The sequence below is a fragment of the Chanos chanos genome, chromosome 9 (assembly GCF_902362185.1).
Source record: "Chanos chanos chromosome 9, fChaCha1.1, whole genome shotgun sequence".
NCBI classification, from domain to species: Eukaryota; Metazoa; Chordata; class Actinopteri; order Gonorynchiformes; family Chanidae; genus Chanos; species Chanos chanos.
This window is the reverse complement of record NC_044503.1, coordinates 18,755,794-18,899,972: the sequence shown is the minus strand read 5'-3', so window position 1 is coordinate 18,899,972 and position 144,179 is coordinate 18,755,794. Positions and strand designations below refer to the sequence as shown.

General features: G+C 39.4%; 5 protein-coding genes across 8 annotated transcripts in view; all 5 read right to left on the bottom strand.

Annotated features, from left to right (window-relative positions):
• The window catches only part of rufy1 (RUN and FYVE domain containing 1), a 21,049-nt gene extending 18,977 nt beyond the window's left edge, over positions 1 to 2,072 (bottom strand). Inside the window, exon 1 of one of the 2 annotated variants that reach the window (XM_030783848.1) lies at positions 1,787 to 2,072. The gene's annotated coding sequence lies outside the window, so the exon portion shown is untranslated. Of the gene's footprint in view, positions 1 to 336; positions 419 to 1,786 lie in introns of those variants that run through there. The other variant, XM_030783847.1, reaches the window with a different exon arrangement.
• Positions 2,073 to 25,161: 23,089 nt separating this feature from the next.
• Positions 25,162 to 34,769, bottom strand: LOC115820496 (eukaryotic translation initiation factor 4E-binding protein 3-like). The gene is made up of 3 exons (XM_030784102.1): positions 34,443 to 34,769; positions 31,043 to 31,216; positions 25,162 to 26,600 (listed from the first exon to the last, which is right to left on the bottom strand). The coding sequence occupies exons 1-3, from the start codon at positions 34,597 to 34,599 to the stop codon at positions 26,569 to 26,571; spliced, it is 363 nt and encodes a 120-aa protein (XP_030639962.1). The 5' UTR covers positions 34,600 to 34,769; the 3' UTR covers positions 25,162 to 26,568.
• A 20,591-nt stretch (positions 34,770 to 55,360) lies between these two features.
• On the bottom strand, positions 55,361 to 69,542 carry ccdc124 (coiled-coil domain containing 124). Of its 2 annotated transcripts, XM_030784956.1 has the most exons (6): positions 69,456 to 69,542; positions 67,399 to 67,576; positions 65,895 to 66,081; positions 56,647 to 56,752; positions 56,300 to 56,522; positions 55,361 to 55,759 (listed from the first exon to the last, which is right to left on the bottom strand). In XM_030784956.1, exons 2-5 carry the CDS (start codon positions 67,555 to 67,557, stop codon positions 56,321 to 56,323), a joined length of 654 nt encoding a protein of 217 aa, XP_030640816.1. In that variant the 5' UTR covers positions 67,558 to 67,576; positions 69,456 to 69,542; the 3' UTR covers positions 55,361 to 55,759; positions 56,300 to 56,320. The 2 variants fall into 2 exon arrangements, with proteins under 2 accessions (XP_030640816.1, XP_030640815.1); XM_030784955.1 differs by having other exon boundaries at positions 55,361 to 56,522.
• Positions 69,543 to 74,992: 5,450 nt separating this feature from the next.
• dpp9 (dipeptidyl-peptidase 9) lies at positions 74,993 to 101,878 on the bottom strand. 2 transcript variants are annotated; one of them, XM_030784636.1, is made up of 21 exons: positions 101,770 to 101,878; positions 86,810 to 86,900; positions 86,501 to 86,739; positions 85,952 to 86,064; positions 84,263 to 84,436; positions 83,981 to 84,149; positions 83,573 to 83,683; positions 81,905 to 82,033; positions 81,509 to 81,570; positions 81,322 to 81,422; positions 80,500 to 80,677; positions 79,774 to 79,933; positions 79,592 to 79,671; positions 79,354 to 79,506; positions 79,080 to 79,215; positions 78,802 to 78,947; positions 77,187 to 77,333; positions 76,911 to 77,063; positions 76,487 to 76,629; positions 76,192 to 76,303; positions 74,993 to 75,910 (listed from the first exon to the last, which is right to left on the bottom strand). In XM_030784636.1, the coding sequence occupies exons 2-21, from the start codon at positions 86,863 to 86,865 to the stop codon at positions 75,818 to 75,820; spliced, it is 2,655 nt and encodes an 884-aa protein (XP_030640496.1). In that variant the 5' UTR covers positions 86,866 to 86,900; positions 101,770 to 101,878; the 3' UTR covers positions 74,993 to 75,817. The 2 variants fall into 2 exon arrangements, with proteins under 2 accessions (XP_030640496.1, XP_030640497.1); XM_030784637.1 differs by having other exon boundaries at positions 83,981 to 84,146.
• A 6,899-nt stretch (positions 101,879 to 108,777) lies between these two features.
• On the bottom strand, positions 108,778 to 138,746 carry si:ch211-251b21.1 (probable glutamate receptor). Its single transcript, XM_030783534.1, has 10 exons — positions 138,668 to 138,746; positions 138,224 to 138,297; positions 133,831 to 133,862; positions 133,522 to 133,701; positions 128,220 to 128,446; positions 124,917 to 125,014; positions 123,787 to 124,004; positions 123,058 to 123,277; positions 122,536 to 122,780; positions 108,778 to 109,132 (listed from the first exon to the last, which is right to left on the bottom strand). The coding sequence occupies exons 2-10, from the start codon at positions 138,291 to 138,293 to the stop codon at positions 109,034 to 109,036; spliced, it is 1,389 nt and encodes a 462-aa protein (XP_030639394.1). The 5' UTR covers positions 138,294 to 138,297; positions 138,668 to 138,746; the 3' UTR covers positions 108,778 to 109,033.
• Between the last annotated feature and the right edge of the window lie 5,433 nt (positions 138,747 to 144,179).

The window sequence follows — 144,179 nt, the reverse complement described above, 5'->3', positions numbered from 1 at the left end:
GGGGCAGTTAAAAATGGCAGGGGGGCAAATCTTTTTATATAGTAAGACAGTAGGTTATCATCCTGCTACGCCCATTTCTGCATTTTTTCATCCTGCGGGTGGCAATATAATGGCTTTTTGACTAGATGCAAACTATTCCCTACCTTACCTTTTCCATGTGATTGTGTGTCATGGCCATAATATGAAATGGGAATAGCCTATTTGGGGCAGACTGCCAGATCACCATCTAAAATTGGTCTGGTGGTCCGTTAAATGAAATTCATCGATTTAACCATGGAATAGCATCTGAAAGGCTAACCAACAACACAAGACTACTGTTTCAAAATCAAATAATACCTTTATTTCACAGCAGTGGTGAAGCAAGTATTAAACCTGAGTGTCCACACACAATTTAGGGAATTGCAGTACTCAGAACGTAGGTCTACAATACACAAAATAATAGAATATATGAACAATTCTAACCACTGAAACACTGGAAAATTTCAAAGGTGTTTCATTACTGTCATAGTACCAATCATTGAGTGATGAGTAGTGTATTGAAGGACAGAGTCATTGGGGTAGTAAGTAGGGGTTGAGTATATAAGGGTGATTTAGTTAACATTTAATCTGAACCCTTAAGGAAACTAATTATTTCCTTAAACCTTAAGGAAACTTATTATTATGTATCATTTTCAGTTATTATTTTAGTTTTACTTGACCTACAACTCAATGACCAATTTTAATTTTTCAAATGGTACAACTGTGTTCAATGACAGGTCGGTACAATAGTCCTTGGTCCATTATTAAGGTACTGTTTTTCATCCCAAAAGGCTCTACCAAATTCAAGTTTTTCCCCCAAAAGCTCTCCACAAAATTCACATACCTCTCTGTTACCCTTAAATCACACCTTTGAAACTGTTTAAATACGCAATTAAATAAGAATTCAATAAATTTCATAAAACACTAAACAAAACATATAGAATGAAATATGTGTGTCCCTGGTGCACTTATAAGGCAATTCCTAGTTTGTGCTTCAAAGTAACAGTCAGCTAAACAGAGGAAAACAAACAAATGAGGCGGGGTTTAACATTTTGCAAACAGTTTTTTTTTTTTTAAATAAATGCTACAACTCATTTAACCTAGTGTTTATGAAAATCTAGTATTTGGACCATTTTGCTGCTTCAGATGTAATAACCTACACTGAGAGAGTTTTTTGGCAGTAAAACTTACTCCTTGAAGAAAACAGGAATAAAATGCTTTGTGCATCTCACTCAAGGGTAGGGGTGATCTGACTTAAAATTCGCTTTTTAAGCGATTCCTGTGGGTAACACAAAGACCCCTTTTGAACACTGATCTTTCTGTCGTGTAAAACTTAGTTGGGCTGTACATTTTTCCTAGATTCCTCTCAACTAAACAGTGCTGTTCTCTAATTTGACGTGTCCTTGTGTATCCCAAAAGGTAACGCCTGCTGATGGTGCCACCTTCCTTAAACTCTAGATGTGACACCTCACATTGCAGAAAAAATAGCCAGAGCCATTTTCCTTCATTTTCACCATGTAGTCCAAATTTTGCTCCTAGCGGACAGTGCCTGTGCGTTTCAAAACTGACCACTTAATGTAGGATTTTTACACGGGAAAAGTAAGATAAAGACACCAAAATAGTAATAAAAAGGTAACTTTTTTTACAGAAATTAACTAGAGCATGTGACCGACAAACGATTTGTTGCTAACGTTACAATAGGAAAATGCAAAAACCTACTGTTTATTATGAAACATAAAACACGACAACACACACTTCTCTGGCTTACATGTTGCTTTGGACGTGGTCGTGTTACTGGCAGAATTCTGTAGGGTCGCCGAACTCGTCGCACTCAGAGGTACAGTGTTTCTCAAAGCTGTGCTACAGTTGACGGCTCCACTGCTAATGGTCTCGGTTGCTTTGCGAGCCAATGATAAAATTGGCGTAGACCAATTATTGTCCACTGTCTGCTCGTCACTCTGTCCATTCTGACTGTCATTTATCTTCTTGCCTAAAACTTGAGCTTCTTCCTTTTTACTGCTGTTGTTTTGAACTACCACATCTAAATCCTTACGCCCTTCAGCCATTTTCCTCTACGAAATCACGTGACGCCAGACTAAAGTAGTCGCTCGTCGTTACGTCATTACGTCGTTACTTGTGCTTGTATTTGTGATAAACAGAAATGTGAATTTCTCATATGAATTTCCGAGGGAATCTCAAGATACATTAAACCCCAAAAGAATTTTGCACAGTGGTAAAAAACCGTCTAAAACTAAGCATCTAAAACTAACATCTAAATTAACATCCCTTGGGTGTGACCTTCAGCTGAATCCAATTTATGAAGTACTTTACTAACTTTGAATAACATCAAGAAAATATAAGTTTCAGTCCTTTAAACCACACGTACCAGTGAAATGAGACTTTGTATGCCTTACAATTAGCTTCTGTCAGCTACAATCATAGATTGTAGCTGAAAGAACAAAGTTGCACGGTTTACCTTTAATTTTATATTATTATTAATGATATTCTACGTGAAGACACTGATCACGTTAATGATTCATCACAATAATTATTCAGAATGATTCAACAAGGTAGGAAACAGACTTAAATAAACACAACACAATTAAATAAAATTTTAGACTGAGCTCGTTGGTGATTAGTGCTATTTTTGGAACTGGCCTGCGGGCGACTGATGTGGTCCCTGCAGGCGACCTGGTGCCCGAGGGCACCATCTTTGTGACCCCTGCTATAGAGTTTACAGGGGGATGGCAGGTTAACAATGGGGATGCACTTAAGTCATTTGCGAACAAGGGGGATGACATTCTGCCTCATCCCCCAACAAATCACCAACTGATTATAGGCGTATTGATAGAATTAACCCAGATGCCCAGTACATATATCTCAGACTAGCAACTGCAGAAATGCAGTAACTATAAACAGCATTTTAAGGACTGCTGAAAAAACCCACTTGATTAATATGTAATCAAAGGAAAACATCTATTACACAGATTTAGGCTTATGGAGTCTCCATTTACGTAGCAGTAAGTACTCTTAAGTAGAATACATACACATGACACGTCTGTGGTTGGCTTAGGGTAAATAAGAGGTACTGAATTAAGAGAACTGCTGCTACGTTTCTTAGTCAAAAAAAACATTTAATGAGATATAATTTATAGCGAAATAGAATGCAAACACATGCACTTGCACAGAAGAATTATTTTGACAAGAATTATCTTGAGGAATGACTGTTCTTTTCTCTTCTTATAGCCCAGTGTTTCTCAGCTCCAGTCCTGAGGGCCCACTGTCCTGCACATCTTTGTTTTAACTCAGGACTGAAACACCTGATTCCTATTAGAGAAAAAATGTTTCAGTGTTACAGAAAAGATGTTTCTTTGTTTTATGAAGATCGCAGGAACAGTTATGTGTCCATCTTATAGCTTACTAATAGCCACATAATACCACATTATACCACACTACAGCACACGATACCACACTGTACCACACTATACCACACTGTACCACACTACACTACACTGTACCACACTACACCACACTGTACCACACTATACCACACTACACCACACTAAGCCAGACTATACCACACTACACCACACTGTACCACAATACAGCACACTATAGCACACTGTATCACACCACACTACACCACACTTTACCACACTACACCAAACTGTATCACACTATACCACACTACACCACACTGCACCACACTGTACAACACTACACCATACTGTACCACACTACACCACACTGTACTACACTGTACCACATGATACCACACCACACGACACTGTACCACACTGCACCACACTATGCCACACTATACCACATGATACCACACTACACAACACTGTACCACACTGCACCACACTACAGCACACTATACCACACTGTACCACACTACACCACACTGTACCACACTACACCACACTACACCACACTGTACCACACTACACCACACTAAGCCACACTATACCACACTACACCACAATACACCACACTGTATCACACCACACTACACTACACTTTACCACACTACACCAAACTGTACCACACTATACCACACTACACCACACTGCACCACACTATACCACACTACACCACACTGCACCACACTGTACAACACTACACCATACTGTACCACACTACACCACACTGTACCACACTACACCACACTGTACTACACTGTACCACACGATACCACACTACACGACACTGTACCACACTGCACCACACTATGCCACACTACACAACACTGTACCACACTACACCACACTGCACCACACTATACCACACTACACCACACTAAACCACACTGTACCACACTGCACCAAACTATACCACACTACACCACACTGTACCACACTATACAACACAGCACCACACTGTACCACACTATAACACACTGTACCACACTACACCACACTGTGCTACACTGTGCGACACTACACCACACCACGCCACACTATACCACACTACACCACACTGTACCACACTACACCACACTGTACAACACTATAACACACTGGACCACAATACACGACACTGTACCATACTACACCACACTATGCCACACTATACCACACTGCACCACACTACACCACACTGGACCACACTGCACCACACTATACCACAATGTACTCCACTCCACCATGCTGTACCACACTGTACCACACTACACAACACTATACCAAATTATAGCACACTGTACCACACTATACCACAATACACCACAATGTACCACACTGCACCACACTACTCCACACTATACCACACTATACACTGCGTGAAAAGAGGTGTATCCGGACTGGAATACTCCTGTATATTCCCGGATACTCCACAGATAATCGGCTGTATCTGGCAGTTTGCAGCTCTGTTACGCGGCATGGAATACTCCTGAATATGCACCGTGTTTGGGGGTCTGCCTAGAGCCCTTAGTTGCCATGGTGAATAATCCCTTGGGGGTGCTTGCAAGGGAACATTTGCACTTCACACCTTGGGCCACCAGGTATCCTGCAATTGGTCAAGTCTTACTTTGGATTGATGGAGCAATGTCTTGCCCCTCCTCTAAAACCCTTCCCCATTGGTCCATTGTGGGTCCCCAGACATGATTTCATATGGTTTATATTATTGATATTATTATTGTTATTGTTATTATTATTATTATTATTGGTGGTGGTGTTGTTGTTTTATGTTCATAGGTAGATTGTATAGATAGTCTGGCAAACAAAAATGAATTACACAAATTTTATTATAAATAAAGAAAATACCGTATTATATAATTATAAGGCATATAAATTGACAATTTTATGTATATATCTCAATGTACAACATAACAGAATAGAATACATTAGAACAGAATACACTGTAATATCATAGTATATAATACAAATGCTTTTTGGGAACATAAATGAAACTCTAAATGTTGAGCATTCCCAAGAACAACCCAGCTTCCGTGGTCTCCATTGTGAATCTATCCGCAATGGCTCGTGCATGGTGATTCACAACATATTTCTGGTCTTTGTCCAGTCTATTCTGTAGCACCCCACACAGTGCAGACAACTCTGTGCTAAGCGGGAGGACCCACGCTGGCCTTCCATCCAAGATGGCGTCCTCCTCTTCAGAAATTATATCTACTGATGCGGTCCTCCATATGGCAGCCTCTTCCTCAGTTTAAAGAACACTAGCTCTGGCCTTGTGCTGCTGCACAACACAGTGAAAACAGAAATTAGATCGCTGAAAACAGCAAATGGAGAAAAAGTCTAAGAACTACTGGGGAAATTATATTTGACTTACTCTTCTCCTCCTTTGCCTCATGCGAGCGGTAATCCTGCCCACCTCTTTGTTCTCTGGATTCCCTTCTTGGTTCATCCTGTAACTCTTTCGAATAGTCTCAGTAGGTCTTGCAGGATGCTAGAGAGAAAAAAAGTGGAGAAGAAAGGAAGATTGATTAAAAGTTCGTTTAGAATTCCAGGCACTCCTATGAAACAATCGCGACGATATAGTCTACCAACAAAACACACTGTCTTACCTTGTCCATGGATCATATCTGTGCGTCTTGTTTTCAGCATTACGCATTCTCCGCACAGCTTCCTGTAGAAGCAAAATTAGTACAAGAGTTAAATTCAGTCACATTAACGGATAAAGCAGATAAAGAAATGTGAACGTATCAGAATGTGCGGCAGTCAAAGACAAAAGCCAGAAGGCTACAGAAATAAACTTACCAAAACAGAATTATTTCCCGCTCGTCTTCTTTTTGGGGCAGACTCCTCTTGTGCCTCTTTGATGGGATTCCATCCTGTCCAACCGCCGAATAACATTCTCCATGAACGTTTACTGCTGTTCAGACATCTTAAAAATGCATTTAACGGGGACACCAGTTGTTTGTTTTCGTTCGGACTCAGCGTTGGAGAAATTGGATATTCCCGGCGCACGAGTAGCCTCTCCACTCTGCTGTCCGTTCGAAAACTCAAGTGTTCTTTTGCAAGCCAACTTCAAAATGCACACTATCGACAGAATACGGAGTACAACTTCTGTAATCCTTCAGTGACTTGCTTCTCCTACATGCAGGTAACCCCTTCCCCAAAGCAAATTTCGCGCTGCATTTGCACACAATGCTATTGGTTACTGTCACTCTACGCCATGCATGCACAGAAAACTGATTGGACACGACTCAACCTTAGATTCTAAGTGGGTGGTTCGAAAACGGGGCACGTCCTCGTACTGACGAGAAACATTCCAAACAAACAAGCGAGGAACAACAACAACAACAAAAACTCCTATGCCCTGTAAACTTTAAAAAAATCCTCCTGTATCCTTTGTCCCGCATCCCTCATATTGAGATAATGTCCCGCATTTTCGCTGGTCGTTTGGTTTTTAACTGTCAGAAATAAAAAATAAATGGATCCATTCTTTTACCCGTCCGGCACATGAGCCGCTCATGCCGTTGCGGCATAGTTTCTAATCTATTTAATAGCGCTATGTCAAAAGCAGTAAATATGCAACATATCCGAGTTTTTTTTTAAAAGCCTTGCTTTCACCAAAGAGCTGAGAGGAGAGCATTGAGGCCAGTCATCAAGAGGCTGTGGCGGCCGCTTTCACCAAATAGCTAAGAGGAGAGCATTGAGGGCGGTCATCAAGAGGCTGTGGCGGCCGTCAATCAAACTGTGCAGCTGTGGGGCCGACGAATTTCTTTGCTACGTCACAAAAACAAAACTTAGTAAATTTTACAGATATGAGGGTAAACGCTGTCAGCCGACATCATGGTCAAAAAGTTCTTTTATCCCTTCTGACCATGCTACTCATCCAATAGAGATTTTGGCTTGATATAAAGATTTGCATTGAAATTGTTTTATTTTATGTAATATTTTATTTTGAGCCTTATCTATTCTTATAGTTGGATTTGGTTAAGGGTTTAACTTGAAAGACTTGAACTGTATGATGCCTGCTGCTTTGCTTAAGTACAGTTGCCTTTGATGGGCCTGTAATGGCCAATGCATGTTGGATGTCTATCAATACAAGTGTATACAAGTGTTTCCTATTCAGTTAGACTGACATTATATCTATGTTTTACCTTATCTCTCAGCATTAGTAACATGTCCCACATTGTCCCACACAAACTTACTACTTGGCCCCCATTTGGTCTGTTTGCATCTGGTCACCCTATACCTTTGACGCCAAGTAAAGGACAGTTGCATAACCATCAAATATGTAATTAATGAACCTCTCATTTAGACTTTTTTTTTTAATTATGTTTTCAGTGTGTTTTTGTATGCTCCATTTAAAGAGTCCATTGTAATTTAGCTGCACGACAGAGCAATGACATTAAAAGCTACATGGGCCTACCACTGCTGTATTATACACCATGCAACACCTAACAAGTTTGTGTGGTTATCAAAATATAGCCTAAATATTACATATAGGCTAACTGATAGAAAATAACAGCGAGGAAGGGGGGGCAGGCTTCTGTACCCAGTCCCACCTAGACCACTGACTGTTATTAGCATTTGAAAGGCCAAGCCATCAGCTAACGACTGTGGTCACGCGGATGCCCGAAGACCTCCGTCTAACAGCTGTATTCGGACATTTGCAGGAGTTTTCAGGTCCGCATAACAAATTTCTGCGGGCATCCGAATACCTCCGGAAAACAGCAGGTTTAGCGGAAGTATACTTTGTCCAGATATTTCCGAATACACCACTTTTCACGCAGTGATACCACACTAGACCACACTGTACCACACGACACGACACTATACCACACTGTACCACACTGTACCACACTACAACACACTGTACCACACTACACCACACTGTACCACGCTGCACCACACTATACCACACTACGCCACACTGCATCACACTACACCACACTGTACCACACTACACCACACGATACGACACTATACCACACTGTACCACACTACACCACAGTACACCACACTGTACCACACTATGCCACACTGCACCACACTATACCACACTATGCCACACTAGACCACACTGTACCACACTACACCACACTGTACCACACTACACCACACTATATAATACACTGTACCACACTACACCACATAAACGACTCCCACACTACACCAAACTTTACCGGACTATACCACACTGCACCACACTGTACCACACTATATCACACTACACCACATGATACCACACTACACAACACTGTACCACACTGCACCACACTACAACACACTATACCATACTACACCAGAGTGCACCACACTACACCATACTTTACCACCCTGTACCACACTACACCACACTACATCAGACCACACCACACTACACCACACTGTACCACACTATACCACACTATACCACCCTGTACCACACTGCACCACACCATACCACGCTGCACCACACTACACCACGCTGCACCACACCATACCACACTACACGACACTAAACCACACTGCACCACACTACACCACACTGTACCACACTACACCACACCGCACCACACTGTACCACACGGTACCACACGATACGACACTATACCACACTGTACCACACTACACCACAGTACACCACACTGTACCACACTATGCCACACGATACCACACTGCACCACACTATACCACACTATGCCACACTAGACCACACTGTACCACACTGTACCACACTACACCACATAAACGACTACCATACTACACCACACTACGCCACACTACACCACACTGTACCACACTACAGCACACTGTACCACACTACACCACACTAAGCCACACTGTACCACACTACACCACAGTACACCACACTGTACCACACTATGCCACACGATACCACACTGCACCACACTATACCACACTATGCCACACTAGACCACACTGTACCACACTACACCACACTGTACCACACTACACCACATAAACGACTACCATACTACACCACACTACGCCACACTACACCACACTGTACCACACTACAGCACACTGTACCACACTACACCACACTGTACCACACTACACCACAGTACACCACACTGTACCACACTATGCCACACGATACCACACTGCACCACACTATACCACACTATGCCACACTAGACCACACTGTACCACACTACACCACACTGTACCACACTACACCACATAAACGACTACCATACTACACCACACTACGCCACACTACACCACACTACAGCACACTGTACCACACTGCACCACACTACACCACACTACACCACACTATACCAAACTGTACCACACTACACCACATAAACGACTCCCACACTACACCAAACTTTACCGGACTATACCACACTGCACCACACTGTACCACACTATACCACACTACACCACACTACACCAGAGTGCACCACACTACACCATACTTTACCACCCTGTACCACACTACACCATACTTTACCACCCTGTACCACACTACACCACACTACATCACACCACACCACACTACACCACACTGTACCACACTGTACCACACTATACCACCCTGTACCACACTGCACCACACTACACCACACTGTACCACACTGCACCACACTACACCACACTGTACCACACTACACCACACTACATCACACTACACCACACTGTACCACACTACACCACACTGTACCACGCTGCACCACACCATACCACACTACACCACACCACACTACACCACACTACACCACACTGTACCACACTACACCACAGTGTACCACAGCACACCATAGTACACCACGCTGTACCACACTTTGCCACACGATACCACACTTTGCCACACTGTACCACACTATACCACACTACACCACACTGTACCACACTGCACCACACTACACCACACTGTACCACACTGTACCACACTGCACCACACTACAACACACTACACCACACTGCACCACACTACACCACACTGTACCACACTACACCACACTGCACCACACGGTACCACACGATACGACACTATACCACACTGTACCACACTATGCCACACGATACCACACTGCACCACACTACACCACACTACACCACACTACACCACACTGTACCACACTACACCACACTATATAATACACTGTACCACACTACACCACATAAACGACTACCATACTACACCACACTACGCCACACTACACCACACTGTACCACACTACACCACACTACAACACAATATACCACACTACACCAGAGTGCACCACACTACACCATACTTTACAATTTACAATTTACAATTTAGTTATTTAGTAGACGCTTTTTACCAAAACGACTTACAATCAGTGCATCAGTCAGAGTCAGATTTCTAATACCTTGTGAGCAGAGATCACAATAAGACTGAGCGTAAAATTGCCCCTTCGTATTGTGCCCCTGGAATACTTTGACAAACGCAGATACAAGACAAAGGTTTTTTTTTTTTTTTTTTTTTTGGGAAAGGGAGGTTAGGCATTGGGGGACAGGTGGGTTCTAAAGAGGTGGGTTTTCAGTTTCCTGCGGAAGATGGTAAGAGATTCCGCAGTCTTGACTGCATGGGGGAGGTCATTCCACCACCTCGGGGTAATGGCGGAGAAGAGGCGTGGTCGGGAGGAGCGGTTGCCGGGTTCGCGAAGTGAGGGGACCGTCAGTTGTCCAGACGTCATGGAGCGGAGGGTCCTAGTTGGGGTGTATGGAGTTATAAGAGCCTGAAGGTATGATGGGGCAGAGCCTCTAGTGGCCTGATAGGCCAGCACCAGTGTCTTGAACTGGATGCGGGCTGCTACCGGAAGCCAGTGGAGTGCAGTAAGGAGTGGAGTGACATGAGAGTGTTTAGGGAGGTTGAATACCAGGCGTGCAGCGGCGTTCTGCACGAGCTGGAGCGGCCTGATGGCGCAGGCCGGCAAGCCAGCCAGTAGCACGTTGCAGTAGTCCAGGTGGGAGATGACAAGCGCTTGGACCAGGAGCTGGGTCGCCTGTTGTGTTAGGAATGGGCGGATTCTCCTGATGTTGTATAGGGAGAATCTGCAGGATCGAGTGACTGCCGCGATGTGATCGGAGTAGGTCAGCTGGTTGTCCAGGGTTACGCCAAGGTTTTTGGCTGCTGTGGTGGGGAATACCACAGATCCCACCCTGTACCACACTACACGACACTACATCACACCACACCACACTACACCACACTGTACCACACTATACCACACTGTTCCACACTATACCACCCTGTACCACACTGCACCACACCATACCACACTACACCACACTACACCACACTGTACCACATTGCCCCACACTGCACCACACCATACCACACTACACCACACTAAACCACACTGTACCACACTACACCACACTGTACCACGCTGCACCACACTGCACCACACTACAGCACACTGTACCACACTACATCACACCACACCACACTGTACCACACTGTACCACACGACACGACACTATACCACACTGAACCACACTACACCACACGATACCACACTACACCACACTGTACCACACTGCACCACACTACATCACACTATACCACACTACACCAGAGTGCACCACACTACACCATACTTTACCACCCTGTACCACACTACACCACAGTACACCACACTGTACCACACTATACCACACTGTACCACACTATACCACCCTGTACCACACTGCACCACACTACACCACACTGCACCACACTGCACCACACCGTACCACACTACACTACTCTAAACCACACTGTACCACACTGCACCACACTACACCACACTATACCACACTGTACCACACTACACCACACTGTACCACGCTGCACCACACTGCACCACACTGTACCACACTACACCACACCACACCACACTGTACCACACGACACGACACTATACCACACTGAACCACACTACACCAGGGGCAGCCGTGGCCTAAAGGTTAGAGAACCGGGCTTGTGACTGGAGGGTTACTGGTTCGATTCCCAGGCCCAACATCCATGACCCTTGAGCAAGTCACTTAAACCTAATGCTCACCGGGCAGGAATACTGCCCACTGCTCCTGCGTCTGGTGTGTGTTCACTACTGGTGTGTTGGATGGGTTAAATGCAGAGGACAAATTCACTGCTCACTGTTCACAGTGTGTCACGGAAACTTAACAGACTACACTGCACCACACTACATTAAGGAGAGACAGGAGAGCCAAAAATTGTTCAAGGGCCAGTTTAACACCATTTGGCCACATGCCAGAATGTGTGGAACAGTGTGGTGTAGGGGTCGTCAGGCCCGTAGAATATATTACCCATAATACCCTGCATGAGTAATCTGTACCCATCTTCTCAGATTTCACTGTAACGGTATTGGATACAGCAATGGAGCCAAATACCAGATGCAGTGATGACACAATTTTCGCCATTAAAACCACGGAAAATTCCAAACTCCGCAATTCTGCAACTCCCTAGCAGCGGCTCGCTCTAGCAGCAGCTCGCTAGCAGCGGGTGTCTCTTTTCTCTGCCGAAGAAAAGGACAAAGTAACAACAAAGCGAGATATTTGTACAACCAAAGTTTAATTTACTTTCTCTCGCGCAGTTGCAACTTTAACTTCTACCGGCTAGTTATACTGTAACGCACACAGTATTCGACGGAAGAAAAGGCGACCGGATCCCTTTCTATTTCTTTAAACGTCGACGAACTAAATCAAGAACCCTTAAAGATCATCGGACGAGTAACGGAGCCCCGAAGATCTTCAAGTGACAAGGAAAGGAACTTCTCCTTGGACCTGCGAATCGCACTGCTTATCAGGCCACCAAAGACGCACCTTTGGTCGCCACCCAATGAGCTATTCCAAGTAAGGCTGGCATCTGGGCATACTTTAGTATTAAGATTACATGCAGTTAACGTGAAGGAAGTGTTGTTATTTGAATTCTTTTATGATTTAAATGTACACACTGTATTTCATGTACGATGCGGTTTTTAGCCGTTTGCTATTTTCTTTTGGTTACAACTAATGAAGGATAGATCTGGCATGCGTTCTCTCTCTTTCTAACTCCCTTTCTCTGATTGCACACCAACATTGGGATTACTACATCCACATACCACGCATACCTCTTGCCTGTGCACATGCGCACAGCCTCTCTCCCTCGCTCCTCCTCCTCTTTTCTGTGCACATGCGCCCAGCCTCTCTCCAAAGAACTCCTCCCTCTCTCTTCAGTGCGCAGCTGGGCACACGCCCACATACACGCACGCGCTCTCTCTCACACACACACACACACACTCACTCACTCATCTCTGGTCTAACACTCATTCAGTCCTACACTGAATACCTGTACATCACTATTTTGTTACCATTTACCCTTTGATCATTCTATTTGCTGCTGATTCTTGATTGTACCATATCAGTATTAGTTTGCCAAGTAGTATTGATTAGGTTAATAAATAGTATCTTTGAAATAAACTGTTGTCCTGTTTCTGCCGCAGTATTCACCGAATGCCAACCTCTGCCATCAAAGCACTCCCAATTACCTTCACCAACCTGGTTGTTCATGAGTGTTATGGATTTAGTAGTGTAATTGTAATACATTAGTACTGCAATACTCTCTAAGATTGTAGCACAGTGTTACAGCTAGCTTATCCCATTAATCTTAGTTGTTTAATTAATAAAATATTGAACACCCAAATTAATGGTTAATAAATTTTATGAGACTGATTTATTAATCCTATCACACCTACATCTTTTGGTGTCCCTCTGTTAGGACTGCAATTGTACCTACAGTGGTCTAGTGTGTTTCAGTGGGGTACAGTGTGGTCTAGTGTGGTGTAGTGTGGTACAGTGCCATTCAGTGTGGTAAAGTGTGGTGTAGTGTGGTACAGTGTGGTGTAGTATGGTACTGTGTTGTCTAGAGTTATGTAGTGTGTAATGTGGTGTAGTGTGGTATAGCGTGGTGCACTGTGGTACAGTGCGGTATAGTGTGGTATAGTGTGGTATGTTGTGGTGCAGTGAGGTACAGTGTGGTGTAGTGTGGTACAGTGTGGTGTAGCATGGTACAGTGTGGTATAGTCAGGTGTAGTGTGGTACAATGTGGTGTATTGTGGTTTAGTGTGGTGCAGTGTGGTGTAGTTTGGTACAGTGTGGTAGAGTGTGGTATAGTATGTAGTGTGGTGCAGTGTGATACAGTGTGGTATTATGTGGGAATTAGTAGGACCCATTTTATGCGAGTTAATCAATGTGATCATTGAATTCATAGCTATGTAATCATTTGTATTAAAATGAATATTCAAGTTCTTTCTTCAACAAAAAAAGATGAGATTCAAGAATGGTGGAAAAGAAAAGGTAGTTTTAGTTCTTTTCTGTACAGAGAATGTAGACAGCCAAATGTTCAATGGTGTGTTTTTTTTTTCCAGTATAGCAGTAAGGAGAGTGTTAAAGACTGGTGACAGATTCATTTTATTTTAATTAGAAATATGAGCACAACAGAGATAATGGTTTATCACGAAATGGCCAAAGAATGTGAAAGGCGTGACTAATGTGTATCCCATTCGGGAGGTGACAAGATTTTGTATAAATGTTGGTGCTTTGTGAATGTTGTTTCAGCCACTTCCGGGACCGGGTCCATTTGTTGTTTGCTGCTTTGAGTTCATGCGATAAATGTATACTGCATCAGACTCTGAAGACTTTGACTATTAATTTTGAAAGTAAGTGAACAGTGTGGTTAGAATCTTATAGCCATATCTGGCCCAGGCTGAGAATTCTCTCCCACATTCCACTGATCAATTAATCATAAAGCCCTTGATTAGCTCAATTAACTGTGATAATGAAGACTTAAAACAAAGACGTGCAGGACAGTGGGACCCCAGGACTGGAGTCTAGAATCACTGTTATAGCCAAACTTCAAAGTACCAGTCCAGAACATCAAAGGAGGCACCAAATAACAACCAAACTGAAAGAAAACAGATGTTCATAACAGAATGAGATTCAGAACTAAACAACATAATAAACTTCATCAACTCGCCGCTCTGGCATGAGTGATGAGCAGTGTTGGGGTAGTTACACAAAAAAGTAATTAGTTACAAATACCAATTACTTCTTTAAACTGTAATGGGATTACTTTACTCGTTACTCCTTTTGAAAAGTAATTACGCTACTCATTACTTTACATTTGAGTTACTCTCTAAAACTACAAATTCCCCAATTTACCACATAAAAATACAAGGACAAACATCATAGTCCTTTCATTACTTTATTTTCAGTGCAGCAGCCTAGTACAAAGTATGAACACAGTTAAAGGCATAACTTATCAGCCTTTAATTAGAAAACAGTGTAGCCAATACCAGTGGAATGGCCTACTAGGGATGTACCCGAATCCAAATACGTTACTCAGGAAAACACAAGAAATGCGATGGGAACAGATAGGCCTATTTCTTCTACCCGAAGTTGCTCATTATTATTCGAGAAAACAAAACATGACTGACATATATGTTTGTCAGCCGTTATATTTCTTCAAATCGATTCATATCATGTGGATAGCCACTGGATAAAATGCCCATTGTTTTTGCATCATAGGACTTTGATTTCACCAACTAGTCATGTCATTTCCTACACATTATTGAAAGGTGATCGACATTCTGTAGTCACCGAGTCAGGTGCGGGAGCTAGCGAGACAAAAGCCTGGTGTGGCAGCAGGGTAACCCGCAAACTATACATCAAAATGAACCTGTAGATTTTAGCTGTAGGCTATTTGTTAATTTCCTCCATTTAAAAAGCCAGCCGAAGGTCGTTTCATTTACTACACATTGCTGAAAAGTGATCGCTATATTCTGTAGTCGCACCAAGTCAGTGCAATTTGCTGTTGTAAAACAGTTCACGTTTCCCTAATGAACTGGAGTCGCCAACGCATCATTGAAATTTGAGATTATTCCCTTCAACTGAAGGATATGTTTCTATATATCTTTATGGTAACTGGTTATTATTTCCATTGCAAAACAGAATCTTTCGATTGATAAAACTTTTTTTTCAGTTTCTGATTGTTCAATGTCCCCCAGTTTAGGTGGGGATTCAGACAGAGAGAGAGAGAGAGAGAGAGAGAGAGAGAGATGAAAAGTACAGTATGAGGGTATGGAAATATATTTCATAATTAATTTGATGCTTTGAAGGCACAAATTGCATTGCCAATGAATATTAATTTAGAAAATACAGCATTTGCCCAATTTAACATGACTGCCGGTATAAAACACACCCACTTCGTGTCAACTGTCCGAATACAGATACAGACAGCAGCCGTTTCTCAATATGTGTTCTTCTCTGTACTTGCATTCTTGTGGACTTGTGAAACGTCATCAGTCACGGCCGAAGTACTGTTCCATTTCAAAATCACATCTAGCCTAGAACAGATCAAATACCCGGATGTGTTCTTGATTTGTGGGTTTTATCAAGGATGCATCAGGAGGTGACTTGTGTGGACTTGGGGAGTCAAGTTTCCCAGAATGCATTTCACCCAAATTTCACAGAAGTTGCGATAATGGCGGCAGACGAGCTACCACATAACTGTAAATTTCATATTATGACTATTGTTCTGTCACCAAATGTAGTTTTTAAGATTTTTCAGGCAAGAAATTAATATTTCAGAATTCGAATATGGGTTGGTAGTGCCTCCTTGAAAGTCCTAAATGTTCGGAGACGTGACGTCTTCTAGCCGACCGAGCTAGCTAGCTCCAGAGCCTCTAGCCAGCAAGAACGCTGCTGTTTCAAATGCAGTTTGAGCGTACTGCATCCTCCCGTGTCACTGGGAGTCCAGACTCCTGAGTTGAACTTATGAGTCTGAACTCCCAAGAATGGGAGAACGTACTTGGCGTACTTCGTATTGAGAAACGGTTAGTTACTCGGAGTTTGTGCGCGTTCACATAAAAGGGGCGTGTTCGGCAACGCAGGCAGAGTTTTTGCATAATGGCTCGTGCTCCATATTTTCCCCCTGAAGAATGCATGTTAATAATGTTAGATATGAGGAGTCTAAAGATTGGTTAACAGCTAAATCTAACACCATGGCGGCCAAACAAAGCCAGAGAGGCAGGGTAAACCTGTCCTATGTTCTTTATTTTGTCTTATGGACTCTTCTTTTATTTGTAATGTGATTTGAGATGTAAGGACACATAAAATAGTTTTATCTAAATATGTGAAAACAATTAGGATAATTCAGTTATAGCCTACAGATGGGCGACATCTTGAAATTGATCTGTTACTCACTGTTAATGAATTAAGATCTACTCCCTAAAGCACCTAGGCTGTAGGGCTACTTGTATGAATGTAATGCTATGGTGTTAAGAATAGTGGCTGTGCATTGTCTTAATTGTCCAGTAAAATGGCTGTGCAAGTGGGGAGAATTTGTATAGGTCTGAGGAGGGTGTCAAAGCACAGTGTGAAGAATAGAGTCCAGAGAGGATGGGGGCAGCATGATGTTCAGGAGTCTGACAGACCTGCTCCTGATGATGCAAAGTCTTCTCCCAGATGGGAGGGGTGGCAAGAGTCAGCTACAATGCTGGTGGCCTTGCTGATGGCTCGTGGGGTGAAAATGTCCTGTAGGCAGGGGAGAGAGGTGCCAGTGATTGTGGCCAGTGATTGTATTTCAGTCTGTGTGTATTGCCCACGCACATTTTTACAGTAATACAGTCTGTCATGGCATAGTAAATTGCCATGACCGCATACCTCGGGTTAAACTTGCCTACCTTTCGTAGTACGGGTTAATCGGGAAGTTACACCCAACGTCACAAAGTTACTCCTGAAGTTACCTAGATAACCCAGTTACCTCAGTTCATAGTACAGCCCCTTGCTCCGGGGCAGGTTATGCTCGAGATAACAGATCAAAAGCACTGACCAATCAATTCTCTTTGAAAATGGCGAGACCGTTCCTGGAAGATCCCGTGGGCCTCGGTGTGTGGATTACATGATTAACCTTATTGTTACAATGGCCAAATTTAATATCCGTTAATGTAAATTTACAGGTAAGAGACCATGCTTTACTACATTTATCAAAGAGAAATAATACATTTATTCAACAATCTCCAAAACAAAAAGCAATTAAAATGGTAAGATCCTTATTCCCCCTAGCGTTAAACTATAAAAAAAAATCTATAAATCTAATCTTTAGTGAAATACGTGGCTCTAGATCTCGGGGGTCTTGGGTTCGATTCCCAGTCGGGTGGGCAGGGTCCTTTCTTTGTGGATTTTGCATATTGCATATTCTACATGGGTTTCCTCTGGGAGCTCTGGTTTACTCCCACAGTCCAAAGACATGCAGGTTAGGCGAATTGGAGACACTAAATTGCCCTTAAGTGTGAGTGTGTTTGTCTGTGTGTCTGCCCTGCAATGGACTGGTGACCTGTCCAGGGTGTTTCTCCGCCTGGGATAGGGTCCAGCACCACCCGCAACCCTAATTAGGATAAGCGGCTTAGATAATGAGTGAGCAAAAGCAGATCTCTCTATGTTTGAGATTGGTCATCTGGTGCCAACACTGTCCCTTTTATGTGAACGTGCTCAGTGTTAGATTGAGAAAACCTGGGTTGACTTAATGACCTCATAACCACCTTTGTGACATCGCTTATCAGAGACTGCAGTTGTTAGGCTTTGTCAAACCAGCTAATGAAAAGATACCCAGGGTATGTTGAATTTACTTCATAGTACAGGCCCCTGTTCCTCATAACCCAATAATGACTTGTACAAGGCTTGTGTCACCAATCTACCTGCTCCTCATTAAGCAGAGCTAACAGGAAAGCCTATTTCTTCACACTCGGGTTATCCATCCCTCAGGTACCACATATGCCCTGTGCCACATTGAGGAGTAGGCACAGTACAGAGACAATATCCTTACCTCAACAGGAAGAGAAACAGCAGGTGCATCCAAATAATCAAAAAAATTATGCCCTATGTCCTTTCCTTACCACGTGGGAAGGAGAATTCAGAAGGACTTAGGGAAAGACAACCGTGGTGCTAAGAGAATCTGACTGCACTTATACGCTACATAATTATGTGACGGCGGATGTTATTGACGTGGGTCTGCCATGGTAAAACTACAATATTCTGAAGACGGAGTACTAAAAGCGCATCTTAAATGCTTCACTCCGTGCGTTCTTATCGTGTTGTTTCATGCAGGCTATATACCTATACATGAGCTCAACCCGGTAAAAATATTACTTCATTACCAAGGTTGGAATTGAAATATAAAAGGAATACAGGCTACCAGTCACAAAAGTGGGATGAATGGTTGCTCACGCTCACCCTCCTGTCCACTCATATTTATCGACACGAATCCCAGTTAATATGATTGTATGGAAATAATTGTTAAATTCATGCAAGATAGGCATAACATGTTAGGCCTACAAATCTACTACTGTACATATCATCATTCTTAAGTTTCAAACATGTTGAATTAAAAACATCATCTGGCTATAAACGTCTCATATTCCTTGTTGGTCATGCTGATCTGATCACTTTTTAGAAAATAGAATCTCATTTGTTTTGCAATTACTAATGCTTGTACTTCAGTACTAAGACTTACTTTTAATCAGAAATAGCTGGGAAATTGTAAGTAAATTATTTAAGTTCATATTGTGAATTTTAACTGTTTTCTGTTAAGAATTTAAGCAAGAATGCATGAGCACGAGGCGGTTTGCGTGAGCAGCCCTTTTATACTCAGAAACAGTAGTTAGAAACTGTTTGGAAGCTGTTATCTTTTGGAGAGCATATACGGCTTTTGACCGACATCACCACTTTGTCAAATTACTTTTATTGTTTGATTGTACTTATATAGGATTAGCGAATCATTACATGAGAAAACTTCAGCCAGATAGTCTTTTTGTGTCGTGTCAGGGTTACGCTTGAATCTCTCCAACGGTTAATGTTACATTCGCATAATCGCTTACTTTCATGAACGGCCGAATGGTCGGTTGCTTTAAATATTGCTGCCGCAAAGACTTGTGGGACAAAATTCTCTCTTTTCACTTTGTAAAGGATGGTCCAGTGTACCCTATGCTAAAGGAGATAGGAAAGATGGAAGTAGCCTATCCGGACCCGGAAGCATGATCCGGTCTGCACATGCGCGTTACTACCGGAAACAACTTATTACTGCCCGAATTTTACCACGCATGTGTGAACAGAACACTTTTTTTTTTTGTAATAGCTTTATTTGTGACCTTTTTTTATACATTTTTTAAATAGAGAAAGTTCATTTTTTAAGTGCATTCCACAATCGGGGTGATTTGGCAGAGCAACATTTATGTATATAGTATTTTGTTATGATTTTGTTCTAATAGCCAGTATTTGAGTTTTTTCATAGTTTTTAAGATTAAGCGTCCTCCTCGTAGATCCAGGGTACACTGTATTTACCAAATATTGCTTTAGAAATTTATTATTGCACCTTTTGTGTAAAAAATCCACATAGTTTATGCTTATATTTTGTAACTTAGGGGTTGGAGTGTTATCTAGATTAATTAACTGAATCAGTACTGTTGGAATGTTTTGTGTCACCTTAATATAATTTTTCATAGAGCAATCCAAGTTATATTTATCACTGAACTCATCCAATTTGAGTATGTTGCCATTTCCATCCATCAGATGCACAACTGACCATATTTGTTTCTTCATCCAGTCTTCCATAAATATAGATTTTCTCCTACTTAATATGACTCCACATTGGGACATTGGGACATTATTCCACATTGGGACATTGTGAGGACTGAAATTATGTTTATAAATCATCCTCCAGTATGATAAGACTTGTTGGTGAAAGGAAGAGAGTTTACCAGGCAGTCTGGATATTTCAAAATCACATTTTAACAAAAACTCTACACCTCCCAATTTATTGAATGTAAGTGAGGGTAATGTGAACCATACCACTTTACCATTCCTCAGAAAGGACTGAAGCCATTTAATTTTTAATAGTCCATTCATAATTTCAAAATCTATTGCTTTTATCCCACCTTCTTCATATTTGTTCAGCAAATCTCCTTTTCTGATGTAATGATGCTTATTTTTCCAAATAAAATTAAAGTTTAGTTTGTTCATTTCTTTGATCATCTTAGGAGATACAGCTAAGGAGTACGTAGGATAGATCAGCCTAGATATAATTTCCATTTTTGTTGGCAGCATTCTTCCAAAGTCAAATCCCTTTGCAACCAGTTGTTTAGTATTTTCTTACATTTATCAACGGTATTTTGAATATTATTCTTCTCCCTGGAGTCTGGACATTTGGTTATCCAAATTCCTAAATATCAAGTATCTTTTTTGACCTGTTTATTATGTAATGAAGAATAGGAGCGGTTGTGGATACTCATAAGTTCACATTTGTTAAGGTTCAGACAGAGACTGGAAGCTTGAGAGAATAATTCTATTGTTTGTAAGGCCAAAGGAATTTGCTCTTTGTTCTTTAGAAAAAGCGTTGTGTCGTCAACTGACTTACAATTAATTTTTGTTCATTTATGTTTAATCGCTCAATACTGGAATTTTTTATGAGGAAAGCCAGTAAATCAGTGACAGCAATAAATATGAGAGGCAAAATACTACATCCCTGTGTCGTCCTATGTTGAATCTTCGCTTAAGGAAACCTGACCGAGTTGTACTGATTTTTGATATTCCTCCTTTTAATCTTGCTGCCAAGAATGCTGTGAAAATTTTATAATCAGTGTTTAGAAGTGTGATAGGTCTGAAATGGCTTAAAATTCTTTTGTCTTTTCCGGGTTTAGGAATTAATTTAATTATACCTTGTTTCGTTGTTGTCATTAGCTCCTTTTGTATAATGCATTCCTTAACTGTCTGGAATAGTAATATTTTGATTTCATCCCAAAAATGTTTGTAAAAGTTGGCTGTTATTGCATCTGGACCCGGTGAGTGGAGAACTTCTTTGGTTATGCATTTTGATTCTGTGCATTCCTCCCCATTTATTATGAGACTACAAATCACATTTTTTTCTTGTCTACATTTTTTTAAATCACTGAAATATGACGAGTTTTTTTTTTCATCCTCTATCCACTTGGCCCTGGATCTTATACATGTTCCCTGTGCTTTGTTGACAATGTTCATCTGATTCAGCTTCATCTGCTTATCTTTCCTCATTCAATTTTTTGCTTAAGATTATTGAATATTGTCTGAAATTGAATTTTAGGTATTCCCATTTCTGTATCGAAGTAACAAATTTATCATCATTTTTAAGATCCAAAATTGTTTTAATATTATTATAATATTCTTAATTTTTTAGTAAGTTTGCATTAAATTTCCAATAACCTTTGGATTTACTAGTTTTATTGTTTCTTGTTACTTTTAAATTTATTATACAGTGATCACTTAAGGGGCTATTTGAAATACTGGCTTCTGTAACATGCTTTAAGATTGAATTTTATATTAACCAATAATCAGTCCTCAATTTGGCTTTTCCATTAGGCGTATACATAGTGAACTGCCTCTTGTCCCTGTTTAACGATCTCCATAAACCTATCAAATTGTTATTATTAATAAAATCTCCAATAGTTTGATTATTATGTCCTTGTGAGACTCTAGATGGCCATCTATCCATCCACTCATCAGGAGTCAAATTGAAATCACCTCTAACCAGTATATAATCAGTTGAGAAGTTTGCACTTAGTTCCTTAATAACTGTTGTAACCTGATGCAACAAATTTCTATTTTTATGCTCATCATTATATCCATAAACATTAAACAAAATAATGACACTATCAATCTCAAGGATATATGCTACCCATGGTCCATCCCAGTCTACCTTATCCATTACGATTTTACCAGGACATCTGTTGAAACATATGGCTACTCCTGCAGAGCGATTTGTACCATGACTAAAAAGAATTGTCACCCCATTGTTGAGACAATAAATAAATAAATAAAAACCCTGAAACTTCTTTTAAAGAAAGGCTTGGGGAGGTGGAGTAGATAACCTTGAGATATAAGTCCAATAATCAGAAATTTTCCACTGTGTGAGCTCAGTTCAAGTTAGATGTTTAGGTCAAACCTGTAGACATTTCCCTGACGCGCTTGCCGTCGATGAAGCCGTATGGTTCCCTAAATCCCGCTGCCTTGCCGTCTCTCCTTGCCTGCTCAATCTTTGGCCATAGCGCTCGTCTGGACAGCCAGTCCTCTTGCGTCAGGTCTTCTGCAAATTCCCTCTTCTTTACAGACAGGCGAGGTTTTCGTTCGCTTCCAGATAGCATCCCTTATCATTCATTTGGCAAAAAGAATTATAATTTACCAATGCCTGTTTTCCATCACCCTTCCAACTCTGTGTACAATATTAACCGCGTCTTCCATATTTGCCACCAGGTCAGGTGTGATTTTACACAGGAGCTCCACAACCTCTGCTCTGACATTCTCATCGACTTCTTTTTTGCCACATCTGCAGCCTGGATTGTGCTTCCGGGTATGGACGGGGTACTTACAAGTTTGACCATTTCTTATCACGGCTGCCACTTGGATACTTCCTGGTCATTTCACTCAGCTAGGAACCTTCCTAAGCAAAAAAAGACTATTCGGATGCACCCAGCATGTCTTATATTCACTTCTAAAGAGGTCTCACAGCATTTGAACACTTGTAGTAGCATAATGCACTGTACAAGCCATCCCACTGCTAACACTGATGTAACGAAATGCAAAAAAAAAGTAACATACAGTGCCTGCTCAGCTAATCAATAATTTACTGAAATCTTTCACGCAAGTTCGTTTATTTATGATGTTTGATTCACCACAGTATATTCTGGCCTCAGTGAGCAAAACGCATTTCCAGGCCATGGTTGCCATTTGTCCAACTGACAGTGAATGGGTGATGTTAGTCCTTCCATTCTGTTTCTCCTAACTGTACAGTCTGCACAGATAAAAGGAGTTACCAATTTAATATTCCTCATGCAGTTCTGTAGTTGCTCTCTGCAGGGTCAAGGCCATTCCCCTCAGCACTGTGTTCCATGACCAATGAAAATAACCAAATCAAGGAAATGAAAGTTTCTTAAATTGTTCTTACATTTATTATCAAATCTGTGTGTATGCACGGTTTGTGCAGAAAGTGCAATGAACTCTCTGTCCTCTCACATGCTAAAGTCTGAATCCTATTTACTCAGTAGGACCAACTATTACTAGAAACACTGATGTGTTAACACTGAAAGAAGTTGAACAGTGGTAATGTGCAAATCAATCTAAAGCAACCCCTGAAAAAAGACAACATAATCAGGACAGGAGAACTGCATACTCCACCATTAGCTTGTTAAAGAGCTTCCCTAACTCCCGATTTCATTTCACAATAAGTAAGAAAGAAAAGTTTTCCGGACCTCTTCCTTCCCTACTCTAAGCTAACTGACAAAATACTAAACACTCACCATCCTGCAGTGGTGCCAAGAACAAAACAAGAAAAAAAAGACAATAAAACAACAAGAGTTAGAAAACAGGCAAAAGTACAACCTACACGTTTATCAAAACTAAGGTAACAAAATTATGAAAAACTTCCAGGGTGACATAAGTTTAAACAAAAGACAAAAACAAAAGAGACTCCAGGCCAGCGAACCACAGGCTTTTATCAGGTCCACAATCAGTCTCAGTCAGCTGCAATCAATCAGTTAATCAGCAGCCTCCAGTTCGCTCGGCCTCCAGCTCACCACTAATCCAGGAAAGAGGCGGGAAAAGGGAAAAAAAAGAGGATGAGGCACATAACAATGTGTATATGGAGAAGCAGACTCAGACACAAGCAGGATCACAGTGCATGATGTGAGTATCATTAGCAAACATCTTTATTGTTTTATTACTGATATCTTGACATGAACTGATGATAATGCTGTTAGCATGCTTTAAACTACCAGTAATTCTTTAAAAAATTATGCACAAATTTGCTTGATGTGAAGATGGGACATTTAAGCTCATACGAGTTGTAATGACATTTACAGCATCAATAAAGAATTGCGTGTGGGGCCGAGCTATTTCACTCAAAGAAAACATGGTGCCTTGACCATCTTAGCTATCACAATGAATGCATGAATCACAGAATGAGAGAATTAAATTAAGGGGATGCCTGTTCACTTCTGAAAGCTTTATTCTTTGTTTGCTTTTCTATGTGGAGCAAGCAATTGTTCATGCCCTGGTCCACACAGTACAAAACCTTAATTCATACGAGTAATTTTCCTGAAGCCAGTTTTCAGTTGGCTTTTGGCCAAGTGAAATCAAATCTCTTTCCAAATGTTCTCTACAGAAATCAGTTCATATCATTGTGAATGAAAAGTGATATTGATTTTTGTCAATATTAAGGAGAATATGAAACAGGGGATTCCAGTCCTGCTCTCTGATTGGTCAGAATGGCATTCTAGCAATGTGAAAATGAGCAAAAATGTATGTCTAGGACACAACTGCAAACACTATCATTGTGTTTTATTAACACGTAAAATGGGAAAATATATCTTAGCAGATTAACTGCAAATTAGTGTTCTCAAATGTCAACAATGTCTGGAAAGAGTGTGCTCAATAATTGATTTGCAATTCTGGTTATTTATAACCCATTTTAATATTTTTGTTTCTGTAAACACAAGCTACTGCACAGAACCTGCACAGTAGGCTTCCTTAACATCTGCATATATTTGATCTACCAATGAAGGAGGTAGATCAACTTTGTTTATCATTTATAGTGTATTGCTGGCTGATAATATATATAATACACATTTTTACTCTTCTGAACTATGGGAACTGTGTAGCATCACAAACCAGTGCAGTGCCCTTGGAGATGAAACCAACCTGAAACCAACATACAGTGTGAGAGACTCACAATGGGGACAGAGACAGATGTGTTCATTTTGCTTCCTGGTTATATTCATTAAGTGTGACACTGCTTGGATTCGATCTGTAAATTCCAGATTTAGGACAACGGATGTTTCAATCAAAATTAATCTTCATATATTTACCATTAAAACTGGATACAAAACAATGATTACATCACCATAGGAAATAAAGTTTTTTTTCTTGCAGTAGATGAAAACAAACTATTACTGTGTCTTCTTTAATAAACATAGTTTCTGTCAATACTTTATTTTTTGTTCTTTGAGGAAAACACACAGAGAAGTGATAATTGGTATTTTCTGAGCAGCATCAGTGCTGACAAAATGATGTCCACAGGAGGCAGGTGAAAACGTCAAATGTCCATCTCAAACTGGCTGTCATCAGCTGAAACACACAGCAACCAAAGGTTAAAACACTGTTCAATTGTTCACTTATCTAACAAATATTTATAGATAACCAATTTTTGCCACTAGGTGAGCACTTTTTAATAAGTATTTTGGTGAAGCTCTCATGCTATGAAGATTTAACTGTACTTACACACTCACATATATGCATGTGTGTGTATGTGTGTGTGTGTGTACATACGCACACAACCGTTTAACACACAGGCTGACTGAGCAGTGAGCACAGTGTGTAGGTGAACTAGCTAGTGACTACACTGCCAGAGCTAACGTAGGCTAACCTCCTACGTGGAGCATCTTGTGAAGTTATACTTTAGTACAGGTTTCACAAACAACGAAATACTTAAGCTTTTGGCACATCAGGACCACATTATCATAAGTATCAGGACTTTGATCAGATTGTGCAAGAAACTGTGTCTATTCCAAAGAAAGAACCACACAGACTTGGAGGAAATTGCCACAAGAATAAAGTCGTAATTTTAGGCTACACGTTATTTTAGAGGGGAAATATCAGAAGAGCACCCTGCCGCCTGCGTTAAAATGAGGAACGTGGAGCATCTTGTGAAGTTATACTTCAGTATAGGTTTCATGAATAACGGAATACAGTACTTAATCTTTTGGCACATCAGTTCCAAGTTGCAGCAGGCTGTCTTCTGATCCTCTTCTGTTCTTCTGAAATTACGACTTTATTCTCGTAATATTACAAAATTATTCACAAAATTTCAGAATTTTTTCCCCTCAATGTGGCCCTAATACTCCGTTGTAATGAGGAACACATTTGACTTTTTTTTTCTTCCTCCCAAAAACCAATAAATTTTAAAATATGGGTCCCAAAACAAAGGCCTGTAAAATATTTCTGTTCAAATCCTATTCATATTTTCATATTTTTTCAGCCCTTGACATTATTTCATTTTTATAGCCTCAAAAATGCCTTATCTGGGAAGTCATGTTTGAGCATTAAATCTTGATAAGTATTGTTCCTAGCTTCATCAAATTTTGTAGGATGGAAGATAAACATGTTTTCTGTACGCCAAAGCCATTAAAAGCCTGTACTGCATGCCATTTTTATAAGGCCCTAGATTACAAAAAAGTGCAAAACTCCTCAATGAAAGTGATAGAGGGTACTACAAACCCACATTTTTGCACCAGTATATCAATCATTATTTTTTTCTGCAAATATAATTTTTTTAAATTAATTTTGTGCCAATATATGAGGTCTCTACCACCAATAGACATGAAGACATTATGAATAAAACAAGGCCTGGTAGCATATTTTGGTCATTTTCATAGGACTGAAATGGAATGTGGGGTAGGTAGTAGGAACATAAAATTGTACTTGGAAATTGCTTGATATATGATTATTAAGGGGACAAAGTGCAGATGTCCTTCTGTTTTTCCTTCACACAAAAATAGAGTTATGCCATCTATCAGAGTTAATGCCTTTTTCTATAATGAGGCCCTGATGGTAAAGAATATAGCTTGCATTAATGACCTATAGTAGTATGAGTCTACATAAAACATGTATTTCTCTACTCCAATCAATATTTCAGAGGCTAGGACACACGTAGAGATAATAAGGGAAGACCCTGCTTCTTCATTATGGCTGTTTTTTCCCAGGGGTAAAACAATGTCTTTAACTATGTGCATTTATCTATAAAGGGAACATGGAAGGAGACTGGCACTTTGTACACTAAATGACCAAACATTAAGCTACTTCCACATACATTTTCATGTTCCTACTAGCTACCCCACATACCATTTTGGTCCAATGAAATGACCAAAGAAAGCTTGTTCTATTCTTAATAATTTCATGTCCATTAGCGGTACACCTCAAATATTGGCACAAAAGTAATAAAAGATTGCATTTGAAGAAAAAACAATGACTGATACCATATAAGTTCAAAAAATGGGTTCACAATACCCTAAATATCATTCTCGTTTAGGAATTTTGCACTTTTTTCAAATCTAGGGCCTCATAGAAAATCAGTAGGCAGTACGAATTTTTAATGGTTCAGTCATACTAAGAACATGTTTGTTTTCCATCCTACAAAGTTTGGTGAGGCTAGGAATAATACTTTTCAAGATATTAATGTTCAAACATGACCTCCTAGATAAGGCAATTTAATTTTGTGAGTATAAAAATCAAGCAATAACAAGGGCCAAAAAAATAAAAACATTGGAATTGAACAAAAATATTTTACAGGCCTTAGTTTTGAGACCCAAACATTATATAGACTAACTTTTAACAAAATCTGAGGCAGTGCTGCAACCACTGTCTTGAATTGTCTCTGATTTGACATGGAATGACCCATATATATATCAAAGGTTTGGACACACCTACTAATTCAATGATTTTCCTTTATTTTTATTATTTTTTATTTTCTACATTGTAGAACACTGCTGAGAGCATCAAAACTATGAAATAACACATATGGAATTATTCATTCATTCATTCATTTTCTAAGCCGCTTATCCTAATTAGGGTCGTGGGGGTGCTCATTGGGCAAAAGGCAGGGAAACACCCTGGACAGGTCACCAGTCCATCGCAGGGCAGACACACAGACAAACACATTCACACCTAGGGGCAGTTTAGCGTCTCCAATAAGCCTGACCTGCATGTCTTTGGACTGTGGGCGGAAACTGGAGCTCCCGGAGGAGACCCGCACAGACACAGGGAGAACATACAAACTCCACACAAAAAAGGACCCTGACCACCCGGTCGATAATTGAACCCAGGACCTTCTTGCTGTGACAGCACTACCCACTGCGCCTCCGTGCCACCCATAAGGAATTATGTAGTAAGAAGAAAAAAAAAAGAGTAAACAAAGCCCACTGTAGAAAATAGTAAAAATAAAGAAAAACCCTTGAATGAGTAGGTGTGTCAAAACTTTTGACAGGTACTGTGTGTGTGTGTGTGTGTGCATAATACACACACACACACACACACACACACATATATATACACACATATATACAAGTATGTATGTATATATTAGGGATGTACAGAGAGCCCAGTGTTTGTATTGGTATCTGTATTTGCTGAGGCAGAAAAATTATTTGTATTTGCATTTGAATAAAGTGAATAAAGTTTGTTTTTATTACACTTCTACTTTTAGGATATTAAAGTGTTAATATAAGTATTCTTCAATAAACTTTTACAATAATTATTAACACTTAAATGTAATTTGGTTTGTGGTTTTCATAAACAATAAACATGTATAATCATAAAAATCACTTAAAACATTCAGTTCCTAATCCACACTCAGACCAATAAACTAAACTCTAAACTAATAAATGCCTGTGTGAACATTGTGAACCCTGTCACCATCCGCCCTAATTGGAGAATGCTGAACACACAGAATATAAACAAACAAAAAAAATCATTAAGCCTACAAATCAGAACTGTTCTCTCTGAAGTACCATTAACTACACTGCCAGAGCTAACATAGGCTAATCTCCTCCTAGTGGTAAAACAAACACCGCTTCACATATTGCATGTCCTATGTCCAAGTATTAAATAGAAATTCTGAGATTTCGAGAATAAAGTCAAAATATTACGAGAATAAAGTCGTAATTTTAGGCTATGTGTTATTTTAGAGGGGAAATATCAGAAAAGCAGTCTGCCGCCAGTGTTAAAATGAGGAACATGGAGCATCTTGTGAAGTTATACTTTAGTATAAGTTTCACAAATAACAAAATACTTCATCTTTTAGCACATCAGCGCCACATGATCATAAGTATCAGGACTTTGAAAAGATTGTTCAAGAAACTGTGTCTATTCTGAAGAAAGAACCACACAGATTTGGAGGAAATTGCCTCTTTTGTGGAGGAGGAAATGGCTGGCACAGAAAATTATAGTTTTGGGGTTTTTTTCTTGAAATTTTACAATTTTATTCTCATAATATGATGATTTTTTTTCTTGCAAAATTACAAGTTTATTCTTGTAATGTTATCACTTTTTTCCTCAATCATAACGGTATTCTCGTAATGTCACAACCTTATTCTCGAAATCTCAGAATTTTTCTTTCGTCGGAGTTGCCCTATTACTCTGTCGTACAGGTCCAACAGGGAAGCAAAAGACAAGTAACCTTATAATAAACTACCTCAGCAAACCCGTTAAGGAAAACAAAACAACAACAAAAAAGAAAAACACCCAAACAAAAAAAAAAACCCAAATCTTAACAAAATAGTGGCGTAGCAATGTACTACGTTTTGCCTATATTTTAATCAGGCTGCACTGCTCCTTTTTCAGCCTCCTATATATTTATACACACACACACACATACATGTGTGTGTGTGTGTGTGTGTGTGTGTAAAATATAACTGTTTGAGTGGTTCTCTCACTTGACTGACAGTCTTTTTTTACACAAGTAGTGACTTTCTTCAGCAGCCAGGCAGTTTTGCCCAAGCCCATCTCTGACTTACCTGGCAAATCCTTTTCTTCCTCCAGCTCTTCTCTGACTTCTTGAAGTTTGGACAGTGGATGTAGAGTGGGAAGAGTCACCCCAGGGATCTGGGGAAGGCAGCAAGGAGGTGTACTAGCGATTGGTGAGTTCCGGCAGTCAAGCAAGAACTTCCTGTCATAAATGATGCGTGTTCCTATGGGAGAAATGCCCATAAATGATAATGTATATTCCCCATAAACACTAAACAAAAATTATAATAGGAGGGCCAACTGATCCCCTTTGTTCATTTTTCACCTGATCCTCCCTTGAGCTGCTCCAGTTTTACATAGATCTGAGGGATTTATGCCACTCCAAACAAATTTAACTGAAACTTCCTTAAGTTCCCACACAAGACTGAACTTTGGATGTATCCAGTCGTGACACTGCATAGTCACGGCACTGTGTAGTCCTGGTACAGTGTAGTCGTGGCACAGCGTAGAGGTGCCCCCTGACTCATAGGACTAATCATATCTCGGCTATATGTGCCAGTTGTGGTACAAGGTCTGGGCACTGCTTCAGGTTTGAAGTGTATCAGTCTGAAACTGTGATTCCCTACCTAAGAAAAATGCATGCATTCCAATGTTACTCAGTGCACCTCCATACCTCCTCCTAAGTACTCCTCAGTATTATATTTTAAAATACACTTCACTGCCTCAAATTCCATGATATAAAATACTTTGATATTTCAATTACTGATTCTGATACCACTGAACTCTGCATTTGTTTAATGTAAGTCAAAAGGTATGACTGCTAACTGTGAGAAGAGGGTCCAAAATTAGCACCTGTCGCTCGCCAAATGCGAGTAAAAATCTACATAAGGCGAATGAAATAAATGAGGTCAGTCACCATTGACGAGTTGCTGAAATAGGCCTACTTCACTAGAAACTTTCATCGCTACAACATATAAATCGATTGACTACGTTTCGCAATTATTTGATTGACCCTCGCTGTCCACCATCACTAAAGCTCGACACAAGAGATGTGATGATGTCATTTTTGGTGCTGGGGACACTGCACTGAGCTAAACCTAGCTATAAGTGCTAAAAGCTAAAAGAGTTTGCAAGTATGTGGCAGCACATTACTGAAGTAGAGCAACCAAAAAGGAAAAATGAAGGGCATGGTGGAAGTATGGCTAAAAGAAAATTTAACATTTTAAAATAAAAGTTGAGTCTCTTTACAACAGGATCTGAAATTTTCATTATTGTAGTTCCCTCTAAAGAGGTAAATCGATGGGTAATTAGTATTACATTGTTTTTAATGACATCATATCTTATGCAGTTCTGTAGCCCATTGAAAAATATTTCGGCTGGTTAATTTTTTCAGTTTACCAGCCATTGGCAGATAGACCAAAAAGTTCATTTAAATAATAGTAATTATTTATCCACCAACAACAGTGCAACCTCATGCGCCTCATGTTCATGCTCCAATTCACTTTCAATTGTAACTGCCCACGTGGTCGGCACCTATTGCACACCTGTCTGGCCAAGGAGGGGTCTCCTCTCTCAGGTCTCCCATTTTCCCATTTCCCTTTTGGGTTTTTGGGGAGTTTTTTCTTGCCCGCCATGAGGATTAAGTCAGGAGGTGCCGTCCTGTTTTGATTTGACTGTTGTGGCCTGTAAAGCCCTTTGAGACTGTAAACAGTGATACTGGGCTCTAAATATGCGTCATATGGAATAGGGTTAAACAGTTCTACAGAAAGCCACAAAAGGAACAGCCTTAATTAGTAAATCAATATTTGTGTGATCTGTTTGTGAGCATGCTATGTGGAATACTGTAAAAGCTGATAATAAATATATAGTTTATAAAGTTGCAGTACTTACAGTACTGCATGCCACAGTAAATTTTGAATTTGGCAAGGATGAGAGAGAAAAACAAAGTTAGCCTGGCTTTGGATATATAAGTTAAATGTACACAGGATAAAAACAGGAGCATTGGCTTATCCATAATAAATTCCTCCTCCAGACCACATTGTGGGAACTAAATGTCCCAGTGCTAATGATTTAGTTTTAGAAATACAGGAACATGACAGAGCCATAACTAACCAAAAAAACCTGCAGGCAGAACACAAGCTTGATGATACATCAGAGTGTAAACATGTTACTTTAAAGCTATACCTAACTTAAGTTTACCACAAAAAAAAATTCAGGTGGCCAAACTATACTTGTTTGATTGATATTTGGCTTTTCTCCAAGCAGTAGTAAAGTGTGTCATTACGTGATACACTGTGATCTGTGGCGGGAGCAGTACTCTATACTGCAGTCTTGCTATATTGTACTTATGTGTTTCTAGCACAGACAAAAAAACATGTTATGCAACCTAATCTATGTAGTGCAAAGTGTCCTGAACAAAGGGGTGTGAAAGAAAGGGAGGGCCAACGGGCAGTGCACACTCCACCAATGTTACACTGCTGTTGTGACACTGACACTGGCCTAAATAAAGGCATACACAGGTCAAACCAACTGATTAAACTGACATAATGGCCAGTGTTTTGTTGATAGAGAGGTTAGAGATTACTATCAATCCCCAGAACAAATAGTGTTCCAGAGTGGAAAAGATTCTCATACCACAAAGACCGAATAATAGCTCGGAAAATTTCAAAATAAATAATGCGAAAAGTGAACAAAACCATTCAATCTCTTGAGATCCCTTTGAGCGCTTTGAAGCTATGCAGTGGACATAACAGTGAAATATAATAAACAGAAGCAACAATCTTCATTGTTATATCCTAAATGTATGTCATGACATCTCATCTGAACTGGAATTATTGTGAACACTGTAGGCTTTACTAAACTGTCCTTGGACTTCAGACATTTGTCTGCACAGTTTTATCAAAGAAACACCCATACTGGTCTAATCTTCCTTTCCCTCATATACACACTGTTCATAACTCCCCCATCATTATAAATGCAGGTAAAATTTAAGATGGATGTCTGACAATTATGGTGCACAAAAACAGGCGCAAAAATTAACCTCGGTATCACGTGTCGGGACGGTGCACTGATACAATGTAGTTCCGACATTTACCGTTGGAAAGCGTTCTTTAAAAGTTCACCGTAACTTTATTTACGCGACCAATTAGCTTTTTTTTTAAATAATCTGACAAAAGCAGATTTTAATCCACTTAATGCATACCAAACGCTTCCATCACTGCATCTTTTGAAACAGTCGGCCACTTGTCCGTCTTGCGCTGCGGCTGCATTCAGTTAAAAACTATTTTAAGCGTGCCATGTGCGCAGGGTACGTGCACATTTCAGCAAATGTTAAGAGTTATACGAGATCTAACCTGTTACAGATCCAACATAGCTATTTAAGGATCTCCTGGCTTGAAATATTCAAGTTTACACTCACAGATCTACTGACGAACTCGCCATGTACCTTACCTCCTGGTGTAGTAGAGAACAATGTACCCCCAGGCGTTTGACTGTAACAATCGGGAAGTTGAGACCACTCCTTGAGATGAAAAACACGGGTTGGAATTGGGCAACTTTTGCTCTGCTTTGAGTCAGTCGACATTGTATCTTCATTCGACACAAACATAAAAGTTGGGTCCGATTGTTGATTCTTGAAACCTCGCCAAGTCAGGCTAAAACTCAGCAACACAACAAAGTTACTGGAAACAAATCATAACCAAAATACAAGCTGACAAAAACGGCACTGACTTAAGGGTTGTTGGTCAAGGACTGACAACACAGTTCTGTTTCCCATTGTCCTCTGCGGATATGATATCGGGGTAAGAGTTTAAGGGCTATCAGAGGTTGTAAACTGGGTCATGTGATGACTGGGGTGGTTGCTGTGCTAGCCTACTTGCCGAATGTCGCACTTGTGCTAGATCCTTGTGGAAAATCATACGGCGTTTTCACACCTGAAAGTCCGGACCAAGGTCCGAACCAATGGTCATGTTTTGTTACATTGTATACATTTGATCAGCTTAGTTTTGGTTTCACTGCAGTTTTGTGGGCGAACTAAAGAACTTTGCATACCTACCGTGGGCTGCGTCTCCCTGTACTTGACATTGATTGGTTTGTAGACGGACATGCCTTGGGGTGTTGTCAGTTCGGCAGGTAGCCTTTTCCGTTTGAATGGAGAAAAATGAATGAACGGATTCATTTCGTTGCCACTGTACTATTATTATTATGGCATTACTGGCAGCAGAGCCAACTTCAAGCGCTGTACTCGAGATTAGTTCGAATTCGCCAAATGAAGGTCCTCGTCGTGCAAAAATGATATCGTCGCCGATATAATAAGTTTCGACATTTTTATGCGTTTTTCAGGTTGACTTTTGATGTCTTCGTCGGACCAAATTGCAGTTAAATACTTCGTCTCCTCCTCTCCCCATGTTACTGGCTGTAAATTTCCTAGTATATGTTCGATCACATAGGACCACAGTTCAACCAGGGTCACATTTCCCCTGTTGTATAAGTGTCCCCACACTGAAAAACAAATTTTATTATTCTACATTAGTTTGAATAAAATTTTAAAAAGGGGACTCCAAATTATTCAGTGAAAGTTTTCCATTTCCTAGGAAAATAAGGGGAAATCAAATCATACATTTTACAAAAAAGTTCACATGGTTAACAAGTGTAAATACTTTTGACTTTTACAATTTACAATTTTGTATTAGATCAAGTGAACAGAACAGAACCCTGCAGTTTAAATAATTTGGAAATTAAAAAATTACTAAGTGTATTACATCAAGTGAACAGAACAGAACCAGAGGATTCACACCGGATTACTTCAAGTATTTATGCAACATGGTATTTTTTGTGATTGATTTGATTTTCCCTTATTTTCACAGAAAATGGGAAACTGTCATTGAATAATTCAGATTCCTCTTTTTATTACTTTATTCAAACTAATGTAAAATAATAAAATTTGTTTTTCTGTGTGGGGACACTTATACAACAGGGAAATGTGACCCTGGTTGAACTGTGGTCCTATGTGATTGAACATGTACTAGGAAATTCATAGTAAGTCAGTGAATAATTTGGTTTCCCCCTATTTTTCATTCATTTAAAAATAATACAGCATAATGCAACTTGTTTTGAACTCAGGTGGGATAGATTCAATAGTTAAATGTAATACTACTGTTCACAGTGTGTGTGTGCAATCACTGAAACTTACTGGACAGCCTGGAGTCCTATTTGATGCGAAAAAGTCATCCATTTAAAAATAATACAGGATAATGCAAGTTCTTCTGGACTCAGGTGAGATAGAATGAATGGGTAAATGTGATACTGGGCAGCCTGGAGTCCTATTTGATACAATAAGAACAGGGACACCAAAAAAATCAGACCCTGAATAATTTGGTCTCCCTCTATTTTTCATCTGTTTTAAAATAACACAGAATAATACAAGTTCTTTTGGACTCAGGTGAGATAGGATGAATAGGTAAATGTGATACTGGGCAGCCTGAAGTCCTATTTGATACAAAAAGGACTGGACCACCAAAAAATCCGACCCCGAATAATTTGGTCTCCCCTGTTTTTCACTAATTTTAAAATAATACAGCATAATGCAAGTTCTTTTGGACTCAGGTGGGATAGATTCATTAGGTAAATGTGATACTGTGCAGCCTGGAGTCCTATTTGATACAAAAAGGACAGGGACACCAAAAAAATCAGACCCTGAATAATTAAGTTTCCCCCTACTTTTCACTCCATTAAACATAAAACAGCATAATGCAAGTTCTGTTGCACTCTGGTGAAACATATTTAATAACATATACTTGACACTAGTCAGCCTGAATGCCTCTTTAGTTGAATATGAACAGGGGAACTAAATGAGTTCAAAATGATATGTTTAAGATTAAAAAATAAAATGATCTTAATCTCATATTTTCAGTATGATTCTGGAAAGGTAAGAGTCTGATAGTAGCCTGCTGATATTGAAAGCTAAAGGGTCTAGTTACTATGACTACGTTCCTGAATAATGTGGTAGGCTAGCCCTTTATTTTCCCTTTTATTTCCTCATTGTGGTGTGTTATAAATAGCCTAACTGCATAATCTGTATAGTTATCTGTCTATCTGTGTGGCTATTTAGCTAGACTAATATTTATCCAGCTACTACCTACTTAGTGAGAGAAGAAATCACTGCATTCTCGGCAGCAAGAATTCCCAAATTCTCATATTGTATCCTACAGCCTAGGTAAGACACCACATAAAACGAAGAACCGTGAAATGTGCTCGCTCACGACAGCAAGGCTGTCCAAGTTCACATTTCTAATTCTCCCACAGACACAAGATCATTCCGAATCGCGCGCTTTTATGAGACGAGAACGGTATCACTCATTCTCGTTGGTGATTGTAAATAGGTTTGCTGTACGCATGCACGCTTGCAAGGAAAACGACACATTCACAGAAATGCCTTGGGGGAACTGATTAGGCACAATGCCAAACTGAGACCACCTCTTCTGGTCAGACCAAATTTTGGTCTGTTGGTCCAGATTGTGGTCCAAGGCACCTTTCACACCTGCTATTTTGGTTCGGACCAAACTGAAAAGTCCGAAACAAGGTAGGTGTGAAAGCACCCATAATCTGCACAATGTGTACATATTGAAAGAAAAGGTAATAATGTAATAACTTGCGGATAATGTAATAAGCATGCTAAACACTGAAGTAACAACTTTTGCCCATGATGTAGAAAATAATTATACGCTGTTATCACATTGTACATTGAGAAAAAATGAGGACGTCACGTTCGTTGACTGTTCTTCTTACATTACCAGCGGGTGATGACACATACCGGCTGGCTCTAGTGCACTTTGTAGTGTAAACAAAACAAACTACTCCAATACACTCCACCCTATTCTTCTCTCCTTCTCTCTCTTCTTCACTGTACTGACACTCACACCTTTTTATACTGCTTTACACTATAGGCTTTCCTCAACTTTTTTTTTCCATGATTTCGTACCACTTCTTTGCATCTTATGTTTGCCACCTCTGTTGTAGAACACACTACATTACCATGTGGTTCTTCTCTCCTGCACCTGATGGGGTCCCCCTCGCTTCCGCTTAGTGCATCAATTATATTTTCTAGCTCACCTCTAACAATACATAGGGGATATTCTATGTTATCAGGTATTTTTACCACTGCTGGTACTAAGGCCTCTTCATCCCTTGCCTCCACAAACATTTTTATGCAGTCTTCATAATATTGCTTTAGGTACGTTACATCATTGTGGGACATAGTTTTAAGATAGCTTTGCATATGCAGTATACCTGTCTGGTGTGAAAGATACAACATACATTGTAAGTAACACCCCTCTAAATTCATCACTGTCCATGTGTGTGACCCCTTGACCCGTGTTATGGGACTTCCCCCAAAATGATCTGGTGTAAATGGCAGTGGCTGTATCCAGGGTGTTCTATTCATATGATAACATGTTATACAGGTGTGCTGGCTTACTTGCTTGGCTGAGTATTTTAACCACTTATAAAACATACTTGTTTGCCACCCAGTCGTTTTTAGCTTGCTCATTTCTTTTACTTGTTTGGCTACTTGGTCGGCATGTTCTGGTATCACACCTCGCTTCACCCGGTGTGTTTCTACTGTGTGCATGATTTTAACCAATTTTAAGGCTCTATGTGTGTCCATAACTGTGCCAGGGTCTATTAGCATACAATGATTTTCTGCACAGTGAACCTGTACTTTCATTCTTACGGTGTTGTTGCAATCGGTGTGTAGGGGTAGCACTTGTATCATGAGTCCTTGGGGTGTTTTGACCTCTGCATACTTCTGATCAGGATGTTTTACCCAGGCCAGTGTCACATTTGATCCCCATGATATTTTCCCTTGTGAAGCTGCCATTACACCTGTTGCCAAACCACACTCATTGACTGGTACTCGGGCTTCAATGGCTTCGTATCCTGGATTGACTGCATTTGCGTTTATTTGATTAGACCCTAATAGTCTAAGGAATATTACCAGCCTCATTAATATCCTGAGTCTTGTATGCGGAGGGAACGGCAGCAGCACTGCCCTTACGTTAATCGGTCGTGGGGGTTTTACAGTCTCGTTACTCTTTTTAGCCCGTTTCATTTTTCCTGTCTTTCAGTGGCACAACCTCCTCTTCTTGATCTTGATTTGGCAGTGGGTCTGCTGTCGCTCTTCTCAGATCGTCTCTGACCTCTTGCTGTGTACGCCCAGGCTCTGCAGCTCTGCAGCAACGATTTAGGTGAAACCAGACAGTTTTGCCTTCTACTTTAAGGGCTGTGGGTGTCGCTAGTACCACTTTATATGGTCCTTCACGTCTCGGCTCACTCCACTTTCTTTTAAACACTTTAACATACACCCAGTCGCCTGGTTGAACTTTCTGCAGGTCCCCTGGAATCTCAGCACTCCTCCCCTCAGTGGCGCCTTTTACCTGTTGAAACATAGTTCTGTGTATGACAGTTAAATGTTGCACATAATTAGCAAGTTCGCTTTCTAACTGTTCAAGCGGAGGGCCTCTGTATGGTCCTCTCAGATATGGCAAAGGCATGGGTCGACCCGTCAGCATTTCATGCGGTGTTAGATGCGTAATTCTGTTAGTTTGCATTCTCATGCTCATTAGTGCTAATGGCAGTGCTTCCACCCAATTAATTTTCCCATCTGCACATATTTTAGCTATTTTTGCTTTTAAACCACCATTCGCTCTTTCAACCATACCTTGCGATTGGGGGCGATAAACACACCCAAACTTTTGCCTTATTCCAAGGGCCTTTGTCACTGTTGCCATTACTTGAGCTACAAAATGAGGTCCATTGTCAGAACTTATGTTATCTGGAATTCCAAATCTAGGAAACACCTCTGTACACAAAAACTTTGCCACTGACTTGGCATCAGGTCCCTTAGTAGGTATTGCTTCGACCCACCGACTAAACCTGTCCACTACTACCAGCATATATCTTTTTCCCTGCACCCTCTCAATCATGTCCACGTAATCTATCATGAGATGTCGAAATGGTCCGTCTGGTGGTGGAATGTGTCCTATAGGTGCTGAAAAAGCCTTTCTGTTATTATAGGCCGCACATGTTGTACAATTATGTAGTGCTTGATCCACCATTGCTGACAAATAGGGTGACCACCATGCATGTTGAATACGCTTAATAACCTCCCCCCTTGCGCAATGGTCTTGGCCATGCGCATCATTAATTAAGGTGTGAATGAGTGATGCAGGTGCCACGAAATGACCCGCAGGACCCCTCCATAAACCCCGATTTGGGTCGTTTGGTGTTTGAATTGCCCCTCTTTGTAGCCAAACGCTTTTCTCATAGACGCTGGCTTGTTCTTGTGCTTGTATAAGAGAGCTTAAGTCCCCTGCTGGACTGGGTTCTTCCGCTACTAGAACCCCTATTGATTTAGTTCCAACCGCTGCATGACGGGCCAGTTCATCTACAAAATTATTTCCTTTTGCAACTATAGTGTTTGTTTTTTGATGAGCTGGACATTTAATGATAGCTAAGGCGGTTGGTAGATGCATGGCCTCTAATAATTGAGAAATTGCATTCCCATGTGTAATTGGCGAACCGTCAGCCCTCAGGAATGCTCTTTGCTTCCAAATGTTACCATAAATGTGGCATACGCCGTAGGCATAGGCCGAATCAGTATAAATATTAACACGTTTTCCTGCTGCAAATGTACACGCTGCAGTTAAAGGTTTAATTTCGGCTAACTGAGCAGAACACGGCTGATCAAGCTTTTTAGCTTGTATCGAAGCAAAAGAATAATCAGAGATGTTCAATTGTGCTATTCCATAGCCCGCATGATTACCTGTTTCATCTCTATAGCATGATCCATCAACAAATAATGTAAGATCAGCATCGATGGGGTGGTTAAAGAGGTCGTCACGAACCTTGAGAAAGGTATCCGTGGCTTGGGCACAATCGTGTGGAGTGCCTTCATTTGGAAGTACCATTCTGGAGGCCGGATTAATAGTGGTACAACGTTGAATAGTGAGCTCAGGTGCTGAAAGAATTACTTCATAGCCAGTCTTCCTGGCATGGTTTAACACAAAGCGTGGACTGGTTAAAAGGGCGTGTAATTGGTGAGATGTATACAGTGTTACCGGATGCCCCATAGTTATGGTGGAAGCTTTTTGGTATGCAAACGATGCAGCCGCAAGTCCCTGATAACATGGGGGTAAACCTTGTTCTACTGCGTCTAGCTTAGTACTATAGTACGCTATTGGTTGCTTACCTGTGGGGGTGTCCTGCATTAATACTGCATTAGCAAAACCCGCTCTTTCAGATACATACAAATGGAATGGCTTGCTATAGTTTGGGGTGCCTAGTGCCGGAGCAGACTGCAGTTCACCTTTCATTAATTGGAATGCAGCCTCTGCTTCTGTAGTCCACTGTAAAGGTGTAACACTATCTGATTGCCCTGCTGCTTTAATCATAGCCCGCAATGGCGCTGTTTTAAGGGCATAATCACAAATCCACTGTCTGCTGTATCCCGCCATACCCAGAAAAGACAGCATCTGTCCAACTGTCTGTGGCTGTGGAGCTTTAATTATGGCATCTATGTGTGATGGAGCAATACACCTTTTATCACCGCACAACTTCCTACCTAAATATTCTACTTCTTGTTTACACAACTGTATTTTATCCTTACTGATTTTGTGACCTCCTCCAGCTAGGGCACATAAGACAGTTACTGTGTCTTTTTCACACTGCTGTTTTGTAGGACTGCAAATTAATAAATCATCCATGTACTGAATTAAAGTGCTATCAATATTGATGTGTTGTAAGTCCTCAGAAAGCACTCTATTGAAAATGGTTGGACTATCGCAAAAACCTTGTGGCATCCTGGTGTATGTGTATTGTTGACCTTGGTATGTGAATGCAAAAAGATATTGTGAGTCTGGATGTAAGGGGACACTAAAAAATGCTGAGCATAAATCTATTACTGTGTACCATTGGGTGTCCGGTGGAATATTTGACAACAATGTATGAGGGTCTGGTACAACTGGAGTCTCTGCTTCAACTATGGCATTAATCGCCCTTAAATCATGCACTAACCTATAATCATTTGAATGTGGCTTTTTGATGGGGAAAATCGGGGTATTACATGGACTTTTAGTTTTGATTAAGACTCCTGCTTGTACCAAGCCCTCAATAGTAGGCCTAATGCCGTCTATGGCCTGAGGTGTGAGTGGATATTGTTTTTTATATGGTAAGTTAACCCCTGCTTTAACTTTAATTTTTATTGGTTGTGCAGATCTAACCAGACCTATATCTGTTTTATGTAATGTCCATAGATTGGCTGGTACCTGCTGTAACAGGGTGTTTTGTTCTTCAGTGAGTGGTAATTGAGTGTTTATTCTTTCATCTAACAACACTTTTTCAGTCACACTCTGATCATATGTCTTATTTGATATCCTAATAAACTGTTTATCCGAAGAAATGTGAATATTAGGATTACCGGTTGGAAGCCACTCTTGTACTTGCAATGTTTTTTTGATCATAGGTCCTAATTCATGTGATTCATGTCCATCAGCAATCATTAAAGTTACATGAGGCACAGAGTTATTAACTTGAAACCACTGCTGGAGCTGGGCTGGTAAGGTTACGGCTGCTGCTGCACCTTGCGGTCCCACATAAATGTCCTCCCCTATGATATAGGGTTGGAGTCCGTTGACGTCTTCATCCCAACATTCCTCATAATCTTTATCTGATTGAGCCTCATCAAACTTCATTGTGCAATGTAAGGGTAATCTCGGGTCTGTTGCTTTCCCCAGCTGGGCCTGCACCCAAGGTTTCCATAGCATCCACTGTTGTTGTAAGGCTGTATTATGTGGAGTGAGACGTAGCCAGTATGCTACTGGCTGATTTAGGGATTGTTCTTCTGCTGCTGACAGTGACATCACAGACCTCACAATTTCGTCTGGAAAGTCGACATAAATCCCATCTTGTGTACACATTATTTTAGCTTTTAAGGAGCATAGGATGTCTCTACCCATGAGATTTGCTGGTGTGTTGGCTGAGTAGAGTAAAGATGCAATTATTGTTCTGCCATTAATTTGCATGGGTACAGGCTCTGTTAATGGTATTACCTGTAATCTCCCAGAGAAGCCCACAGTCTTCACAGATGACTTTGAAAGGGGGAGAGCTGAGCCCTCTTTACCAATGCATGAATATGTTGCGCCTGTATCCACCATAAATAAATGTTCTCTCTGGTTTATAATTACAGGTATGGTGGGCTGTTCTTGTGGATGCTGTGAGGTGACAGGCAGCATCTGCTCTCCCTTGGGCCTCTCTGGGCAGCCCTAATATGGCAATCCTGTTGCCGGGCCTGTCCAAGGATTGATTGGGCATTCTCTTTTCTTGTGCCCTACCTGGTTACATCCCCAACACAATTCGTTGCTTGTTTGAGTGGGGGTTTGTGGCTGCTGTTGTCCAGGCTGTGATGGGCCCTGCTGTACTTGCCAGGAATTATACGGCTGTGGTCCTGGTTGTTGGCTCTGTGGGGGGTATGCTTGGTTCTGTGGAGGGTACCCAGCTGTCGTTTGTGTCGGGCCTCTGTATCCTCCTCTTTGTCGTTTGCCCCGTCCTCTTGACGGCTTGTAACCAAACGGGAGTGAATTCACGTGCACTTGGATTGTGGGTGTGGCTGATGGTAAAGCCATGGCTGGGTTTGTGACTGTAGAAGGTTGATACATGTGTGTGGGTGGCATTGATTGCTGCTGATTTAGTACTGGAGCAGGGGGCGTCTGAGGCGGTGATGGCACTTGTGGTATAGCTGTCACTACAGGTGCTTGGACGTGCTCCTCTTTCTTTTTGCCTTTGGTATTCTTTGTGAGCTGTCCTACTTGCAACTGAGTCAGTTTGTTGGCCAGCCGCTTAGACTCCTCCTCCTGCTTCCGCTGCTCCTTTCTGTGTTGTTCCACGTGATGGACTATATGTTCAGAAAACATCGCCCAATCCATTTTCAGCAGCCCCACCACATTATCTAATTTCTGCTGCACCTCAGGTGGCATGCTCTTTTTAACCATCATTTTAAATAAACTTGCAGTGGTAGCATTAGCATTCCACGGACTTCCTGTCTCTTCCCTCCACTTTCGTTGAAAGGCATGCAGAAATCTCAATGGGCACTCGTCATCTTTTAATGTTTCCCCCTCTAGTTTTGAAGGATCCATCTTTTCTGGATATTGTTTTCTTACTGCAGCCCAAATCCTCCCTCTATGACCATTAAACCCTACATGATCTGCAATATTGCTAACGGCCAATTGTGGTATTTCTGCTTCGTCGAAAATCTCATGGGCTATTTGTTTTCCTGCAGTATGCATTAATAAAGCCTTGACATCACCCAGTGCCAGCCTCACTCCTCCTGTGAACTCCTCTAAGGCCACGATCCACTTATTGGCCCCTTCAGTCAACGGAGGCAGTTTGCTGGCCAGGGTTTGCATGTCCATAAATGACCATGGCACGTATTGCTCTCTGTCTCTCTTCACAATCAGTGGTGCTTGGATCTCGATCTCCTCCTCCTCCTCGTCATTCGGCTTCATCTGTTCCCTCGGCACTGTGTTGACTCTGCGCCCACTCCTCAGCTCCATTCCAGTTTCTGATGTTTCTGTTAATCTTGTCATGTCTTGAAGATGGCAATTAATATTCCGTTCCGTCCTGCCAAATTCTTCAAGTAGATGTTGATATTGTTGGTTAGTTCTGTTTCCTCTTTCTTGGGCCTCTTCGGTTCCCTCTATCCATAATTTTCCAGACACAAATCTCTCCATGGAGGTTGACCCTGTGGGCGGCGCTGTTGTCTTCCTTCTGCAGCTCATGTCCCGGTGCTTTGGCGTGGAAGTTGTGTATCCCTCGTCCATTAACACCTCTGGGTTGACAAGCATTGACCTTTGAGGCTTCTCCATATCCGCAGGAAGCGTATCCACCAGTCTGTGAAACTCCTCCTTGTCTGCCCTCTCTTGTGGGTCCTCCATATATTTTCTTTCTCCGTCAGTGTGTGTGCCTCCTGTTGCTCCTCTCTGTCTCCACTCCTTCCAGATGTAGCCCCCCTCTTCCTGCTTGTCTGTGAAGTCTGCATGTGTCTGTGTGCCTCTGTGTGTATGTGTGCTTGGGTATGCGTGCATGCCTGTGTGTGTCTGGGTGCGTGTGTGTGTATGTGTGCTTGCACGTAGTGGAATGCCTATGTGGGTGTGTGCGTCCGCATCTGTATGGGTGTCTATGGGATTCCATGCAAGTTTGACAGTCCCTCTTATCGGTTCCAGCTCTATTTCTGTTTCCATCCTTCTTTCTTCCTGGGGCTGCCCTGTCTGTAAGACGTATTGTCCTGCCTTCAGTGGATTCTTGTCAGCTGAGTGAGATGGGGGTGATGAAAACCAAGTGGGGGCTGTTGGTGGTGTGCAGACATTTGCTTCAGACAATGATTCTTGCCTATCTGCTATTTTCCCACATTCTCTCTCATCCTGCACCTCTCTATGTGTATTTTGCATTTCCCCAGCCCTTCTAGCTGACTGCCTACACGCTGTCCCTGTTTGCATAAACCAACCAAGAACCTCTTTTTCCTTCTGCTTTTTTCCTATCCTCTTATCACTAGTGTCTCCCGCTTTGTAATGTGTTATATTAGTTTCTACCTCTTTACAGCATGCAAAGTCAAACGTACCCTCTAACGGCCACTGGCGATCTCCAACTGTTCTTTTATTCCATTTTTCCATGCACTTTAAAATTTGGGCTTTGTGTTGTGGGTGTTTTTGAATGATTAAGTCTTTAGGTGTATTCATGCTTTTGCTCATCACGGCTTTTTTCATGTTATTAATCACTGATACATGTTTTTAAGTTGATTTCAATAGTTCTGGCTTGTCGTCCCTGTCTCAGCGCGAGCTTACAGTTATACACAATCTGAGACTAACCGACTGCTTTTCCTGGACCTTTAATACATTAATTTTCTTGTACCCCTGATAATGGACTTAACGGTACGATTACAATATTGTCTGAATTTCTATAGAGACTTTTAATATCGGCTGCAACGCGTTAGCACTCCATAGCCTCCGTAAATATACAGTCCACGTTAAGTAGCACCTTTTATAAATTTACCAATTAGTAATTTGCCAAAGCTTTAGTTCGATCAGCCGGTCACTTTGCCAGTGTTTTAATACTGTTAAAATCTTTATACGTACGCTTTAACCGAAAACGTGTCCTAGTTCCCTACGTTTTTACATAGTCTTTTTAAATTTAACTGATCAAAAACGGCGATTGCGTCTAGTAATGTACATAACAAAAATTAAGTAGTCCGCGTTTTTATCACACACAAAGTTTACTGCTTAATTTATTTGGTATTTCACATGTACTCTTCACAAATGGATGTTTGCTGCTATAGCATAGACATTTAACATTACTCAGTGGTTCTTTAAACTGGGGCTGATAGCGAAACAAGTGTTATTCAATGTGCACACTTAGCAATGTTTAGGGAGGTCCTAGCGCTTCCCCATGGCACCCGCTGAAATAACTTACACTTGTCTACGTCTCATAAAAAAAACCCTCGGATAATGCACCCAACAGTTTTAATTCTTACACTACTATTACCTTATGGGTACTGCAAATTACATGATATCCCACATAAATTTCCACTGTTTGAAGCCAGTTATTACTTCTTTCGCGCACCCCGCGTCCTTCTCTCCGCGGTTCTAAAAATGCCGCTTTAAACGCAACTCTTATTTTAACAACCGGAATATTTTCTATTAGATACTTCTCTTCAACGCTCACAACTATATTAATTTCAGCATTTACTACTTTAATCAATGCTTTTCTTCACTTCACCTCCACTCCTATCCACTCTCTCACTTTACTCAACACATACGATTCACTCGCCGTTCATACCGTTTACTCATTCATACAATTACCGGCACATTCACACTCACTCACTCTCACAAGGTCACCGTCCTGTAAACCCCTTAGCAGCAGCTAGATTACCGTCCCTCACGGCCCCTTAATCAGTCTAAACAACATAAGTATATATATCTACATACGCGCACACACACACACACATACATACACTCACAACATTTTTTTGTTTTTTTCTGTTTTCTCTATATTGCTTAGCGTCACTGTCTCATAAACTTCTTAGTGACTGCTAGACTGCCGTCCCAACTGGGCCCCTTAGCAAGTCTATCTTCTGATAACTACTCAGACTGCCGTCCTAAACAGGCCCCTTAGCTAGTCTGGTGTTATTCTAAGTCGCCGTCCTAAACAGGCCCCTTAGCGACTACTAGGTTGCCGTCCCAAGCAGGCCCCTTAGCTAACCTAGATTTTATCTACACCCCTCCTGCCCGTGCAGACCTCCCACTGATACACTTCCTCGACACAATGAGAGCGGTATCCACAGGATGGTGTTTACGTGTGCTGTTGTGTGAGTGGTGCTAATCACCAATAGAAGACTGGGCCCCATTTAAGGTCTGCTGGCCCCAGACCACCCTCTGGCGTGCGTTGCCCCAAGGGGACTCACAGAGGGCTGGATACTTACCGAAGCAGACTGGTTGTTAACACCGCAAGGTTTCTCCAGTCTGCTTGTACGAGGCCCGGGAGGCAGGTACCGTGCAATACGTCACCTCCCAGACAGCCTCGGGTGGGAGTCCGCTTCCAGCGGATAGCCCCCCTATCTGCTCCCGCCCGGTATACACCAAGCCAGAGCCCTTCGGGAAGCTACCAAGCTTCTACTGGAAGCGCACTCAAACAAAAACAGACACCTTCTCCCATACACCGGTCCCTCAGCACATGCAGTGTAAACAGCTTCTACTTAAACATCACAGGAAAGTTAGTCACACTCACACCATCTCACATTCACACATTACTGCATCGGACTCTACTATAATTTAGATTCTTTTAGAGGAGAGGCTAGATAATGCCTTGGCCTGGGCGGATCCACTGCTCTTGATCTCGACAATTTTATGCAGAATTTTGGAAAAAGGCTCTGCTTACCTTTTGTATGTGGCCACTGTCGATCCAAGGAGCAGATCCGTCCAAGCTGTCGGCTTCCCCGTGCCACTCCTGGCTGGCTCGCCACTCAAATGTGGGTGAAATTCTCAGCCTGGGCCAAATGGGACTGAGTCTCAACGCCACACGATACCTGTTCTGAGACAAAACAACAGGAGTCTAACAATGAGTCAGATGCAGTGTAAGTTTATTGTATAGTTCAAAAGACATACAACAAACTGAGTCAGGTCCCGGGGAGTGACTGACTCCATTTCACAAAGCACCGGCCTTTATACACGTTTTCTTAAAAAAATACACATTCCTTAGTCTCTTTGTATGTAGGGCACCTCGGCCAGCCTGTCTTCACAGACTCCTCTTATCATCATTATTTTCTAGCACCTTTTACTCCTAGCATAAGTTGTCACCAATAGTTACTGCCCTGCTAAGACGTACCATGAGACCTTGAACATTTCGCCATCTGCCTGCATTGTTAATGACAACAACACTCTGGCAGGGGCTCCTTCCTTATCTCACAGGCAGTCCTTAAGAGCCTCACTGACCTCTTCTTTTTGAACACAGAGAACGTGATATTTCTTGTAATACAAAAGATTGTATAGTTATAACTTTTAATACAAATGATTACATTGATTCACCCCTATAATAATGAATACATTGTGGTTACATTGTTTATCATGGTTACTATGGATAGCTTAAAGGAGAGTAATAATTTTCCAACACAGGCACGAACTGTTCATAAACATTCACCGCACAAACATACACATTCACCAACACAACACGGACTGAGTTCATGCTAAATATTTATTGATTGTTGTTATTGTGATTTTGTTGTGTGCGTGTGATGATGTCCAACGTCTTCATTTATTGATCTGTAAATCATAGAGAAAGAGACTAACGTTAGCATTCTATAGCATTCAATATCATTTCCGATTAAGTTAGACAACGAGCCCATTTGCATATTCCATTATCCTCCGATTACCGTTAAAAATGCTACGTTAGGTTATGTTGTCTATGTGTAAATGTTAATTATTGATTGTGAATTGTAAGAGCTGTCGCTTACCTGTGTGATGCTTCCCAGAGGTGAGATTTGCGGCAGTGATGTCAAAGAAACCGGTACGTCACAGCTTCAGGTATTTTAAAAGAAAAGTTCCGCGAACTCCACAGGAGGTCCTTGCGCGTCACATCCTGTTTTATACTATAAAAGCCCTCCATTTTGTTTTAGACGGGGTGGGATGTTGTTGGTTGGTTGTTGTGGAAGTTTGTAAGAGTGTGTTTAGTGAAAGAATTATTGAAAAGTCCGGCAGGATTTATGTCTTGTTTGTTTTCCGGCAAGAACGGTGTAAATAGTGTAAAATACGTTCTTGTTTTGGTTTGTTTGGTTTTTTTCTTTCATTTTTTTTCTTGTTTATTATTGGCACAAAAATAAATTCACCGGGTGTTTGGCCACAAATCACAATCTTGACTCCTGCTGCCTCCTTGCCTAAGACGGCTCCGTCACAGGACCACAGCCATAAATAACCTACCAACAGATATTAATTGGCAAAGCATATGCAATAACACATTCTCTATGACATGTAATTCTAAAACCACACTTATACAGTATAAAGTCCTTCACAGAACCCACATTACCACCCACAAACTGTACTGCATGGGCTTTAGCCAAAGTAATACATGTTCCCACTGTTCTTCAACAGATGATTACTTTCATGCCATCTTGCTCTGCCCACACATCCAAACCTTTTGGTCAGAGGTCATGAGCAAGCTATCTGATACCCTTAGCCTCAGCATCCCCTTATGCCCCATTATAGCTTTACTTGGCGATGTCTCTACGCTACATACACTGAAACATCTCAAATCATTCATATTAATATCGTTAACTATTGCCATATTACTGAACTGTAAAGACAGAACCAAGATATCCATAGCTCATTAGCTCAACCTACTAATAGACCATTCAAATCTAGAGAAACTTACCGCATCTCAGAAAAACAACATTAAATCCTATGAAGACACCTGGTCCCCCTTTCTACAATACCTTCGACGCTGATTCCTCTCCCCACAAATGACCCTTAACATTACTATTCTTTTCAACATTTATTTAATTATTTTCTCCTCTTATATGCTTCAACAACCCTACATGAAAGCACAGTGTGCAGTTTGTCCCACCAGCCTGGCTTGTTTGGTCTTGTCTGTCCTGCCCCATCATGTCTTGTCAGTCTGTTATGTTTTGTTCTTCAACCTTTATACGTAAATACATATATACAAAGAATGATGTATTTCTTTTATTAATTTATTTAACTATTATTAATATTATTATTATTATTATTATTAGTTTTTTTCCCTTCTTTCTTTTTTCGTTTTTTGTGTTGTTTCCCTTTGCTCTTTGTTTTTGTGTTGTTGTTGTTGTTGTTGATGTCATTGTTGTTCTTTTTTCTGTTTTGTTAGTCTGTTTTGTTTTCATTGGGATGCATTGTTGTACTTTGTATTTTGTAATCACGTATTCAAATAAAAATAAAAGGAAAAAAAAGAGGTAGCTATGGAATGAAGCAGTGGAACAACTGCTGAGACTGATTAGACAAAGAAAATAACAATCTACTAGATCAGTCCCAGTATAACAAGTATAAGGTTTCAGTGCAGTTCTTGCAGTACACACATAGGGCAATATAAGAACAAATGTCTAACTGTGGTAAGCCTATACCCCACTCATAATTGTACTTTTTGTGTCCCCTCCAGGATTTTGTAGATGTTTTTGTTGCGTTATGATAGTTTTGTTACTGCCTTCGTTTCATGCTGTTTGTTCAATGGTTTTAAAATGCAGACATTTGGCAAGTCTGCTCTACAGCGGACAGACTGTTTGAGTGATAGGAGTTTAGGTGTAAATCGGCTGAGAAATGTCTTTAGTTCTTGAACACATGCCTGTCTCCGCCTCTTTGATGGAGATTTCGTATTAATGTGGATTTCTGTGCTGTTATGGAATAAACGGAAAAAAGTACCGCTACACTTGTATAGGACATCGTTTATTCAAGTGTGCAACATAAATACATGAAAAGTGGGAGAGGAGCTATCTGGGCGATATATGCCCACCGTTACAGGGGCCTTGAAATGTGAAAAATATTGACCTCTGTGTGCATCCTCACTGTGAAATACAGAAATTTGGTGAAATAAGTGATTTGATACCATTAATGTTAATACGCATGCAAGATAGGGGGAAACTGACTAAAACCTCACTAACTGACAGTAATGTGCCCAGTGGACCTGTGTGTTTTAATTAAAAACCTGCAAATGAAAAACCTGCTGTTGTCTAACGACTCACAGACAAAAGGGCTGATGTCTAACGACTGACAGACAAAAGGGCTGTTGTCTTATGACTGACAGACAAAAGGGCTGTTGTCTTATGACTGACAGACAAAAGAGCTGTTGTTTAATGATGGACAGACAAAATGGCTGCTTCTCACAGCACAACTACCATAGAACTCAGACGAACAACCTAAGGGAGGCAAAACTGCAGCCAGTCTTGCAGAGCACCTAAAACACACAAAAAAGTTCGACCTGCTTGTTTAACTTTCTTCGGTCTGGGCTCAAACATATCAGAAGAAACAGTATTTTGGGATGCACAGAGATGACACAAATTATTAAAAAATGTTAGGTCCTTAATATTTAGTCACCTTCCTTTTTATTCCTTGAAATATCAAAATTTATAATTCTGGAGAGGTATTGTGGTATTGTTAGAAATATAGCATGTTGTAGAAACAACAAGACAAATGTATTTTATAACAGAAAATTATTTAATGCTTTTGTAATAATAAATGCTTAATTATCTTGCATTGATTATAAAATCTTACTATTAACCTATAGAGCACTAAATGGTCTTGTGCCACAGTACCTGAGCAAACTCCTGGTCTTTTATGATCCACCAGCCTCCCAATTAATGTTCAAGACTCAGACACAATCTCTATGTTTCAGTCAAGGTTGAAAACTTATCTGTTCAGCCAAGCCTTTTGCTAACAGCTCTTTACGAGGTAAAGGAGTTGATCTGGAGGGTTCTTAGGCATAGAGTGTTTGGTGAAATGGGATGTTTGGATGCTGTCGTCCCCCCACTCTAACACATTCACTCCAGTTTGTTGACGGTGGAATAGGTGACCGCCTTGTGTCCCAGAGTGCCCTCATCTCCATATTACCTTCTAGTTCTCCCTTTTAGCTATGCTGTAATAGCTAGTCTTGCTGGAGTCCCTGCCCGCACTCGGCACACGATGTACATTTTACCTTAACCATTATGTGGAAATGAACATATATAACAGTGTCCCTCTCTCTCTCTCTCTCTCTGTTGAGCCACACGTGCTACTCCTGAGATACCAGTGATCCTGACCCCTCCTGCCCTCTGGACCGATCCATCCTGGTGTTATCATCTTTCATCCCCCTGTCAGCCTCCTGTCAGCATCGCCATCCCCTTTGTTTGTGCTTTTTATTTACCTGAAATTGTAATTGCCTGCTAGGTCAGCACCTATTGCACGCCTGTCTGGCCAAGAAGGGGTTGCCCCTCTCTCTTCTCAAGATTTCTCCCATTTTACCACTTCCCTTTTGGATTTTTGGGGAGTTTTTTCTTGCCCGCTATGAGGATTAAGTCAGGGTGATTGTTGTGGCATGTAAAGCCCTTTGAGACTGTAAACAGTGACATTATAAATAAACTTGACACTTGAAACTTATTATGAACGCTTCGATTTGGGAGGTGGGTGTGCAACCCAGTGAAATTTAGCTGTTTTAATAATTATTATAATCATTATATTTAGATTGATAAATATTGAACATTTGTAAACTAATTAATAAATAATATTTATTAATTCATATTCTGAAGCCCCTCTCACCTCTTCGAGCTGTATATATTCAAAAGTTCACGCTCCTCGACCGAATATTTCTATTCGAAAATTCACGGATTTTTTTTTTTTTTTTAGTTAGAATACAGATCAATCAGAGAAAGAGAGCGGAACTACGACAGATACAAATCGAATCGACAGTGCTTAGAAAATCAACCTGTTAAGAATTTTATTTGTTCTTCCATGAAAATTTGCCGGTTTTTGTTTTACTCATGAAAATTGAAAGTAAATCTCAAAGGAGCTTGACGGAGTTTCCCTGCGCTTGCGCGAAAGGACACCAAAGTTAGACGGCAAGCCACCCACAGAAGTGATATCGGAGACAGTGAGATAGTGCAGTAGGATCTCTTTTCCCATTCTTTTTCCAAGCTTGGAGAGTTTTCCCCCCTTATCTGATACTTTTGACTTCGTTGGACAATTGGATTTGTCCCGTTTGGACTTTGCTATTTCTTCGTCTTCTCCCGTCGGATACTACAATGAACTAGAATAGCGGATGTGCCGGACTTTTTGAACTGAATTGCATATATTGAATTATATATATTATGAACTATTTGAACTGGATACTGAAATCGTAATTTGAACTGAGAATACCGTTTCTGTGTGATGAATTTTGTATGTTATTGTTATTAATCTTTAACGTTGTATGATTTCATTAAGGGTGCACCTATAGCCTTGTTATTTATATATTTGATTGTACAGTAATATATTTGATGTTTTATTTATTTATTTGTACTTAATAGTCATATAATATTAATATAGCTCTGCACAGATTATTTTAACTATTGAATAACCAGATTGAAAATATAAATATCTCTCTTTTAACTTTAAAAACACTTGTCATTCCTTAGACCTCCATCAAACCCACAGGGGTACCTGTTACAGGTGGAGGTTCTCCAAAACAGGGAATGTCCCATTTTGCTACAGGATGAGGATTTGACACTGTCTTGACTGTTTCACTGTCATGCTCCATTTATCCCACAACCACATTACCTTCCAGAAACTGGGACTGGCCCCATTATTCCTGGAGCACTTACATTCAGTCCTTAAACTCCTTTGACCTTGGAGTATTACTTTCAGACACCGATTTCCATGCATAGGCAGCACTGCAAGCACTTCTAGACTGATCCATTCGTGACTGGCACTGTTTCTCTCTCTCTCTCTTCCCACTCTTTCCATCATTTTACAGTGGGTTGTTTCATAAAAATATAATGGAAATATCAGATATCCTGTGTGCCTATAGTTGTATGTGTTAAACACTTTTGCTGTTTCAATCTTGTATGCTGGAACCAGTAATGTTCCTTTGTAGTGACCAAATACATTCTTGAAAAACATGGACTGTCTAAAATGAGGTGCAAACCAGGCTGTACTGTGATGGTCAAACATATACAATGTTCTCATAATTTCTCTCACTGGGAGAAGACCCAATGATTTCATATCAAGCATGAAGAATCATGTATGACTTTGACAATATGAATAGCATGGATTAAAACTTGAAAAGACAATATGTGGATTGTCACTTGTCAGGTTCTTTCCATTTTACATACAGCAGATAGCTGCTGATGTACGAAGCCTTTTGTCAGATATCTTTGACAATGAAGAGTGCAGGCTACAAGCTTATAAACTTCACCCTTCCCTCTGCAGACAATGTCAGTGTGTCATTAGGCTTTGTGAATTAGTCAGGATTTTTTAAAAAAGTTATAGCTACACTCAAATTACCCAAAACCTGTTCATCATCAGTTTCATTATTTGCTGCAAAGTCATAATACAATCAAATACATCCCTCGATGTGCACATACATGTGCTTCAGCATCTGTGTCATTAGCTATTCTTCACATAGGGATGAATGATGGCACCCTGTGCTCCCCCCCAGACACACCAGGGTGACCTGCCAGCCGTAGCCTGTCTTTTCATCTGCAAACATGCATATCTGCTGAGGTCCTGAGATCACTTCTCTGACCCAGTCTGCCAGCTTTCCGACTTGCCTGTTGGACTTCTGCATCTTGTGATAATGATGTGCCTCTCTTTCCCAACTACATACCAATTTAAGCTCTCCTGTCTTTTAGAAGAGGACTATTTGGAGTGGTCTGTGTATTACTTCTATCAGTACATTTTGTGCAGGTTAGAGGCTGTTTCAACAGTACTCAAAATCTGGTGGAAATATGATTTTGTGGTAGCATGCTGACTTCTGGTTTTCAAACAGGGATTCTTCTGTTCACACATCCACAATTTCAACTCTTTCACCTTGAGAAATATTCTACAACATGTATAAGTCAGTCATGTATGGCCTTTAGTTTGCTATTGTTCCACATTCTTTCCCTAACCCTAACCCTATCATTCCACAAATCTCAGCGATAACTGCAGTTCTTACTTTTGCTTATTCTGTGTGAGCACCAAGGTAAGAACGTAAGTGTAAAGGCTTGTAAATGCAATAAATTCCATTCCATTCTGTTCGGTTTTGTTGGGAAATTTATGACACATGAATATTTGCTATGGAGTATAATCCTTTAATTAGCCAAAATTATGAGTCAAAGTTGTATTTTTTAGGTTTTTCTACTCATCAACCATTCTTTTAAGACTGTTTATGGTAACTTCAGCACATAAACAAACCATAACCAAACTGAACTGCATTTCAATCCTAGGCTGAGTTATAAAGAAATTTTGCTAAAAATTATCTAAGCAATATAAATACAACAATAAATATATTCAACTGCATTTAAATTGTTTGGGGTCTAGTGAGCACACATGATTATAAGGCATCAAGCAACAAACCAGCAGAAGGATTGAAATGCTTCATCGAGATCTAGTAGGGTCAAATTTGGAGTAGAAATCAGCCAACTTCAGCTGTAAAAAGGGATACTACCAATGTGAATCAAACAAGGGGGTTGAATTTCAGCATGTATCCTCCAGCTGGAAAGAAGAGAACACACAAAAATCAGTCTGGTATTGGCACAATGGAAAGAGCAAATTGAAAAGTGGATGTTGTATTTCCCTCTAAGAGAGCTGACCACTGTAACATTACAAAGGATTTAATCCATCTGCGGCTGAGTCAATTCAAGAGCTTTAGACAGGTTTAAAATGTAATAAGGAAGTAGTGAGTTCATTTAAATTCCACCATCATTTAAATAAAACATTTGAGATTTGGTTTTCAGATTGGACTGAAGGCAAATATGGATGACAAGAGAGACTATTTTCCCCTATGTGAATGAATCTCGAGATATTTCTAACTTGAGCAAACATTAGGGTTATATCTTATCCTTTCACCATTAATATCGCTCTTCTTACAACAACCATAAAGATGTGTTGTGTGAGTTGTGCGTGCACGCGCATGCACACACACACGTACACACACACACACACGCACACACGCACGCACAAGCAAGCAGTACTGTATCTTTTGTATTCTAGATCAATCCGTTATCATGTTTGAGTGTATTTTAACAGGCATACACTGTCTCTCTTGCTGTGATCTCATTTGGAGTTATAAGTGGCAAAGCGCTGATTTAGGGGATTCTCTGGAGATTTTGTCCACTCTTTCTTAATAAGCTGTTTCAGCTGTGAGAGTCGCATGTTAGGATTCTCCATTTTCAGACGAGGGAGGTTCACTTCTTCAAATACAGCAAATGCTGCCTTCATGCGTCGCTCTGGGTGGCGATCCAGGTCCTCCTTCACACTGTGAAAAGGAAATAAAAAGTATCAAAGACCATCAGTACAAAAGAAAGCCAAGTCTTAGGGCCACAGAAGATCTAGTCTCACTCATGAGTTAGTCCTGCCATTTGAACTGAACTGAGCCGTACCTGAGAATAGCAATGGCGTCCTCAATAGTTCTGGCCTCCACTGATCCCTCCTCTGGAACGATACGGTTGACATTCTCCTCCAGCGGAGTCTCTAGGTGAGTTTTCTCTGAACGGTGAGTGGACAGGAAGACACTGTGACTACACAGCATGGTATTTACAAGTCCATCTCAAATAAGACTGAGAATCAGATTATCAGCAATCTTTTATCACGAAACTTCCATCAGGGTTCTGCATTAAAGAGTCTCTAAAAAAATAACGTTAGATGTCATTTTATACTCAAAGGAAATGACAATCTTTTGGCAACTGCCCAACTAGCCTTATTTTGGTGTAGTTCATAAATCAATCTCACAAATATATAGAGGCTATGCCCCATAAATACATGCATCAGTCGAGGTACTGTTCCAACTGCTGACATACTTTTTCCCCCCCAGATAAAGCTTCATGTACTTCTGTAGGCCTATTCATTTATCTACTTTACATCAATAGAACAGTACATACAGACAGAACATTTACACATAAAACAGCAACAATGCAAGTGGCTGAATCTCAAGGCCCTCCTCTTTATATATCACAAAAAAATATCATAGCCTCTGGACTACATTAGCATTCTAGCTGAAGTTTAAAATTTTTGGTCAGTCCAAAATGTCTCCCAGCTTTGAGAAGGTCATTAGCTTAAGGATCTAGGATCATTGTGTATTTCCATTTGTATTCAGAGGGGAATTACACTGTAACCACATTTTTCACTGAAATGGTGGAGGTGGATTTGTCAGCTACCATTTCATTGGGCAGGACCAAATCAGACATATAATCAGCTAACTTCAAGTAAGATAACCATGGATGACTTAAGAGTTTAAGAGCACATTTCCTTGGTAACACAGCTGGCATTAACATTAACTGGCTTAAAACTGACTTTTTGTACTCTAAAATGAGCTTAAAGATCATGGGCGGCACCAGGGAGGGGCAAGAAATTTCTGTGGTTTATTTAGAATTTTTAATTTGTGAATACTTTAATGTATAATTTGAAAAATAAATAAATACATTAATAAAACAAACCAAGTATTTTTAGACTAAAAAACATAAAGCCAACACAGGTGATCTGATTCAGCCAATGACCTTAGTTTCACGTCCTGTTAGCCGGAGCACAATTTCTTTTTGTAACCTGGCATTAGCCATATCATTATGATCTGTTTTTACTTCATAAACGTCCACATGTGGAGACTCTCTATGTGATGGTCGTTCATATAACATTAGGTCTATGGAACGGAATACTTGATTCATTAGTTGAGGTGTTGGTAACTTGCGGCATGAGTTTGTGATCACAGAATCTGAGGCTGAAATGTGCACAAACCTGTGTCTGTTGCTTAGTGCTTGTGTGCAAGCCATGGCTGTGGCATAATTGTGTGAAATTTTATATTCAGAGGTGTGGTTACGTAGGCTGGCTTGATAACCTTACATCTATATCCCATGAACTGAATATCTCGCCTTGTGTTTAACACAGAATGGCATTGTAACTGTCGCAGAGCAGGTACTGCGTATGTGTGCGTTTGTCGGGGGTGTTGCAGTATTAAACTGTGGCGACTGGCATATTAATGGGAACCCCTGAATTTCAGAGATCCTTCACTGAAAAGTCAAGTAACACCATAGCACCAGCAAAAGAAAATCCCTGGCACTGCCCCTGTTAAAGATGGGTGACAGGGCTAGAAATTAGGAGGCAGTATGGTGTAAGGACAGAATGATGACATGTTATGACCCTGAGTCATAAATGGGTATTATCTTGTGTGCTGCTGTTTTTCTCCCCCTGCCTGTGTGTGGTGCTGTTTCCTCCCCTGTCTGGTGTGTTTTCCCCGTATGTCTCTGTCCCTTTTAATGTGTTCATTTGCAGGTGGCGATCGGGGATTGGCCCACAGCTTGACAGCGCCGGTTTTGAAAAGACGCAACATCCAGATGCCGGTTGCCCCCCATTTTTCCTGGCCAATTTGTCCGTGTCTTTTCGTGTGTATTTTTCAGAAATATTCGTGGTATAGTTTGTGAATCTTTATTTGTGTGTTTGTAATTTTCGTTGTGTTAGGTAGTTGTTCGTTATACATATTGTAAATAATTTTCGTATGAACAGTTCGGGTAGTGGTAGGGGGTGTGAAGCCATTTTTGTTCGTTCTTCTTTTCTCCTGTTTTTCGTTAGGGAGTTAGGGAAGAGTTCTGTATTTTCTTTCTCTTTTTTTTGGGAAGTAGTTTAGTTAGTTTGTAAATTATAGATTGTTTTGTTTGTTGTTTTGGCCGCGCTCACCCCCGAAGCTTTTTACTACCACTTTTGTAAATAAATCACTTTTTGGATTGTATTCACTGGCATGGGTCATCACTGGGAGTAGGGAAAGGGGAGTCACTTTTGTTATGTTCGGTAACCCCTAGGCTGGGCATAACAGACGGATGACCACACAGGTAGTATATGATAGAATCAGTCTGTTTACGGTTTATCATACATGTTTTATACGACAGAATCAGTCTGTTTATGGCTTATCATACAGGTTTTACGTGACAGAATCAGTCTGCTTATGGTTTATCATTAGGGCTGGGTACTGGCACAGATGTCCCGATTCGATTAGATTACAATTCACAACCTGACAATTTGATTCAATTCAATCCTATTCGATTCAATTCTGATTCGATGTTGAATTGATAGGAATGAGATACGAAATACTATATAGCACCTGTCCATATTTTGAGAGATGTTTAAAAAGCTCTTAAGGGAACACAAATTTACAAATGCAGAGTCACTAGAAACAAATTGTGACAGCCACTAAAGAAAAGGCCACAGTCTTGTTCACCAAAATCTTTTTGAGGAACACATGGGTATAGCTCCTTAAAAACAAAACCAACCTGTCAAATCACAAAAAAAGACTTCTGATTGAAAAGAGTAGCTGAAAATAAATATGGGCAAGTCTAAAAGTCACATCCATTTTTCACAAGGACTATAACTTAATATGTGCCAAAACATAAACAGAGTCCATAATTAAAGTTAAACATAAACAATAACTTAAATATAAACTTATTTAATGCAAAAGGTTGGTTTTGCCTCCATTGTTACAACATTGAGAGATTCACTGAGTGTGTGTTCATGTGATTAAGCGTTGCACGAGATCAAAAGCCTATAGCTCACCGTGCGCACTCCATAGCAATAGCCCTGTGCTTAGGCTTGACTCCACACATTAGCACGACTCCGAAATGTCAAAGCAGACATCCCTTGGCCAGTTTATTAAAAAACAAAGTGACTGTGCAATGAAGTGGGAATTTGCCAAATGTGGTTTCAGAATTCGGACTGACCAGCCTATCATTTTATTTTAGACCTAACTGATTCTTCATTTAGCCTATTTTCAAGTTATTTAATGTGACGGTCTTGAAATGCAAAGAGACATAAGCCGTTTCTCAATACGAAGTGCGCCAAGTACGTACTCCTGTTTTTTGGAGTTCGCACTTGTAAGTTCAACTTGGTAGTCTGGTCTCCTGATGACGTGGGAGGATGCAGTACGCTCAAACTGCATTTGAAACAACAGCATTCTTGCTGGCTAGAGGCTCTGGAGCTAGCTAGCTTGGTCTGCTAGTACATATCACATTTCCAAACATTTAGGACTTTCAAGGAGGCGCTACCAACCCATATTCGAATTCTGAAATATTAATTTCGTTCCTGAAAAATCTAAAAAAAACTACATTTGGTGACAGAGCAACAGTCATAATATGAAATTTACAGTTATGTGGTAGCTCGTCTGCCGCCATTATCGCAACTTCTGTGAAATCTGGGTGAAATGCATTCTGGTAAACTTGACTCCCCAAGTCCACACAAGTCACCATCTGATGCATCCTTGAAAAACCCACCAATGAAGAACACATCCAGGTATTTGATCTGTTCTTGGCTAGATGTGAACTTTGAAATGGAACAGTGCTTTGGCCGTGACTGATGACGTTTCACAAGTCCACAAGAACACAAGTTCAGAGAAGAACGCATATGGAGAAACGGCTCTTGGTTAAATGTGAACTTTGAAATGGAACAGTACTTCGGCCATAACCGATGACATTTCACAAGTCCACAAAAACGCAAGCACAGAGAAGAACGAATATTGAGAAATGGCTATACATTTAATGTAGGCTAATGTCTTCATTTAATTAAAAATAACAAGGCTATTTGTTTTATTTTACTGCTGTAGCCTATTTCAGTTCGCAAAGTTTGCGAAGAGTTGCAAAGAGTTCATTCGTGCTGACTACTTTTAGTAAAATACATTTGTTGGATCATAGGATTTGTGTTTTATTGCTGTTTAAAAGTAGACTATTATATGGCTATATTTAAAACATATGTCCAGCGGTTGTTCTATATGGCCGGAATTCTGGAATATTAATGGCTGTATTGGCCGTCAAAAAAAGTCTAGTGTAAACTCTAGTATGTGTATAATCAGAGCCCATCTACAGGTAATATTAGTGCTGGGCCTTACACCAGTTCATCTGGTATACCGGCTTTAATTTCCCATACGGTATGAATTTTTCATATACTGCCATACTGCAGCATAGCTGAAAATAGGCCTTTTTCATGTAATGATGGCGGTCTTTCCGGTCTGAGCCAAGAGCGATCCTGAGCCAAAGCAATCCCTATTGCTTTCTCAAGTATGCTTTTATGGATAACTCGTTTTTGGTACTAGTTTTGGAATTTCTACAAATTCATTTTGATGACATGGTCATGGGAATACGACGGAGTATTAGGGCCACATTAAGAAGAAAAAGATTGTAATATTACGAGAATAAAGTCATTATTGAGAAATATTCATAATATTATGAGAATAAAGTCATATCTTTGCGAGGAAAAAAGACATAATATTACGAGAATAAAGTTGTAATTTTGTGAGAGAAAAAAAACATAATTTTTAGGGAAATATTTTAACAGCAACCAACAAATGGACGAGAAGACAGTCAATGGCAGCCTGAGGCCACTTCTGGAAACCGCTGTTTGTCTCGGGCGTCAGCCTGATACTTATAATAATGTGTGCTGATGTGCCCAATGATTAAGTACTGTATTTTGTCTTTATGTGTAAAATCTACAATACATTATAACTTCACAAGACGCTCAAAGTTCCTCATTTTAACGCAGGCGGAAGGCTGCTCTTCTGGTATTTCCCCTCTGAAATAACACAGTATGTATGACTTTATTCTCAAAATGTTAGGACTTTTTTCCTCTTAAAATTACGATTCTCGCAAAATTACGACTTTAGTCTCATTAAATTAAGACTTTATTCTCGAAATCTCAGAATTGTTTTCCCCTTAATGTGGCCCTAATACTCCGTCGTATGTGAAGGATAGATATACACAAAAAGCTTTTACAGCACGATATGCCAGCGTGGCTGTTGTTTGTCTAAGGTTTCTGCGTGCCTTTTAGGTATCTAGCTCGTAAGGTTAAGACTCCTTGCTGCTGCTTTAATGCATTGTGTGTTTAGTCCACAGAGGAAGGTGCATTTGTCATTAACACTGAAAGATGCGCAAAAAATCACCCAGGTCATACAGAGATTGTTACTGTTACAAGGAAGATGTCATATAACAATCATCTAGTACAGCATGAAACCAGTGGTATTTGGCACTAAACAAATGGTACATATTGCTCGTTTGTCGATTACTGGTGCATAATATCGACAACATAATTTTCTTTACAAACCGTAGCCATTTGTTGCACGTGTTTTCAATATTATTTTAGCCAAAGCATCTCCTTCAACAGACTGATGCAAACAATAATTTATTCTGCGCTCTTGTTCCTTTTGCCCCCTAAAGGATTTAATGTTATTTACAATGAACAATTGGATAATTTCATTACACAGCTTTATAAAAGTGCATTTATAAGCTGCTAGGTGGCTTGATCTAACGTTAGCCATCTCTCCATAGCTAGCTGACATTACTATCATAATTAAAGATAAACTGTTCATGGAGCAGTTTATATCCATGATCCAGTTTGGATCGTTTTGTTTTGCAATATATATCCACCGTTTCAGCAACTTGTGAGAGCCGGAAGTTTGGTAGATTTCCCAAAGATCTGGAGAATATCAGAGAGACACACACATCTTCGTAGATGTAGCCATTGTTGACCAAAAGTAACTTCTCCCCCTGTTGCTTTCCAATATGGCGGCATGCTGTATAGCTGTAACGCTTCAATAGGCAGCAAACTACATAATATTGTTTGTCGATGGAAGCCCTACCGCACGCTGTGCTCAGTGTTTTGAGAGGGGACATCTATTAACTGTGTGTACCCTTCTTACTAACAGTTATAAATTTATAACACAATTAATTACAGGGATGGGCATTTCAAGCAGAAATAGCTCTTTTCCACTAGGACGGTGCTGGTGCTAGTGCCCATGCCCGTGCCCGTGCCCATGCCAGTGCCCGTGCGGAGCCAGTGCTGCCTTGGTGCCTTTTGAGTACCGGCCCGCATTTCCAGAGGTTTGGGAACCGAACGCTACATAGCGAAAGTTTGGGTAATTTCCCTGGGGAAAAATAATGTCGGACAGAATGCATCTGCTTTGCATAGCCCCTGACATCAGCAGTTCCAACTTTTAGGACCAGCAATTCTGCAGTGCCATGCCAGTGCCAGCTTTTTGGCACCGGCACCAGCATTTTGTCAGTGGAAAAGCGCAGCCCCAGTGCTCGATTAGGCACTGGCACCGGTACCACGGCAGTGGAAAAGGGGTAAAATAATATTCTATATTTACGGGGAACTATTCATCCATTCTTCGGAGATCACCCTCAATTAAGGAAAATGATTTCTATTAGGAAAACTCATTTCTGTATTTCTCATATAGCGACATGTCAGTGTTAATACAGCTCAAAAGGTGCTTGGCGAGTTTATCGTCTCAGTCAGTGTCACAACAAACTGTTTACATCGGGGAAAAATGTGCGCTGACCTCACTGAGTGACCGCCATTGAGTGACCGCCTACTCAACTGACGTGCTCCTTTTTTGCATCTCAAGTATGTCTCCAGTAATAGTCTTAAACTGTGTACACTTGCTTTGCCCACGTCTGAAAGATTTGAAGAGCCCAAGGGGATATATTACGTGTGTGTCAGACATCTTGCCTCATTCCGAACTGGAGCGATTTGAAGACTAACACAACTATCAACTACCAGTTCAAAGTCAAGCATTTCAAACAACTACACCTCAATGCACAAAAGCCACAAAGTTCTCAAATTGAACTTAATTAAACTTTCAAAAAATCTTCTCCTAAATTAAACATCTCTTAGACTTCTGAAAAACATTTCACTATTGTTAAGTGACAGTCATGTATCAATCAATCTAAAATCCTAATTTTCTAAAATTTTCCTAAAAAAAAAAAAAAAAAAAAGCCTTAAACTTTCATACCAGTGCAAATTCAAACAAGAAATACACATCCTATTGTGCAATATCTACAGCATCCTGTTACACCCAGATTGAAAAATAACAGTGCCACACTAACTCATCAAATGTGGATATCTAATAAAACACTTAACGGTCTAACGGTTCACCCTATTCTCGGTGCGGCTTGTACCTTGGTTTTTGGGTTAGATCTGCTTCATTTATTTATTTATGTGTATTCACATCTTCCAATATAACACATTATAACAGAACCAGTTTTAAAGAAGATACTGATTTCTGCCTATCCCATCTTTTGAGAAGTGTTTTACTTGTTGAAGATTCTGCGACTTTCTTTCCTCTGTTATGGTGAAGAGTCCTGAATGGTGCATTCTGCCATAAGCTTGAGGATATCCCTGTCCCACTTCATTCAGTCACATAAGGTCAACAATCAGCATGTCAGTTGCAGCAATAAAAAAGTGAAATGGCTCAGTTTAACAAATTCCTTCACCAATTTGTAATACTGGCTAGCTGACAGGGGGATGTTGAAGAAAATACAGGGATGCTGCAAGGTCCAGTTCCCTCCTCAGCAGGCAATGGCAGGGATTCCGTGGCTATTTTCACTCAATTTACTGGTTTGGCTATCCAAATAGTGCCTCTTTCCAAGTGTCACGAACATCTCTAGTTATAAGACACTGAGTTAAACAGGACTAACCCTTTGAAGTTCAGCACATTCAACTGCTAGGCAACGATGTGATTGATCCATCAAATATAACATGTCTGCTACACAATGACTCACCAAGCAACCCCAAAATTACTGTTTACTAACATTCACAAGGCAACACTTCTTCTGAAAAGCTCTGGCAAAACTCAAAAGAACAACAAAACATTTTTTTTGAAATCATGCTGTGCTTTCAATTTGCCTAGGATATCTACAAAGGCGAGACAAGTCTAAAACCAATTTGTAAGTTTGCTTGCTTTGGATTAAGCTTCCATGGACAGCACTCTCTTATCTGAACACAGCCATAAGTAAATTACTAATGTTTCTTCCACGGTAAATGTCTTAATATTCAATAAATGATTAGTATGTTATTTAGTGTCAGTACAAAAAAACAGAAATAGCTACATTAGACCACAAAGGCTACAAAATTGTTTCCTCCAATTTGGCAAACTAACAACAGTCAACTAGTAGCTCAGAGGCCAAACATACACAGCTAACTGGCTTGACACAGCTGAATAACCAAGTAATGTTTAGAGTTTTGTTCGGTTCATATGTTCATAAGTTCATACACAAAAGTTCCAAGGTGTAGGCTGCATTGATTCTTTGAGATGTGAATCATTATCTGAGACCTACATGTGTAATAGAAACACCTATTTCACCAAATTAATAAATCATAAGAATGTATGATGAAGGGGTTAAAAGGGTTGCTGTAATTTTGTTTGTTTCAACTAATAGCAGAACTACTTCTACAACTGATATCAAATAAAAAGTGGATCCAGCATTAATTCTACTATCTTGATTATCAAACTGCATTTTAAATTGTGCATGGACTGACTGATTGCTGCATGATTGTTTACCTGTTTTTAAACAAATTTCTTTTATTGATTGCCAAATCAAGTAGTTATCACTTAACTGATTCATAACTCATTCTATACACTGATATTTTCAGACTCCTTTTTAATTAATGCTTTATTAATTATTTGGTTTATATTTTCTGCAATTTTTATTTCCAAAGAGGTTTCCTGATTTAATGAATAGTATTAATCGCATGGCACTCATCACCTTTCACAATGAACCACCTTAGACTCATACATGGCTTTATTTAAGACAAAAATTATCAAGATGTCAGTCAGGTTATTTCACACAGAAACAGTTTTCTCTTAGGAGTGGTTTAAACTTACCTTTTTCCTTGGTTTCTGTAGGCAGGTGTTCACTATGCAAATTCTTCTCAATCTGGGCTCTTGTGATTTTGTCTCCAGAGGCATCCTTGGTAGGTTTGCCTTTAATTTTAGCATCTTCCTCATCCAGAAGCCTCTGGTTTTCCTTCTTACGCTCCAATGCTTCCAGACGCTTTCTCTCCTTGTCATCCTGGAGATATAGAGAGGAGACAGATTGTCCAACTTGAAGTTTGACTTCAGCAACACAAGAAAATAAAAACTTCTACAGTATCTTTCTAAAGGTGGAATCAGTTTAATTTGTGCATGAATCTGAATCATTTGCTGTTATTTACTTAGAGAGCCAAACTATATGTCGTCGTCTTGTGTGTTAAAACATATACTGTACTTCCTTTTGTCCCAAGGACAGGTGACCCTCAGTGAGGACTTCATATTATATCACAGTATTTCATGATAATGATATTTGTCATGGTGTGAGAAAATTAAGCATTTATCCAAAAAGTGTTCAATTTCCACTGACCAAAAACAAGAAAAAGGACATCACCCATTCCATTATCAAGTGAGTGTACATGGGGCATCAACAATTCTAACGAGAAAACAAAATAATGAATTGACATTTTATGGTATGAAAAGAGCTGTTGCTAATATCTACAGCATAGTGTAAGCTTATTTTTAAAGCATAATTGTGGCATAAACAATATTACTATTATCATGATGGATGTCCTGTTTACCAACCATGACCCACAGCTACACATACAATCTTCCATTATCTCTGCCCATTAATTGAAATGGTCTTCTCTCACTACATGTGTTACTGATTGTTGGGGCTGGCTAGTTGAATTCTGTTGTTCCGTTTTGTATGCCTTGCTGCCTTTAAGTTTGTCTGTCTTGATGTAACTCAGATATTGAGTGAAGCACACACACACACACACACACACATACACATACACATAGAGAAAGAGAAAGAGAAAGAGAAAGAGAGAGACAGAGAGACAGATACGGAAATATAAATATACTTACAGACAGAAACAATTGCTGAAAATATTTTTAGCAAATTAAATATGCAAATTAATGATCATACTTTTACAAGACTCGACTAGGTTGAATCCACTGTCTTCAACCCAACTTGAAATATTACAATATGCTTTTAGCTATTTTATGTTCTTGGCTAAGGCATTTTTGTAAGTTTGGGATGACATTGTGGGGGATTTTCCAAACACACAAATGCTTGTTGGTCCTGCATTTCAATTACACACCACTGGGGGCAGCTGGAAAAACCTTTGGTTTAAATGATTTTGGAAAACAACTAGTCAATTCTGCATTTGATTACCAATGAATTACAATGATCCTTCTTTCATGGAAAATGTAGGCCTACATGTTTTTTGAGTTTTCTTTCAAATGTAAGAGAAAATAAATTTCTCTAAGAGCAAAATGGTGCCAATATGCTCAGACATATGTTTAACTTGCCCAGCGTCTCCTTTAATGGATTGATTTTGTGAATAAGGCTCACCTTCCTCTGTTCTTTCTTCAGCACATGTTTATCATTGTCTACCCACAGTGCATCCTCCTGTTCTTTTTGCCTACGGGCATCTGCCACTGCTTTGGCCTCAGCCCTTCGGGCCTTAGCAGCGGCTGACTTAGAGTTCTCACCCTGGAACTTTTTTGGCATCCCTGGGACAGCCCTGAAACTGAGAAGGACTCCAGAAAATAAGACAGTAAAATGAACTCGAATCAAATGAATTAATGAAGTATTGTGATGAACTACAATGAAATTGGAAACTATATTTTAAAGCTAGATAAAGACTGTAATATAATGCACAGATCATCTTAATTGTGCACAATAAATCTGAGAGAGAAAAAAGTTTATAGGCATGGTCAATCAACAGATTTTTGTGTTTGTCAGTGTTATGAACCCCCATCACATGAAAGACTCTAGTTGGTCACTATTTGTGTGCTTTTAAGAGAAGATGAGAAGCCACACAACTGATCGGTTTCAAATTAGAAAGTCTTGTCCAGTGACCAATGACAGATATTACTGGCTGAACAGCGTCTCTCAGTACAGTATTTGTTCATTCACGAGCTGCATTCCTCTCACAAACAGGACGAGTGAGCTTCAGTCTGACTTGAATCTGCTCCTGAACCAAAGCCAAACTAGTGACGCGGTATTATTAAAGCGCAGCTTCCGGCGTACTAAAATAAGTTAATGTAGACACATAAAACATATTAGCAAAATAAAAACACACAGTGAAAAAAGCCGACATACTTCAGAAGTAGCATGAGACCTAAAGAGCAAAATGTACTAATTATATAACGCTTTAGAAACTGTACATATCCTCTACAAGCGCCACCATCCCGGTTGCATCTTGATCTCGAGGTTCTGAATCATAACCCAGCGTTGCCAGATGGGAAGTGTTTCAGCATGGTACCAGCAGTTTAAAAATTATCGTATTTTGAGGAAAAGTATCGTACGCCAGTCATAACCAAGATAACAAATAAGCGTAAATGTGTGATTTCAGAAAACACGTATTTATTAAGACAAACAACCTTTTGACACCGCCTACAAATCTAGCCATATTGGCGCAAACTCTCAACTTGTAATGTTATAACGATAACTCAACTGCACTGGATAAATATAATACTGGCCCATAGGTTACTGTATTCAACATAAGATTTCTGATTTGTAAAAAAGATTTGATTAGTGGTTAAAAGTTAACGACAACAGTGCTCGTGAATCACGTTCATCATCACAACAAGCATGATTGGCTGGAAAGACGTCACGTGTGAACAGATGCGTAAACACAGACGTAGAATCCATATTTTTCTATCTTGATTGTGTCGGGAAATGAATTAAAATGAGATAGTATTAGTAGTAGTGATCAGTCTAGGCTAAGTGTCACAAAATGATCAAATTAACGTACATGGAACTTTTGGCCTTATTGATCGCACATCGTACAGAGGGCAAAATTATCGCACAAATACGATAATTAGCGTACATCTGGCAACGCTGTCATAACCTGAGCGGAAGCCTGGCCACCTGACAGAAACTCAGAAATCACTATCGTACAACGAAGCGTGAAAACATGATCTCAGGCGAATAACGCTTACTACTGTTTAATGCCAGTGAATCAAATAGAAATGAATCGCAGGAAAACTTTACAGCTGTAGCTAATTTCGCGTCCACACTTCATTCCTTAACCTGGCCATTCTGCTAGCTACCTGGGGTAACACTGTTAGCGCTCAACACAGTTAAGGCCATCAGCAAGACAGGCTATTGAGGACAAAACTCAAAGCGCTTTAACGCTTAGATGTATGTATTCAGCTAGCTGGCAATAAGTCACATATGCAACACATAGCACCAACCACCATGGAAGTTAGCAACTTTAGCTAAGATAATGTTGTTTTGTCTCACTTGCATATCGTACCTAACAAGCGAACAACAACACACATAACGTTAAAACCACATTTCAGTAAAAAATAAAAAGCTTTTATCGGAATACTATTTAGCAATGCAGTATTTTCAAACATGTTTCACGTTCTGCATTAGGCAAGCTTGTTGTTTTTACCCACCTTTCGTTTGGCCAGCCTCGGGGTGGCTTCTTCTCTGTGTTAAAATGAGGGAATTCAATGACATTAGGACACTATCGCCACCTATCCAGCTGGAGGGTGTTCTGGCAATGGGTCATAATTGTCCTAAGGTGCCTTGTAATGGGTGATCACATGTCAGCGTTTCAAGATTCCTATACCCAGTTTGGCGTTATTTTGCTGTCTTTATTATGAGAGCGCACACAGAATATAAATGAGCACAGAGACAGGAATCGAGCGTGTAAAAACAGAAACTGGGGGTGAAAATAATGCTGTGGCGAATAAAGCTGGTATCATGAGCGTACACAAGTTGTGATTGAGCACAGACATGAGGGTCGCATCGACGTTTCAGTTTGCTCGTTCTCACTTTAATTTTGGAGCGCTCGCTTGAGTTTTCATCTGCTCGTTCTCTCTCTGAAGTTCTTCTCACTCTCATTGTATTTTTCCAACCGGAAATACGTCATGGATTAAGGCTTGACTAGATGATCGCCCTGTGTGTATCGACCTACGCTGCATTTTAAAAAATGTCGCTAGGTGTCAGATGAAGTGCAATAAAATTAAGTGCATCATTTTTCACCCCTCAGTTTCTGCTTTTTACACGCTAGATTCCTGTCTCTGCGCTCGTTTATATTCTGTGTGCGCTTTCATAATAAAGACAGCAAAATAACCCATATAACCCATGTACCCGACATCCGCAAAACACACATGTGGCAACTCTTATATGTAACAAATTAAAAACCTGATTTAAAAAGTCTTTGAAACGTTCTTCTTCTTCTTCTCCTTTGCATTCCAAAATCTACAGCTGATGATGTCAGTCCAGGTACTGCTCAGTACGTGTTGAGACTGGCTCAGACAACACAGACAGTGACGTCGTCCAGTCCACTCCTGTGTTGACAATGACCCGAATCCCTTCTTCTTCATTCCCTCTATTTGTCTCTAGATCCCCTCTCTCTCTCCTGTTGTCTCCTTTATTCTCTCTCTCCATTCACAGTGCCCCATCTTTTTAACTGATTAATTCTGTTTAGCCACTTTTAAAAGCTACTTTCCTTTTAATATATTCCTCAGTAACTTATAGCCTACCCTAGTGGAAATTCCAGTAGAAAATCCCAGTAGAAAACCAATTGAAAACCAGTAGAAAACCAATAGCAATTTCAATTGGTTTCTATTGGTTTTTATAGGGAAACTGAAACACATTCAACTGGTTTCACAACTGGCTTCCACTGGAATGCCCAGTAGAAAAACCAATAGAAATTTCTACTGGAATGTATTGGTCTGAACTGGTCTCAGATGGTCTGTATTGGTTTTAGCTGGAGACAACTGGGTTATTGAGTTCACGTGAACTCACGTGGTGTGTGAAATGTTACAGTTGGTATTTAAATGGATTAAACTAATTTCAATTGGTGGAACCTGGAATTATAGTGAATACATCACTGCATGTAATTTATGTTTTAACAGTTTACTTCCACCACGTCCACACAGGCTGAGAACACACTCACCTTTGTATACTGCAATCCATATATACACCTTGATAATAACAATTAAACAGAGAATACTGAAATACAGGCAACAAGTAAATGTATAAGGAATGCCTTTATTGTCATCGTAAATGTACAACGAGAGTCAGAGTGCCAAGCAACATAGAAGGAATTAAAATAACTACAAAATGTAAACAGAAAGAAAAAACAGAAACATAAAAATACGAATATAAAATAATTTTAAGTGGAAGGGAAGTGCCTCAGGAAATGTTTTGTTTGATTGATTTAATAGACAATACAGTACGTTGGAGGATGGAAATTTCTAGACATTTAAACGGCAGTGTCAAATTCTAGGCTACTTAATAGGCCTAAACATGGTTAACACCAGGCATACAACATTCGCTGGTAATGGTACAATACAGAATTTCACTTTTAAAATCATACTTTGTCGTTCTTAATGGCAGTGACCTCCCATCCAGCGCTGCCTTTGTCGTTCTTAACAGCGGTGACCTCCCTGATGGGCGACGCTGTTTCTGTCCTTATTTCGAGGAGGGGGGCCTCTTGTTCTCCGCTGTCGTAGCGAGTTCTCGATCGGCTGCATTATATAAAATACGTAATTATGTACTCACTAAACGCATTTACAGCAGCAGGCATACTCAATATAAAGCCGTATCTACAAACAGCTGTTATCTGGCCAGCCTAATGTTATGGTTAACTAAAAACGAACAGTCGCCAGCGTGTGCTACATTGAAATATACAGTCTCAACGGGGACACACAGGAACTGATTCGGTATCACCTGTCTTTAACTATAGTTATAACTATCAACATAACTCTACTGGCATACAAGCCCACGAAGTGAGTACTTGTTTTTGTCATATGTAAAAGCTAAACTAAGCTAAGTAAGATATGTTAAACACTTAATGCAATGAGTAGCTTACCGGTAGCAAAACCTGGCCTTGGTAATAGGCTCCGTCGTCCAAACACCCAGTACTTGGTAGTTTCGTCGAAATTGTTTATACGAGAAAAGGGAACAACAGCCCGATGATTATCTTCCAAGTACCTTCAGAACAAACATTTTTTTTACTGTGAACTAAGGCTAACTGTAGGTTGTAACTGTAAAGCTGCGTTTTACCCGAAGCGAAATTCGCGGGTTTTGATTGCTTGCCTTCTTCGTGCGACGTTACAGCAAGGATTTTTGAATACACCAATCAGATTACTCAAGAAGGGCTAGGGGCCACGCCCCCTTCCCAGGTATCTCTTCAGTCGAGACGGAGGACAAGCTGATCGTGTGATCAAAATGCTTGCTCTGATGTAATATAATTGTTTCAGTACGTAGTGATCATGTCCAAATAAACAGTGTGTGCACTTCTTTGGTCAGTTATAGCCGGCAAAATATAAATAATAAAAATTGACCAGCAGGAAGGCAGAGAACTTTCTTTAAGCAACATACAACATTAAAAATGAGTGTTTTTAAACTGAATATGAATTCATGTTCAATTTAAAAACACTTATTTTTAAAAGAAACACTAACGGTTCAAACGTTTTACAAATGACTGGACACTTAAAAAAAAAACCCAATGTATTCTCTTTAGTGCACTTTGTACGTTGTTAATTGATGAATCAAACAATTCATTTCATTATATTTGAAATGAATAGCAGACAACACCAGTTACATCCTATTGGTTTCAACTGGGTTGAACTGGTGGAGCAGCCACTGCCCATGGCTCTATTGGTCTGAACGGGTTTTAAATGGTTTCAACTGGTATTCTTAACTGGGCAAACCAATAGAATCTGTACAGAATCTGGAACCAATTGAAACCAGTACAGACCAATAGAGACCAGTTCATCCCAATAGTCATGTCCCCATAGTAACCACTCACGCACACTAAACACACAACACACATGCTTAATTACCATACTTATCAAACTAACACAGCTTTTCAATATTAACTATTCAACATCGTATCAATGTTACAGCCATTAAGTCTGAAACTGCTTAAATACTCTACATGCACCCACTCCCAGGACTACACAAGCACTATACACAATGGACATATCAGATGCTCTAAACATATTACATAAACATGCGCACACACACACACACACACACACACACAGTTGTATCAAACTTCCATTTTAAAAAAGTTCTTTCATTAAAATGTAAATTAGATCTATTCAGGACCCAAGATGATCTCTGTATAGTCCTTGAAGATTTTGGTTGTGATCTTTAAAGATCTTCTCTCTGTTAATTGGACCTTCAAAGATTTTAATAACATTTTAGTGGATCCTGACAGGATTCCTAAGTTTTGGATGTAACAATGTAACATCATAGCATCCATGAGATAATCATGATGCAAAAATGTCAGGCATTGCTCCTGTGAATACATGGGACTTGAAGAGTCTCAAAGTTCAAATGATAGAAAAGGTATAGTGCATACAAACTAAATTAACATCAATACACTAACTATCTTTACAGAGACATCAACTGGAAATCCTGACCAAGAGGCCAACCAAGGAAAAAATAGAAAAATGGACTCATAGATTACCATTCTTGTTTCCATAGATGTAACTTGATTTTATGAGAATTCTGAAAGGGTAAATCTATGAATTTTTATTGACCTTTCATTTTCATCTACCGCAAGCATTAAACATTTCCTTTTGACCATGTTTCTTGTTGGAAAAGAAAGGTTCGGCTCTAACAGAAGGCGATAACGTACTTATTTGCCAAACAAAAACTGTTGTCTCTAATTCTTGTACAAAATTTTCATGTGCAAAAATGTTTTCTGCTCCATTGTGCCACCATTTGGTACATCAAGGAAAGTATGATGACCTGAGTAGCAAGGTGAATTTTAAACATGCATAGGCCTAAATGCTTTCGAGTGCTATTACTTAGAACTGCCTATCAAGTTTTTGTGTAGAAATAATGAATATAGTTCAAAATGGCAATTATAGGAGTCTAAACCAGACGAGACATTTTTTTTCCTTTTGACACAGCTTCACTTTTCAAAATAAAAACACAAATTTCTGCAAGCTCTGTTAGACTCATCCATGAAAATTTCAAATTTTGTGTAGAACCTCAGTGGCACCTACAGGACATGTGTAACAAATTGGAGCTGTCTGTCAAAAAGGTCCTGCCCACAATATTACCTGCGATGTGGCAGACATAGCATTTCACATGCTTAACAGATTTTTTGTACAAACTTTGAACACATGTGCCATGTTTCATGGCTTTATGAACTATATTTTGATCTTAGCTACTTATATCCAAATAAAAAAAAGAACATGATATACACAATATCATTCCTGTGTCTTTACTTTCGGCTTTGAACTCTGCTGCTTGGGCTGTCAAAAATGATCCTAAGTCTGTCTGGCTCGAACTCCACTCTTTACCATACAATGTTATATGGTGCACTAGACCCAGGCAAACTCCCTCTATTCATCTTATACTTAAACAGGAGAGAAGAATTGGCAAAAGTATGAACATGGATGTCAAATACATAATTATTAAGCTTCAGTGTTTTGGCCACTGCATAGCGCCATGGTTACCTTAAAAACACCCTCTGATTCCAAAACTATTTGCAGTTCTCAAGTTTCATTCAAGTGGAACAATTTTGCTCAAATAGACAAACCTGTTTGACAAAACTGACCTTGATCGTCACATTCTAAACATGCTCCTAAATTCGAAAGTATGAGTTTGTGAAGTCACACACAAGTACTGCAAAATCATTCACCATCACAGACTGGAAAGAGTGCACAATTACTTTGTAGTAAGTAGCTTTAAGCACGTACATGTGTGTATAAATAAGTTTGTTGCCACAAACGACCAGTGCCTATGAAATGTTGGCAGACGGTACAAATGTGATCATAATCAGACCTGTTTTAACATTGACTACAGAGAAACATTTGTATCATCTTTGTGCTTATAAACATTTATTTCTCTGTAATGCTCTTGTGTAATATATATATATATATATATATATATATATATATATATATATATATATATATTTATTTAAAATGTCCTTGAGAACAGATACAGTTCATTGTTTTGACATTGTTTGAGCACGAGAGACAAACAGTAAGAGCTCCAGATTTGACAGTCTAAGATTCAGGTGCACTGTGGAAGAAGAAAAATTAAACAGTGTAAATGAAAACAAAGAAGATGAGGCAGCAGTGGGTGCTGCGGCCATGAAGTGTGCATAATCCAATAGGCTACCTCACGCTCTTTGTTCTCGTTAGCGGTTAAAATGCCTGCCTTTTACAGTGTTTGAATTATTTGGTCAGATTGTTATTACGTAAAAAATCATGTTGGGGTAAGTCATTACAGCATGTCGGAACTGAAGACTGAATCAACATTGCCTAAAGCTTATGAAACTGACCTCAGTAATTCATGAGGTGTAAATAAAAGGGTCATAATTTTCATGTGCGTAAATATGAGCTCTTTCTGTGAAGTGTGATATACCATCAGTTTTTAACGCATTTATTTAATGACCACTGTACTGTCTACAAGTCAGGTTTACCGATAAAAACAGTAAAAAGGCCACTTTAGAATACAAAAAAAATCAATTACAATTTTAAGAAATGTACAATACTTTTGGCTTCAATTTGTCTCCATACATATGATCCACTGATCATGGCATCCTTATGTCATTCTTATGCTTTTCCGTTCACTCTGTAGTTAAAACATGCAGCAACTTCCATTTCTGATGACAACTTCTCAAGTCTGTTCACGGTTGCTGAAATCTCTTCTCAGAAAGAGAATACACAAGCAAAAGTCTACGGCAGGGCGTCACGGGGGGCTGAGCAGGAGCGGCTAGTAGCTGTCAAATGTGGGGCAGATGGGGTGGCTGCCCGGGCAAGGTCAGCCCCACTCATAGATACTGCTGGAGAAAATGAAGCAGCATGATCTCGTAGTGCTCTCCAGATTCTGGGCAGCGGATGCTGTGCCTCTCATTCGGATAGATCTACAGGAAATGGACAAGACCTCAGTAAGAAACAACCAAAAAACCCACAAAAGAGGAAAGAAAAAAAAAAATTATTTACATATATATGTATGTATGTATGTACGCATGTATGTATGTATGTATGTATGTGTGTGTGTGTGTGTGTGTGTGTGTGTGCGTGTGTGTGTATACACAAACACTTTTTCAATGGATTAAAAAGACAACCAGATGAAAAAAATAAATAAATACTGCAACTTTAATCTGCATGCTCAGGACAAAAAAGAGTGACAAGGTTTCCAAACCTGTAACTGATATGGCTTCCCTGCACGGATCAGCTGGGACACAAGGAAATTGGTGTGGAAAAAATGCACGTTCTCGTCAAGGAATCCATGCAAGATGAGTAATCTGTTTGGTCTTGAAAAGGAATACAATGGGCAAACGAATCAATTTATCAAATGATCATAAACTTTAAATGATTACTACTGAACACTCCACTGTCGCAAAAACTACACAAAGAAAGAAAGACAGAGAAAGAAAAAGCAATAAAGAAAGAAAGAAAGGAATAAATAAAATAAGAGCTGTGATAAGGCGACTAACTCGCTTGGCAGCTTGTCCACTTGCAGGGCGACTGATCCTGCTTCGTAACCCTGCTGATTATTCTCTGGGACGCCCATGTAGCGCTCAGTGTAGCCAGTGTCATACGCCATCCACACAGTTACTGGAGCACCTGCTATTGCCACCTGAATCAACAGGGAAAATGAAGAAAACTAATGAGCCAGTCCAGGTCTAAAATGAGTTCTCTTAGTAACATTCTATAGAAGCAGTGCTAACATCAACCTATGCACTAAAAAAAAAAACAACTACTCACTGATCTATATATTTGCAAATAACGAACTGCTTTTAAACACATCTGGTCAAGTTAAACAATATGTAATGTGTCGTTGAGAAATTTGGTGTTATAATTAAAGATTCAAATGTCAAATCAAAGCGAGAGACATAAGATCTTCTGAAACAGTTTCACCTTGAAGACATTGGGTCTGTGGATGAGGCCCATGAGTGACAAGAAGCCCCCATAAGACCATCCATGGATGGCCACACGACTCAAGTCTATGAACTTGTACTTGTCTGCCACATACTGCAGGCCTTCCACTTGGTCCTCAATTTCCACCTGGCCCTGGGAATAGACAAAATCATTCAGCACAAATTCAAGTTCTAGTCCTCATGCTTCAGAGCTTACGATTTTAGTCACTGAGAACAGGTGTATTGACAACAACTCCATTTAGCTAATTCTACTTACCATTTTGTTTTTTAGAGCTCCCTCAAACTTTAGGCCTCTTTGGCAAGAGCCCCTCCCATCGATAACCACCACCGCATAGCCCAGAGATGCTAGAGTATTGAGACGCAGGTACTTCACACCCTTATAGGAGTTATTCACCAACTGGACCTGTGGAAACACAAACGGCCTAAGTGGTGCTGTTTTCTAGATGTGTAAATTTTCTGAGGGGCTGATCACAGTCTCATTCTTAGTCTCCAAAAACACAGCTATAAAGTCTGGCAGCCCATCGTACCATGGGTACAAGATCTAGTTGATTGTTCCTAGTAAGTATTCAGACAAATACAGATGTATCTAACAGACATTACAGTAACCAAACACACTCAGACTGCAGCCACAGCATAGTTACCTAAACAACTCTATCGCCCATCACACTGAACACTGAGCACAGAAATCACACAGCATAACTCCTTGTTAGCTTGGACATACAGACGTTAAGAGCATTAAACTATGTACAGCAATGATTCTCCACAAATTCAATTCTCCTACACAGCAAGGACCACAACACTCAGTTTACTGTGAAATAATTTACCAAGTGCCCAAGCATAGAAAAGTAAATGTCAACGTTTGTTGTTACAGGTACATTCAGGTGATAGCTTTTGTTGAATCAGATGAGTTTTTATATGAAAACCAGATTACATTCAACCAGATCACAGATAAGGATATTAACAATCTAATAGAAATCTATTGAGATCACTACAACCTTTTGAAACAAAGACTGAAATGACACGAAAAATGTAACCTTCTTAATCTAAACAGTCACACTTAACCACATATGTAACTGTCTGAACTTTGTTTTAGTAAAGTCTCACATGGTAAACAGCACTGTGAAAAAGGAGGGGAGGCAAGCATGACTGATGGTAATGATGCAGAGATTTTATATAGCCTAATACATAATGTGAAAATTAATTTTAGAAATTAATTCTGGATGGCTGCAGAAACACACACACCACTTGCATCTGTGATCTGATAACTGATCTAGTATCTTCTGACAGTTTTCACAAAGCAAATCTTTCAGAGATGACAAGACTGCAAGATTTACTGAAATCATATGTCTCAATTTTTTATCCATATCCAAAGTCAGGGTGTGTTGTTATCCAGGGGGTGCACTGTGCAGTTTCTGGGTTTGCTGTACTTCATAGCGCAAAATAACCTGATAACGTATCCTGTCAGTGCTGACATCTCCTGACTGCACACCAACCTGCGTGTCTAGCCCACCCTCCTCAATATATATATGCATGTATATAAATACACACACGCACACATAAATACACAGACTGTCATTAGAAATCTTTCAAATAAACAGTAATACCATTCTCTCTCTCTCAACAATTGTGGTCATTTTAGAAATGTCAGTACTAGAAGAAGTGAAATAAAGAATATTGGCAGGCACTAATATGACATTTGTTGGATAGAGACCACTATAAAAACAGTCTGTTCCCATCCCCACTAACCTGCAGAAGCAAGCAGGTTTTCTCTATTTCCTCCCAGACTATGCTCATAAAATGGGTCATTGCACAAGTTTGTTCAACTGCGTAATTGGTTTTTAACTGGAGAGACCTAGATTTAAGGAACAAACCTGAGGACCACCGTAGACAAACAGAATTGTTGGATGTTTTTTGCCAGGTTTTAGGTTATGTGGCTTGTATAACATTCCATACAACTCAAAGCCAGATCTCCCTGGAAAACTAAAAATTTGAGGTGGGATGTAATCTGTGGGACAACCTAGGGAAAAGAGGAAAGAGAACATTCAGATATTCTCCACATACATATCTTTAAAAATTCTGAATTAGTCTTGAAAAGTTGATTAAACAATTTTTAATTGATTTATTGTGCAGATCTGTTTTTTTAAATCACCTGTAGCTTCCATCATGCTGGCCCAGAACTCTGGCTCTTTGTGTAAGGGGTCACTATCAGAGCCAACCAGTTTGTAAACATGAACACAGGGAGGGGTGCTCACATTGCTGTAGTGGCTGATGAACATGTCAAAGTTCTGTAAATCAGAACACCAGAGATAAGACAGTGCATAATGACAGACATGCTTTTTTGCTGTGCTACTGAGGACAGAAACAAAGGAAAGGCAAGGCAGAATATTAATGTGTTGTGTTTGGAGAGGACAGCTGGTACAGACCTGACTGATGGAGCAGCTATGGGTGAAACCAGGTTTTGTCAGCCTCACTATGTCTCCTGGAGATTCATAGCTCACCACATACAGATGGTGCTCCAGAGGCGTGTCTCTTGTACCCTGGAAGTACACTAACTTTGTGGCTTCATTTACCCAGATCTGCAAAAGCCAATAACAGTACAATATCCATGAGGAAACAGTACACTCTCTGGTTCATTCCTAATTTTCATGCACCAAAACTAACCTTTGAGCCGTGTCTGGCAAGTACTTCCCACTCTCCGCTTGTTAATGTCACCTCTTCCTTTATTGGGCATTTAAAATCATCTGAAAAGAACATTATCCAAACTTGATGCAACTTCCATCAAGAACTAGGTGCTCCACAGACAGAAGATCAAAGTAGGGAAAAGTGCAAGAACTGGCTCTTACCCTCTGAGTGAGTGTAGTCTCTGGACCACTGGTAACAGCCCTGCTGTAAGAGACTTGTCACTTTGTACAAATGGCAAAATCCTGTTTTGGATTCATTTACCCACAGGAAGGTGATCTCGTCATCAGTAGTTTGAATGAAAGGATAGAAGATGTCATGGACCTAGAGTTAACAAATGCAAGACAAACAAACAAAAGCTAAATGCAAACATCCACTAAGGTGGCACCCAAAATTCACAATCTTCTAGATTATTAAAATATCTGTACACCCTCCTGGATCATGAAATGACTAATAGGTTTAGCAGAAATACTGATTCATGACAAGACCACCCTGTTACTGAAATAATTTGGAATCACTGTACTGAAAATCATATCAAATTGCTTCATAACAACAACATATTATTTCAACACAGCAATAACACAACAATAATGCAAAGCACTACTACATTAAATCAGCCTAAATCAGTTTAGGCTTCTAACATAGTGGAGGAGTGCACCAGTTGGGATGCCAGTGGGCATCATTTAGTTGTAAAAGTGAGAGAAAAAGGTAAGATGGTTCTAATGTTAAAATGTGGATTCAATTTAAACTGTTACATAACTCTTACATGATACACAGACAATACTGTTTTTTTTTTTGAGTTCTTGCCATTGTTGTAGATGTCATTCAAATGAGCAGACTGATTGAATCGAATGAATGAGAATGAGATCAAAGGGAATAAGGGCTCTCACATTGATCCAGATATCAGTGACTTCCTCGTAAATGATGAAGGGGTGCATTCCCTCCGGCAGGGCCTCGACCTGCTGTTCCCACAGTGTGTGATCCTCACAGACAGGGATGAACAATGCAGGTGGCAAAAGAACAAGCTGAAGCCTCTGTTGACTACGGTCCAGGAGCACTGCCCAAGCACTGCAGGGATGTGTTCGGTGAGATTTGATTCATTTATTATTAATTTTATTCATTTTACAACTGGTACTGGGCAAACTGAGCGCTAGACTCATCATCTCTTTTCTACTGTGCTGTTTTAAGATTTTTTCTGATTTTGACAAGGACAGTTTCGTGTCGACAAGGCCAAGTCTAACTTATTTCAGTGTAGGCAGGAGCACCATTAGGGTAAGAAAGCCTGTCACATGAAAGACCAGACTGTAGAACAAATCTCATACCACGAGCTACTTACTGTCTTTATACCCGATGCACACAGAATTATGCACTGTATCTGTATATTCTGTCCCAATGTAAAATTCACGTTTCAGAGGACAGCACAAATAGACAGCAGTGAAAGCTTAGCTTTGTTTAAGGGGCTGATCACTTCGAACACAGATTGCTTTATTTTTTTCCCCTTCACCATCATATGAAAGCTTACTTTACACCTACTCCCAAGATTTACATGCAGTCAAGAAAAAGGATGTGTTGTAACAGGTGGAATTATCATGCCTGTCAGTGTTTGATATTATCATGATTTTACATTATGGTCAACCTTACGCGCCTCTTGATGAATGAAATAAATCAATGCGTCATGCAGCAAAAGTCGTTTTTTTATGTTTGAGACTCACTATTTGCCATCCCTTGTCCATCCAGCTCTAGCAATGTACTCTACTCCAGGAAACAAAGTGTCGAAGGGCAGCACAAGCTCTTTGCTCTGCGTGCTAACAATCTGAAGTCAGAAAGGAACAAGAGCAAACATTAAAGCCTCTGAACAAACACAACTGATAAACAAGCACAAACTGCAAAGGCACTTACTTTTCCCAGATGGTCGGTCCTAATCTCCACCAGTTTGAGGCTGATTTGGGGGTTTTTACTCCCTGAAATTACAGGAAAAGTGTAGCAACCCCATTTCGATAAAGCAAAGTCAAGGACAGTGTTGTATGGTATTGTCAGAGCAAAATTTTCTCTCTGTACTATAACGGTCCCTATCTCCTAGTAATTGCCACATATGACAATGCTGATCAAATGACTACAGAGTAACAGAGAGAACAACGTTGCCCTTAAGACACGCTGTGTCAGCCAAACCATCATCATACAATAATCATTGCTATTACATGCTCTTCAGCTACAGCCTACATGGACAGCAATTACATGCTAACTCTATGCATTACAGGGTGAGAGTGTGTGTCTGGGGAAAAGAAATAAGCTAACCTGTACGTGGGTATCTGTAGACATCCGCCTTCCGTTCCTCTAAAGCTGGGGAGGGAACATGAATTATCTCCACTTCTGACTCATCTACCTCCTCATAGAGAAGCTGAAGGGTTTTACCCCCATCAGGGTCTGAGAAACAAACATGACAAGATTTTTGCTCTTATACAGTGGTGAATGTCTTCATTCATCACCATATTTGAGGAAAACCATTTTTTTAACACAGATATATAAATATAGACACTTTGAGTGAAGCTATTCCAGTTGGCCGAGTGACGTTGAATGTGTAGTATGCATTTAGTGTAATGTGTGTACTGAGAACATTCACAGTTGTGAAAGATGTAAAAACAGTGATCTTTTTTGTGAAGCATCATCTGCGGTTGGCAAACCAACGTGTCATGTTTTTCAAATTTATGTGAATAGAGTTGTTGTTAATGCTTAAATTGTGAAATATCAACATTCTCCAAAACAAATATTAAATTACATTAAGTAATTAAAAACTGTATTTTAAAATCACCCAGCCTCATGGCTTAGGTGAAAAACAAACAAACAAGCCAGTTTCCACATGGTGCCTCTAATTGTGCGCTCACACCAGCAGCGACAACAAGTGACAAAGCTGCTGGAAGACATTCATTTCCAGTGGTCGCTGGGCTACACTGAGCAACTTGGCACGGTGAGTCACCTGGCGACAAAATGACTTGGTAACACAAAAAAGGTGTGCAAAGTTCAACTTTATGCAAATGAGCAGTGACAGAGTTGAGTGACGACCAGTCAGAGGGCAGATGTGTTCCTTATATTCTTTTGCTGTGAAACATTTTCTTAAACTTCCTATATTAGTATTTTAGTTCCCATAGCCAACATAGAGGAGAAACGGATTGTGAATGCTACTTTGCAGTCCATGGTGCAACAGTAGTGTTTGAATCAAGATCACACTATTTACAGGAAAATAAATTCCCCCCAAAACATATTTTTCAGCGGTAATGCACCTGATTTGTTCACACATATATTGGGCAATATATTAATAGGCCTGACTTTAAGAAAATACAGACATACAACTCCACAATGAATATAGCAAAGACAATGTAAATATAACACATACATAAATATAAAATACAATATATATTTATGGTATTTATTAGTATATACATTGTTTTAGAAAACTGATGCATCTCCTGTCAATACATTTGTAGTCCACTTCCTCAAAACTACATTAGCAACGGCCACAAGCTGGCTGCAAGTGAAAGCTATGCCACAGTGACAAAGCGCCATACAGTGACAAAGACGCTGCAGGTATGAGTGCACCATAATAGTTAGGTTTGTGCCACACAAAGATTCATCCATTCAGACTAAGGAGAGACTTCAGCTATCTGGCTTACCTTGCACAGATACACAGATTTATAGAAAGTTATGAGGTCTGAGAAACAGTCCTCATAACACAATATCCCTCAGAGCAGAGTCAAACTAACTACAAGGACAGAACTGTATGCCTACACACATAAACTGCCTCACACACACTGGACCCATGTTCAGACTTAAAATTACACTCTGTGTTTGGGTCCCAAATAATCTGCTTGAAATTAAAATTTCAATTATGAAACCCAAGTTATAGCTGCAAACTGGGTTGCAGATACAAAGCCAGAGCAGGTGTGGAATGCAAAGAATGGCACTCACCTTCTGGGGCAGCTGGACACCACCAATACCCTGTGAAACGATCAAACTCCTCTTGAATCACAAATGTGGCAACGCCAGCAGATTTTGGGTCATCCTTAACATTTTTCAACCCTACAAGAGATAAAGACAAAGGTTTTATTCAATTAATATTACTTATTTATAGCAACTGTGAAGCTTTGATTGCTAACAATCTTCCTATTACCAATGCTAAATCATTTCTTACAGGACTTCTTCCAAAGTTCTATACAATAAAAATCTATTTCATGTCTACTAATTCCTCCGTTTGCTGGCAACTCTTAAAGCAAGAAATCTGTCTTGACTCTGACAATACTATCGCTTTTGCAGAATACTATCTGCAGAATACTATCACTTTACGCAGAATACAAGATGTCATGTTAAGACTGTTACCTTTATGACAAAAGGTGAGTCTTTTCTCCTCTCCAGTCTCAATGTTAGTCACCCACAGATCACTGTTATTGATGAATGCGATGAAACTGGGATCACCGGGGGATATCTTAGGATCCATTCGGATCCCTGAGCACTGAGTCTTGATCTCTACTGGCTTTATGGGAGCCTGCTAAACATCACATGACTTTCAGGGATGCAGACAGCTAGTTCCAAAAAGTTAAGTGGTACACACAATTTATCTAAGAATAAAGATCAATCGGTAAAAAAATTCCATCCACTCACAATGAAACCATTGTTTCCACCATCACGGCAGTAAAAGAGGCTGTTGCTCGCCTGGAAGAGGAACAGACCACTCTGGGCATGGTAATCATACGATGTGATCCCAAAAACCCCTAGACGCTTCCTCTCTCGTAAAAGCTCCTCTTCCCGAGAATAAACACCATGATGGGGTGTTGCCTGGAAGACAACAGCTTTTAATCAGTACAATGAAAGCAATTAAAAATCAAATTCATTTTAGAAAAAGCACTATTTATGATTGGACATAGGACTCAAACTGTGTGACTGGGCACTGGTGTGCACACAGACTACGCTCATTTCTCATTGGATGGGCTAACCAGCAAGAGGGGTGAATCTCACACCATCTCGTGCCATGTTTACAATTTCGCTCTTCTAACACACTGAGGTTCTGTGCCACATCCTGGACATGCTATAAAATTGACATTCTGTGCCACATCCCGGGCATGCTATAAAATTCCAGTTTTAGCTTGCACAGTTACACAAATCAGTTAAATGTTCTGTGAATTAACCTGAACCACACTCATGATTTGTTCTCTACAGATCACAGCGCAGTGCAAACACACGTCCACAGAAAGAAGACTGCCCTGTAAGCACTTTAACAATGGCAGGGTTCTCTGGCCTCACACCACATAGTAACCTTAAAAGTTTTCAACAACCTCAACTCCAAGTGACTGAAAAACTGCGGTGTGAGGCAGCAGGTTAAATGTAGTAACAAATCTGTTGTATGTTGCCAATCACCGAAGTCTGAAGCATATTTTATTTAGGTAAGCGAGAGTAAAAAGTGTGAAGGTACTGCACTATTTTTGTTCATGTTTTTCTTCAACTGTTTGCAGTCCCTTAACCTATAGCTAACATTTTTGGAAAGATAGCGTAACTTTATTAGAACCAAACTAGACACCAATACAACCAATATGATGGCACTACAAATTCAATTAATAAATTAATTAATAAAATCAAATTAAGACTGTACAACTTTCTCACACATACATACACAGTGTCAATGAAACAATCCAAAACAGTATCTAAATATAAATGCAATTAGCATATACACACATATATATTTATGCATGCGCACGCACACACACACACACGCGTGCACACACACACAGCTGCTACAGAGAAAACAGGACATTCTTGATGACCATTTTGCATTCAAATCTGTACGATAAGCAACCATAATCTGGGCCATGTTCCATGATCAACAATTAAGGCTGATAACTGTCTATTCTGTCTTCACATTTCCCTTGTCTTTCTCCCCAGTCTGGCATGTCTAGTTCCATGTATTCTCATTGGTCCATGTTATTGCGCGACCTCTGTGCCGACGCAGGAGGGTGAGGACTAGCACATGAGTCATCCAGTTCATGCAAAGTCATCCATCGCTCCGTCAACCTGCCTGGGTAACAGTGTATAAACAGCACCCTGGCACATGCAAAGGCTCACACAGGTTCCATATTGGCCATCTGATTTCTCTCCACATACAGAGCAACTAGTCCATTCCTCTAATGCCACAGTGTGGCCAATTGATGCTTGGTGTTCGAAACTGGTATTTGCAGCTATACTATTGCTTGATTTCAGTTCAGTGGTAGATGGAAAATGCAGTAAATAACATCATAGTAACTTTTCACACAACTTCTCTGTGAGTGCAGTCCATGGAAATAGGACTAGCTGAGATACCTGGAAGTGATCCAGCATTTGTTTCCAGGACAACACCAGCAGGGCATCTTTCCTTATTTTCTTTGGAATTTCAGAGTAAAGTAAGGAGTTTTCCCTACTTCCATAAGGCATTCCTAATGAGCAAGAAAAAACATGCAGAAATTTATTCCTATGGTAAAAATGGTATTCTTTGCTATGGTATTCTTATGGTGCATTGTATATTGGACTCTAAGCCTTTAGTTCAAAGCCATGTAAGATGTAACACTGTCCTATGTCCTGTAATGCAAAGCTATGAGATGAAGTTACAACATTACTCTGCTTAGCTGGCAAAGTTTTGTTTGTGATTCAGCAGGTATCGCGTTAACTATTTTGTTTTGGAAGAAAATTTGTAGAGAGCATCATGCCTTGGATTTAACAGCAGAGTTAATTATTGCCTTGTTTTACATCTACTTAAGACAACCAAACATCTAACAATAACACTGCAGAAAATATAAATCAAGGATCTTCACTGCATCATGATTTCAGTAATTCTCAGGAGAGAGGGAGAATTTTTTTTTTTTTTTTTTTTACCAAGGTAGTAAAGTCGGTGTGAATGGGGGCCGGACTCATCCTGCTTCTGCACGAACTGGAAGTCATGGGGTGCTTTGTTTATGATCATTCCAGAGTATTTGCGGCTGCCATGAATGATGTCACGCAAACCATCCCATGAGTGCTTCTCCACAAAAAACTGTGAGGAAACATCTTCCATTTCCACCACCTCCGTGCTGTCTGAGAGGGCGTCCACTGCGGTCATCTTGACAGCTGCAAAACTGAGCACACACAAGGCCTATCAATATCAGTGACAGTTACACCAACAACCCCAATGGAAATTACACATACCTTTTCCAACTTCCTTCGGTTTTGTCTTCAAGTTTCAACCTCTTTACTCTATACATTAACTGACCAACAAGCCTCAACCAGACTTGGCAACCTATTAAAAAAAAAAAAAATCACATTTTTAACATCGTTATTTATAGGCTAAAATTATTCAGTCAGACAATTCTAATTTGCTGAACACTGAATATCTAGGCAACTAACTGAAAGCATCATAGATCCACAGTTCAAGCTGTTTGCTCAATGCCTCCTAAAGCAAGATTCAAATAACATAATATTAGCTTCAATAGGGACAACTAGCTTACATTTCAGGATGAACCTCTTTCAAGCACTTCCTGATGTGAATGAAGCCTCTTTGTGGAAAAAAAATCTAATTTTTAATCAACATGCATAAATACAGACAGACTACATGTTACTAGATTTAATATTGTTTGGGGTCAGTGGTTGTAAACTGCTCAAACTATAAATAATATAATGTATACTGGAATACAGCAACCCATTTAAATGAATAAAGTACATCTGAGCCTAAGCGCGAACTTTTTCTTTCTTTTTTTTTTTTTTAAATCAAAGCGGCCAAACATTGATCTGAAAAAGTTCAAAACATTCGGTCATCATTTCGCAGTCTTTTTGTTGATTAAGAACCTTAAAAGATTTCTTTCACTCATTCTAATGGAGAAAATCTTTACTGAGCTGGCTCAATTTTCATTCAAGCCAAACCAATCTGCAGCCCTAAAACCAAGGTACAAACTGAATTGAGGATGGGTTAGCTGTTACACCTCAAATCACTGCAAATAAATCTGCTGGAGAGGCGTGTTGCTGTCCTTCAGTATTAAGTCTCTACTGTTTAATAATTAAGATATACATGTCTTTAAACCATTTTGATTTGCTCAAAATATTTCACATGTTTAAGGAATACTCAGACTGAGGAATGATGACAGAGAGAGAGAGAGAGAGAGAGAGAGAGAGTAACACAGTTCTCCAGATCTGGCAATGTGTCGTTTAAAAAAAAAAAAAAAACCCTCCATATGACAGGTTTCCTCAGATCTCGTTCAGCTGGTTTTTGTAGCAACAGATCTGCCTCTTCATTTTCAGCTATAAAACTAGCTGAAGACTGCACAAACCTATTAAAAACTAACCTACTGTGTATCACTGACACAAAACTAGCATGACTCCAGATCTCCACTGCTGGATTTGATGAAATCTGCCTTAAATTTAAATTGCTTGACAGGAATACCTTACTTCATGCAGAGGTTTCCGTTCCCCTCACACAGCTATAGCCAGCTATTTTGGCAGTTAGCTTGACAGTGAAGCACACATACTACCAGACTCCACCAACAGGAAAATCACCTCTAGAGTCGGTACAAAGACACATGGCCATACATCATCAATGATCGAAATTAATGTATTGTGAAAATGTAAAAATCGCAGTTCTAAGGGCAATCAGACCGCACTTTTGACCATCTAAATCCCTATCTGAGAACTACTGTTCAATCCCAATTGCATGACATTGCTGTTTTAAATGCTTGTCTGATTATGCTGCTGAAGTGTGGATTTCAAAGGTGGAGACTTTGGTTGAAATACTCTCGTCTGCATTTGCTACAACATGAAAGTATGGTCTGTATGGTCTTCTGTTATAAGTTTTGTTTTTAAAGCAAAATGTGAAACACTCCCACACTAACCTTCCCTTGGACATTTGCTACTCAACACTACAGCTGTAGCACAGATCTTAATATTACTAGACTTGAAAAATTGGTGACGCTTTGTGTGTGTAACACCTTTAAAATCAATGTCATTCATCCTCTGCTAATGTCCAATGACTCTGAACAGAACAAACATCATTGTTTGTCATGTTGACATTCACAATTCAAGAGAGGAATCTTACTCTAAAAATAGACCTACATCCATAGCCAACAAAAGACTCATATAAGAAGCTATTTGGTTTAAAACAAGAAAGCCTTGAGCTGGGGTAAATCCACATCACAATATGTTTTGCCTTAGTAATGATAAATGCAGCAATATATTTTTTTATCCCAGGTGCACAATTATAGTCTTTCAATAAGCGCCAGTCTTTCACTTTTGTTCCCCACAAAGGATGGGACAAGCCATTTTATTTTTGCTTGAGACAGACAAAAATGTGTTGTGTTGACATTTTAAACCTAAGAATTTTTTTTCACAGTTTGCGATTGCCCAGATAGTGTAAAGTACCCTCGCAGTAGGCATAGCCAAAGACTTTTTAATAGAAGGTCTCTGCCATAGCCAAATCTGTTCAAATGAGTGCAAGGATGTTGCCTAGTAACCATGTCTTGAATCTTCACATTCAGCACGTGAATTTGCCTACTAGATGCATTGGAAAAAATCATGTCAAAATGAACATCTTCTGGTAAGTCAAATCTGTTGAAAAAGTTAAGAAAAACACAATTAACTGCAAAATACCAGGCCGAACAATACCCCAACGAGTACTATGAGTCTGGCAAACAGCTATTTTGTAAGTTGACAACACACAATCGACCGGACCCGTAAAGACAAATGAAATTGCCATTTAAAATCGAGAGTCCATCTCAAGAACATTAAATCAATATGTGGGATGCGGATGCAAAGCGGGACACCTTGTACCATAAAAGTTTATAGGCTACAGGAGGATTTTTTTTTTTCTCAGTGTTTGTTTGGAATGTTTCTCCTCAGTACAAAGTCACGCCCCTGTTCTCAAACCACCCACTCAGAATCCTGTCCAGTCAGTTTTGTGCACGTGCATGGGGTAGTGTGAAAGTAACCAATAGCATCGCATGCAACTGCAGCCCAAAATTTGCTTTGGGGAAGGGGGTTACCTGTATGTAGGAGAAGCAAGTTACAGAAGGATAACAGAAGTTGTACAGCGCAACCTCTTGATAGTGCACATTTTAAAGATGGCTTGCAAAAGACCACTTCAGTTTTCTAACGGACAGTACAATTTACAATTTAGTTATTTGGCAGACGCTTTTTACCAAAGCGACTTACAATCAGTGCATCAGTCAGAGTCAGATTTCTAATACCTTGTGAGCAGAGATCACAATAAGACCGAGCGTAAAATTGCCCCTTCGTATTGCGCCCCTGGAATACTTTGATAAACGCAGATACAAGACAAAGGTTTTTTTTTTTGGGTTTTTTTTGGGGTTTTTTTTAGGAAAGGGAGGTTAGGCATTGGGGGACAGGTGGGTTCTAAAGAGGTGGATTTTCAGTTTCCTGCGGAAGATGGTAAGAGATTCCGCAGTCTTGACTGCATGGGGGAGGTCATTCCACCACCTCAGGGTAATGGCAGAGAAGAGGCGTGGTCGGGAGGAGCGGCTCCCGGGTTCCCGAAGTGAGGTGACCGTCAGTTGTCCAGACGTCACAGAGCAGAGGGTCCTAGTTGGGGTGTATGGAGTTATAAGAGCCTGAACGAAAACAAACAACTGCTGTCCATGCTAAATGCATTTTTTAAGATGATGTCTGAGCAACTGGAAATGTTCATAGGGAATGTTATTCAGTGGTTAGACAGGATAGAGTCAGACATCAGAGCGCTCAAAGAGGCGCAAGAGGGGTCTGCTCCAAAAAAGATAAAACGAGCGGGAAATAACTCTGTTTCCGTAAGTTTATTTCTGTAGCCTAGTTTTTGTTTCTGACTGCCCCATATTCTGATGTGTTTGCATTTCTTTATCTGCTTTATCCCTTAATGTGGTTGAATTTAACCCTGTTACTAATTTTGCTGTTTATAGGAAGCTGTGCACAGAATGCATAATGCTGAAAACAACACGCACAGATATGATCCACAGACAAGGTAAGCTAACAAGTTTTGTTGGAATATCATCACGATTGTTTCATAACAGTACCTGGAATTCTAAATGAACCTTTAATTTGTTATTTCCCAATCTGATCTCAAAGATCGGTACTGTGGCCGATCAAAGCATTTTTTGACTGATCGGTATCAGCTTTACTGAGCTCGACCCTAAGCCCGATCCTTCGTTTTACGTCAGCTGTCACATTGGTGTCTTAAATGGAGACCATAATTTGTGGCAAGGCGTGGCTAAAATGTCTGCAGTGTGGATATGTTTTAAATTGGGAAACGAAAGCAGTCCAACAGCCACTTTTAATGTTTGCAATGCGAGCATTTCGCGAGGTGGTCGTAACAGAACTGCGTTCAGTAGGCTACTACCACTTTGATACGGCACCTAAAAAATAAACACTCGGCGGAATACAGCGAGTTCACTCAGGTAACACAGGCAAAGGCTGCTCCGAAGCAACAGACATTGGAGGATATACTTTTAAAAGGAGAGAGATATTTCCTTGAGACAGCGACAAGGCCAAAAAGATTACAGAGAGGGTAACTGAATTAATCGCTTTGGATGAACAGCCCATGCGGTAGCGAATACAGAGGTACGTTCAAATTCGGCAAATTGAGGCGAACGGGTTTTCTTTTAACTGTTAAATTTGAATTTTTTTTAGGTCAGCATACTCCGACGACATTAATCCTCAAGGCTACTTATAACAACGAAGGTATCATTTCAAAATTGAAACACCTAACGCTTTAGCTGTATGTGATGTAGCGAGTTAGCCTAAACTAACGACCACTGAGCAATACAGTCGCTTAACTAACGCTAAGGATTGATAACGATAGCATAGAAAAAAGAGGCTTTCAGAAAAAGTATCAACTTAACTGACAGACAACTTAACCACTTGAATTATTGTAAGATTAAATAAAATCGAACACTTACGTATGTTTTCTGGTATAACTCCCACAGTACGCCTTACCCTCTCGACACTGCATTTTGGACACTGCTCTACCGGAGCTTTACAAGAAGGTTTACTTTGTTATTTTGTAAAATAAAAAAAAGGAATTAAAAAAAAATTAAGGAACAGCTTGGCCGTAGGCAATTTTTTTCTTAATGCATTTGCTATTCGGTTGTCAAGCATATACACTGAATTGGTTTTAATTACTTTAATGTACTTGAAATGTGCACTGTGCAACTGTATTACCTAGGAAAATATAAATATTGGATCGGGACTTGGTATCGGCAGATACTCAACATTAAATGACTTGGATCGGGATCGGAGGCGAAAAAACTTGATCGGGACATCCCTACTTTTAATCAATCTTCCTTTCCTCTCCACTTTTTTTTTCTCTCTCTAGCATCCTGCAAGACCTATTATGAGACTATTTGAAAGAGTTACAGGATGAACCAAGAGGAGAATCTATAGAAGAAAGAGGTGGGCAGGATTACCGCTCGCATGAGGCAAAGGAAAAGAAGAGTAAGTCAAAACATAATTATTTCCCCTGTAGTTCTTAGACTCTTTCCCTGATTGATGTTTTCAGCGGTCTTATTTCTGTTTTGCCCTGTGTTTTGCAGCTGCACAAGGCCAGAGCTAGTGTTCTTCAAATTGAGGAAGAGGCTACCATATGGAAGACCGCAACAGTAGATATGAGGTCTGAACAGGAGCCCGCCATCTTGGATGGAAGGCTGGTGTGGGTGGTCCGACCTGAAGCCCGTAGCACAGTTGTCTGCACTGTGTGGCGTGCTACAGAATAGACTGGACACCGACCAAAAATATGTTGTGAATCACCATGCACGAGTTGGTGTGGACAGATTCACAATGGAGACCATAGAAGCTGGGTCAACAATTAGTGTTTCCCTTATGTTCCCAAAAAGAATTTCTATTATATTATATTCTGTTGTAATATATTCTGTTCTATTCTATATATATACATACATTGTCAATTTATATGCCTAATACTTTATATTATACTGTATTTTCTTTATTCATAATAAAAGTATTTGTGTAATTTATTTTTGTTTGTCAGACTAACTATTTAATGTACCTATGATCACAAAACAACATCACCAATAATAATAAACACAATAATAATAATAATAATAATAAGCCATATGAAATCATCAGGACACACACTGGACCAGTGGAGAAGTGTTTTAGAGGAGGGGAAAGACATTGACAGACTTTTGACCAATGGCAGGATACCTGGTCACCCAAGGTGTGAAATAGAGATGTTCCCTTGCAAGCATCCCCAGGGGATTATTCACCATGGTAACTAATGGCTCTAGGCAGGCCCCCAAACCTGGTACTACATATCCAGGAGTATTCCAGTCCGCATAACAGGGCAGCAGACTCCCGGGTACATCCAATTATCTGTGGAGTACCCAGAGGTATACAGGAGTATTCCAGTCTAGATACACCTCTTTTCATGCAGCGAGTGTCTTTCGCTTTAATTAAAGGCATTCATTTTTAAGGATTCTGTTAGTCTGTTAAAACAAGTTCGTCTTGACTTTCTCTTCCCTGTGACACTTCATTTAAATGGTTCCGTCACCAGGCTTCTTATGATCACCGGTATGCATAAGCCTTTCAGTGAAATAAACGTCTGCCTCAAATAAATGCTGAGGAAAATTATGCCCGGTAGGCCTGTTAATTCTTCGTGACTATTAAACAAAACAGCAGTGGAGGAAATGCTTACAGTAGTCATATTTATTTTTTGTGCTTAAAAATGAAATAACACTGGTTTTGAAAAGGTAGCCCTATTTTTATCTCCAGGCTATGGAAAGGAACACTGGAACACTCATGGATTAAAAAAACAAAACAAACAAACAAAAAAACAACAATGTGAGGTTGTTTCAGTGAATTCAATTTGTCTTATGCGTGTTCATCTGTTCATGAATTAGATTAAACATAAACGATCAATGGTCTTTCAGATCATAGTCGCCTGAATTCACAGTGATACTACCGTTTAGACTGTGCTCTCCTATCATAGGTTGCAAGGACAATGTTGAACTTTGTTTATTAGTGATTCCTGTTTCAGTTGCTACCAAAGAGCACCGTATATTGTTTAAATAAGCTACTTGGGGAAAAAACATGGTGAATTTTCCTGGTCAGTTCAGCTACCAATAACTTGCAAAAGCCTCAGGGCTTTAAGTGAAATAAACGCAGGTCTCTTATTATCGCAGAGTCTTAAAGTAAGTAATTAATGCAAATAAACACCTCGGCATTTACTAATAGTTTTACGTTATTTCTACATTTTAACAGTGCAATTAAAACGTATAAATATAGTACAAGAATGTGCTGACAAAATGTACTTTGCAGTTCGCCCTTACTGATAGCCTACATTTAGCAAAACAAAAGTAAATTCCATTACGATTCACAAGCTAACGATTCAATTCAATCTGGTTTGATTCAATATCGTTTCGATAGGAATGAGATATGAAATACTATATAGCACCTTTCCATATTTGGAGAGATGTTTAAAAAGCTCTTAAGGGAACACAAATTTACAATTCACTAGAAACAAAGAGTGAAAGCCACTAAAGAAAAGGCCAGAGTATTGTATACAAAAATCTTTTTATTTGAGGACCACATGGGTTTAGCTCCTTAAAAACAAAATCAACCTGTCTCTTTCTAAGCACCAAAAAAGACTTCTGATTGAAAAGAGTAGCTGAAAATAAAAATGGGCAAGTCTAAAAGTCGCATGCCATTTTTCACAAGGACTATAACTTAAAAATATGTGCCAAAACATAAACTAGAGTCCATGATTAAAGTTAAATATAAACAATAACTTAAATATAAACTTATTTTATGCAAAAGTTTGGTTTTGCCTCCGCTGTTACGACAATGAGAGATTCACTGAGTGTTTGGTCATGTGACTAAGTGTTACAGGAGATCAAAAGCTTACAGCACGTCGCATACACTCCATAGCAACAGCCCTGCACTTAGGCCTGACTCCACATATTAGCACGACTCCGAAATGTCAAAGCAGATATCCCTCGGCCAGTTTTTTTAAAAAACCAAGTAATGGTGCAATGAAGTTGCACCACAAAGAAGCAGGAATTTGCCAAGTGCGGTTTCAGAATTCGGACCAACCCGCCTATTATTTTACTTTAGACCTAACTGCTTTTTCATTTGGCCTACTTTCAAGTTATTTAATTCGACGGGTTTGGAACACAAAGAGACATACATTTAACAGTGTTTCCCACAGGTCTGAAACATACTCGTGGAGGTAGCCGGCGGAAAGGGCTGACATTACCTGCCCGCACAAAAATGGTCTACTACATGTGACAAACAACAAACATGTGTGACCTTTAACACAGTATTTTGATTTATTGAATTTTTTTCTATTAATTTCACATATTTCACAGATCTTGCTTGTAAAATATCCACCATGTCCGCGTCTTCTAACATAATGCTAAAGAACGTCTCTCTCTCTCTCTCTGTTTCTCTGCAGAGCATGTGCGATTCAGGGTTTCCATTAGCCGGTAATTACTGGTTTTTCCCTGGCAAAATTTATTTTAAAAAAATACGAAAAATTAAGAACTTGTCTGTCAAAATGTCCGGTGGTAATGCTCGTACAAAACATAGCTATAACGAAAGCTATCCCTAAACAGGACATTTTTGTTTTGACAGTGAAACAGCAAGGAGGAGGAGAGTGTGATGCGGCTTATGCGCGTTGCAAGCTGCAAAGACACACTGGACGCTTTTGATTTCAGATCGGCAGCAGAGGACTTTGCGATAAAAAAAGGAGAAAATAGAATGTTACCTGGTAGCCTTTAAGCTACATTTGATGCCATGTAGGCCAGGTACAGTAGGGGTAGGGCGAAGGGAGATTGTCCACTACTTAATTGATCACAGATGGCATCGTTCTCTCGGACGGATAAAAAAATAAAATAAAAAATGCTAAAATGTCTCGCCAAATAATAATAAGTTTATTTAGAGCCCAGTATCACTCTTTATAGTCTCAAAGGGCTTCACATGTCTATAACAAAGTCAGATCAAAATTATATTATCCATAAGTTCGAGAATACATAGCCTAAGTGTTTAATCTGGGTTTAAAGGTATGGAGAGAGTTTGTCTCCCTAACTTCTGTAGGGAAACCATTCCAGAGGAAGGGAGAGCAGTAGGAGAAGGCTCGGTTTCAAGTGGACTTCTTTTTAACTCTTGGAACAACTAGTTATAATAGTCCAGAATCTTGAAAGCGCAGGGTGCGAGGGGGGTTATAGGGTAAGTCAGACAGGTAGGAAGGTACAAGCCCATGTAAAATTGTATATGTTAATAAGAGGACCTTAAAATCTGCCCTTGCATGAACTGGGAGCCAATGAAGGGAAGCCAGGACAGGGTCTGGCAGCAGCATTTTGAATCAGCTGAAGACTTTTGGTACTAGAGGCAGGTAGGCCAGAGTACAGAGCACTGCAGTAATCGAGGCAAGGCGTGACGAATGAGTGACCAATAGTTCATCATAGTTCATCAGCCATACTTAGAAAGGGCCTAATTTAGGCGATATTATGGAGGTGATAAAAGGCAGTTTTGGTTGTGTTCTTGATATGAGTGACTAGTAGCGAGAGACTACAGTCAAAAATCACACCAAGGTTTCTAGCTGAAGAGTTTTGAGAGATGATGCAGCTGTCAAAATTTAGGGTAAGATCACTAAAAGGATGCTTATGCGTAGGGGGATCAATGACCAGCAATTCAGTCATGTCTGCGTTAAGCATCAGGAAATTTGAAGACACCCAACCCTTAATAGCACAAAGACACGCATCAAGGTTAGCCAATTCAGAGTGGTCATTGTGCCAAATATACTCTGGCGGCCGTTAATATACCCGGGCAGCCTGCCCAAGTAAAGTCTGTGTGTGGGAAACACTGTTTAATGTAGGCTAATGTCTTTTTTTAATCAACAATAGCAAGGCTATGGCTATTTGTTTTATTTTATTGTTGTAGCCTATAGGGATGTAACGATACACTCAGCTCACAGTTCAATTCAACTCACAATATTATGTTTACGGTTCGATTCTTCCATGATATTTTTAAGAAAATCAATTGAACTGACATCGGAATGAAAACAATAGATTTATTTTTGATGCATTAACAATTATGAAATTATGAAAACTGCAACTCAACACACAACAGTCAAATTCAGACACAAGTAGGCCTGAACGATTAATCGATTTCAAATCAAAATCGCGATTTGAAAACATGCAGTTAGTAAATCACAAAGACTGCGATTTAGGATACACATTATGTAGCGCGTCTGACCTGCGGTTCCTCAGAATACTGCAGAACATTCCATTGAATTGAATGGGCCATCCCAACGTTCGGAAGTCCAATATTTCTTGATAATGACAGCTGAAAAAAATTAATGACCACTGCCACTGGTAACTGGTTTTGTGCTTCTGATTCATAGCTTTATATCATTTCGCAAATAGTCTGTTTACTTATTGTAACGGAAATAAACAGCCTACCTGCAACAAGTTGACGAGTGCGCAGGTAGCCTGACATGTTGCTATGCAGAACTTAAAAGTTCTGTTTGCTAGAAGGACTATTTTTCTCGGCGGAAGCCACAAAACAGCAATATAATTATCACAGTAAAACATTGTGCGAAGTTTCTTTTATCAATTTGGGAAGTAACTGTATAATAAGCGAAGTCCTGTTCGTCCTGTTGGGATTTATTTTTCGTTAATGACCGGCGGCTATACATTATCCCTAACATGTTCGATTGTTCTATGGTCTATGCCAATTAAATTATCTTTTTCATCTTTAAATTATCATCTTTGCATTAGAATATTGAGCGGTTAATATTCTGATGGTATCTCATGTGGTAATGCTCCACCACATTTTAAATCTATTATACAGTGAATACTGAACTGAAGCTTGACTTAAAAGAATCATATCGCAAATCAAATCGAAATCGCAATATCTGTCAGAAAAATAACAATTAGATATTTTCCCCAAAACGTTCAGCCCTAGACACAAGTTAATAAGCTAAGATACTGTCAAAAACACTACTGATACTGCTGATTTTAAAATTTCAGCTATGTTTGTTCCTGTGTGCATCTCCAAAAGCAGATGAGTCTGGCACACAAAACTTTTCAGTACCTACTCACTACTGATAACATGCACTGTTATTATAATGTAGCTCTGAACAGCCCTGGATGTCCACCCATCTATTGTCATAACCACACTCTCTGCACTTTTCAGAGCAAGTAGTAGGTGAAATCCTTCATTGTTGACTACCGAAAATATCGCTAAAGACATGAGGCCAAACACTCCTGTAGATTTAGTGATCCCTTGTGCTCTTGCACATGTGAAGCAACAGGGATGCAAAAGTTTTTTCAAGAGAAGTTTGGCCTTTAAGCACTTTCTTTCTCACATACCCTGACCAGACTTTGTCGTTGTGGTGGCATTGTAGATGCCGCATCATATTCATGGAATTACCAGTCATGTAGCTGATAGTGTTTCTACAGTGTTTGCATACTGTCTTTGTTTTGTTGGTCAATTTGTTGCTGTTCTCCTGTTGAATGGTTGGAAAGCCAAAATGTTGCCACCCCTCTGATTTATAGAAGGCCAGCGCATCCTTGGTTTCAGTGTCAGCTCCAGCCACACTCAATACGTTTCATGCTGACACTGCTAGTATGTTACTGAAACCTCTTTTTTCTGTCTATGACTGAAACCTGTAAAACGTGAGGCCTCGATTGGAATGCCGGAAGCATGACGTATGACTGTGTGCACTGGCAACACAAATAATGATACAGGTGACTACATTCATTTTATATATTTATTTACTATCAGTAATGAATTTATGCGATATATCCTGCCAACTTATAAAATGCATACTGTCACATTTTTGCACCGCAATGTATCTTTACATCCCCTATATGTTCAGTTTGCAGAGTTGCAAAGAGTTTATTCATGCTGACTACTTTTAATAAGACGCATTTGTTGGATCATGGCCATCGGGGGCGCACTGTTTAAGTGAGAGTAGCGGATACAACACAACATTCTTTTGCCGCCGTCTGACCCAAAGCCCCAAAATGTATTTGTCAAAAAGAAGAAAAGTGCACACAGAATGCAGAATATTTCAAGAAAAATGGACCAGCTCCTATTTATTCATACAGGTCAGTGGGAAACCTGTGTGCTTGATGTGTAATGCAGCAAGTTGCAGTGCTCAAGGAATATAATATTCAGCGCCACTATGAGACTCATCATAGTGAAAAATATGACAGCTTGCAAGGACAACTGAGAAGAGAAAAGATCAATGAAATGTTAGCGGGTCTGAGAAAACAGCAGTCTGTTTTTACCCATAGCTGAGAGATTAGTGATGCAGCAGTCAAAGCCAGCTACCTTATTGCTAACGAAATAGCATTAGCACCCAAGCCATACTTTGAGGGCGACTTCGTGAAAACATGCATGCTGAAGGATGCAGAAATTGTGTGCCCTGAGAAGCGACAACCTTTTGCCAACATTAGCCTGACGAGGAACAATGTGGCAGACAGGATTTCAGACCTTTCCGCAGATTTGGACAGCCAAATAAAGCACAAAGTCAAGTCATTTGTCGCATTTTCAGTTGCAATTGATGAGAGCACTGACATTACAGATGTTGCTCAACTGGCCATATTCATTCGCCATACTCATTAAATAAAATAAAAATCCACTGTGATCTGTAAGTTGTAATGCACATGTGTAAATGATGAACTGATGCATAATATTGTTTAAATTGCAGTTCTTTTATTCAAATTTCAGGTTTTTCATAATACGTATTGTAAAAGGATAGTTCAATAAATGTGAACATCTTAATAATATATTAATACTTCTTTGCACTAAAACAAAGACATGGATTTAGAGTTCTAGTTATTTATAGATTATTATGCTATTATTTTACTGATCCGGCCCACTTAAGATCAAATTGCGTTATATGTGGCCCCTGAAGTAAAATGAGTTTGACACCCCTGGCCTAAAGGATCGATACATAAATGTTACAGATCGATACTGAATGGGACAAACTTTAAAAAATGATATTTTTGCACACCTGTACATGGGACTACTAAATCTTAGCTGAATCTGCCTGCCTGGCGGAGAGGTACATTGAAACTTTATAGGCCAACACAAAACCAAGGCCCTGTGTCATCTGTGAGGGCAGGTCCACCATCAGGTACCACTTCTATTCTAAAATGCAGCTTAGATCAAAACCATCAACAAAAATAAGCATCTGCAGATGGCTAAATAGCAAAGGTGGGGATTATGGCCAAAAAATAACATCTTGTTATTTTTCGGAACAATATTTATAGTAATATTTACAAATTTATTTATAGTTGAGAGTGATAATGATTTGTAGGTTGAAATCTAAGAGCTGTGAGTTTTAGGATTTTGGGTTAACCCTAATGGGTTACAAGCAGTTGAGGTGATATGAACAAATCAACATAAAACACCCACATGTAAATATGAAATTAGACTTAACATACTGTATGCTATAACCAACACAGGTTCTGGACCCATATGTGGAAGCTCCACAACACCAATGGCTGAATTCACTGGAAGATTTGCTGAAGTTTGTGGTACTGGTGAGCTACTGCTCTGTGTCGGTCTACTGCAGTTCAATACCACTGGGATAATAAACCATAGAGACATGTATAAAACATCGGCTATTCACGATACTCATTTCTGTGCCCATTGTTTGCTTTATTGGTTATACCGGTATTAAACTTCCACCTATGGCACATAACTGACATTTCTCCAAATATCTTTCCATTGAGGAAATGTCCCATCGGCCATATAAAGAGTGATATCACATATAATCTGTATATCCCAGCAAGGATTTTTAGCATTGTAACAGACAAGAGTGTATTGCCTAGCATTCTTAAAAAGCACTAGAAGTTCATCTGGAATTAGGCATAAAGACCAGATGGCACTATAGGTACATGTACATAGGTTGTCAACAAGGCTTTTATTGTGCCACTGACATACAGATGTGCCATATTTAACTGAAAGTGCACGTTGATAAGGGTGCTTGACCCACACACTGACACTGAGCTCCAACCCTGCAGACCCATGTACTGGTGTTATTTTCAGCACATACACAGCTCTATATGTTGTACATGCTGTATTGAGGATCTGGTTAACTGAAAGCCATACACAAAACTTGTTTAACAGTACTACGTACTGTTTTTAACAGTACTAAGTATTATTTTAAAATTATTTTTCAAACGAGCCATAACAATGAAATGTGCACATTTCACATCAATCTTAACCTTGTCATTACACTGCAATACAGTACCTTTTATTTCATAACATTTCAGTACAACTGACTGTGTCTAATTCTGCTGTTTATAAAAGTTACTGTTCCCTCTTAAGTGTGAGCGTAGTCGTTAAAACTTGAACACAAATGCAGGTGTGAGAGTTCTTCCAAAGCGTTTCTGGTCTCCATACAACCCACATCTTTCCAAAATCGTACGGCACAGGTGAGCGCTAACTTGACTAGTGTCAAGTTTCTCACGTGTAGTTGCAAGCTGATTAAGTTGTTCCTTTCGAAACTGTCAACGCTGACAATGTCGCTATATACCAGTATCTCGTCATTTCAGCATTGAGTAAATACAACGCTAATTAGCTCACCTGTCATTTTTCCTATGATAATTGTCACAGTCGAGCCCGTACCAAAATGCATATGTACAACTGGCTAGTCAAACACACTTAGCTAGCACAGATAGTAGAATCGGAAATAAAAAGCCAAAAGGCACACTAACATACGTTTAGGTTAACCTTTATATCATCATCTAGACATTAACTGCAATGGTGCTGGAATTTCCAAGTTCATTAGCCTTATTTTGACAAAACTTCTAATGTGTCGCAAACATTCACAGACGACTCATGTAACAGCGCTCAAGCTAATTTAGCTGACGGACACCAGCTAACTAGTTTGGTCTACACGCGATTTGCAAAACCGAAAATGTACAAGCCTCTGTCAGTGAAATTTTGTGAACTGTGTTCCCAATACATTTTCAGAAATACCTCCCTTCAAAAAAAAAAACAAAAAACACAGCAAATTATTCGGCCTCCCGGCATTTACAGGCTCCCAATGTCGGCCCAGTGACATCAGGGCAACTATGGGATTGGCATCATGTCAGCTAGAAAGCTAACTTGGGCTTGGTAACAGTAACTGAGCATTCAAATTGGTTTGACCAGATACTCACAGGTTTAGCCGTAAAATGCTTGTTCCGTGCCGATGACCTGTGGCTCTTATATATGCTTTAATTTGCGTTCATGACCTGAGGAACACAAAGCAAGAATAGAGATAATGTAAACGGAAATCCCTGCCATATTTCTTCCTCTTCTTCGATTCGTTTTATGTTGTCAATATCCAACAAAACGCGCATTACCGCCTCCTACTGGGATGGAGTGTGGAGCGGCGCTGCCACTAAGCTAAAACGCTTTTGCAAGACCCAAGGTTTCAATCAGAAAGAACATAATGATAAAACTCTCACTTCTAGAACACTCTCCATTCACGTCCGCTAAGTTAACAGCAATCGAGACTCCAGATGACGTTTTGACCATAATATGAACAATAGTTGAACTCAATTCAGTTCAAGTGAATTTGATTCAAGTGCTGCACTAGTGCTCTAACAAGTCCAATTAATGCAGCGTGAAACCAAAAATGGGGAGGAACCATGAAGCGCATCCCTTCAGCCCCTCACTATTTAAGGGGTGCCTCTCTGGAATGAGAGACTCAGTGCAAAGTTTCCCTGTGCAGGCAGCTCATATGGTATGGAAGGGTAAAACACGTTGAAAGGACTGTTTTTTTTTTTTTAATGTGACCAGATGGCCAGTGCTGACCATACCTTGATAATTCTGTACATGTACAAATGTGGCATGTCTTCTGGGTAAAATTGTATCAGTCTACATGGCAAAATTGTGTGTACTGACATAATGAGATAGCTTCTCCTGTACTTAAGGGGGCCATGCAAACATGCAATTTGCATCTGCAGGCAGTGTGACATCTAGAGGGCTGATGTAATACTATGCCCAATGTCTTTGTAAAGCAAATACACAACTCACAACTAGTATAGGCTGAGTACATTTTGTCTATATCTTTGGCCAAAACTTGTAAAATGTTCAAGTGAGAAATGTTAGCAAATCTATGCCCTTGATTTCAGTTGCTCATGAAGTCCATTAAGGAGGTAATGTGATACACTGGAAAAACAGCGCTTGTGAGCAGATTGTTTCATATACTTAATAAGAAGAATTAAAGAAAGAATGTGGCATTCTTCAAACCTGACTTTGCCACCTCTCGCATGTAAAAATGTGTTTGAGTCCAAGAATGCTTGAGACAATGCATAACTATATGCATGAGATAAAAGAGTTCTTAACAATTAAATGAATCACAATAGGTCTTCTATAAAAAAGAAAAAGCCAAGCATTGCCAAAAAATACAAGGTGCATAGTGTATTTGCTGCTTTTGGATGTGCTGACAAACCAGAGTGTCTTTAGGGAATACACAGAATGAATGTCTCATAAGCTGTTTTAGTTGCCACAAGGAAATTTTATTACTTTTGGAATTCAGAGATAACTACTCAGCTGACTGCTGCCACTTGAACTATCACTGTTTAGTACCTCTACTGCTAATCTATCACCCCCCTCCCCTCCAGCACAACTGATTGTAGTTCTCAAGTGAAATGATCAAAAACCACCTTGAAAACAAGATGTCAGTCGTATATGACTGGCCAGAACCTGAACCTTCAAGGATGTGCAATGCTTTCTAGGATTTGCAAATTTCTACTGTAGATTTATTAAATTACTAGATTAGATTAGATTCAACTTTATTGTCATTGTGCAGAGTACAGGTACAAAGCCAATGAAATGCAATAAGCATCTAACTAGATCTGCAAAAGAGTAGCATTATTTACAGATAAGTGCAGGTATAAGTGAGTACTACAGCACAAGTGGTGCTATATCTTACAGTATGTACAGAGTTATTGACAGTGGAGAGCAATATATATACAGATTAATATATATGTATAGTATATTAAATATGTTATACATAGAGGTATAGTGGACATAGTAGGAAAGGAGAATGTATATATAAGGGCTGTATATATAGTATAGACAAAATATGTGCAGTTGCTTGTATGTGCAATATAAATAATAGTAATCTGAACAACGTGAGAGGTTCATCCTGAGCAGGAATGAGCAGTGCAAATATAAAAGTACAAAAGTACTGAGACAGTGCAGTAATGAGTGCAATAAAGCTTAGCACTGTGGTACAGAGTTCAGCAGGGTCACAGCCTCAGGGCAGAAGCTCTTCCTGAGCCTGCTGGTACGGAGAGTAAAAAATCCATAGTTAGGATGGGATGCATCCTTGATAATGCTTTTTGCCCTTCCTAGGCAACGTTTATTGTAAATGTTCTCAATAGTGGGCAAATGGATGCCGGTGATCTGTTTTCACCACCCGCTGGAGTGCTTTTTGGTCTAATGTGGAGCAATTGCCATACCACACTGAGATGCAGTTGGTGAGTATGCTCTCAATGGTACACGTAAAAGTCCACCAGTATCCTGGGACACAGGTGAGTTTTCTTAAGGTTTCACAGGAAGAAAAGGCGCTGTTGCACCTTTGTGATCAGGATGGATGAGTTCGGGGGTGAGATAGTCAGAGATGTGCATGCCAAGGAATTTGAAGCTAGACACACGCTCCACTACAGCTCCACTGACAAAGATTAGGGCATGTGCATGGCTCTTGGCATGCCTGAAGTCCACAATGATCTCTTTGGTCTTCTGGGTGTTAAGGGCCAGGTTGTTGTTGGCGCACCATGCAGCCAGGTGCTGGACCTCGTCCCTGTAGGTCAGGCCTACCACTGTGGTGTCCTCTGCAAACTTGATTATAGTGTTAGAAACATGAACAGGAACGCAGTCATGGGTGAAGAAGGAGTACAGAAGAGGGCTCAGCACACAGACTTGTGGCAGGGTGAGAGTGAAGGAGGAGAGGTTGTCTAGCTTAACAGATAGTTTGTCAGAAAGTCCAAAGTTCAATTGCAGAGGGATGTGCTAATACCAAGCTGGCTAAGCTTGGAGATCAGCTTGGAGGGGATCGCAGTGTTGAATGCTGGGCTGAAGTCAGTGAACAGCATTCTGACGTAAGAGTTGGGACTGTCCAGGTGGGTTAGGGCAGAGTTGAGTACCGTGGAGGTGGCGTCCTCTGTCGACCTGCTGGTGTGGTAGGCAAATCGATGGGGGTCCAGGGTAGTGGGCAGACAGGATTCTAGATATGCTAGAACCAGGGGTGTACTGGGAAAGAAATTCAGCCCTGGACTTATCGGGACTGGCCGGGGGAGGGGGAGTAGATGAGGGTTGATTACAGTATATATGTACAGTATATATGACAGTCCTTTACAATTGGACAGGGGGAAGTTTAATGTAATTACATGTGTATTCATTGCAACCCTAATCTACACAATAATATGCAAATGTTTATCACATTTTGTGCCATGTTTTAAGATGTTTTAAGGTGAAGGATGATTACATATGTAGAGTATGTACAACAGTGAGTTACAGTTGTGGGATCTAGTGTGTAATCAGTGTGTAATCATTAGATTTAGCACCCTAGTCCTTGCTGGTAATGATAGTCTTTTATTTTTGACAGGTGATTCTGAACATATTCAAAAGCTTTTGCAATGGAAAGTATGTCTATTCCAGGACATATTTCAGTGGGCACAGACCTATACAGTCGGCCCTCCTTTAACCAACCGCGGAACGAAAATACTCGGAGGGAAAAAAATCAGAAAGTTCCAAAAAGCTAAACTTGAATTTGCTGTGCACCGAGCACTATGCTGAATCCACGCGAATGACGTGATGTGTAGGCATACCATGCTGTAGCCTGCAATTTCACAGAAGCTCAATCTCCCTTCAGCACTTTTTTGAACATTGTTCACCTCGCATCTCGTTCGTTCGTTAGACCTACTTGTGTTTTTAAAAAATTGCGCATTCTCTGTTTATAATTATGTTTTCTATATGTAGGCCTACTTGTAATTTAAATATTCTGTGTTTTATTCTATGCATTTCTCTTTCAGGTCATTAAATGAAAGCAATCCATAAGTGCTGAAAGAAAGAAAATGTTACGTTGTTGCTGACGTGTACTTAGGCCTTCGGTGGTTGCATCTGTAAAGACCCTACTGACTTAATTTGTTGTCATTATTCCCAAAACAATACAGTATAACAACTACTTACACAGCATTTACATTGTATTAGCCAGATTAACTAGACCCAAGACTTCTGTTTGTGGTTGAAGTAGAGGCATCTGAGATCTCTCACCATGTCAGAGCTCACCTCTCTATTGTTGAATACAATTATGATGTAGGGGACAGGGCATTCTTATTTGGCTCTTGAAGAATGGAGACATTGGTTGGCACCCATACATGGTTCTCACTAACTGCTGTTACTTGTTATACTTGTGGAGAGTCCAGAGACTCGACCCAAAGCAAGCCAGGTTGGCTCTGTTCTGCATTGATTTCAGTTTCACAGTCAGCTACTGTCCAGGCACAAAGAACACTAATGTAGACATTCTCTCTCAACAGTCCAGGCACCAAGAACTTTAATGTAGACATTCTCTCTCAACAGTCTGAACAACCTAACCCTCTACCAGTTCCAGACACTATATTACCTCCATCCTGTCTAGTGCACAGCAGTTAGATGGGAAAACTATAGAATCATTCAAAAAGCTCTCCAAAGTCCTCTCCAGATCCAAGTCCTGCTCGGTGAGATCTACATCCTCAGCTTGTGCAGTGGGTACACACATCCCTTTGTTGTGGACACTGAGGTGTAACTCACCACATGACTAATGACCTGAAAATTCTGATTGCTATCACTTTAAGATGATGATAAGGATTTCATTCTCTGTTGCTCAATCTGTCTAAGACCCCATGATCTTTGCCAGTAGGTATGTTGGATCTAGGGGCGGACGATATTTAGAATATACTCGATGCTTGTTCTACGTGCGATATAGTAAATGACTATATCACGAACATCGAGTACAAATTGTCACGTAATTTTTTTAAGCCATCTGCATGAGACTTGATTTGCCGTTTTGCTTCTCTCGCTCTCCTATGGCTCTTGTTGCTGCATGATTTTGGGCACTTCCCAATTTGCGGCGGAAGTCCGAAAGTCTGTAAGTCCAGTCTGCAACATGCATATGCAGCAAGAATAGTGTACGCCACATCCTGATTTGCATTCCGCTTTTATGACATTACATCATCTCTCTGTGTCCCTGAGAAGGGTCTATAGCTGTCTCGTAGATTACACGAAAGACCCACTTTACTACATGACACACTCCCTGAGATCACTTCCTGGATCCTAACTCTAACCTAAGGCCTAACCCTAACCATAACCATAACCAAAGTCGATAAATCATGTAGTAGGTGTTTTGTGTAGTACTGTACTACCGCAGTCAGACCTACTTGGTGTCCCCTACCCAAAGAAATGGTTTCACATTACACATGTACTTTGTGCTGAATTGTTATATTTAATTAAAAATGCAAGAAACTTAATTCACTTCCAGCGAATATCATAGTAAGGTAAGAATGGACACAGTAATCACATCACAAATAGACAATTTAATTTATATTAAGAATTTACTCACAAATTCTCACAAATTACTCACAAATTACTTTTAACAGTTTACCGTAGAGTTAACTAGTATATCTAGTAACTATAAAACTCTAGAAATACAGAATTTATTAATAATAATTACCTTTTAAAAATTAAATCTTAAAAGTGTCGAAAGAAGTTAAAAGTTAAAAGTTGAGCAAAGGCTGAGAGCACTATGTGAGCGAACTAAAAATGATTTGGTGGTTTTCAAACCTGAAGTGACCTATGCATTCTTGCTGATAAACAGTTTAAAGGAAAGTGCATAAACAGCTCACTCCTGTAGTGAATGTTATGCTTAGCCTACAGAGAATCTTTGCAAAACACAGTACTTCAATAACATCATCAGAAGTATAGGCTAACACTCCATCTTTCAATGAAAACACCACGCATTTTTTGTGCTGCGCATGCGTGTTGCTGACCGGACTTCCGCACTTTCGGACTTCTGCCACAAATCGGGAAGCGCCCAAAACTGGGCAGTTACAGCAAAGAAAAAAACTCACATACATATGTCACACACACTCGCCCACCTATCCAGATCACTCTCCTGGGTGAGTGTGTATGACGTATATAGGTGAGACATGTGTTTTTGTACCTGGAGGGAACAGGGAAAGAGCCTGGAGAGAGCAAAAGAGTTAGTTTATACGTGTTGAGCTCAGAAACGTTTATAGAAGATGGAGGCGGACAGATTGGTTCCCGAAAAGAAACAGCACTGGATCCATTGTCTGGCAGTGGTTTGGGTATCGCAAGGAAAATGTTGAGTACTGTTTTGTTAAATTTAACTTGGTTTTACTTTTTGTGTAAGTTTAAAATTGTTCCGATAGAAACCACAAATGAATGTAAACAAGAATGTTTTAATGCAGACATATGTTGCAGGGACTACTAGAATCATCATGCCTATGTGATTGTATACATCAGAGAGTTAAACTGAGCATTTATGAAGTACTTTAGAGAAGATTTTGAGATATATATTGAAATATCGTGTGTCAGGATATAGCCTAAAAATATTGTGATATTATTTATAGGCCATATTGTCCAGCCCTAGTTGGAACCATTTCCCTCTCCCCATAGACCCTGGTCACACACTTTAATGGACGTTATAGCCAATCTACCACCTCATGGTTTTAGAATGATACGACTCATAGTAGACAGATTCTACTATGAAAATGTGCTAATTAATCCCTCTCCCTAGACTACCCACCGACCTGGAGATGGCTGAATGCTGAATGCTAATTTAACCAGGTTTTTGGATTTTTGGAATTCAAGACGACATCTTTTCTGATAGAGGACAGCAATTTACTTTACAAGTAGAGTGTTCTGCAAACACATGGGCATCAGCATTATCTTGTCCTCAGGGTACCACCCACAGGCTAATGGCCAGACTGAGAAACTTAGTCTGGAGATTAGGAGATACCTACAATAATCCTGTTTCACCAACCAGTCGGACCACACACACCGAGTGCTATATACTATAGTACCACAAGTATGGTACTATACTATGCCATAATATACCATACTATCACATAGCTTTGCACTGAGGTTAAACACAATAAAACGATTAGACTAAGATATGCATCAGTAGATATGCTATTTTTATTTTAGACTGTAAGCACAAAAAGAGCATGAAGACAAAGGAACAAAGATGTAGCATGCTTGGATAAACTGATTACCTGAACAATCATTTACTAAAAAACAAAGTGAGACTAATAGTATTGTCATTAAAAGTGAGACTTCCATTGCTTACTGGCATTATGTATCAGTATTACAATAAGTGGTACTAGAAAAAAATGTTTGGTGGAGAGAATGTTAAATTCTCAAACATAGTATTTAAGCTTTGCATTTCTCAGAAGTTTGCGCTGGCATCTTCTCTCCACTTCCTCCAAATCGCTGACTTAGTTCAGAAGACAACACCGAGCAGCAGGATTTCTGAGGAAAAACCCAAACAAATAAACAAAATCAGCTTAGTCTGGAGCCAGACCACTAATAGTCCTCTTGTTTGTTTTCTTAAGTTTGCTCTCATATGTTCTTTACAGGAGCCATAAATTATATTTTGTATGTTTTTTTTTCTTAAATAGGTTTCAAATGTACAGAGAAACTAATGAGATGGAACTAATGTCAGTAAAATGTAGTGGTGTGCCCTCATACAGAGATCTCATGAATATCAGGCTGCTATTGAAGTACATTGTCTGGATGTCAGCTGAGCATAAGGCAATGATGTCTTGCTAGCGTAGCGCCAGTGAACAAATGGCCTATTATAGATGCCTTCTCAGTGGATTTACAAGCATTACGTAGTGATCTCAAAGATATATGTGTGCTGTCTGGGTATGGGTTGGTATGGTTTAAATATCATCATACTCATGGGAAGAACGAATATAAATATATCTTTTGCCAATAGGACACACCATCTTTATACTACTGTAGGCAGTGACGTAATGGGAATGGCTGGTCTCTCATGACGTAGGCGGAATCAGTGTATACTCTGATAATACATGGCATCTAAAAGCCACAACAGAGAAAGAGGTATAAAGGAGGGTGTCTCTCTTATCCTGGATGCTTTTATCCTTATTTTTGGGTGATAATAATCTTTGCCCGGGATAACTGTAGAATTTATGAGGATTTGAAGGAGAGGCAGAGCTAATGATGTAGAGGACAAAAAAAGGTTGGGGAGATGCCATTAGTTTGTTACTTTAGGGGCCGTAGCATAGAGGTTATTTTGCCCAACCAATCCTCTTAGAGACAGACACCACTTCATCTGATTAGCACAGGGAGAAGACACAGATGAGACTGCAAAGCAAGGGAGAGACAGGCAGACTAAGTAGATAGCCAGCTGGAAAGCAAATGCGTGAGGTACACAACCCTTATGAACCCTTATGAGATTTAAAGTAAAACTAATCCAATATTTATTTCAGTGTTACACACAAGAGCTGATCCTGAATCAGTATTTTACTTTGAGACAGTTACTTCGAATTCAATATTTCAACATGCCAAAACAGCCTCTGTCCAATTGATGTTACAACACAAATCAACAGAGCTTGTGGTTACAGACGCTGCCTGCAAACACTAATATCTGGTCATTGTCTGTAGCCTCAAGATCAGTGTTACACAGTAGTGTGTAAGTGGGATAAGTTCAACAATCCCTCATCTGCAGCCTACCATGGATATCTGCTACCATTCTGAGAACAAAAAGAATGATGTAATACCAAGCTGATATCACACTACTTGTCAGAAATAGTTTATATTAGCATATAAAAATCTCACATTAAAGTATGTAACTAAGCACTTCAAGAGTTATCCTACTGCCAGTTGTCTGTTGTTTCCCATTAATAATTCCAGGGGAAATGGCTATATTTTTTGGGTGGATGAAAAGGCCAGGTCCATGGCCCTCTGACTCAGAGCTGGTCAGTCAAGGTAACATGCACGTTATGATCCGCTGTGTCTGTGTGTTTAACATGTCACTCATCTGTTATTTATGCTGTTGTTTTTCTGTTTTCCACTTATTTTGATGATTTACCTGTGTCCTATGATTGGCTGAATTAAAAAACAAAAAATAATAATATGAATAAGAAGAGTCCTGTGGAGAAACAAAGGAAAATAAAGGAGGAGGAAGGGAAGGTAAAGGAAAATAGAGACAGTTCAATAAGAAATGTCAGGGAAAATGCAATTCTAACCATGGAATTTGCTAGACTTTTCTACAAGTTCAGATATAATAAACTATGGTATGAAACCCCAAGGATTAAAAACACACCTGAAAAATTGAGACAAAAGGTTCTCAGCAATTCAGCCAGCAGGAAAAAATGAAGAGATCATCTTTCAAACCATTTTTTTAAAGATGTTTGAAAAAATCTTTTTTTTGATAATGGAATCCTTTCAAAATACCCCCATACACACGTTTCGACTTGGGGGCAAAATGTCTATTCTAAAAGTGATACTGCACTGTTTGCTCCTACACACACACATATACATATGTATATACTTATGCATATTCATATGTGTGTGTATGTATGTATGTACGTGTGTGTGTGTGTGTGTGTGTGTGTGTATATATATATATATATATATATATATATAGATAGATAGATATATACACACACTATGAGGGGCCAAACAGGAAATATAAATATATATTATATATAATGTAATTTATAGCTGTTTATACAAAAGTAATTCCTGAATATATAAATATGATTCTGAATAAATAAATGTAATTCCAAAACCATAAATGTAATTCTCAATATATAAATGTAATTCTGAATATATAAAAGTTAGTTTATACTCAGGCATATCACAAGACAGTTGTTTTTCATTTTTTAAATAATTTCTCTTTTTTTCTTTATAGGCTACTGAGTGAGCAAAACAAGTTTAACATTAGCATCAGTAAAATGGTACAGTACAAGACAGTCAAGTAAAAACGTTAAATAATTTTAATTTGGATGAGGCAATAATTTAGACTTCATTACGGGGTCCTTATTTTCTTGGTATTAGGACCTTCTAAGTAGGGGGCTATATTGAACAGGGAATTGGCGAAGGGATGGCCCGAAGAGGTAGAGAAATAGTAAATAATCTCATAACAAGCGTTGGTTTCATAGAAACCCTTGCTGCAAAATTCGACAAGAACGACAGAACACCGTGCGCTTATGACTCAATGGCAAGTTCCAGCAGACACCAACGGCGGAAGAAGTCTGCATGCTATTTCGCCAAATCGGTCTGGAGAAGTGCATCAGGTTGTAAACAAGAGCAAGAAAACGTTCTCCTGGTTTAAGGCCTCAGTGAAAGACTGTGCAGTTTGGTGTACGCTTGAACTTGCCATTGAGCTATAAGAATACGACCAATCAGAGTCAAGTATTCAACAAATCGGTGTAATAAGTTTAAGTGATTGCACACACTCACTGTGAACAGTGAATTTGTCCTCTGCATTTAACCCATCCAACACACCAGTAGTGAACACACAACAGACGCAGGAGCAGTGGGCATCATTCCTCTGCACCCGAGGAGCATTAGGGTTAAGTGCCTTGCTCAAGGGCACACAGCCATGTTAGGCCTGGGAATCAAACCGGCAACCCTCCAGTCACAAGCCCGGTTCTCTAACCTTTAGACCACGGCTAAGTAAGTAAGTAAGGGATGTATAGCGAACCGGTCATTATAGTGAAATAAACCCCGATAGGGTGATGCAAGACCCCGACGCGAAGCGAATATTTAAAGAATGTTCTAAATGACATTAATGTGTCCTTTAACAGTGGCGAACGCTGCCGTCCAAATACCAAGAAAATAAGGACCCCTTAATGAAGTCCAAATTATTGCCTCATTCAAATATAAATTATTTAAATGTTTTTGCCTGATTATCTTTGATTGTACTGTAAAATTTTATTGATGCTAATCATAAACTTGTTTTGCTGACTCAGTAGTCTATGAAGAAAAAAAATAAATTATTTAAAAAAGAAAAACGACTGTCTTGTGATATGCCTGAGTATAAACTAACTTTTATATATTCAGAGTTACCTAAATATATTCAGAATTACATTTATATATTCGAAATTATATTTATATATTCGGGCTTATATTTATATAATCAGACTTACATTTATATATTCGGAATTACTCTTATATATTCAGAAATTATTTTTACATATTCAGGAATTACTTTTATATGTTCAGTTTTATATTTATATTTTTCCTGTTTGGCCCCTCATAATATACACGCCTTATATCTTATGTATATGCACTGCAGACATCCTGTACTTTATGTATTACCCAAGATTTTTCTTTCTGTAGAGGTCTGTATATTAGTATAAGTCAAAATGTGTGACCTTTCAGACTTCCAAAGAGGGCAAATTGTTGGAGCACGAATGGTGCTTCAGTGACAAAAACTGCTGAGATGATTGACGTATCAAGAGGAACTGTTTCTAAAGCCATGATGGCATACCAAAAACTAGGGAAAACTAGTTCTGGGAAGCATAACTCTGGATGGAAGCCAAATACAGCTTTATCATCAGATGACTTCCTCCAAATACAAAGCCAGTTTATTAGCCACATGATTTTATTTAACTGCCAGTCTGCCACCACCACCCACACATCACCTCTGTTCAGCCTGCTGATCAGTATCCGATATCTATTCATTATTCTATGTGCCATAAGTATTTAAACCCAGCAAGACCTGCCTGAGTAGGCTAATTGCATATTAGACACATAGCATTATCAACTAATTTCTATCACCAGTTTTTTTTAATAACACAAATACCCCCAGATGGATGAGTAAAATGACTCCAACATTTGACTGAGTGCTCACTGTGTTGAGGGCTTTCATTGGCTCCTCTGTGACAGGCATATATTTTAATGTGGAAACTCTCTTGCTGCAGGTTTGTTAAAATCAGGTTTGCTGAACCAGTGAACAAACATAACAATATTCTGTATTGGAGAAGATTTTTAAACATGTTTGTGTTTTGGAGAAACAGAGGGCCATGATATCATCATTGCTGGTCTGGCTTTTCATTAGAGCCCAATTGATATATCGGCGTGCCGATATTATTGGCCAATATTAGCTACTTGCCGATAAATCAGTATCGGCGTTTATAACGGCCGATGAATGGCAATTAAAAAGAAACGGAGAGACGGAATATGTTATAAATGTTTTCGTTGCGTAGTTTGTCCTCTAAAGGGCACACTACAACTGCATTGTTGGCGACAAATGTGCGAAAACAACAAATGACAACAATCGGCTGACCCAAGCAGGGTAGCCCATGACGGGGATTATCTGTGTTCATGGTAAATTGATAATTGTCACTTGAAATACATTACTCAAATAATAATAAACATCCCCTATCACTTCTGCTCTTAGCCCAAATAAGCTTGACAACATTCATGTCAGCCATGCCTGGTTTTACTGCAGTAATGTGAAAGCCCATACCGTCAGTCAAACATCAAAATTATGTTAAATGTTAGGGTATCTGAGTGGTGTAGGCTAAGCTGTCGACAAACTTGATTGTAGATTTATCTATGAAACAGCGCAGCAGTTCTAGCGAGTAAACAAACAATGGTCCTATCATTTCTCCCTAAAAAATTTCTGGCAAAATCGCCTACAGCAGGTTATAACGCTATCCATCACTAAATGAGGTTACCCACAAAGCTAGCTAATGCCATCTTTATCAATGGAAGACCGCTAAAGTTAATGCGCGGTTTTAAACTCATTATTTTGGTGAGGACTCTTAAATAACTACACATGACAAATGTTAGGGTAAATCTTTGTTTATGTTGTGGGTTTCTGGGGAAGAAAAAAGAATATCAGCGGCTATATCATCATTTTTTAAAATCCTCAAATATCGAAATCAGTATCGGTCTTAAAAATCCTGTATCGGTCAGGCTCTACTTTTCATGTCTCAAATCTTATGCGTAATCTTCAATATTTTTGGAAGTTTTATCATTCAAGAAAAATTATTAATTTCTTCCATGTCTTAGCCCAGCGGTTCCCAAACTTTTTAGGTCACGCACCCCCTTCCACATCCTGACCAAGTTGACGCACGAAATGGTTAGCAATTATACGCATGTTATGCAAGTCCAGAATAACCTTTAAATAGGCTTATTTTGGTCATGTCGACTGAAACAGTAAGGATAATTTAGACGTTGCTTTTTTTTTTTTATTCAAGGTCTTTTTATTTGTTTTTCAAGTTGTACACAAACATAAGCATACATTAATGCATCCATTCAATTCGTTGTACAAATATTTTCCCTTTCCCCATAACCGCAAACCATAAAAAAAACTCAACCCCCCCCAAAAAAATCCTCCCTGTTGCACCGTCCCACTTATAAAGCATGTCTGTCTTCAGATTCATTTTGGATAATCATTCTTACAATCCTAACATATCAGGTTTATACAAAAAAACAAAATGGACAGATATTCATGGAAGTAAAATTTCAGTAATATCCATCTTTTCTACATAGGAGGGGCGGGGGGGGTGGCTGTATCATATGGTATAAAACTTTAACGCACATCCTCTTATAGAATATCTAATTTTTTCCAATATCAAATGATGCATAACTATCCAAATTTTAAAGGTTGGATGCAACTTTTCCCTCCACTTAAGCAAGATACCTTGCTGGCCAGCAGAGTTGTAAAGCTTGGAAGGTTTTCAGCATGTTTAGTTAGTTGGAGATTCTGTGGAATAACCCCAAATATTGCAGTAATAGGAGATGGTTCTATCGGTACTTTCAGGATCTCTGACAAAACCTTGAAAATTGATTGCCAGAAAGTACTCAGTTTTGGGCATGACCAATACATGTGTGAGAGGGTGGCTGGTGCTTGCTCACACCGGTCGCATGTGGGGTTGATGTCTGTTGTAAACTTAGCTAACCTTACTTCAGACCAATGTAAGCGGTGAAGCATTTTGAATTGAATTACTACATGTCGTAAACAGATTCTTATTTATAGCATTTTGCCATGTTTCGTCTGCTCTGTATCCAAATCCTCTTTCCATTGATTTTTTGTTGACATCAAAGCATCAGAACTATAAGAGTTTAAAAAAGAGTACAAAGTGCCAATTATTCCTTTGTAATGTGGGTCAATTCCTATTATTGAATCTACTAGAGATTTGGGTGGTAGGGAAGGGAAGTGAGTTGAATTTGAAGATAATAAATTTCGAAGCTGCAAATATCTATAAAAATGAGAGCATGGGATATAAAATTTTCGTACTACTTGTTCAAAGGACATAAAATTACCCTTGGTATAGAGATCTTTAAATGAAAGAATCCCATTCAAGTGTTAAAGCCTTGATCATTGATAGAAGGTATAAATATGTTATTAACAATAGGGGCTGAAAATTCTTTAAGTGAAAAAGGTCGTCTAAATTGTGTCCAAATCTTAAGGCAATGTTTTACAACTGGGTTGGAAGAATAGCTGGATATCGGTTCAGGCAGTGGAGATACTGAACATAGCAGGGAGTATAACGAGACTGGTCCACAAGACAAACTGTCCAACAACAACCATTTAGGGATATTAACATCAGACGATACCTTTGTCCAATACAACATAGCCCTGATATTAGCTACCCAATAATAATACTGAAAGTTAGGCAAGGCTAATCCGCCATCTTTACAATGTCTCTGCAGTATGGTTTTAGCGTATCCTTGGGTTTTTCTTATTCCAAATGAATGAAATGATGAATTTAGACAGATTTAGACAGAAAGATAGGAAGACATTGAAATAAATATAGAAATCCTGGCAAGACATTCATTTTAATTGTATTTATTCTGCCCCCTAAAGATAGTGGTTATAATTCCCAAAGCTCAAGGTCTTGTTTTAAGCAAGTTATAAGTGGAAGGTAATTGACTTTATATAAATTTTTAAAATCATGTGTTATGATGCTATGGTAATGTTGGAGAAATATTACTCTCCTTTAAGATAACCACTGTAGCAAACATGATAAACAATGTAACAATTATGTATTCATTTTTATAGGGGTGAATCAATGTAATCGTTTATATTAACAGCTATAACAATCCTTTGTATTGCAAGAAACATCAAGTTCTCTTTGTTCAGAAAGAAAAGGCCTGTGTGGCCCTATAGAGGACAGCATGTGATATAAGGTCAGCGCCTCTGCCAGAGTGCTGTGGTCAGTCATAATATATGGGAAAAGAATGGCGCCTCTGCCAGAGTGTTGTGGTCAGTCATAATATATGGAGAAGGTGAAATATTCCAAAGTTGTGATATATCTTGCTCCACCACTTAGCAGGGCAGTAAATATTGGTGACGACGTATGGTAAACGTAAAGGAACTAGACAATAATGACGTAACCCAACCCAGCGATGAGAGGGGTCTGTGAAGATGGGCTGGCAGAGACGCCCCACATACAAAGAGACAAAGTAATGTGTATCTTTTTTGAGAAAACGTGTATAAAAACCGGTGCTTTGTGAGAAGGAGTCAGTCACTCCCCGGGACCTGACTCAGTTCGTTGTATGCCTTTTGAACTATACAATAAACTTACACTGCATCTGATTCACTGTTAGACTCCTATTGTTTTGTCTCAGAACAGGTGTCGTGTGGCGTTGGGACTCAGTCTCATTTGGCCCAGGCTGAGAATTTCACCCACAGTAACGCGCTGTCAAGATGGCTGTCGTTCTCTGAGCTCTTCCTTAAATGTAACTTTTTTGTTCATTTATTCACACTGTTTTATGCAAGAACACTACAATTTTGAACGTTATGATCTACGATAAGGAGACTTTGATCAAAATCAGATCTACAATGGATACGCATTTTATAGCCAAATATTATTCAACAGACTCAGCGGACTTCCATTTGTTTAGATTTAAATTGTTTAGCCTATCTGCTACACCTTGTAAACGGAGCCGGAGAAGGAAGCGGGGCAAAAGAGCTGGAGCACTGGTCAGGCAGAGACAACAGAAACAACGAGAAAACAATCGTCCTCTTCGAAGTATCCTTCTAACGAATGTTCATCGTAATGAACATCATAATGTTAAGATATGACTATGTACATAGCTAGTACTGACATTTTTCCCATTAGTGTACTTTCACGCCCACGTAGCTCATTTCGGTCTAGAGTCAAACAGACCATATTTCGTGGCAATTTAGTTCTAATTCAACTGACTCCCTCCTCCGATATGATTGCTGTAAGCCCGGTTACGCTGAAGGTTTTATCAATATCAGATCGCTTTCACCTAAGGCGTTGCTTGATAGCGACCTGATCAGTGATCTTAGCCTTGACATGATGGGTTTGTGTGAAACTTGGTTAAAGCCAGACGCTTTTCTCCCTTTAAATGAAGCTTCACCCCCTAACTATTCCTTTTCCTGTGCTGCTAGGGCAGCAAAAAAAGGTGGGGTGTAGCTCTAATCTATGATATTAAATTTACTCCTAACACCCTTAGTTTACCTAATTTTGACTCCTTTGAGTTGCTCTCCGTGAAGCAATATGGTACTTCCTCATCTTTTCTCAGAGCAGTGCTCTATCGTCCCCCGGGGCCGTCAATTTCTAGATGAGTTTTCTGAATTTATCTCTGTTATTCTTACTAGAGTGGATAAAATTCTGATACTAGGGGACTTTAATATCCACATCAATAACAATTCTGATTCACTTAATAAAGCTTTTACAGCTATCATAGACACGTTTGGCTTTAACCAATATGTCCACGAACCAGCTCATTTCAGTGGCAACACTTTAGATCTTATTCTAGCTCGCGGACTAGATATCTCTCACGTTGTCGTCTCTCCTTACTCTGCTGCCCTCTCAGACCATTTTCTTATTACTTTCCAAGTAACTGTTCCGTTCACGCCAGTTGTCTCTACGGTTCGTAGCTGCCGTCGTGTCATGCTTCCACCACTGCTGCGCGCGCTGATCTACTTCCTACTGCTCTCAACTCTCTCAATGATCAGCAAAGATCTTTGAACAAGTTGACGAACAGCATAAATTCTACCCTTCGTAATGTACTAGATATGGTAGCACCATTAACTATATAAAATAGGCGTAAACACTTAACACCTTGGTTTAACAATGAAACCCGCGCGCTGAAGCAGGTGTGTAGGAAATTGGAACGAAACTGGCGGGCAACCAAACTAGAGGTTTTCCACCTTGCATGGCAGGACAGCCTGATAGATTATAAACGCGCTCTCTACACAGTCAAATCCGCGCATTATTCGTAGTTACAACATTAACTTCCATTGTTATGCTGACGATACTCAGATTTTCTTACCTATCCAGCACAATGACCGCTCTGAATTGGCTAACCTTTAGGCATGTCTTTGTGCTTGTAAGGGTTGGATATCTTCAAATTTCCTGATGCTTAATGCTGGCAAGACTGAAATGCTGGTCATTGGTCCCCCTAAACATAAGCATCTTTTGATCTTACCCTAAATTTTGACAACTGCATTATCTCTCAAAACTCTTCAGCTAAAAACCTTGGTGTGATTTTTGACTGTAGTCTCTCACTAGTCACTCATATCAAGAACACAACCAAAACTGCCTTTTATCACCTCCGTAACATTGCTAAAATTAGGCCCTTTCTAAGTATGGCTGATGCAGAAACCATTGTTCAGGCATTCGTCACGTCTCGTCTCGATTACTACAATGTTCTTTACTCTGGCCTGCCTGCCTCTAGTACCAATAGTCTTCAGCTGATCCAGAATGCTGCTGCTAGAATTCTGACCAGAAGTTTGCTCACAAAGTGATAGGACTGACCTATCCATCTTCCTCTGAGTCTAAAATGATCCATAGTGCGTAAGTGAGTTTCCTGAAGGAATGCGATTCCCACATTTCAGATGTAAAAGTACCTTTTTATGTTTGACAGGATGGTTTAAAGATTTAACATTCCAACTCAAAAGATTCACTTGGCAGCCAGCTAGCTTATTCAGAGGTGGATTAGCCATACTTTAAAGATGAGATTACAAAAATTACATTTGAATACGTTAAGTTCTGACCTGTATATATATACAATGTATCCCTCCATGAACCTGACAATAAAGTAGACAGACAAGACTATCAAATATACATTTGGTGCATTAGATCCCCATCTTCTAATCCCTATTAGGACAAAATTTCCTTTTAACCCCATAGAACAGTGCAAATCCCTAGCACCCATTAGAACAAGGTAGCTCTTGAACCCCTCGAAACAGTATCCGCACATATAAGTGCTTGTAGTAGGAACACCAATCTAACAGGTAACTCTGCTGTATACTACAAGTATTATAAAGGCACCACATTCATACAAGGAATACAATGCATCAACTCTCATTTTTCTAAAGCTATAACTTTTAACCATTTAGTAGTGACTGGTCCAACAGGTACCTATGCTGCTCAAGCATAATACAAAACCATCATAAAAGTTCAACAAATATAATTCCAACCTACAGGGGAACTTCAAAGTAAATCGGCACTAATATAACCAAAACAGCTGTATGAATACACAGTTAATTTGAGTACGAATAGCCACATGAGCCACATGAACATACAATCTTTCCTCAATGCAGCTTGCATGAGCACATACAGTCTCTCTTGGAACAACTAAAATGGTTATTTGTCACTATTAGAATTTATTCTATTCTACTTACCAAAACAAACTATACTCGAGATAGATGTCAGAGGAAAAGTAAAAAAAGATGTTACAGAAAGCCTGACTAATTGTATCATCATTAACTGAACAAAACCTATTCACTGTATCGTCCCATCATGCAGAATGCTTGATTTCACATAATTCATTGCCGCCTCTGGGTCTTGAAATTGTTTTTCAAGTCCGTTGTATGTAATCCGAAGTCTTGCTGGATGGATAATGCCGTAGCGGATGCCTTCATGCCCACGAAGCAGTTTTCTCACATCATTGAATGCCGATCTAGTTTGAGCAACACTTGGTGGATAATCAGGGAATATAAAAATTGTGGCCCCTTTGAACTGCAGAGGACTAGCCTCTCTGGCTCGGCGGAGGATCTCGATGCAATCCCGGTAATAATGTAGTTTAGCTACAATGGCACGAGGTTTATCTGCGGGTTTTCTTGGTCACAGTGTTCGGTGAGATCTATCGATCAGGATATCTTTGTCCATACCTAGGACTTCCCTGAGCAATTTAGAGACGGAGTCTGGGGAGCTTGAATTCAGAGTTTCTGCTACGTTCAATATTCAAATATTTGCTCTCCTCATCCTTCCCTCCATGTCTAGGTATTTTTCACGTAGGCTGGCCAGCTCTGTCTGAAGTTCGCGGACATCAGATTGTAGTGATGTTACATCGTCGGAGCATACAGATAGGCCTCACTCCACCTCTGACAGAGTTGTTTTCATTGCCATCAATCCAGAGCGTAGCGACGTGGTGGTGCTAACAACTTCTGTTTTAACTGCTTGGAGTTCCGTTTTAACCACATTGAAATCCTCGGCAAGTACTGTTTTAAACTCTGATCTGAAGAGCGTGGTGATATCTGCTCTCAGCGAGGAAAGGATTTCAGTCTTTATGTCCGCCATACTTCGGTCCGACTGCGGAGTGTCAGTTCCTCTAGTGTACTTATATTTCCCTAGCTTTTTAGAGGCCATTCACATGATAATGTCGACGTCTAAGTCATAAAGAATATTAATGTAAAGCTCAAAAAAACAGTCTCTACCTTTTTAAGAGTGTAGAGTGCCAAAATATATATATTTTTTATCGAATTAACAGCAGAGCTAGCTGATACCTGTCTTACTCCATCACCGGCTCGTTAGCGCCCCCCAGACATTGCTTATTTCTGACATACCTACTGCATTTGTTTCTACAGTGATGTTTCAGGTTGCTGTCATGTTTTGTTTTGCTGTATGTTTAGTCGTAGCACAGCGTCCACTGTAATTGCGACGGGTTTGCGCATGCGCAACAAATTCAGTTTATTTCAGGGTTGTATTCCCAGAAAGCGAGTTATTATTTCCCACTTTCAATAACATTGTGAGATGAACTGGGGGGTATTCCAGAAAGCCGGTTTATCTCACAATGTTAATGAAAGTGGAAAATAATAACTCGGATCCACTCCAAAATTTAATGGATTCTTCCTTGGCCCACGCTACACCCTTCCACCAAGTTTCATGAAAATCGGCCCGGTAGTTTTTCTGTAATCCTGCTGACAAACAGACAAACCAACCAACAAACCGCACTGAAAACATAACCTCTTTGGTGGAGATAATAATTGGAACGGCCATAACAGTGTTGAGGAGATCAAAAATATAATAGAAATAGATCAACATTCAAATGCATTTACAGATTGCAACAAAGTTACGCACCGGTCGGAGCATTTAAAGAGTGAGTGAGGGTGAGGAACACGCACAGGCTTTGAGACACATTATTATCAAAAGGGGGAAATACATGTGAATATACAGCAACATTAAAATATTTGCGTCGAGTTTCATCGCACTCAACATTCATATGAAACCGATCAACCATGTTTAAAAAAAATAGCAAAAAAAAAAAAAAAAGCACGGCACAAGCTGCAGAACAAAGAATTTTGGAGGGCGAGGAGAGGGTTAGGCTCTACACAGCGACAGATTTACCACGACAATAAATATTTGCATCGAGTTTAATAATGCATAAAAATAATTTATCGTTATTTATAATTATTAGAACACTCTAAGGCTAATGAATTCATATCCGTGGCATGATCCGTGGAACGAAGAGAATGTATGAGGGTGGCAAGGAAAATTGGGCCATACAGAGACAGATATGTCATTTTAAGAAAAAGAGGAAATTACTATATTATTTTTATCTTATTATCTTATTTTAGATTTTTAAAAAAATATTATTTTTTAAATTCCACCATTACAGTTTTTTGTCTTGCACACCCCTAAGGGCAGTGCGCGCTCCACACTTTGGGAAACCTGGTCTTAGCCTACCTCCTCAGCACTGGCAGCTGTGTGTGATTTGGCTCCAAGTTCCAGCAATGCCAGGAGGACTCCCACTGTCAGACCCAGTGCCAGCAGCAAAAAGATGCCCTTTAGATTGGTTATCTTCAGAGACAAGACCTTGGCGTCATCTGCAGGACAGCTGTTGTGCCACCATTTATTATATAGGTCATCCAGCTCTCCTGACTGACTCAGCTGGAGAATGGCCACACTCAAGTTCTTCACTATGGGAGAGCCTTTAAGAGAAGTTGTTTACATGAAATAATTCTTATTTATAATGTAATTAAATCACATATAGTATGGAACTTGTATAAACTGTACATTTCATTGGCAGCAGTGGTTTAGACATTATGATGACAAACAGAGAGTTACACATTTAGCTTCTATGCCTGACAAAAGAACTTGAAGATACACTGGAAATGCAGATGAAGGCAAGGTACTTTAGCTCAAGACTTAGAGACGTTAGATGTTTGAGATACAAACACTGTGTTTTTCTGAGGAAGAGGAGCTTACCTAAGGGTGCGGCAATGCCGTACCCTCTCATAGCAATGACCTCTGGAGAGCGCTGCAGGTCACAGTAGCGAGCCATGGCTAGATCCAGGGACACAGCTTCTCCAATGAATGCATAGCTCCCTTCCTGCGCCCGGCGGATTCCTTCTTCCGTTGTCATTGAATAGCTCTGCTTCCTCTCCATTTCCTCATATATCTTTCGATAAGTGGGGGTCTGGGAGTTCTGACCATGAGCAAGATCAGTCATATTGTGGTGATCGCACATCACGACTGTTTACACCATGCAATTTACATTAACTTTACATTGCAGTAAAGTACTTTTTATGACTTTCTTTTTCACATGCAATCATATCAATATCATGCTGTATTAATATGATGGTGAATTTGTCTGGTCTTGTTGTTGCTCCTAAGAGTGTTTGTTTAATTGTTTGTATGATATGATGTCATATGAATTCTTGCTTTATATCAAATTACGAATTTGCCACTAATAAGTTCAGTCTTGTATTGATGAACGTAAGATAATTAACCAGCGAATAATTCTTAGTCTGTGAAGTTACTGAAAAATATCATCTTTATTCTGTTGCTTAAGTTGTCTTTTGACAAAGCTTTGCTATAATCTGGTGGTAAAATTATACAAAGATATGTAAATCAGTTTAGAGTCATCTGATATAGTCTCTAGATCTTTGCCAGACTCTGCATGTTTTAGAAAGTGGCCCATATTGCATGTCTCACCTGAAAGAAGGCCTGTGATGAACCACCTTTAACCGTACCGTACTCAATGATGTCTTGGTTTGCAAGGTCCTCAAAACTCGTCAGAGATCGCTGTTTGTTGTCTGACTGCATCCATGAATTGAGGTTAGCCAAGTAGCAGGCCAGCAGCCCCAATGAAAACAACCACCAGATGGCAGCAATCACACGACCTGACAAAGCCTTGGGGTGAGGACCTGCACCTGTGAGTACAGACAGAAATAAGGCACACTGTAAAGACGATTTCTGTTAGAGGAGATGGTACATCTCAGAAAATCTAGAGCTTGCAAGACAGTATTTACCATAACACTGTATTCATGATAAGAATAATGAAGTGCTCATAACTGTAAAAGAGGTTTTCGTGAGAACTTGCATATTAATGCTGTGTAAGGACTTTGTGTTCATGATGTCTGGCGATGCTAATATTATGAATGTTTGTGCTATGAACAAGGTTTTGAAAAATGTTCCTCACTTTTAGCCTTGGATCCATTAAGTTTAGACACAGGCCACATCTTATCCATTGTACAAACACAGACATCTGTGTGTGTGTTTATGATTGTTAGAGTTAACGCTTATGATCTTCAATACCAGGCACTAGAGCTGTTGTTTTTAGAATAACCATGTACTAACAGTAATGTGGTATGGTGGACACAAACTGTTATTGTTCTGGTAACTCTACTTGAGGAGTATCACACCCCTAATCTGAAATGCTATTACCTTTTTCTGAATAGGCAGTGTCATTTTCCTTCCTCTCAAAAAGAGACTAAATTTTAAATTAAATTAAAACTGTCTAAGCTGTAGTTTAAATGAAGACATTATGGTTTATGAGTCAGACATGTCTTATTGTAATAGAGTTAGTGTTATGGTCAATGAGCCAGGTATGTCTTATTGTAAAAGAGTCAGTGTTATGATCTATGATTCAGGCATGCCTTATTGTAATAGAGTCAGTGTTATGGTCTATGATTCAGGCATGCCTTACTGTAATAGAGTCAGTGTTATGGTCTATGATTCAGGCATGTCTTATTGTAATAGGGTTAGTGTTATTGTCTATGAGTCAGGCATGTCTTATTGTAATAGGGTTAGTGTTATTGTCTATGAGTCAGGCATGTTTTTACCTTGAAGTGTTAAGGCTCCAGCAGCGTACCAGAAACTGTGTAGCAAAGAGAAGTGATTCTCCTCTGTTTGGGGTTTGTCCCATTCATAAGGGCTAATCCTACAGACACAGAGAAACGTTAGTGACTGAAAATATATAATGGATTGTAAATTAAATTGTTTAAAATACAAAACCTAACAAGGTACTGTTGAAGGAAGAGCCACAGTGGCATATAATAAAACATGAAGGAAATTGTGGAGGAAAATCACTTTGTGCTGCCAAAACATAGAAACTGGAACTGCATTGAAGAGTGGCCTTATTTTGCTGCATTTCATGTCTCCATCTGGACTTCATGTCTCCGTGTGGACTTTCAAAGTGAAGGAAAACTCAAAGAAATCCTAATAGTGAACATGCAGTGTGCTACATGTCCTATAAAACTGCATCAGCTCCATAGTCAACTATATCCCAAAGTTCTAATTACTGAGTAAATACAAAATAAGCAGAAAACACACCATCTCTCTATGACATCATAAAGTGCACAGAAATGACACCCCTCATCTGTGATATCACAAGGCATATAGATATGGCACCACCCACTTATGACATCACATAGGACAGACTCAGCCTACTTCTGCAGCACACCTATTAAATGTACTATGACCAGAAAGACAAGAGCTGCACAGTGTAAAGAGTTGATAAAAAGGTGGTGTCACGATTGGTTGAAGAGACTGGATGGATTTGCAGGTTAGACTCAGTCTTATTTAAATGGACCGTGGAACAAAAGACTTCTAGGAACTTACAGGATCGCAGATTCAGGCTTCAAAACAGGTAGACGGACAAACCAACACAACATAAGCCAATTCCACACAAGGAACCAGGGGCAAAACTAGGAGTATTTATACAGACCAAGCAAGACCAAACTCACAAGGCACAGGTAGGACTAATAATTAAACTGACAGGTTGAACTAATGCAACCAAAACTAACCACTAGAGGGGGAAGGAGAGGGCCAGGGTGCGACAGGTGGACTTTTGTTGTCTCTATAACATGGCTACATGGGAAAACTCTCTCAATAATTTAATAATTGCTTGTTTCTTTCCATTTAAGTTGTGGTGGTGTTACAGCTTTCTTAAGGTCTCTTGTCTGTTGCTTCAGTGTTAATGGTAATGAATCAGATGCAGTTTAACTAATTTTTATGGCATGGCAGTGTATATGACTGTCCACTGGTGGCATGTGAGAGGGTGGGACCTAAAGAAAAAGGTCAAAGCAATGCAAATGCACACACAGTGAAAGGCGACTGTGGAAAGCAAAAGCCAAATCCCGGACATTTTTGGCAATTTAGAAATCCCGGTTGGACGGATTTTTTAGGTCCGAAAAAGAGGACATGTTCGGGAAAAAGAGGACTCATGGTCACCCTAGTTTAGGATCCGGTCCAAGTGATTCAGACATTTACATTCACACATGCAGCCCCTCCAGTTAGAGTCTAGATTATTTTAGGGTTGCAGTGCATTGTTGTTGCCATTTATTATCTATAACAGTTTTCTGTCCAGACACAAAAGCCTAAAGTACCCACACTATTTTTTTCCAATTTTTTTTTTTCATTTCAAAGAGAACACACTATTCAGACACACTATACGCAAACTTTGAAAAGTGCACACACAACACAATCCTGGAAACAACTATCACTTTAGTAGAGCCAATGCTGACTTGTAGAGTTTGTCTCCACGTCCTTCAAATACTACGGTTGCTGATATGAGCTTAGCTTTTTCAAACCAACGTGAAGTAAAAAACTTTGTGTGTTATTGTTCATAAAGTTTTCAAGCTACAAAAATGCTGTACAAAAACATAAATACAAAAAACAATACCCATTGTCGTTGACCATGCAGACAAGTTTTGGCCCCACTCCTCTCTGCCACAGATAGGGCAGTTGACACAATGAAAACTGTCATATGTCAGATGCCCTTTAACTGACACTAATGGGACTTCCATCTACACCACAATACACAAGAATGACACATTGGGCCAAATTTACTATGGGCACTAATAAAACAGAACCACTAAGAACCCCAAACAAATTCATTTAAATAATGAGTGCATCCTTTAAACGCTGTGTTTGCATGTTTACTTTTTCAAACAGAGTGATTCCCTTCAGTAGGACGTGAGATTCCACCCTGAGTTTAGTATGTCTGTACAAACAGTAGTGGTGTTTCACTGGCTTTCTGGCAATTTTCTGTAAAGCTCTTAAAATGGTTGGAACAAGCATTTGAAGTTAACGCCAAAAACATTTTTTTACTACAGCACAGGAGCACTGGGTGATTGGAGCAGAACAACAGAAGTAATTTGGGATATTGCTACTCTGTATTGTTTTCTTTGCAGGTGTAAAGTGCCAAAATGAGAGAGAGAGAAGCACGTCTTAAAACCACCAATGGTGTTTCTGTGGGTTAGCTCATCCTGAGGGTTGCTACAGTTCTAATTTTGCCTTTGGGACATGAAAAATTGCCAAGTATGGGGTGAGCGTAGCACTCTGAAAAGCAGCTTAATTAACTGAGATCTTCACAATGCAATAAGTAATATTTGAGAATGAAAAGACTGGACTGGTACACAAATTTCAATAAAGACAAGATGAAATTCATAATCATTCTACAATGTGACAATATTAGACAATGGCATTTGGAGATGATACAGAACTGAATGTGTTGGACTCTGGAAGAGGGTTTGTCAATGATTTTAAAATGGAACATTATGATGCTTGCGTGGAATACAGACACTCCACTTCCAAAGAGCCAGACCGGAGACCTCAGAGTCATTTATACAGTAAGACCGGGGAGGAAGGGACGGGATTACTTTGACACAGCAAAAAGGCAGTGCTGTATGAGTTGTACTGGTTTAAAATAACATTCTGGGAGAGGGTAGTTTTCTCTGTTTATGTAACACAAAGATTATGCACACAGGTAAGTACTCAGTGTTTTACACTGGTGATTCTCACAAGTGATCAAATGATCTCCTTTACTTTTGTGTTCTTTTATTTATCATTTCACACCAAGCATTTCCGCTCAGTGGTGATTAAACTGAACCTACTAATCAGTAATATCTGAAACTAACACAATGATTTTCTGTCTCATTTTTGGCAGATTTTTTTTTTTTTTTTTTTGTGAGCCATGGTCTCATCAGTTTGCTCTTTTGACTATTTTGCATCTCTTTTGTTTTCTTTTGGCTGACCATGGACTATCCTGTCCACTCCTCCCACCTGATTTATTCAGCACATTCTGAGAACTCAGATGTCTTCAAAGGCAAGAGATGTCATATAACAAACTTGTGGCATCTCACCTGGCCGCTAGATAGATACAAATGGAAGTCACAAGGTAAGCAATTAGAATGCCAACCCATATTTCAGTGGAAAAGGGATTTAAGAGGCTGAGGTGGTCCTGCTCATCTGAAGTAAAGTCCTTCTTCATGATGAAACTCAGGCCAGTCTGCATAAAGGGCTGAGACATGTCCACTGCTGCCTCACGAGCAGCTGTCACAGTAAGTGGGGCAATGGCTAAGTCTGCTTCCTGCAAAGTTTAAATGATTACATTAATTACAAACTGGATCATCATAACAGAATTGTGATGTTATGAGATGAGTGATTACGCAGTAATTAGGCTGCACTGCATGTTCACTATGTATCTGAATGTAGTTCTGATGATGATATAGTGAAAGACAATGCTAAGCAATCAGAGTGCTGTTAGTGCAGGTCTCATGCTAGTGTGTACCTCTACTTAACCTTCTGGCATTTACAGCAGCATTGTCACTCTGTGCTACACAATGGCAAGTATTGTGATAGTGGTGTAACAATGAACACATAGTGGCACCTCATTTAATCAGATCCAATGCAAGTCAGGTGGCCTTGAATTATGTTTGCACCACACATAAATGAGGCTGAATCAGAACTGAAAAGATGCAGATCCACCTGGACTGGATCGCTTTAGGCTGAAGTGTGAATGTGACAGAGTTTGACAGTAAACACTAAAATTTCAAGTATTCTTTGTCTGTGAACTTGTGTTGAATTTTGTGTCTTTAAAGTCCAATTTCTTTGGCAAAAACCAGATCACCCTTACTTTTGCAGGTTTATCGTACACTGTCACAAATGTTCCTTTAAAATTACAGTGAAATACTGGTCGTTAGTATTGTGCTGTGTTCAAGTTTTGATTCTTTAGCACTTCGGTACGTTTCCTCACTCATTTCTTCAGCTTACGGCTCTCGTTGAAGCTTTACATTGAATGCAAAATGCCGTGTACAAATCTAATATTAATAAAAGAATTACTCAAACTTTACATAGTTTCAATAAAGCTATTTATCTCTTCTTTGCTAATGTTCCCTTTGTATTTAAATTCATGTAATTTTATGTACTCACACGTACTTATTCAACACATCAGTTTAATGTGCATGTCCTTAAAACTCTTTATATTTATTTCTTTTGAACAAACAGTGCTATTGTCAGCCCTCGGTATCTGCAGGGGATTGGTTCCAGCATCTCCTGTGGATACCAAAATCCACAGATCCTCAAGTCCCTTATATAAAATGGCGTAGTATTTGTATATAACCTACACACCTCCTTCTGTATACTTTAATTCATCTTTAGATTGCTTATTATACCTAATACAATCTAAATGCCATGTAAATAGTTGTTATACTACATTGTTAAGTATATGATAAGAAATAATGATAAGAAAAAAGAGTCTGTACATGTTTAGTACAGATGCACCCATCTTAGGCCTAACTACATAGTAGGCTACACGTTAGCAATGACATGTTTTTTCTTTCAATACTTACAGATTGGCTGTGTCCGAAATGGCATACTAGCGTACTGCATACTGCATACTAGCCTAGTATACACTGCGTACTGCGCACTACTCCACACACTAGTATACAGTATGGTACACAATTATGAGAACTTTCGTGTAGTGTACTACACATTTGCTATCGGTTGGGCTATCTGTTCTGTTAAAATCGAACCACACGACAACCACAAATATGTATCAAAAGTAGCCCTATAAGAAAGCGTATGAAGACTTATTACACCAAAATATGCAACTGATACATTTATATTCGGAACTGCAGCTGCAGTTGAAGTTGAAGCTGGTTCTGTCGCTGTCCGGCATGTTTTTAAAATTTTTTGACAGTTGGAAATCACCGCGTTGCTTCATGGGATGCGGTAGTCGGCGAAGTGAGCTCGGGGTGTATACTAGAAATTTTCGCCAGAGTAGTACATCATCCGGGTAACTGTCGTGTACTGCAAAATTTTTATTTTTCACGTACTGCATACTACTTACTACTTTTACGTCATAATTAGTATGCGAGTAGCATGTAGTATGCCATTTCGGACACAGCCATTGCTTTGGTTTAATGACCTGAAAGAGAAATACGTAAGGGATAACGTACCATGAGCCGATTATTATTGCGAAATAAACCCTGACAGGATGATGCAGGGTGATGTCTATTTCGCAATAAAGACTGGCTCGCTCCACATTATCCTGCTTATTACATGGCTACTCACTAAAGAAATCAATAATTTAACACAAAATATTGGCTTAAAAATTATTTTATTGCTTACGCTAAAACAAAAGCAGTCCGTTAGATTCAGAACTGCATCCATAGCAACTGTTTTTCATTGCAGCAGTTTGCTATTCAGAAATAACAGGCCGCAGATTGCCGTAATTGACCAATCAGAATCGAGTATTCAACAAAGCCGTGTAATAAACAGAGCAAATACATATTTCTTTTTGGAACTTTCTGTTTTGTTTTGTTTTTATATTTTTGATCTGCGGTTGGTTGCATCCGTGGATGTGGAAACCGCAGATATGGAGGGCCGACTGTAATTGCTCAGAAAAAAGTTTCTAATATCAAAATTTTAAGCAGGGAACACAAACCAATATGTCACATTTATTAGCTACACAAAAGTTTCTGTTTTGTCACTGTAGCTGCCCAATTATGATAGCTGCCTGATTTTCGCAGAAGTACGAAAATCCGGAAGTCCGGTCTGCAACATGCATGCGCAGCAAGAATGGTTTACGACACTACCCGATTTGCATGGCGTTTTTACGTCATTACATCATAATTCTGTCACAACAGACATAATATGAAAGAATTTTAAATACAATATACTCTGTTTTGTGGGTTTTTAACAACATTGAGAAAGAAAGACGACAAAAATCTCACAGGAGCCATTAGTCATTATGTGTACTTTGTTCTGTATTACATTTCATCAAAAATTCAAGAAACTTAATTCAAATTCCAGCGCATATTCATTGTAATGTAAGAATGGACTCAGTTATCACATCACAAAGAGGCAACTTTATTTATATTAAGAATTTACAAATTCACCAATTACTATTAACAATTTACAGTAGAGTTTACTCGAATATCAAGCCAACTATAAATTTCTGGAAATATGATGGCTCAGTAAAAATGCTAAATTTATTAATAATTATTATCTTTTAAAAAATTAAACATTAAAAGTGTCGAAGTTCAAAGTTGCCTATAAAAGTTGAGAGCACTACATGAGCGAACCAAAAATGATTTGGTGCTTTTCAAACCTCAAGCAAGCTATGCACTCCTGTGCATAAACAGCTTACTCCAATAGTGAATGTTATGCTTCGCCTACAGAGAATCTTTGCAAAAACACAGTACTTCAATACCATTATCAGAAGTATAGGCTAACACTCAATCTCTCAATGAAAACACTACATGTTCTCTGTGCCGTAAAATGGTTACGCACTAGCCAGACCGGACTTCCGCACTTTCGGACTTCAGCAAAAACCGGGCAGCGCACAATATCAACTGTCCATGCGTATTGCAGACTGGACTTCTGAGCCTTTTTACATCCACAAAAATTGGGCAGCTATCAAAATCAGGCAGCTACAGTCACACAAAAGCAAGCCTGCGTGTCTTTCTGCTTCTTAATTCCTTGTTTCCAAACTGTCAAAGAAGTATCTGCTTGCTAGGCCTTATGGGATACTGGAATGGTGTATCCACTGACTCGAAAGAACGACCCAGAACATGATTCTTTGGGGAGGATCGTATGTTCTGCTACATGAACCATGGAGCACGAGCTGAGCCAAAAGTTCGGGTAGATTCATTTACAGCATGAACCGTCGAACTCGAGCTGTCCAAGTTCGAACTCGTGCTTTTAAACTCAAGCTGTCCGAGTTTGAACTTGAGCTTTCGTACTTGGGTTTTCAAACTTGAGCAGACTGTGCTCGAACTCGCACTTTCGTACTGGAGCTTCCTGGCTACAGAGCTGTGGAAGGCTGATGGTCAACACACCAGAGTGGTTTAACTAAACTCAGATTATTTTGTTTGTAATACAAAGATTAACAATAGTTACTTCACTGGGGCAAGTATAAACACTTGTTAATTTAGTAAGATAATTAGTCTATCTTCTTAAGAGGTAGATATCACTGTGACCTATTTTTTTGGGCGCATTGGTCCACACTTTCTTGCTCTTTGTTGATTGTTATTAGCCCATTGCTGTGCACACTGCGTAGTGATACCTAAGGTTTCTGACTAAGTGCATGCAGTTGACTGGGAGCAGCTGAATTAGAAAAAAAGAACAATTCAGCTGTGCTGATGAATCAGTAAGAACAACTCACTAAAAAGAGTCGCTCAAAAAGAATGAAACTTTTGTGGACTGCACACCACTGCTCTGCTCAGAACACATCTGTCAGCTAACGCTGTGGATTGGACACCAAGTTAAGCCTCGTTTTATTTAGCATAAATTATAGGCCTGTCTCACAAATTTGGTAACCATGTTTGCAAGTGTAATCTTAATCTCTCAATATGATGTTACAGATCTTTTTGTTGGTTTCTAGTAAGGAGAATGAATGATGATTAAAAGTCAATTGCTGAATGTGGCTCACTGCTCTACTACTGCAAAAAAGAAAATACTGCATTGTACTGTCAAATTTTATGGTAGCCTGCTGTTAATGGTCAGTCTTGTTTTTGGCTCCAAAAAAGCATAAGACTTTAAAGTAGTTTACCGTATTTTGGGAAAACAGTGCATTAGACTTTAAAGTAGTTTACCGTATTTTGGAAAAACAGTACATTACTGTTTTTTTACTGTATTTTTACAACAATTTTTAGAGTGTAATTAAAGCCTTTTTTGTTATTGTGAGCATACATTGCTTTTCTCATTTCACTGTTTAGTTCAGGGGATGTTTTGTGAGGGAATTTTCTAAAAAGACAGCTTACGTTCCTGTTTTGTCCAACAGTATGACCTGCTTCTGTAAAATGCAACCACTCACTCTCTCACCAGCATACACATCGTAATTCTGTAAACCACATTCACAGATGCCTATTTTAACTCAACATAAACAGTGAAAGTGTTGAACAGTGAAAATCAGTGTTGAGCATTTCTTTCAGACATTAAATTGTTCATAATTCTGTAAATTTGAGTCTGTGTCAAGTGTAAAGTGAAGTATGGACAAGTCCAAGTTCACTCAGTTACATTTGCCAAACAGATGCCATCGCTGCATGTGGTGATTATCTGTAAACTGAAATTTGTAAATGTAAAGCTATTTCTGCAAAGACAATAATAGTAATAGAGTAGTATTACACAGGTTCTCCCAGTAATTCTTAAAGGCCTTACCCCTCTCACAATTTCTCCAATCATGCCAGTCCAGCTGCCACTCTCATCAATTTTGCCGTATTTTCCATCTTTCACCAGGTGAACATTGTACAGAAAACCCAGCTTTTTGGAGAGTGCAGACAAAAGGTCTACGCAGTAACCCTCTAATGTTGAGCCTTTGCTCATTGTGTATGGCTCTTGCTAAGGGGAAGAAAGATCTCATTCAAACAAACATGAACACAAATTACAAAAATAAGTTATTATAGTCAGTGTAACATGTTTGTTTGTTACACATGTTCTGGCAAAGTGCATTTTCAACACGTCACTTACCTGCACAGTTGTCACTGATAAAATCTGTGGGTCTGAAAATAGAATGCTTAGTCAGTTGTTTTCAGTGTAATCAGTTATTAAATCCAAATGAGCACTTAGCATTAGATGACAGCATCAAACTGATTTTTTGGCACTTAATTTCAAACATGTTATAACCATCTCATCCCACTGCCAGCTGGCAGTTACGGACTGATGGACCCTCCATTTTGGTGATATAGTTTCTCTCTTCACATCATATGTACAGGCTTTTGGAACAGTGTGTACATTTCAATCATAACCGATCACTTTAACCAGCTACAAGCACTGGTAACAAAAAGCCTGGTACATTTCTGTTGTAGGCTATATTACTGTCTTAAACATAGCTGAGATTTTAAAGATGGTGATATGGTATGTTGAGAACACGTCATGTTATAGGACATCCAACAGAATCTTTAGTGCCCCTGAGATCAGTGGGAGGTATTTTCAAGGGTTCTTCAGTTACTCAGCTAATCTAATGCATTTAACAATGAGCAAGCAGAGCAAGCAAGCTAACAGTCAGTGATGTGCAGCTGCAGGAGTTTTTGTTCTCTGATTAAAACAGCGGGGGCTGGACCCAGAGGACAGGGGACTGGTCAGCGGGAGCCCTGAATCCTGCTCCAAGTAACATTCTTGAATAAAACTCAAAGCAAATGTCACATGATTCACCAAATGAGTGCCCATCTTTTTTTGACTGTCAGTTAATTCATTTTTTTCAACTCTCAGTTAATTCTTTTTTTTTTTTACTCTCAGTTAAATCAATTGCTTTACAAGCTCAAAATGATGTTTTGAATTTTGTAAAGCACTCAGTTTTTTTTTTTGTGAAGTGTGATTTATTTCTGAACTGAGCTGTGTTTGTTTTATTGTTGTGTTTTTGCAAATCTCATTAAGTTGGTTTGAAATATGTAGGATATTTGGTTGGATGTTTGGTGAAGGCTATATGATGGTAACAGAGTTTACAACATTCACTTCTTCCTGATGCTGTGCAATTGTGTGTCTGGAATGTGTAATGTCTAGTTCATATATAATGGTATTTGAGCCAAACTGTACCAGTGTTACCACCTAGTTTTATTTTTGGATTCTTTTGGTTTTAATCTCTTGCCCATTACAGTTTGTGTTATTTTATCTATTATTTCTAGTTAAAATATGCCAGGTTCTCATATGTTCAAGTTTCTCCCAAGGCCCTTAGTTAAATGTACTCTGCTGCTCAACCCCCTCCATCCACTTTGTTTTTGTTGAAACCGCAATCAATAATTTGAAATAACAAGATTTTGCAGGTGACAATACAATTATACTATAATTTGGCAAGATAAATGTTTACTTTCAATATTTTTTAATTGCTAGTCTGGAGTAACAGCTTTTCATGTTAACATAAAATTAACTCCATGCTTCTAATTTTTTCTCCTTAAATGAGACAACTGTCTAAATGACAAAAAGATCAGTCAAGCATCAATTCAATGAGCGAGAGAGGGGAGATGAATTGCAATGATCAAGCTATGAAAAGAGATCAAAGTGGAATAAAACCACAATGCACACGGTCTTTAAAATGTTTCTACGCACTATTAACTGTTTGGTGCATCATTTTTGGATCTAACTGAAACGGCACGCTGTAAAATGTAAATGTAACACAACTTATCGAAGCCTCAGCCATAGATATCATATACTGTGATGATCAGGCTGGGTCATGTCCTGTGACAGGCTATAGCAGGTTGCCATTGTAGATCTGTCTTATGGTTTTGATTAGATAAAGTGCTATGTCTGATTCGAGATAAATGCTTTTTGTATAGTTTTGATCAGATAGAAAGACACATTTGTTTAGAGATAAATGTTAAAGGTGATTGATTTACAGTTGTCAGCGCTGCCGTATAAAACAAGAAAATAAATAAATAATCATAAAAAAGCTTTTCATGGTGACGACAATGATGATGATCCATCACATTTCAATAATTAAAAAATAAATCAAAATTATGACCATCGCCCCCTCAGTTTCATCTTTATATTGAATGTCTGTGGGTTCCATATTGATGGTATTGAATATGGTATGGAAACTAGAGTGAACTAAATAAGTGCTCTCATAAGTACATTTTAATCATGATGAACAGTGACTGGTGAGATCTGTTTTTTTGACCATACCCAGTCTTTGCTCTCTGGAAGGCACCAGAAAGGTTGGGTTTACTTGATCATAATTGTTCATATTTAATCATTATGAATAATGGTTGTATTATTAATTTCATGTTTAATTACTAGAGTCCACTGTGCATTCTTACAAATAAATTCATATTTGGCTAGTAGCATATAGCACAAATTTTTTTTGTTTGTTTATTTGTTTAAGTAGGCCAGTTTGCTTTTTGTCATTTGATGTTTCAGGCTAAATTCTTTTTGTCTAACTTCTCACTTTATGAACCATCAGGACAACTTAAAAAAAATGTCAAAAGGTTTCAAGAGAAATATTTTGTAAAACAAAACATCCTTGTTTTGTGCTTTGTCCAGATCTTACAGGGAGATCTTTAAAAGATGTTTTTAGACATTGTTGAACTGCTCAATCATACAAATTGCTTTGTCCTCTTATGCATATTGTGAAGCATACTCCGATGAATTCCTTCTCTTCATGGCTGCTAAGCTTCCTTAGGCTGAATGAAATGCTTACAAAGGAGGTATCAGCAGACAAACAGTGGGTAATTCTATCCCCCAGCACCCCCTGAGGCGTAACTAATGTAGGTTCCAAGTTAGGCTGTCCCCTGGTGCCCTGTCCAAAGGTTGGAAAAGTGCCTTCTCTTGTTAGCTTATTCAAACCATTCTAGCAAATAACAGTAAGTTTGTTTTTCCCTGGCAATCCAGGCAGAGTCCCATGAAAATGAAAGGCAGCATGCTGAAACTCAACATTCTGGAGAGGCATCAGAGTAGCAGAATATGAATGAAGCCTGGAGATTATTGTCCTTCGCAAGGTCTGAAAAACGTGCCTTTGTGCATGTCATGACCAGTGCCACATGACTGACTGCTTGGTTAATGGAGGCAAATTGATTTATCACCATCATTGTTGGAGATGGCACTCAAGATCTTTGGATCAGTGGATGGAAAACAAGACTTTGCTCTGTGTTTTTATAGATTGCCAGTTACTAAAACAGGCCATGTTTTTGCTACATACCAGATCAGTTTAAATTAGAATCATCTTTGAGAGGAACTTTCTTTCCTCACAAGCATATTAGGTGCTATTATTGTTATTCCTTGTAATTCTGGCCCTAAGCAAGTTCATGCTTTTATTTCCCTCTGATTATTATTTTGTTATTTTGTTCTGTGAGTAATTATGTGATTTATATATATATATTTGTATATATGTATGTATGTATGTATGTATATACTAGGGATGTGCAGAGAGTCCAGTATTTGTATTTGTATCTGTATTTGTTGAGGCAGAAAAAATTATTTGTATTTGTATTCGAAAAAATGTGGAAATAGGCGTAACAATCCTGTTTTTGTTTTTATTACACTTTTAATTTTAGGATATTAAAGTGTTAATAAGTGTTCTTCAACAACAATATAATAATTATGAACACTTAAATGTAATATTTATGGTTTTCATAAACCCATCAATAAACATGTATAACCATAAACATCATTGAAAAGAAAATCATTTTTAAACTAACATTCAGTTCCTAATCAACACTCAAGCCAATAAACTCTAGACTAATAAATGCCTATGTGAACACTGGAGGACTCAACCGTATGACACACAGGCTGACTGAGCAGTGAGCACAGCGTGTAGGTGAGCTAATTAGTAACTACACTACCAGAGGTAAAGTAGGCTAATCTCCTACGCGGAGCATCTTGTGAAGTTATACTCTTCTGACATTACGACTTTACGTCCTTACATACAGTGCTGTATGGAAATACTGGGAATGTGTGGAATCCTATAATTCAGTGAGAATATTGCCCATTACCAAGAGAGCTAGACTTGTTTATCTCAGAAGTGCTGATCATTCATTCAGCAGCATATACGATGTAAGCAGAAGAAAAATAAACCTTCAGAACAACTCAACAGATGGCATAGATAGATTCTGAGGGTTTCTTTTTCTTCTACTTGTGCTCATACACATATATTTGTACTCATTTATAATCATATACATGTGTATATATATATATATATATATATATATATATATATATATATATATATATATATACACAGCACACTTAAATTTGAGGTAGTTGAGTAGATTTTAGATGCATAGGGTTGGAGAATTTAACTGAAATTCGTTACAATGCAAAATCCTGGTATAGTTACACTGATGAGAGTAAAATATCTTAAGACTTTTTACTCTCCATCTGATTCTGAAATTTAAATATGCATGAATTGTGTGGTGGCTTCACTTGCAGTTACCTGCATTGCAGACTCCAGTCAGCAGCATTGCAATGAGCAGAATATGTCCCTCTCGTGCCATGGTACCCATGAGTCTGTAAGGGTGGTAAAAAACAAAACACTGTAACGTATGCCATAAGGGTTTACTCAGGACACATACAGTACTGTTGCTGTATCCAAAACATATGACCAAGAGTTTCATTTTTCATAAAAAATATTAGGTACTGGTAAAAAAGAAAAACTCTGTAAGGAGAGCACCATGCATCAGAAGTCTGCCCAGTACAGTAACATAATACGCTTAACATTTTCTGTTCCATGTCACATATATGTTAAATATTATTATGTGTTAATAATTATTCAATATTATTATGTGTAGGAAAACAGGTGCTATTTCATTACCCAGTTAATTTTGTGGAGTTTACTTATAACACATGCAAAATTTACATTAGTTCCAAACTGACTTACCTCAAACTAAATATATGCCCCTCTGAAGTGACTGGAATACAGGCTAGACTTTTAAACCATGTACAAGTGGCCAGACATATGCAAGCAGCCAATGAAAGAGAGGGGGTGTTCTGGAAACTAGAAAAAACAGACAAGCAGCCCAAGGGATTTACAACTGGGGAGTGGAGTGAAGGAATTTTTGGATGGGAGGAAAATCAAGGGCCTTAAACTGTTATGCAAGAATCATTGCAAAACAAGGGCAAAGTCTGAGCAACTGTGCTTCAAGAGGAGGATGCAGATAAACAGATTTCCACTAGCTATGTTACATGAAATCATTTAAAAAATTACAGTCAGCACAAGTATTCTGAAGATTTGTTAGGTTATAGGAATTCACTCTCCACAACTAATCAATTTAGCCCAGGTTGCAGACACCTGTCTATTTAGGTGTTAGATACAATTTATTCATAACTCCAGAAATAAAGGATTTAGGATGGTAATTATGTACTTTCAAAGATTTTTCTATTTTTCATAATTTACTGAACAGATTTTTGAATTTTGCATTATTTATAATTTTCTATTATTGTCACTTGGGAGTGAATTAATTGCAAGGATTCATCATTAACCTGAGTATTTACTTATTTTATTGCAAAATCATTATTTTAAACAGCCTTGAAAAAGCCCAGACGGGGTGAAGAGGAGGCATTCAACCTTGTGCACAATGTGATTAGTAATGAAGAGAAATCTATAGAGAGAAAAAGAAAGTCTCAGCATCTCCTGAATACTAATGAAACAAACCTTTGTATAAATGACAGCAGCTCACAATGTCTGTCATTCACTGAGTCTTGTAAATCAGGAAGCAGGTTTAGCCCCATGTAAGGACACACACATAAAATGAGCCATTATTGGACTGAGGCACCCTACAGCTTTTGTTTGTCATGTCAGTCATTTGTTAAAATGAATAAGTGATGGCTTCATTTTTGGAGGGGTTTATTCGGGGATGTGTTTTCCAAGAACTGTGAACTGTTTTTCCAGAACTGTATCCTGATTTTCCAGAACTGTATACTGATTTTCCAGAACTGTGATCCCATTTCTGAGAGACAATAGAACATGTCAGAGCAGCACCCTTGGGTAAAAAGTGAATACTCAAATTTAATAAATAGACTTAAGACTAACTAAGACCAACTAACTAAGACATACTTTGGCCAAAGATGTAACTGGAGAGCAAATGTGGTCCATGTTGGCTAGTGACATTTTCTTTCTCAGAAGGAGTCTGCTGTTCAAAGATAAAAAGACAGAGATGGGTCTGTGGATAAACAGGAGGACCAACGAAGGGGAGAAGAACTGTTGCTAAATAGCAGCATTGTTGGGATAAGACTGTATCACAGCTTTGGGTTTCTAAATATTCACTTCAAACAGACTACTAGTGAAGGATCAAAATACGGAGGATTATAAAGTTAAAAAATAGATCTTCATCGAGGTATCTTACTATGTGTGATGAAAATGGAGAAACTGCAGAAAATGCACCTGCCTTGTTATATAATTTAATGAAATGACAGCAAATTAGAATTTTTGAAGTGTTCAATATTATTATTATTTTTTAATGCAATGTTTGTGCATTTTGAGCATCACAAAAAGTATTTGCTCGTTATTTGAGATTGTAAGATGTGCAGTTGGGCAAACAAGACAAACAAGACTGAGCAACAAGACAGGGTAACAAATTCAGAATACACTGTACATAGAAACACAAAGTGTATGGAGACACAAATTGTACACAGAATACATGTGTATAATCCATCAACATGCAGGGGAAGATCAGTGGATCAACAATTATTCCAGTTACTCTTATGGAATTCAGTGTCTGTAATCAGTAGATTTTCAGTGATCCTGTCTATCAGCCTATCTAAAAAACACAAGTAAATGAATCATTGAAACTCAGCTCAATTCAATTAATTTCATTTGAAGAGCTGCTTTACAGGAAGGTGGCCACTACAGTGGCCTAAACAGAGTAAGAGTGGGAAATACATGATGACTTTGGAGAACCTCCCTGGCTGAACACAGTTGCACATGACAGTACTTAAGCACAGTGACATGCAGGAAATGGTATGAAGGGAGGATTGTGATCACATGGTACAGCTCCTGGTCAAAGTAGTGCTTGACTCCACAAGCACTTTTAGAGGTTACTGCTACATCTCTGGAGGAATCAGAGGACTCGTCCTCTGAGGAAAAGGACAACACTGAGCAGTGGGGATTCATAGAGGGTCAAATGAAGAAGTGATCACAATTCACAATTGAAGATTCTAGTTCAGATAGGTCTTTACTTTCAAATATTTTGTAACCCTTGTCACGAAGAACATTTTTATTGACATGTAGGTCCAGAGAGGGGGTGTCGTAGGAGTGTTCTGGTGTATTAAAGCATGCTAACTCAGCTCACCAGGGAAGCCAGGGAAAATAAGGGCATTTTGTCAGCTATTACTGCACCATGCAAATGCATGTGGCTCTGAACCACACAAACTTTGTGCAGTTCACACTGAGCAAACATCATGTCCCAGACCTAATTACAGACTACTGTAACTACTGACGCATAAGACATCTACATAAAGCTGGCACAAGACTGAGGTGGGTATAATCATACACTGCACTGTCTCCAAGGTCTTGTTTGCTCTGGCAAGGAACATTCCTGTGAGGTTGGCAGAAACAAGATTCAGAGTCCCCCCAAAGTCTGCCATTTGCCAGAGTCCTCAATCAGGGTGACCTGACAGACACCTCTGAGTCAGTGCCAAGATGCAGATGCAGATATATGGTGCTGAAGAAAGTGAAAATCACAGCCAAGTTTTACTTCAACATCACTTGGGCAATCATCCCACCTAGCCAAAGCCAGTTAAGAGCCTTGCAGGGTGTTTACAGTATCCAGAAGGACACTAGATCACTCTGAGCTGCTTGCATTGAGCTGTAGGACCAGGTGAGGTCAGTGGACTTGTCTGGACTTTCATGGAAGTCCAGGCATGGATATAGCAATGCAGCATCTTGCCCAGGTGCTTGTGGGAACCAATGTCTAAAGCTGAGACCTTACAGAGGCAGGTCAGCAACCACTTCTGGAAATGAATGCAACTTTGGAGGAGTTTAAACTACCTTTCAAATCCTTGGGAGGGGAATTCAGAGTGATGTAGGGCAGACAGAAGTGACTGTAGTATAGAGACCTCAGTGAAAAGTGGAGTGTAGAAGAGGTCTGTAAGAAAGTGGAGAACAATGGTGGTGTCAATGCTGTGCTCTGGTAGCACAAAGGAAGTAATGGCTGCAGGGAAAACTTAACTGGGATGCTATGCAAGTCTTGGCACGGACGCCAGCAAAGGGATAGAACTCTACCAGCTAGCGCTGGAAGAAATAAGAGCAGCACTGGAGGTGAATGGTGTAGATGAGACAACAAGGGGCCTTGACAACAGTCAGTTCCTTTTACAGCTGAATGCTTGGGTTGTATTCTGCCAAATGAATAAATGAATGAATGAATAAATGTAAGATCACATGAGCTGAGACATGGAGCATGGAAGGCACTATAGTATTTCATGTATGGAGTTTGCCATCTATGTACAAAATGAGGAACCCAGGAACACTTACATATAACTTCAAACATGTGACTGATATAAATACATGTGCAGTCAGTGACCAATTTATTAGGCATAGCTGTCCAGTAAAAGTCTGGACACCTCATTGCTTCTATTGTAGGACATTAATTCACACTATTTTAACGGTATCATGCAGTTGCTGCAGACTGGATAATGTTACATTTATGCTGTGGACAGTCTGTTCATGCTCATCTTGCATAAACTTTACAGGTCTAAGTCTAGTGCGCAGGCCACTCAGGTAAAGTGTCATGTTCCATTCCATGAACTATTCTGAGACAGCACATCCTTTGTACATTATCCTACTGGAAATGTCTTTGTGATGGGGAGTGAACTCTGGCCATGAAGGGACGCACCTGATCAATGACAATCTTCAGATATGCTGTGGTGTTTAAATATCAAACATTACTCGGTTGGGCGTACCACGAACACATTCTATCCAACATTACACCGTTACCAGACTATACAGACTATGCTGATGACTCCAGCCAGGATGGGGGTGTTCAGTTCAACTGTAATTGGATTCCTTAATGCTCATCTGATTGTAGGTAGAGAGAAGTCACCTGTGTGTTCACAGAAACGAGTCTCTTTGCTTTCTCTTATAGCATGTGTTTGTACACTATATATTTTAGAACATAAGTGTGATTTGAGGTGATTTGTTGAAAGGTTTCACAGGTGACAGGCAGGGAACAGTAGTAATATAGCACACTACCATTTTTGATGTAATACTTTAAATACTTTAGTCACTATTCCTTTTTAAAGTGACATAACTAACTCTGGATATTATCATGGACATCTCATTTTACACTGTAATTTCCAAAATGGATTAAACATTTGTCTCTGGATAGGTTTAATAATGTAGTTTGCATAAACCTGTCTGAACAAATTTCCTATTGGATAACATGTATGGTGACATCACAGTCAAATGAGTTCAAAAACACACATGTCTGCAAAGAATGCCCATGTCCACAAAGACTGCTTTAAACAGGCTAGTTCTGTAAACTTTTAAAGCTCTGACTGCACGAAAATACTTTATTGTACATCACTCCAGTTTGATCTGAGTAAATATTAACAATTTGGATTCTACATGGTTTTCCTTTTACTATTACAGACCAACCCTTTTTATTTTCTCTTTCATAAAGTTTTACTTGTTTATGATTTTATACAATCAGTCGTAATGGTGGATCAGTGTTGTCATGATTTCAGCCTCTGTAGCACTGATATTTCAGCCTCGCAACTGGACTCACATGATTAACGAAAAGAGCCAGAAAATCCTCAGGGATTACACAAGGATGTAGATGGAGTGCAGCTGTTTGTGATTTAGCTGTGTTTCTCATCTGAGGTTTAGAAAAGAGCATATACAGAGGCCAAACATATATTTTTGGATGTTTTGCATTTAGACATGGGTATAAGAGGACATTTGGATTCCTGAGTACTGCAATACATTTAGCAAGTCATTTACATTCAGCACTTATTTGTTCACTTACACTCATGATAGCAATGCTTAGTGCTAGGTTTTAATAAATTAGCCACACGTTTTAAACAGGTGACACGCTAGTTAAAACACTACATACAAATTCATGATGTTTTTAAATTTATTTCCAATTAAGCACCAATAAAAAAACACAATTGTTTTATTCAACACCCTCCTGCAGACCGAATGCTGATAGATGCAAGTTCAAGATAAAGGTCAGAATCATAAGAACACAAATTGACTCTTAAGAAACATGCTGCGGTGACATGCAATCAGATGATTACATGAGCAATGGCAAGAGTATTTACTGGTTTGATCTGAAGTAAAATCAACATGTGAACTTTTTACTAAGGAGAACATGGCCTGCTTGTCCAAGCTAGCTAGTAATATGAACAGAATTTAAATAATTTTAAAATTTAAAAGATTAATAATTTGAAAAAAA

Excerpts from the sequence above, each read along its gene's own strand:
- dpp9 (XM_030784636.1), bottom strand. The coding sequence starts at position 86,865 with ATGTATAGAGTAAAGAGGTTGAAACTTGAAGACAAAACCGAAGGAAGT. Across the intron at positions 86,740-86,809 it reads ACCGAAGGAAGTTGGAAAAG|TTTTGCAGCTGTCAAGATGA; the intron begins GTATGTGTAATT and ends GTGTGTGCTCAG. Across the intron at positions 79,934-80,499 it reads TCACTGATATCTGGATCAAT|GTCCATGACATCTTCTATCC; the intron begins GTGAGAGCCCTT and ends TGTTAACTCTAG.
- si:ch211-251b21.1 (XM_030783534.1), bottom strand. The coding sequence starts at position 138,293 with ATGGGTACCATGGCACGAGAGGGACATATTCTGCTCATTGCAATGCTG. Across the intron at positions 123,278-123,786 it reads CATCACAGGCCTTCTTTCAG|AACTCCCAGACCCCCACTTA; the intron begins GTGAGACATGCA and ends GCTCATGGTCAG. Across the intron at positions 122,781-123,057 it reads CGGCATTGCCGCACCCTTAG|GCTCTCCCATAGTGAAGAAC; the intron begins GTAAGCTCCTCT and ends CTTCTCTTAAAG.
- ccdc124 (XM_030784955.1), bottom strand. The coding sequence starts at position 67,557 with ATGCCAAAAAAGTTCCAGGGTGAGAACTCTAAGTCAGCCGCTGCTAAG. Across the intron at positions 66,082-67,398 it reads TGAAGAAAGAACAGAGGAAG|GATGACAAGGAGAGAAAGCG; the intron begins GTGAGCCTTATT and ends CTATATCTCCAG. Across the intron at positions 56,753-65,894 it reads TACAGAAACCAAGGAAAAAG|AGAAAACTCACCTAGAGACT; the intron begins GTAAGTTTAAAC and ends CTCACCGTTCAG.
- LOC115820496 (XM_030784102.1), bottom strand. The coding sequence starts at position 34,599 with ATGTTTGTGTCGAATGAAGATACAATGTCGACTGACTCAAAGCAGAGC. Across the intron at positions 31,217-34,442 it reads GTTCTCTACTACACCAGGAG|GAACACGCATCATTTATGAC; the intron begins GTAAGGTACATG and ends TTTCTCCCATAG. Across the intron at positions 26,601-31,042 it reads GGAAGAAAAGGATTTGCCAG|CTGATGACAGCCAGTTTGAG; the intron begins GTAAGTCAGAGA and ends TGTGTGTTTCAG.